Below are 144,179 nucleotides of genomic sequence, written 5' to 3'. Positions count from 1 at the left end.
AATATTATGATGTTGTGTGTTCACTGCCTTTCAATTAAAAGTGCTTTTATTCCCATTTTGACTTTTTTTCTTTGGCCCATGGATCATTTACACGTGTTACATAATTTTCAAACATTTGAGATTTTTCCAGATATCTTTGTTATAGATTTATAATTTAATTCCACTGTAGTCAGGGAATCATCTTAAGAATATTGAGCCTTGTTTTATGGCCTAAAATATGGCCAATCTTAGTAAATGTTCCATTCGCACTAAAACAAAAAAAGAATGTTTTCTGCTGTTATTGGTTAGTGTGTTCTATAAATGTCAATTAGGTGTAGTCGGTTAATACTGTTGTTCAAGTCTTCTATATCCTTACTGACTTTATGTCGACATGATCCATTGGTCAAGGGAAGCATCTAGGTCATTAACTCTGTCCTACAGCATCTAAGAAGCCCAGGAACAAGAAGCAAGAGCCATCAGTGTAGGTCCAGGGGTTCTGTCAGCTACAAAGTATATCTATCTCAATTATGTATATTTAGGAAGAGTAGAAATAGAGTGGGACCAGACCCATTTTACCTTCTGTGAGATGAACTTTGGCCAGGACTCCATTTGTCACTGAGATTCCCTACTCTAACCAGTGAACCACAATGGTCTTTTGGGTCTGCTGGGATCCATGTCAGGTCAGGCACTGTATCCAACAGTCCTTGGTTGAAAAAAAAATCTGACTATGCCTTTTTATCCATTGCACAGTTACCCTGGTAAATGATAGTACATGACTGCCCCTTGGAGAAAGGATTAGGGGGATATTTACCAAATATACTTGATGATCCTTCCTCAAGGGGATCTGGGCCTTCCCTTCCATAATGAGCTTTAGATCTGGAAACTGGATGGGGAACTATGGTTTTTCATTACAAAGATTGATGTCAGCCTTCTCCTTGCCAATTCTCAATTTTCTTTTTTGAGGGGTGAGAGGAGTCAGTTATATAAGTAAAATAACATCCTAATCAGCTTTCCTTCTGTCTTGCCCCTTGGAACATCATGAACTTTACCTTGTTCACAGATTCATGCCTATGTGCCTATTAAGTTAATTATGTCGATTGGGCCTCTGAGAGTTAAGTTCCACAACTTGGCCTTCAAAATTTTGGCATCCCATCATCTACATACATTGATACCACAGAGCCCATAGTCATGACAGCATCTTCCATCATCAGTTCTAGCCTGTACAGGTCAATCAACCATTGCCAAGCTTTTCAAAGTTTCCAGTATATTCTTGACCATTACATTTCTTTTTGTTGTTGTTTGAGACAGGCTCTCACTGTGTCACCCAGGCTAGTGTATGGCATGATCAAGGATCACTGCAGCCTCGACCTCCTGGCTCAAGCATCCTCCCACCTCAGCCTCCCAAAAAGCTAGGACTACAGGCATGCACCACCATGCCCACCTACTATGTGTGTGGGTATATAGACGAGTTCTCACTATGTTGCCCAGGCTGGTCTTGAACTCTTGGGCTCAAGCAATCCTCCCACCTCAGCCTCCCAAAGTGCTGGGATTACAGATGTGATCCACTGCACCTGACTACCATTATATATTTTTTTGCCTTAGTTATGAATATCATCTGGGCCCTCCCAGGGAAAAGTCGGGTGATAGCTTCTCCAGTTTCAAACAACAAATACATCCCTGAGCTTTCTGACTGCATCCTCAATACTGTGTCAGATAACTGCTAGCATGCCTGTCATATCTTCTATATGCCATCCTTGCATTGTGTTAGGAGCAACTCCAAAAATTCTTGCCAGCGAATTAAATCATGCATCATGAGTGAGTGCCCCCATGTCACTCTCTCCTATCAAGCCTTATATTCCACCTCCACCCCACCCCTTGATTCAATATCCTCAAGATCTACTCTTCAGACATGTTTCCTGGGTTCCTCCCAATATATTTTAACCAGAATCTGCAGTTGATTCAGAGTGAAACCTATCCTCCTAGAGGAAGGACTATATTCCCCAACTTAGGGTTTGCTAAGACCTGATCCTAGTTATTACTTTGGTGTCAATGAGAGGTAACAAGGGTGGATCTTGAGGAGGATAAGTGTTACCTTGTGATGCAACTGCCTCAGATAAAGCCTTTACAGAATCTCAAGGTAAGGGCAGGCTATTCTCCACTAGAAAATTGGAGGACACAGCTTGTGCCAGCTCAGAGTTCATGGAAACCTGAGGATTCAAGATTCTCAGCTCACTAACACAAATGTCCCCATCCTGTGATTTAGGGTTCCATTCTTTTTGTGTCAGCACTGACTTGGCTGGGGACTAGCAAGGCTGTGCATTCTGTCTCCTTTGCAGCCTTGCCACCTTTACTATTAGATTTGGGCCTCATTGGCAGCATAATCTGCCCTGCATCTGCAGATGAGTTTCCTGAGAGTGCTATAGAGGGGCTCTGGCTTTCACAGCATTCCTTGAGTTAAATGGCTATCATGAGCCTGTGTCATTTGCTTTTTCAAAGCTCCTAAAGCATTTCACAGTTGCAAGTGAATACTTAATCTTTATAATTTCCACTAGTCCCATTTCATTGTAATGGCACAGCTACTGCATAACCTAGCACTTCCCCTCCCACCTGCACTTCATCCAAATCTACTGAAGTAACTGATCCAGTCACAGGATACTATCCTGAGTCTTTACTGTCAAAAGCCATTCCTGGTACTAACCATCTTAGCCTGAGTTTATCCCTTGCCCAAAAGCAGAGCCTAAGACAAATGTTCTTATACCCGTAAGTGTTGTTATACAAGTAATTTATTTGGGAAGTGATCTGAGGGAACCAGAGGGAGGGATAGAAGAATGGAAAAGGAAAAAAGAGAAAGATAACATAGGAATGTATTATTATTGAGTTGGCCACTGCCATGGGTGACTGGAGCTCAACGTGATAGGATTTTCTGAGGAAGTTTATGAAATGCATTTCAGAACTGTCTTCCCAGCAGAGGGAAGGGAGAGCACTTATCTATCGGCTTCCACCTCCCATTAATCAAGAGTGGCCCCAAAGTCACTAGCTCCCCATCATCTTTGGGCTGCATATGTATGATACAGTGGGGTTCCAGTGGACATCCCAAGCCACAGTGTCAGAAGATCCCTGCAGAAGGAAGCAAGAGAGCCGTGACATGGGCCCAAGACAAGGTGCCATTGAATGGCTTCAGCTATCAGAAGCCTGCTGGAAAGTGTTCCACAGCAGTAATGGAGTAAGAAATGGGGCCAATGGCCGGGCGCGGTGGCTCACGCCTGTAATCCCAGCACTTTGGGAGGCCAAGGAGGGAGGATCACAAGGTCAGGAGATCGAGACCACGGTGAAACCCCGTCTCTACTAAAAATACAAAAAAAAAATTAGCCGGGCGCGGTGGCGGGCGCCTGTGGTCCCAGCTACTCAGGAGGCTGAGGCAGGAGAATGGCGTGAACCCGGGAGGCGGAGCTTGCAGTGAGCTGAGATCGCGCCACTGCACTCCAGCCTGGGCGACAGAGCGAGACTCCGTCTCAAAAAAAAAAAAAAAAAAAAATTATCTGGGAGGGAGAATATGCAAACAATAAGAAAAATAATTAAACTTCGGTACAGTACTTTATTTTCAAAGTACTTTTCTACATATTTCAGGTCCAAAAAACATTATGTAAACAAATTGTTTGGGTACCACCCCCCTCCCTTCTCGGTGCCCTTTCAACAAACCCCACCCTCTCCCCAAAGTCCTCCTCCTGTTCAGAGGCGTTCTTGACAGTCAGATAAATGAATGATCCTGAAATCAGATTCATATTTTAGGAGACTGATCTCAACTTAGTATTTTCTCTCCTATCACACCTGTGGTTTGCTGCTGTCCATTATACCTCTTCCCCCCAACACCCCGCAGATGGGGTCTTACTCTTTCACCAAGGCAGGAGTGCAGTGGCTGGATCTCGACTCACTGCAGACTCTGCCTCCTAGGTTCAAGCAATTCTCCTGCCTCAGCCTCCTGAGAACCTGGGATTACAGGCATGAGCCACCACGCCCAGCTATATATATATATATATACACACACACACATATGTGTATATATGTGTATATAGCTATATATATATACACATATATGTGTGTGTGTGTGTGTGTGTATATATATATATATAGTATTTTTAGTAGAGATGGGGTTTCACCATGTTGGCCAAGCTGGTCTCGATCTCCTGACCTGGTGATTCACCCTCTCGGCCTCCCAAAGTCCTGGGATTACAGGCGTGAGCCACTGCACCTGGCTCCATTCTACCTCTATGAGAGCCTAGTCTTGCTTTTAAGCAGCAACTAAACTAATAAAGAAATATAGAAGAAAACGCCAAGCTCTTCAAGCTTACAGAAAAGTGTCAGGGGAATGTCTGTGTAGGCAAGTACAATTTAAAAATCTAGAGGAAAATAGTTAAAATAGATTTAGCCCAATTATGGACTCTTCCAGGAAGATGCTAGAGCAGTAAACTCTTCTGGCCAAAGAAGTCAACAAAAATATTGAGCGTGACGAATAAGAGTATGGAACAAACTAGAAATATGTTATCCTAACCTTACATAAAACTGACACCTTTGCAAATTAAAATACTGTATATGGTTCTCAGCTCTGCTTTAATAAAAAGGTATAATCAAACTATAACTTCCTCCCAATATGTAGCTAAATTGATCTAGGAAGTAGGGTGGACAGAGGAACGTGTAAACTGCCTAGGCAAGTGTTAGGCATTTTATTTATTCAATCCTCATGAAAGTTTATGAGATAGGAATTGCCAGCATTTTGCTGTGATATATAGGTTAGGAATACTTTCTTCTGCAAATAACAGAATAATTCAACTAACAGTGGCTTAATTAAACATAAATATTATTTTTTATTGCTCTAAAGAAGAGTGGGGGTAGGTAGTTGCTCACATTAGTTTAGAGGATTTTCCTCATGGTTGTAAGAGCTGTTACAGCTCCAGAAATCATATCCAAATTCAAGAAAGGAAAAAGGAGGGCCACCAACATCATTCGTTTCTTTTATGAAAGAGTTTTCCTAGAGGCCTCTCATCAAAAAGATTTTCATTAATATCTCACATGGCCACCCCTTGGTATAAAGAAAACCGGGAAAGCCAATCCAGTACTTAGGTTTCCAGGCTCTATGATGGCAGTTGTCAAGGAGAGGATTAGAAATGTGTGTTGGGGCAGGGCACAGTGGCTCATCCAAGCACTTTGGGAGGCCAAGGCAGGTGGGTCACCTGAGGTCAGGAGCCTGGCCAACATGGTGAAACCCTGTCTCCACTAAAAATACAAAATTAGCCAGGTGTGGTGGCTCGTGCCTGTAATCCCAGCTACTGGGGTGGCTGAGACAGGAGAAATGCTTGAACCCAGGAGGTAGAGGTTACAGTGAACTGAGATGGCACCATTTAACTCCAGCCTGGGTGATAAGAGTGAAATTCTGTCTCAAAAAAAAAAAAGAAAAAGAAAAAAAGAAATGTGTGTTGGGTTAAAAATGTGTTTAGTTCACCACGAAACATAGTTGGTGACAGCTTATCCTTAAGCTGATTAATATCCATGCATACCCTTCTTCCCATGCAGGCATTGTACATTAAAGGCATTCATTAGACCTCTAAGTAAGGCAATCCCAAAATCTCAATCAGCTACTGCACCCAGCTTAAAGTCTAAGTCTCTGCAATCTTCTCTTAGTCAATCTTAATCCTAATCAGACTGATTCTTATTGTCTTAATGGTTTGACAGTTGATAGCTACAAGACAAGAAAGATAATTCTTCAGTGTGTATCTCTAACAGATAACTTGTTTCTGTTTTTCCGTTTTTTGTTTTTGGGGGTTTGTTGTTGTTGTTGTTGTTGTTGTTGCTGCTGCTGTTGTTTTTTTGAGATGGAGTCTCACTCTGTCACCAGGCTGGAGTGCAGTGGCATGATCTCAGCTCACTGCAAACTCGACCTCCCGAGTTCAAGCGATTCTCCTGCCTCAGCCTCCTGAGTAGCTGGGACTACAGGCGTGCACTACCATGCCCAGATAACTTTTGTATTTTTAGTAGAGATGGGGTTTCACCATGTCAGCCAGGACGGTCTCAATCTTTTGACCTCATGATCTGCCCGCTCGGTCTCCAAAAGTGCTGGGATTACAGGCGTGAGCTACCGCGCCCAGCTGATAACTTGTTTTAAAATCCACAATGCCATTATCACACCTAACAAATTAAACAGTAATTCCTTGATATCATCTAATAATACCCAGCCTAGATATCATCTATTAGATGTCATCTAGTTTTATACTAATTAGAATTCAACCAAGGTCTATACTACCTTTAGTTTATATGTGTTTAATATATTATGAGTCTTTTGTAATTTTAGACAGTTCCTTTTCTCCTACCCCAATTTTTTGTGCCATTAATTTGTTGAAGAATTTGGATCACTTTTCCTGTAGAATATCTTTCTGAATTTGGTTGTTTACAAAAAGGCGTCACTTATTAGGTTCTTTATCCCCTGTATTTCCTGTAAATTTGTACATCAGTCTTGAGTCTTGAGTAGGTATTTAGAGTCAGGAGCAGGTCTTTTCAGAAGAGTACTTTACTGATAGTACTATGTCCTGAATTCATAAATTGAAATTTTGTGAACAGCCCAGGTGAAATGAATTGGGGCCGCAAATTCCCATAAGGGCCATGTATTTGTCCGTTTTCATGCTGCTGATAAAGACATACTCAAGACTGAGCAATTTACAAAAGAAAGAGATTTGATTGGACTTACTTACAATTATCCCTTGGTGATAAAAACTTTCAACATATTAGGCACAGAAGGAACATACCTGAACTTAATAAAGACTATTTATGACAAACCCACAGCTAACATCATACTAAATGGGGAAAAGATGACAGACAGCCTTTCATCTAGGAACTGGAATGAGACATGGATGCCCACTTACACGACTCTTATTCAACATAGTGCTGAAAGTCCTAGCCAGAGCAATCAGACAAGAGAAATAAACAAAAGGCCCTCAAATTGGAAATAAAGGAAGTCAAATTGTCCTTCTATGTAAAGGACATGATCTTATATAGAGAAAAACCCAGACGTCATCATAAAAACTGTTACAACTGATAAACAAATTCAGTAAAGTTTCAGTATACAAAATCAACATACAAAAACAAATAAAGTTTCTATACACCAATAATGAAGTAGCTGAAAAAGAAATCAAGAAAGCAATCCCATTTACAATAGCTACCAAAAAAACATGAAATACCTAGTAATAAATTTAATGAAGGAGGAGAAAGAACTCCCCAAGGAAAACTACAAAACACTGACAAAAGACATTGAAGAGAACACAAACAAATGGAAAGACATCCCATGCTAATGGATTAATTAATATTGTTAAAATGACCACACTACCCAAAGCAGTCTATAGAGTCAATGCAATACCTGTCAAAATGCCAATGACATGCTTTATGTAAATGGAAAAACAATCCTAAAATTTATGTGGACCCACAAAAAGCCTGAATAGCCAAAGCAATACTGAATAAAAAGAACAAAGGTGGAAGCATCACACTACCTGACTTCAAAACATACTACAAAGCTATGGTAACCAAAATAGCATGGTATTGGTATAAAAACAGACATAGACCAACAGAAGAGAATAGAGAATCCAGAAACAAACCTACACATTTACAGGAAACTGATTTTTGACAAAGGTGCCAGGAATATACATTGGATAAAGGACAGTCTCTTCAACAAATGATATTGGGAAAATTGTAAAACCATATGCAGAAGAATGAAATTAGACTTCTCTCACCATATACAAAAACTAACTTGTGGATTAAAGACTTAAAAGTAAGACCTGAAATTATGAAACTACTAGAAGAAAACATAGGGAAATGCTTCAGAACATTGATCCAGGCAAAGATTTTATAGCTAAGACTTCAAAAGCACAGGCAACAAAACCATAAATAGACAAATAGGACTAGATTAAACTAAAAAGCTTCTGCACTGCCAAGGAAACAATCAACAAATTGAAGAGACAGCCTGCAGAGAGAAAATATTTGCAAACTATTCATCCAACAAGGGACTAATATCCAGAAAATACAACGAACTCAACCCAACAGTAAAAATCCACATAATCCCATTGAAAAGTGGGCAGGCAAAAGACATGAATAGACATTTCTCAAAAGAAGACATACAAGTGGCCAAGAGGTATATGAAAAAATGTTCAGCATCACTAATCATCAGGGAAATGCAAATTAAAACCATGGCATACCATCTTACCCCTGTTAGACTGGCTATATGTAAAAAGACTAAAAATAACAAATGCTGGCAAGGATGCAGAGAACAAAGGAACTCTTATACACTGTTGGTGGGAATATACATTAGTGTAGTCAGTATGAACAACAGTATGAAGGTTTCTCAAAAAACTAAAAATAGAACTACCATAGGATCCATATATCCCATTACTGGGTATTTATCCAAAGGAAAAGAAATCAGTATATAAAGTGATACTTATACTTGCATGTTTATTGTAGCATTATTCCCAATAGCCAAGATTTGAAATCAACCTAAGTGTTCATCAATAGACAAATGAATAAAGAAAAATATGGTATATGTACACAATATTGTTCAGTTGTAAAAACAGAAAAAATGAAATCCTGTCATTTGCAGCAACATGATGGAACTGTAGGTCATTATTTTATGTAAAATAAGCCAGACACAGAAAGGGAAATATCAAATGTTCTGTCTCATATGTGAAAGCTAAAAACGTTGATCTCATGGAGGTAGAGAGTAGAATGATGGTTACCAGAGGTTGGGAAGAAGAGGGTCGGGAGGAAGAAAAGTTGGTTAAAGGGTACAAAAATATAGTTAGACAGAAGGAGTAAGTTCTAGTGTTTAATAACATGGTAGGGTAACTTTACTTGACAGTAATTTACTGTATATTTTGAAATAGCTGGAAGGGAAGATTTGAAATATTCCCAACACAAAGAAATTAAAAATGTTTGAGTTGATAGATACCCTAAATAACCTTATTTGACCAAAACACCTGTATGTATGCATCAAAATATCACATGTACCTCATAAATAAGTACAATTAGCATGTATCAATAAAAAAAAAAAAATTTTAAGCCAGGCACAGTGGCTCATGCCTGTAATCGCAGCACTTTGGGAAGCCAAAGCAAGAGGATCACTTGAGGCCAGGAGTTCAAGACCAGCCTGGGCAACATTACAACACCCTGCCTCTACAAAAAAAATTTTAAATTAGCCTAGCATGGAGGTACCTGCCTGTAGTCCTAGCTACTCAGGAGGCTGAGGCAGGAGGATCACTTAAGCCCAGGCGCTCTAGGTTGCAGTGAGCTATGGTAGTAGCACCACTTCACTGAAGCTTGGGTGACAGAATAAGACACTGTCTCTAAAATAATAAATAATTAAATAATTTTTTAAAAGATTGGTCACTGAGATGAGTTGTTGCCAGCCCGATCCATATGTCCTCTAATTTCTCTTTTCACCTAGTTACTTCCTTCACTTTTTGCTTTATATATTTTGAAGACTAAACTTGTATTTGGCCAGGCATGGTGTCTCACGCCCATAATCCTGGCACTTTGGGAGGCCGAGGCAGGTAGATCATTCGAAGTCAGGAATTCCAGACCAGCCTGGCCAACATGGCAAAACCCATTCTGTACTAAAAATACAAAAATTAGGCAGACGTGGTGGCAGGTGTCTGTAATCCCAGCTACTCAGGAGGCTGAGGCACGAGAATCGCTTGAACCCAGGAGACAGACATTGCGGTTAGTTGAGATCACATCACTGCACTCTAGCCTGGGGAATAGAATGAGTCTCCATTTCAAAAAATAAATAAATAAGTAAACTTATATTTAAATACAAGCATTCAAAACCTGTATTAGATCGTGTTAAGTTTAGAATTGTTAAAATGCTACATTTTCTTGGTGCATTAAACTGTATATCAACAAGAAGTAAAACTTTCTGGTAACTTTTTTGTGTTTTGGAGTCTATTTTACTTTATATTAATAAAATGACCCCCAACTTTATTTTGATTATGTATCTTTTCCTGTCTCTTCAATGCAAGTAATAGGTAACACACGTTGAAACCTGAGATTTTTTCCAAACATTTTCACTAAAACTATAGCCGTGCTGTTATTACATAGTCTTGGTCCCAAGACAGAGTAGATAATAATTTGACCAATTTTTCCTCTGTTACCACTAGCCTATAAATGTTGTAGATCCTCAAACCCTGTAATTGTAACCCTCTAGTCAGCCAGTTTCATATTTTAGAGTCTCTTACCTTTAGCACTCCACTTATCATACTGAATACTCCATAGTTAGGAATTCATTTTATAAAAATAACAGAAAATTCAACTTAAGTGTCCTAAACAAAATGTAACCAGTTCAGCAGCTGGAAGATGTCATGGCTGACAATTCTGCAGTGTCCTCAGCCTTTCCTTCATTATCACAGAATGGTGGATGCAGCATCAGCCCTCCTCCATTGCAGTCTATTTATCAAACTCTTGTCCTCAACACTCAGCTCAAACTTCCCCTTTTCTGGAAAGAAAATAACTTTCTTTCCCAGCCCTGCAGTATTCGGCCCTTTCAAAACATATTGAAATTGCTAATAGTATAATGTGAAATGTTTTGACTAAGATTCAGATGATTTCAGATTTCTGAATCTTTGGTTATGCAGGCTGTATTCCTGCAACACTCGTCTTTCTGTTCCCTCGTCCACTATGCAGGCTCCTCCTCAACTTTAAAATTCAGTACAAGCGTCCTGTCTTCTGTGAGACCTTCCTTGATTCCCACTTCCCAACAACAGTTTTTTCTCTAAACTCTCTTTTTTAGAACTTGGCACTTTACTTTGTATGACACGTCTCTCCCCTCTAGACAGCAGATAAAAAGTCCTTCGAGATCCCAGAGATAGCCCCAGCAGTTCTTCATGAGAACAAAAGAAGGTAAATTTTTTGTCTATGGCCACAGTAGAAGTCTCAAACTAGTCCATCCATGAGTTATTGGATGCCACTGATCTCTGGCCTTCTGAACCAGCTCCCTGGAACAGGAGGGTCTTTACTAAATAAGAGCACCAGTGTGTCTATAAACTTACCTTCATTCCAGAAGGAACCAAGTAGAAAAACTTCCAGACACTGCTTGACCCAGTGTGAACACATTGCACTATTATTTGGATTATATATTGCCTTCACTTCTTCAAGCATTTATGGCCAGTGTCTTGGAGGACTTAAAGCTAACAAGGTTATTGGTCACATAAACTCTATCCCACTACAGCCTTTTCAACCCAATGTGTTCATGAATCTCTGATGGTTTATGGAAGCATCATCTCCAAGCCAAACCTAGAAAAACATGTTTTTGAGACCCACAAGGTAAAGTTCCTGAGCCACCTCTCCTTAGTAGAGGGTTCCAAAGAACGTAACAACAGTTCTATAGTAGGCCAGGCATGGTGGTTCAGGCCTGTAATCCCAGCACTTTGGAAGGCCAAGGTGGGCAGATTGCTTGAGCCCAGGAGTTCGACACAAACCTGGGCAACATGGCAAAACCTCATCTCTACAAAAAATACAAACATTATCCAGGTGTGGTGGTGTGTGCCTATAGTCCCAGCTACTCAGGAGACTGAAGTGGGCGAATTGCTTGAGCCTGGGAGTTCGAGACTGCAGTGAGCCAAGATGGCACTACTGCACTCCCGCCTGGGTAACAGAACGAGACACTGCCTTAAAAAAAGAAAAGAAAAAAAAAGTTCTAGTTCTATAGTGAAACCTTCCTTCTCTCTAGTCTATCAGGGACATTTAGCAATTCTTAGAGTTCCTTGACTATTACAAAGTCTTTCCACAGCTTAGGAACCCAAGCCACATTCCACCCAAGGGAGTTAGTGGAGTAGAGGATAGTAGTTCTTCAAACAGGTCACCCTGAGTATATTATCAAAAAGATCTTAGCTTAATGTCTAGCACTTCTGGGATTCTTTCCCAATTCTGTCTTCTCCCCACCCTGAACCACTAGCTGTACAGGCTGGGCAGGAAGAAACACAGGAGTAAGATAATGATTCTGGATGAACCTAATGAACCTAATCAATAGTGAATTTGTCTTTATTATGGTGTAGAAATATCTCACTGGCCTTTACTGGAGCTTGGAATAAATATTCTATGCCTATTTCCTCCAAACAACTTTCTGAATCAAAATTTATCTTCTCAGGTATCTTAACATTTAAAAAGTACTGTGCTAGGAAACTGGGGCATCAATAGAAAGGAACAAAGTTTATTCTGAATGAACAAAACAGCTTTCTGTTTAAATACCAGTCTCAAGTAATACTAGTAACTAACACTTATGTAGAGTTTCCTATGTACCAGGCTCTGTTCTCAGAGCTTTATCTATATTGACTCCTTTCATTCTTATAACGGTCCTATAATAAAGTAGATTCTGTTGCTGTTCTCATTTTGTGAATGAAGATACTAAATCATAAAAATGTTAGGTAATTTTTTCAAGGTCACATTCACTGGTAATTAGTGACAGAGCTGAGATTTAAACTCAGGCAGTCTGGCACAGAATCTATTTTCCCAACCTCTGTGCGATTTGGTGTGGAATCTGCCTGACTGAACTGCAAAGTTAAGGCCCAAGCCTAGGACATGAAGTTCTAACTAATATGCTGATCCTAACAAGCCCTGACAACACTTCAGGCCCCCAGTAATAATTCAAGAGGGTGATCCTTCATTGCCCAAAATGTGTGTTACATAATGAATAACTCAAAGACTGATGGAAAAGTTTTCATTAATGCTCAGATCATTTCAGATTTTAGTGCCTTCGCATGTGGTAGCAATAATTTCTGCTCTTTTTCTCCACCTTGCAAACACCTACTTCTGTCAATTTCAGGACAAGCATCTTGTCCTCTGGAAGGTCTTCCCTCATTGCTACCCCTAGAGGCAATCCTTCTGCACTCTCTGTTGTAGCATTTGGCACCTTCCATTAAGTTTGTTCTTGTCTCTTGAGGTGGTGAACTCTTTGCTAGAAAAACTCTTTGAAAAGTCTTTGTCTCCTCATTTGTGTATTTAGAATAATAAAATTACCTCTCCTATGAGAATTGACTGAGAAAATCCCTGCAAAGAACTTACTTGACATTGTTAGCTCTCAGCAAAGGATAGCTACCATAAAAGTATAATTTTTTGTCCTTGGGTAGTTGGCACACTATACATTTAATAAATGTTTTTTAAGTGACTACAAAATTATATATCCAAAAGCCCACTGGAGATAGACTTTAAAAGTATTAGTTAAAAGTCTTTAATGTACTGCTAGCCTTGATTTGTCAATTTCATCTATTTACATTTCATAGTCTGGCCAGGCATAGTGGCTTACACCTGTAATCTCAGTACTTTGGGAGGCCGAGGTGGGAGAATCACTTGGGTCCAGGAGTTTGAGACCAGCCTGGGCGAGCTAGGAAAACCCTGTCTCTACAAAAACCTTAAAAATTAGCTGGGCATGGTGGTACACACCTGTGGTCCCAGCTACTTGGGAGGCTGAAGTGGGAGGATCACTTGAACCCAGGAGGTGGAGGCTGCAATCAGCTGTGTTCATGCCATGGCACTCCAGCCTGGACAACAGAGCAAGACCCTGACTCAAAAATAAATTTCTCAGTCCAAATTGTCATATATCATGTTGGTGTCATTTCATTTTTGGTTACATTTAAAGGGGATGCTGTGCTCAAGACTGAAATTGAAATAGAAAAGCATTAGGTTGGTACAAAACTAATTGCGTTTTTTGCCATAAAAGTAATAAAAAAGCAATTACTTTTGCACCAACCTAATAAATATATTCAGGAGAAGATCCCTTTGCTTTTATTTCATTAAGACATTTAATCATCTTACCTTTTATTTATTTATTTACTTATTTATTTATTTATTTATTTACTTGGAGACAGAGTCTTGCTCTGTTGCCCAGGCTCTAATGCAGTGGTGTAATCTCGGCTCACTGCAACTTCCGTCTCCCGGGTTCAAGCAATTCTCATGCCTCAGCCTCCTGAGTAGCGGGGACTACAGGCATGTGCCACCACGCCCAGCTAATTTTTTGTATTTTAGTAGAGATAAGGTTTCACCATGTTGCCCAGGCTGGTTTTAAACTCTTGAGCTCAGGCAATCCACCCACCTCAGGCTCCCAAAGTGCTGGGATTACAGGTGTGAGCCACCGCACCTGGTCATAGTCATCTTACATTTTAAAAATTAGGACACCGTGGCCGGGCGCGGTGGCTCAAGCCTGTAATCCCAGCACTTTGGGAGGCCGAGACGGGTGGATCACGAGGTCAGGAGATCGAGACCATCCTGGTCTACACGGTAAAACCCCGTCTCTACTAAAAAATACAAAAACCTAGCCGGGCGAGGTGGCGGGCGCCTGTAGTCCCAGCTACTTGGGAGGCTGAGGCAGGAGAATGGCGTAAACCCGGGAGGCGGAGCTTGCAGTGAGCCGAGATCGCGCCACTGCACTCCAGCCTGGGCGACAGAGCGAGACTCCGTCTCAAAAAAAAAAAAAAAAAAAAATTAGGACACCGTTAAAAATAGTCCTCATTTTTCCCTTTTTTGTTCCTTTCCCTGCCTCATCGTTTAAGATTTGAATAAGGAATAATAACTGCTTTCAAAAATTTATTGTATAACCAGATTAAGTTTTGTTAACAATTACCAGCACAGCAAAAATTTCAGTGTATCCCAAAAATTTCTAAGCTCCTTAACATTGTCCAGTTTACTGGATTACTATTAATACAATAAAAAATGCCACAGCAACAAAAGAATTTGAAAAATTCCTTTGAGAAATGGGATTTTACCTATTGGAAAAAAGTCATTTCTGACTCTGTGTATATCTCTTGATCTGTATTTTATTTACTTTCTTGAATTCCTCACCAGTATCTCTAAAACTCTCCATGCTACTAATTACAAATACATATAAACATCGAGTAGTACTAAGTTGTTTTTTTTTTTTTTTTGAGGCGGAGTCTCGCTCTGTCGCCCGGACTGGAGTGCAGTGGCGCAATCTCGGCTCACTGCAAGCTCCGCCTCCCGGGTTCACGCCATTCTCCTGCCTCAGCCTCCCAAGTAGCTGGGACTACAGGCGCCCGCCACCTCGCCCGGCTAGTTTTTTGTATTTTTAGTAGAGACGGGGTTTCACCATGTTAGCCAGGATGGTCTAGATCTCCTGACCTCATGATCCGCCCGTCTCGGCCTCCCAAAGTGCTGGGATTACAGGCTTGAGCCACCGCGCCCGGCCTAAGTTGTTTATTTTACCTTAATTCCTTTGAAAGAAATAGAAGAGCCATTCATTCCATCTTATTGTATAAAGCTTTTTTTCTTTTTTTTTTTTTCTTTTTTGAGACAGGGTCTCGCTGTATCACTTAGGATGGAATGCAGTGGCATAATCGCAGTTCACTGCAGCTTCAACTTCCCAGGCACAGGTGAGTGATCCTCTCAACTCAGTCTCCCAAATAGCTGGTACTACAGGCACGTACTACCACACTCAGCTAAAGTTTTATTTTATTTTTTTGGTAGAGATGGGGTTTCACCATCTTGCCCAGGCTGGTCTCAAACTCCTGGGCTCAAGCGATCCTCAGGCCTCAGCCTCCTAAAGTGCTCAGATTACATACGTGAGCCACCATTTTAAATTTTCTGGTAGCCACATTTAAAAAGCGAAAAGAAGCAAGTGAAATTAATTTTAATAACACATTTTAATTGACCTTATATAACCAAAATATTATCATCTCCACACGTAATCAATATAATAAAATATTAATGAGATCTTTTACTTTTTTCTTTCTTACTAAGTCTTTAAAGTCCAGCATGTATCTTATACTCACAGCACATCTCAATTCAGACTAGCCATGTTTCAAGTACTCAATAGCTACATATGGTAGCCACCATATTTAATTATGCAAGCATAGAAAATTGTAAAGCACTGAAAATTGTAAAGGGAAAATACACAAAAATAAAGAGAACAGCATAATGAACTCAATGTTGCTCTCACCAGATTTCAGTAATTAGCAATACATGGCCAATCTTTTTTTTCTTTTCTTTTCTTTTTTTTTTTGAGACAGAGTCTCACTCTGTCGCCCAGGCTAGAGTGCAGTGGCACAATCTCAGCTCACTGCAACCTCCATCTCTCAGGTTCAAGGGATTCTCCTGCCTCAGCCTCCTGAGTAGCTGAGATTACAGGCACATGCCACCACACCTGGCTATTTTTTGTATTTTTAGTAGAGACAGGGTTTCACCATGTTGGCTAGGCTGATCTCGAACTCGTGATCCCAAGTGATCTGCCTGCCCCTCAGCCCCCCAAAGTGCTAGGATTACAAGTGTGAGCCACTGCACCCGGCCAATACATGGCCAATCTTAATTCACCTGTACCTCCACCCACTCCTCCCAAACCCTGAATATTTTGAAGGAGTTGCATGGATGGAAACCTGAAGACCTATTACAAGGCTATCACAATAATCCAGGCAAACCAGCAGCAACTTAGCCTAGGGCGATGGCAGTGGAGATGGCGAGAAATGGAAGGTTGATCGGATCCTTGCCATATTTCAAAGGTAGAAGCTGACACGATATACTGATGGATATATGGGATGTGAGAGAGAAAATCAGGAATAACTTCAAGGTATTATGCCTGAACAAAATAATGCAGTTGCCCTTTACTAAAACAGGACGCTGCCAAGGGAACAGTTGGGTGGTAATCAAGAGTTCATTTTTGGACATGTTAAATTTAAACTACCTATTAGACACCTGGAGATGATAAATAAAGAGCTGGTTATCTAGATCTGCAATTCAGGAAAGAAGTCCAGGTAGCACACATACGCTGAAAGTCAGAAAGTCAGAAAATCATTGGTATTTAAAACCATGAAACAAAATGAGTTTATTTAGTAGGAGGTGAACGCAAATAGAGTAGAACGGAGGTTTTCGGATACTTCCAAGTTTAGAGCAGGAAAAGGAGGGACCAGGAAGAGAGACTGAGTAGAAGCCTTCAGTAAGATAAAAAAGAAAATGAAACACAAGAAAAAGTAATGCCACAGAAGACAAGCAAAAGAGGTGTTTCAAGGAGGTGTTTCAAGCCTGTCCTCCCAGGAGTTTCAGGTTTAATTCATCATAACTACCTACTCTTGTAACCACCAAAATAAAAAGATAAAAATTAAACCTAGAGGGATAGCAACACTCCCAGGATACCTGGTAGAAAGCAAATGCAAAATGACTATCAGGATACAAACTTCAGCCCAGGTCAGGCAGGATTCCCACTACAAAAGGCACCTTGAACATGAGATCACAATCCAAAATTACAAAGAAGTAAAAAGCAAACTCTCACGAATTAATATCCGTAGTTACAACAAACAGCAGGTTTAAACCATCAAGAACTTTAAACAATGAAACTACCTTTGCAAAAATTACAACAATGAGAAAATTATGACAGTGAAAGAGATCTGATCTATCCAACTCCACCTTGCTTCTAACCTCCTAAATTGCCCTTGTTCATTCTTGGGTGCAGGCCAAGCTAACTTTGGGAGAAATTTAGTTTATATTTTAAATGATAATAGCCCTTCCCAAAAACTAAACTGCCTCTGTAAAACTAACTAAAGGCCAAGAGGTTAGGAAGATGAGAGTGGCCTGAATTCTGCTAAGATGTAAGCATAGTTAAATGATTACCAGCCATTATTCCAGCAGTCGCAAGATGTGCAACTTCCCCAATTCACTATTGTAGAACCTAAGATTGGTTCTGAGACCTTCTGAGATCTCCTTTCAGGCTTTTGCATTTCTGATGACTAGATGGCCCCACCTAGACCCATGACTCTTGTCTCAACTGGTCCTGTGGCCCTCACCCAGAAGCAGACTCAGTACAGGAGGACCATTTTCCACACCCCTATGATTGTATCCCCAACCAATCAGCATCACTCATTCCTTTGATTGCCAAACTATCCTTGGAAAACCCTTGCCTCCAAATTTTCAGGAAAACTGATTTGAGTAATAACTCTGTGTCCTGTGTGATGTGGCTGGCCCTGTGTAAAACTCTTTCTTTATTGCAATATCATGAATTAGTTTTGCCTGTGCAATGGGCAGGAAGAACCCATCAGGCAATTATAATAATAGAATTTTATAGGTAGAGACTATGAAACAGAGAGAGGAATAGCACTGGGTATAAAACAGGAAGTAGGCAATGAAACCATAGATAACAGAAAAACCAAAATGAGGGAGAGAAAACAGTCAAAACCCTGGTCAGGGTGACATGTCTGTCACTCTCCAGGCAACCCCAAATAAGGGATAAAAGGGGGTGGTAATGAGGATGGGGAGGTCCCTGAAATCCCCTCCTTTTCCAGAATAACTAGTGATTATTCCATCGCCTAATTTTTAAAAACCTATAACATTAGAAACCCAAACTCCATTGTGCACAACTCATTCTCACAAGCATGCCCACATTTCTCTCTTAAGTGTGTACTTGTACTTGGCAATAAAAGCTTCTTGCCTGTTGCTTAATTCCAACTGATCCCTGAATTCTTTCTCAAGATAGTGTCAAGAACCTGGAAACTGGCTGGGGCTGGGGTCTCACCAGCTTCTGGAAACCCACCTAAGCCCTCCAACAACAAAGTAAGTACAATGTCAACAAAAATAGTCAAACTCTGTAAAATATTTGAAGAGATTTATTCTGAGCCAAATATGAGTGACCAATCGCCCAAGGCACAGGCCTCAGGAGAGCCTGAGAACATGTGCCCAAGATGGTTGGGGAAGAGCTTGGTTTTATACGTTTTAGAGAGACATGAGACATTAATCAAATACATATAAGATGTACATTGGTTCAGTCTGGAAATGTGGGACAACTGGAAGCAGGGGGCGCTTCGAGGTGATAGGTAGATTCAAAGATTTTCTGATTGGCCATTGGTTGAAAAAGTTATTGTCTAAAGACTTAGGAATATCTGGGTTAAGATAAGGGTATGGAGACCAAGATTTTATCATGCAGGTGAAGCCTCCAGGTAGCAGGCCTCAGAGAGAATAGATTGTAAATGCTTCTTATCAGACTTAATGAGTCTGTTCTATCATTAATTCTAAAAGGGAGAAGAATATAATGAGGCATGTCTGACCACCTGCCTTCCCATCACGGCCCGAAACAGTTTTTCAGGTTAGCTTTGGAATGCCCTTTGTGAGAGGAGAGGTCCTTTCAGGTGGTCATAAGGCTTAGAATTTTATTTTTGGTTTACAACATTTATTATTATTTTTGAAAAAATCCAAAGCATGAGGGGAAAAAAGCACATTTAAAAAAAAAAAACAGGCATATTCAAAAAAAGAACTTCTACTTCCAGCTGTGAGGGAGCAATAGGAACTGGATTTACCCTCTGTGGTAGGCTGAATAATGATCCCCCAAAATATCCAAGCCCAAATCCCTGGAAGCTGTGAATGCTACCTTATATGGCAAAAGAGGCTTTGAAGATTAAACTACCGATCTTGCAATAAGGAGATTATCTAATGGACACTAAATGTAGTCACAAATGTCCTTATAAGAGGGAAGCAGAGAGAGGTTTGACAACAGAAACAGAGGCAATGTGATGACTGAAGCAAGATGCTACACTGCTGGCTTTGGAAATGGGAAAAGGGGCCTAAAGCCAAAGAATGCAAGGAATGAAGCTCTAGAAGCTGAAAAGGCAAGGAAATATTCTCCCCGAGAGCTTCCAGGGAGACTGGAAAAGAGCAGCCAGAGAGATCACAAAACCCAGGAGCATGTGGGTCAGAGAAACCAACGGAAGGAAGTGGTCAGCTGACATGATAATGACTGGCGTGTCTTGTGAACCAGAAACATGGAGGTCTTTAGCCATCTTGGTGAGAGCAGTTCTGTGCAGTATTAGATGAAGATGTCAGACTTCTGTGAACTTGAGTGTGCCTGGAAAATCCTTCTGAGGAAAGCACAAGGACTCCTAGAAGCCTCTGAGGAAGCAGAGATAGCAGGTATAAGGGACTCTGCCAAGGATGTCTATGCATAAGGAAGGAGGGAGATCAGGTGGTTGCCTTGGGGAGATGCTGGTTTAGTGGGGAGTTCCAATGAAGATAACAGCCATGTCACTTGGGCATGGTTAAGGCTGTAGAAAGGCAGCCAGAAGAGTGGAGAGATGACCAAGCAGCTAGTTAGTAGAGGGAGCACCATCCCCTGGAAGAGAGATTGGCTGTGTCCAGAAGAGGGACTCCTCCTTGTGATGAGGTATCTTTTAGTCACCTCAAACCCCAAAGCCCAAGCCTGCTTTTCCTCCAGTCTCCTTACTCCAGCAAGTGGCACTACCATTCCCCCTTTTCCTTTATCCAGGAAGTCATCCTGCTGATTCTGTCTCATTAATGGTCCTCAAATCAATTCATTGCTTTCCACCCTCAATGCCATGATCCACAGTCATTTTTCCCATGTTCTTCAGGAGCAGCTCCTAACTGGCCTCTTTGCCTCTTCTCTTGCTGCCCATCAATATTCCAGAGAGCTGTTTCCAATATGCAAATCGAATCCTGTCACTCCTTGTTTTGAAAACCATTCAACACTTCCAAATCTGTCCACATGGCTAACTAGGCCTTCAGGATCTATGCCACACACCCTCTTCCTGCCCCTTCTTCTCCAGCCTTGCCCTTCACCATTCCCCAGTGCCCCTCACCATTCCCCAGTGCCCCTCACCATTCCCCAGTGCCCCTCACCATTCCCCAGTGCCTCTCACCATTCCCCAGTTCCCCTCACCATTCCCCAGTGCCCCTTACCATTCCCCAGTTCCCCTCACCATTCCCCAGTGCCCCTCACCATTTTCCAGTGCCTCTCACCATTCCTCAGTGCCCAATGCCCTCTCTTCCCTGGACATGCACACATATTGTTATCTTGGATGGCCACCTTTCTGTTCTGCCCAGGCCTTGCCAGTTCTCCTGGATGTCTCTGGCTCAGTCTTCACATTTCACTTAGAACTCAGTTCCTGTAGGAACTCTCCTCTCCCCCGTAACCTAGACCTTCCCCTGTCATATGTGTGTCATATGTCACACACCCAGCTAATTTTTTGTGTTTTTAGTAGAGACGGGATTTCACCGTGTTAGCCAGGATGGTCTCAGTCTCCTGACCTTTTCACCAGGGCTGGAGTCCATAATCATAGCTCACTGCAGCCTCCAACTGCTAGGCTCCAGCAATTCTCCTACCTCAACCTCCTGAGTAGTTGGGACTACAGGCAGGCAGTGTTAGGCCTCAGAGCCCAGGCTAAGCCATCGTATCCCCTGTGACCTGCAGGTTATATGCCAAGATGGCCCGAAGCAAGTGAAGAATCACAAAAGAAGCGAAAATGGCCTGTTCCTGTCTTAACTGATGACATTACCTTGTGAAATTCCTTCTCCTGGCTCATCCTGACTCAAAAGCTCCCCCACTGAGCACCCTGTGACTCCCACCCCTGCCCGACAGAGAACAACCCGCCTTTGACTGTAATTTTCCTTTACCTACCCAAATGTTATAAAATGGCCCCACCCTTATCTCCCTTCGCTGATTATCTTTTCGGACTCAGCCCGCCTGCACTCAGGTGAAATTAACAGCCTTGTTGTTCACACAAAGCCTGTTTGGTGGTCTCTTCACACGGACAAGAGTGAAACGCAGCACTATGCCGGGCTAATTTCTTTGGTTTTGCAGAGTTTGCAGAGACAGGGTCTCACTATGTTGCCCAGACTGGTCTCAAACTTGTGGCCTCAAGCAATCCCCCAACCTTGGGCTTCCAAAGTGCTGAGATTACACGCACGAGCCACCTCACCTGGCCTGATTTCTTTCATCAGTATTTTGTAGTTCCTATAGAGATCTGTATTAGTCTGTTTTCATGCCGCTGATAAAGACATACCCAGATTGGGCAATTTACAAAGAAAGAGGTTTAACTGGACTTCCAGTTCCACGTGGCTGGGGAAGCCTCACAATCATAGCAGAAAGCAAGGAGGAGCAAGTCCCATCTTACAGGGATGGCAGCAGGCAAAGACAGAATGAGGAAGATGCAAAAGCGGAAACCCCTGATCAAACCATCAGATCTTGTGAGACTTAGTCACTACCACGAGAACAGTATGTAAGAAAACACCCCAATGATTCAATTATCTCCCACCAGGTCCATCCCATGGGATTTATGGGAGTACAATTGAAAATGAGATTTGGGTGGAGACACAGAGTCAAACCATATCAAGATCTTTCATCTCTTTCAACAAGAGTAATTAATATGTTAATTCACATAGAAGCTGAAATGGCCTCCAAACATGGCCAACCCTCTTAGATTCAGAAACACAAGGTTTACACTTACAAAAAACATATGGACCCCCTTTCCTCCTGGAAATTTATTACCAGGGTTTGTAGTCTAATAGACTTTACTCCTACAGCTTTAACATCTCATATATATGATAATCAGACCTATGATATAGTATAACTAGTTAAAATATAAATCATATTTCAGAGTACCCACATTCTTTCCATGTGCAGTTGATGGGCCATATTACAAAAACAAAATTTGGAACTCCATTTCTGTTTTAGATTGTACACAGCTTCAAGACGAATGTTATTGTCTACAAAATGTTTAAAATCCTGAAATTATAGAAACATGGCTTTAGTCTCTACCCATTCAAAATAATATGTAATATATGGAAAAAAAGATGTTTTTGTTGAGAAAGAAAGACAAATGAGGCTGTGACCATCTTAGCCCTCACAATCAGACAACATTTAAGTCATATTGTTATTTGGTGCAAAACTGGATTCATAAAAAATTACTCTGAAGACAAAATGACACAGTAATATAGATATTGATAATCAAATACTCCAGTGTTAAAACTCAGTCTTCCTCAGGTTATACTCCCAGCTAACTTACTTTGGGACACGTTCTCGGTCTATACTGAGTCTATGTTCCCAGGCTTAAGTCCTCAAACTTGGCCGATAATAAAAGTAACCATGATTTCTTTAAGTTTTACTGCCTGTTATTTCACCTTTCCGTCGACAAATCATTTTTCTCATGTTCCTCTGTCTTACATCAATTTAATTTGCATACGAGCCAAATAATCTAAAAGGCTAAAAGGAAACAATTTTTCCTCCCCTACAACTATTTCCTCTCGTCCTGCGACTGAAAGTTATTCCACGTCCCGGGCAGAGGGGGCCCCACCAGGCAGCACCACCAGCTCCACAGAGTTGGAGCGATTTCCCCAAGAAGCTCCCCTGCGCCCCTCGTCACCCCCAGAGACCAGCAGAGGAAATGGCATCTATCCCTTGGAAGACACTAGACAGGAGAGAAAAACTGCAAGCCCTTCTGCTCACACAGAGCAGGAAAGGATTTCGGAGGCGGCGAATGGGATGTAGCAGAAACCCGACAGCCGCGGCGGAAGGGACACCTCCCCTCCCCGGCCTAATTCTGAGCCATCTTCACCCGGTTGTCATAGCACTTACAACGGACGCCACTGCGCAGGTCACACCGTGCCGCACCGCCTTCTGAGGGCCGAAGTCCAGAGGGGCTGAGGCGCAAAGGCGGAGACCGACTTCTGAGCGGGCCGCGGTTGGAATTAGATTTCTATTGGGGCGGGGCTCGAGTGAACCACGGCCTAATCCTCATTAGCAGAGAAGGATAATTACTGCAATACTCTGCCCCGCCCTGGCAGCAGCTCCTGAGACTCTGAGTCTGCGGAAGGCCCGCCTCCAGCCTGGGCTCCCGGCACAAGCCACGCCCCTCCCGCCGCGTCCCCCCTTCTCCCGTCGATGGCGTGTGCGTGGGGCTTCGTGGGGGCGGAGCTGCGCGGGGCGGGGTGTCTCGGGCTCGTCCCTGGTGCTCCGGGATCCCGCGCTTCCGAGACTCGCAGTCTCCGCGAGTTGCCTGTTTTTTTCGTGCCGGGACGCGCATGAGGGCCCCGTCCATGGACCGCGCGGCCGTGGCGCGGGTGGGCGCGGTAGCGAGCGCCAGCGTGTGCGCCCTGGTGGCGGGGGTGGTGCTGGCTCAGTACATATTCACCTTGAAGAGGAAGACCGGGCGGAAGACCAAGATCATCGAGATGGTGAGTGTGGAGGCTCGGCGCGCCCAGAGCATGCGAGGGACCGGCTGGATCGTCAGCTGGCCTTGGCCGCTGCTCGGTCGCGACCGGGAGCTGCCGGCGTCGCCTGTCAGGCTGGGTTCTCGCTAGCTCGGGACGAGCAGCTTGGGGGACCCGGCTGCCCCGCGTGCGACCACTCCTCGGGCTTGGTGACCAGGGTTGCGGCTGCGGCCCTCGGCTGCCCGTGGTCTTTGTTAGGTTTCCATTTGAAGGAGCAAGGCAGAAAATAGATGAATTGGACACAGGCTACCTTGTGCTGCAAAACCCGTTTCTCTAGAGATAAGCTGCAGGTCCTGGGCAGGCCGCTCCCTCTCTCCCTGCCTTGCTACCGCCCTCCTCCCGGATCCGCGTCAAACCGTTGCCGCTCATCTAGTTGCAGTTCCCGCAGAGGACTAGTTGTTTTATGTTGGGACTGCCATGAGTTAGATTATGGAAATGTGCAATATCTAAAATTTTACAAGAATGACAATCCAGAAGAAATTGAGTATAGTTTATTTTGTGTTTGAATGTATTCCTTCTTGTCTCAAAACTCCCACGAAATATATTTTTGTTCATCTTAACTCCCAAAGCTCTTGTATAAATTTTCGAATTTAATTTTTTATCGAAGAGGGTGTGTCAGTAATTACATTTGAGATACATTATAAGTAATTCGTTTCAAAAATGAGGATATTTAGTTTCGTTTTGTATTTTAATTAGATCCCACTCAGGAAGACAATTCTTGCACAAACTTGGATTCTTATGTATTTTCTGAAATACATAATCCTGGGTATACGCCTGATCGTGTGCTATACATGTGAACATCTAGGGTCAGATGAACATCTAGGGTCAGATGATAGAGAAAAATTTTAAATCTACTACACTAAATAGTATCATTTTAGGTTGTAATACTTGGAATTTCTCAGCACCTGCAATATGTTCAAACTGATGAAAGATACGATTTGTCCTGTAGGTTGTATTGACCCCAGGTTGAATACAGCCAGATTTGCATAATTAAAAGTAGCCAGTGTCCCAGCTATTTGGGAGGCTGAAAAGAGGATCACTTGAGTCTGGGAGTTCAAGGTTATAATCACACCTGTTAATAGCTGCTGCACTCCAACCTGGGAAACATAGTGAGACTCTCTTAAAAAAAAAAAAAAAAAAAGTTCCCACTTGTCTCATATTACAATAAATATTCCACAATTTTGAATTAATTTATTCTTAAAGGGTCTTATTCTAAAGGCTTATGAAAATTCGTTTCTCCCACCTCTATAGGCCCACAGCAGCAAATGGTTTTATCTCAGAAGTTTCATTTTGCTCTTGTTGCTTTCCTGCTTGGAAAACTTGGCTTGCTTTTGCCCACAACCCAAGGTTAAGAATGCCTATGTAGGGAAAAAACCGAGTTGCCATATCTCCCTGTCTGTGCTTAAACTGTAGATTGGTCTGTTATACCGCTTCTCTAAGCCAAGTAAGGTTAAAAATCAATGTTTTCACAAAATCCTTCAATGATACTGTCATAGGAACAGTTTGCTATCTTTGTGACAAATAATGAAGACCTATCAAGAATACCAACTTATTTGTACTAAAGAAATCAGTCAATATTTACATGTATGCGTAGTGTATCGATTCAGATTGTAATATACGTGTAGCCTACTAGTAGCTTTTCAATGGAAAAAGTGAAAAGAGCTTCATGTTAACTTTTTTAATTTTAATAGTTTGCTTCTCAAGTGGAAGAAGTATTTGACTGGAAGTCAGAAGACCTGGGGTGGAATCCTAGTTCTATCTTTCTGTGATAATGTAGGTCTGCTCTGCCCATCCTCTCCCCTCCCCCTTCAGAAAAATCTCTGCAAACCCATGATGTCCAATAGACATAGCTCATATTGGACACAGCTAGTAGAGTTAACTACCTAACCAATTGGGCCTATCTAACTGGCTAAGAAAATCAATAACTTCTGGGACTTGGCTCAAAATGATGCATTGTCTTTCAGGAGTTTTTAATTGAGAGACATGAGGAAGTTGCTAGTGGGTTGTTTATGCTACAGCTGAAATATCCCATAGGGCAGCAAGATTAATGTACAGAAGAAGCCAGTTATGGCCAGGCATGGTGGCTTACACCTGTAATCCCAACACTTCGGGAGGGTGAGGTGGGAGCACCCTGTCTCAAAAAAAAAGAAAAGAAAGAAAGATAGGGAATGTGGATCAAGAAACCGAATTGTAAAGGAATTTTGTAAAGCCACTATAAAGAGTTTGCTCTTTATTTTGCAACAAAAGATTATCAAAGGTTTCCTTTGGCAGGGTAAGGTGGCTCTCGCCTGCAATCCTAGCACTTTCAGAGGCTGAGGCGGGAGGATCCCTTGAGCCCAGGAGTTTGAGACCGGGCGGCATAGGGAGACCCTTTCTCTACAAATAATAGATATTAGCCAGTGCAGTGGCACACACCTGTAATGTAGTCCCAGCTACTTATGGGCCAGAAGTGGAATCTCTTAAGTCAAGGTGGTTGAGGCTGCAGTGAGTCATCATCACACCACTGCTCTGGAACTTGGGTGACAGAGTCACCCAGAGTCTCTAAGAAACAAAAAACCCAACACTGTGTTTTATGAAGATGAGATAAGGTGGATTGGAAGGGAACATCCTGGAAAGAAAGAAATTTAGGAGGTTCGTAGTGTTTCTTGCGAAAGATGATTAGAGGCCTTAAACTATGCCACTAGCAACAGGTAGGGAAATAAGGGATCAGGAAACAAACATTTCAGAGATAAAATCAACAGGACTTTGTGGCAGCACAGACTGTAGAGTCATACAAACCTAGTTTTGAATCTAGTTTGTCTCATTTATCAAGCCATGTGACCTTGGGCAAATTCCTTAACCTCTGTGAATCTCCCATTTTTCATATATTAATTGGAAGATAATGATAGTACCTACTTCATAGGTTGTGAGGATTAAATGAGATAACACAGGGCCTAGAACATAATTGCTTTCTTTCAGAGCTTATTATTGGTTATCATTAAATAAAGGGATTAATTATAAGAAGAAATAACTTTAAGGTTATCAGGTAACTGCTGATTCTGGATATATTATTAGCCAAGATGAAGAGGAGGAAAAAGGGGCAGGTTTGGAAAGTAGCCAGGAGGTAAGGGAAATGTGGAATAACAAGTTCACTTTAAGTCATATGAAATTTGAGATGATCAAGAAATGACCAAGTAGAAATGTTCATGAAATAGTAAACATATTTAAAGTGCTTAGAAAAGTGCCTGGCCCAAAGTAACCAACATATACGTTACTTATTGTTATTGTTAGCAACAGCAACTAAAAATGGAAGGCTGGTGCTGCTCTAAAGAGAAATTGGGGCTAGAAATAATATTTTCCCAAATGTCTAGCCTCTCAGTGGCAAGTGTGGAGATGGATATTATTTCTCATCCATAGTTTCACAGCAAGAAGAAAACAGAAAACTTGGCAATGCCTGACATTGAAGGAGTGTTCATTAAAGACGCTGAAAGCTGTCAGAGGTGGAATAACAGGAAATGTTTCCAAAAGAAGGGGCAGAATTAGCTGTGTCCGTCTTCTCTAAGGTCAGAAGTTGATGTGACAAGGGCAGAAGTTGGTCTGAAAGGCTATGGTAGCAGGGGGTTGAGCCACCATTGGTAAAACAATGATGTGAAGAAAACTAAAAATGACTCTTGGGCAGAGGAAATAGTTGTGCTGAGGATGGGTATTTTGTTTTGTTTTTCAAACGGTTGGCACATGAGTATGTTGGTGGGCAGAGGAGTAGTGAAAAGCAAATGGTTACAGATAAGCGGAGGAGAAAGAATAATCAGTCTAGCAAAGTTCTAGGGGAGATGTGGACAGATGCCTTTTGAAGCGAATACGGAACATCTCTATCTTTCTGAAGGAGATTACTCTGGGCCAGGCGCATTGGCTCACGCCTGTAATCCCAGCACTTTGGGAGGCCGAGGTGGGTGGATCACCTGAAATCAGGAGTTTGAGACCAGCCTGACCAACGTGGTGAAACCCCATCTCTAATAAAAATTTTTAAAAATTAGGTGTGGTGGCGGGTGCCTGTAATCCCAGCTACTTGGGAGGCTGAGGCAGGAGAATCGTTTGAACCCAAGAGGCAGAGGTTGCAGTGAGTCGAGATCGCACCATTGCACGACAGAGCAGGATGTCATCTCAAGAAAAAAAAAAAAACTACTCATATTGAGTTATAGTTACTTATTCTCCATATTCTTATTATATTACATCTTATTATTTGCAGCCTTAGATTAATTGCCTCCACCTACTTCATTCTTTACTTCTATCCAGTTAATCTGATTTTTTTCCTACTAAATGACGCCTCTTTCAAATGTTACCTACCAACTTCTTTTCTAATTTCTCCTGCAGTACCAGAATGTATTCTATTTTTATCAGCAGATTCTCAGTTTTTCTTTAATAGAAAGCTACCAAAAAGAGGATGAGACTAGAATTCAAAGAAAGAGCCAAAGAAAAAAAAAATGAAATTGCTTAATCTTCTTCAGTTATTCTAATATCCTTTATTAAATTCTGTCAGAGTATTTATCCAGTGAAGTAAAACGCAAATACAACACCAGAACGAATGTGTAGTCTTAAGCTTAGCCCCTAAAGAGCAACAAGGAAGGTAGGAAATCATTTAGACAGCAGGATAGGGGAGATGAAACTGTCACTAGAACTTTCACAATCAGTTAAAAATGGTCATTTCCAATTTAAACATGTCTCAACTATTTACTGCTTTGTTGTTAACGTCAACTGTTACTTCTTAAGTAGCTGATGTGGTTTTTTTTTTTTTTTTGAAACTTTAGTATACTGTGTTTCTTTCTAGGACATAAATTTCTTTTCTTATTTTATTTTATTTTCGAGGCAGGGTCTCACTCTGTCACCCAGGCTGGAGTGCAGTGGTTGAATCTCAGCTCACTGCAACCTCCACCTCCTGGGCTCGAGCCACCCTCCTACCTCGGCCTTCAGAGTAGCCAGGACTAAAGCATGCACCACCACGCCCAACTAATTTTTGTATTTTTTGTAGAGATGGGGGTTTTGCCACATTGCCCAGGCTGGTCTCAAATTCCTAGGCTCAAGAGATCCACCCATCTTGGCCTCCCAAAATGCTGGGATTACAGGTGTGTGCCAACTGTGCCTGGTACTAGTAGATACACTGTTAAGAAAAACTTCTTCCACTTTAAGACAATATAGGCCAACTCTGGGGGTATTGCCTATGAGTTAGCCCTGCTCCTCAAGGAGCAGTTAAAAAAAGAAAAAAGGGCCAGGAGCGGTGGCTCACACCTGTAATCCCAGCACTTTGGGAGGCCAAGGCGGGTGGATCACCCGCGGGCGGGTTGGGAGTTCAAGACCAGCCTGACCAACATGGAGAAAACCCATCTCTACTACAAATACAAAAAATTAGCTGGGCGTGGTGGCACATGCCTGTAATGCCAGCTACTTGGGAGGCTGAGGCAGAAGAATCACTTAATCCCAGGAGGCAGAGGTTGCAGTGTGCCGAGATCACACCATTGCACTCCAGCCTGAGGAACAAGAGCGAAACTTCATCTCAAAAAAAAAAAAAAAAAAAGTCAGATGTTTTCTGGGTATTATACTGAGTTAATGGAAAGCCCACTATTGAGTGTGTATTTTAAAAAGGAAGGGAGAAGCAACCCAAGTTTTAAAAAACTGCTTTAGTGAATCAAATAGACATTTTATTTTATTTATTTTATTGTATTTTATTGTATCTTATTGTATGTTATGTTATGCCATGTTATGTTATGTTATGTTATGTTATGTTATGTTATAGACTAGGTCTCACTCTGCTGCCAGGCTGGAGTGCAATTAAGCGATCATGGCTCACTGCAGCCTCAAACTCCTGGACTCAATCAGTCCTCCCACTTTAGCCTCCCGAGTAGCTGGGACTACAGGCATGTGCTGCCACACCTGGCTAAGCTAAATTAATTAATTAATTATTTATTTATTTATTTATTTATTTATTTTGGAGAGACAGGGTCTCACTATTTGCCCAGGCTGGTCTTAAACTCCTGGGCTCAAGCAATCCTCCTGCCTTGGCTGCCCAAAGTGCTGGGATTACAGGTATGAACCACCATACCTGGACAGACTTTTAAAATATCTCCATATCTCAATTTTTATCTAATTTATATCAGTGCTTAGATTTATGACTTTTTAGGACCTGTTTTGAAATCTTGATTCGTTTTGTAAAACATTTTCTCTGAACTCCTTTGGCATTTCCTGATGATTTCTCATAATTTAGCAATTTATACAGTGTCTTGTATTGTTTATTATTATTTATGTTCCTTGAGGGTCTGGATGGGTGCTTTTCTTTTGGTCTTATTTATTTTTGAGACAAGGTCTCATTCTGTTGCCTGGGCTGGAGTGCAATGGCATGATGATAGCTCACTGTAGCCTCAAACTCCTGAGCTCAAGTATTCCTCCTGCTTGAGCCTCCCAGTTAGCTGGGAATATAGGCATGAGCCATTATGCCTGGCTAATTTTTTATTTTCTGTAGAGACAAGACTTTGCTGTGTTGCCCAGGCTGGTCTCAAAATCCTGGGCTCAAGCAATCTTCCCAACTCAGCCTTCCAAAGCGCTGGGATTGCAGGCATGAGCCACCTGACTAGCTGGTCTCTTAAAATTAGTTGCACTTGACTAAGAAAAAGAGAGACCCCAAAACAGTGGCTTCAATAAACAGTAAATTTTATTTTTCTAATGGAATGAGAATTCCAAAAAACAGGCAGTTGCTTGTGTTAATTAGGGCCATAAGGATATCAAGGCATAGGTCTTTGACATTTCCCTTGTCTTTTCTTCATGGTCATAAGATGGTTGTTGCAGTCACGGCCAATGCGTCCATGTTTCAGGCAGAAGAAAGGCAGAATCAGGGAAGAAAATACCTATTTCAGTCAAGCTGAGTTTTCTGCTTACAGATAATTGGAGAGAACAAGGTTATATGGCCACCCTTATGTAAGTGAAGTTGAAGAATTGTTTTCTGATTGAGCACATTGCCACATTCCAACAAAAATGAGATGTTATTAGTAAGAAGAAAAGGGAGAGAGTCTATTAAATGGGTACTCATAATACAGCAGTAGAGAACAGAAACTCAGAATAGCTTCTATCTTCTTTTTTTTTTTCTTTTCGACACCAAGTCTCGCTCTGTGCTAGAGCGCAGTAGTATGATCTCAGCTCACTGCAACCTCCACCTCCCAGGTTCAAGCAGTTCACATGCCTCAGTCTCCTGATTAGCTGGGACTATAAACATGCACCACCATGCCCAGCTAATTTTTGTATTTTTAGGAGAGACGGAGTTTTACCATGTTTGCCAGGCTGGTCTTGAACTCCTGACCTCAGGTGATCTGCCTGCCTCAGCCCGACAGCTTGTATATTTTGTTTACCCCGAGTAAAGATATATTCATTCACACTTGAAATATCTAGATTTTAAGTAGCCCTCAACACATAGCCACCTCCTTCATATGTCCTAGTGAGATATGGAAGCTAATCTCCCAATTATGTGTCACAACTAGCTTCAAAACTATAGACCTAACAGTACTCCAAAAATGAATGCAGATTGAGCATTCCTAATCTGAAAATCTGAAATCCAAAACGCTTCAAAATCTGAAACTTTTTGAGCACTGACATGATGCCACACAAGTGGCTGAGATATTGACACCTTTGCTTTCTGATGGTTCAGAATACACAAACTTTGTTTTAGTCACAAAATTGTGTAAAATATTTTATAAAATTACTTTTAGGCCTTGTATATAAGGTGGATGTGAAACATAAATGAATTTCATATTTAGACTTGGGCACCATCCCCACGATATAATGTGTGTACAAATATTCCAGAATCCCAAAATACCCGAAATCAGAAACACTTCTGGTCCCAAGCAGTTTGAGTAAAGGATATTCAACCTGTGTAAGGTTGTGAGACATAGCAACAAAAGGCTATGTGATAAAGAAACAGGAGATGACATTGGGTAATGATTCATGGCTGAGGTGATGTTTGAAGGATAAAAATCATGATTGCTCCAGTTTGAAAAACTGGGAAATACATTAAATTCTTTTTTCTTTTTTTTGAGACAGAGTCTCGCTCTGTCACCCAGGCTGGAATGCAGGGGCACCATATGGCTCACTGCAGCCTTGACCTGCTTGGCTCAAGTGGTCTTCCTACTTCACCCTCCCTGGTAGCGGGGACTACAGGCGCATGCCACCATGCCTGTCTTATTTTTGTTATTTTTTTGTAGAGATGGTTTGGCATGTTGCCCAGGCTGGTCTCAAACTCCTGGTCTTTAAGCCATCCCATCTCTACCTCCCAAAGTGCTGGGATTATAGGTATGAGCCACCGTGCCCAGCCCATTAAACTCTTTAACATTATCAAAGGCTATACTCAAGATGATCTTGAATTCCCAAATTTGCAAACATGGAAATGTTTGTGCCAGGCATATATGACTTTGTCCTTTCAAATCGTGTTTGTCACGTTTCCTGTAGATTATCTGCATGCCACAAGTTAACCACATTTTCAACTTTAATGAAAAGTTGTTCTCTTATCTAGTGAGCTACTTTTATGTTAGCTAGAAACAGCTCCTTCCTGAAACAGTTTTAGCTTTACAATTTTTTTTTCTCTTTCCTTTTGTTGTTAATTCATTTACCTAACAGATGGAGTCCCCTTTGAACTGGATACTTACATTTTAAATTTATTCACAAATTTTTTTCTGACTAAAAGCTATTAGTTCTTTTTTCTTTCATTCATTTATTTATCTTAAGAAATGGGATCACGCTCTGTGAGCCAGGCTGGAGTGGAGTGGTGCAGTCATAGCTCACTGCAAGCTCAAACTCCTGGGCTCAAACCATCTTCCCACCTCAGCCTCCCGAGTAGCTGGGAGTACAAACATGTACCACCATGCCTGGCTAATTTTATTTTTAGAGACAGAGTCTTATGACTGGGCACAGTGGCTCACACTTGTAATCCCAGCACTTTGGGAGGCCAAGGTGGGCGGATCTCGAGGTCAGGAGTTCGAGAGCAGCCTGGCCAACATGGTGGAACCCTGTCTCTACTAAAAATACAAAAATTAGCCAGGCGTGGTGGTACATGCCTGTAATCCCAGCTACTCAGGAGGCTGAGGCGGTAGAATGACTTACACCCAGGAGGCAGAGGTTACAGTGAGCCAAGATCATGCCATTGCACTCCAGCTCTGGGCAACAGAGCAAGACTCCATCTCAAAAAAAAAACCAAAACAGAAAGTGTCTAGTTATGTTGCCCAGGCTCATTACATCTTTAGATACTTTTACTTTCTTCACCTCGGTTACCCGTACTAGCCATTGATTGGGGGGCAAGAGGTGGGCATTTTTTCCTACAATATAGCAATTTTTTACAACCTGGCTAAGGTTCATAAGAGCTGGTTATATAAACCATGACAACTAGAGAAGGATGAAACCTTATTTTGAAATACAGGATCCCATATACTAGTGTTTTACACCAGTGGTTCTCAAAGAGTGATCCCAGACCATGGCATCAGCATTGAGCAGGAACTTGTTATATATGCAAGTTGTCTAGCCCTACCCCAGACAAACTATCAGAAACTTGGAGGTTGAGCCCAGCAGTCTGTTTTAACAAGCCCTCCAGGTGATTGTGATATGTGCTAAAGCTTGAGAATCATTTAAGTAAATAATTCAAATTGTTGATCAAATTGTGGTCTTAAGACCACAGCAAAATGCAAATTTTATGTGTAACAAAACTTCCTGGTTACTTGCTCACAAATAATAGTTAGAATTGGGGCTGCCAGACAATTACTGTATAAAGAGAGTGATGAGAATGTAGAAAAATAGGTACTTTACTTTATTAAAGGCAGTATACCATTGGTTAAATGAATAGTGTTGCATTTGTATAATAAAATACTGGGCAGCTGTGAAAAAGAAATCTGTATGAGTTAACTTTTTTTTTGTTTTTTTTGAGACGGAGTCTCTGTCACCCAGGCTGGAGTACAGTGATACGATCTCAGCTCACTGCAACCTCTGTCTCCCAGCTTCAAGTGATATTCATGCCTCAGCCACCCGACTAGTTGGGATTACAGGCACCTGCTACCACTCCCAGCTAATTTTGTATTTTTAGTAGAGACAGGGTTTCACCATGTTGGCCAAGCTGGTCTCAAACTCCTGACCTCAGGTGATCCACCTGCCTCAGCCTCCCAAAGTGCTTGGATTACAGGTGTGAGCCACTGTGCCGGGCTATGTTAACATTTTAAAAAGCTCAAGAAATGGTGACAAGGGGAAAGGCAAGTTGCAGAACAGTTGTGCTCCCAAAAGAAATACACACGTATATCCTTATGTCATTGGAAATTTAAAAAAAATAAAACTTTAGAAGCCGTTTCTAGTTTTACTAATGACTGGACTTGGGAGGATGAGACTGGGAAGGGAGACTTCAACTTTTTCATCCTTTAACTTTTTATATTGTTTGACATATAAGCATGTATTGCTTTTATATATTTTTAAAATTGTTTTTTTAAAAGCAACAAGATTTTTTAAAGTGTGTTGGGACCACATTGTAGAAACTCTCTATTAGTATAAGATATTTGCAGTTTATTTGCTAGAGAGTCTTTGGGTATGGTTTTTAAAATAAGTGATACCATCTGGAATGCGTTTTGATACAATTAAACTGATAACTGAGCACACACTAAATTAATATTATTAGAATCTGGAGGTGGGGAGCAGGACTTAAAATAAGCCTGTATTAAGGATAATGAAGTATTAAACTGTTATAGGAGCCGTAAAAAGAGGAAGACAGAAAAGAGATGGATTGCAGAGGTGAAATCTATAGGACTTTATATTTTTTGCACAGTGTTTTGGATTATCCTTAGTTTTCATAGTACTTTGAATGCTCCCTGTGTATTTTATGTTAAATAGTTTCCATATTTGCCTCTTTTGTTTGCTTTAAAGATAGCTCAGTTGACCTGGCGTGGTGGCTTTATAATCTCAGCACTTTGGGAGGCCGAGGCGGGCGAATCACGAGGTCAGGAGTTCGAGACCACCCTGACTAACATGGCGAAACCCCATCTCTACTAAAAATATAAAAATTAGCTGGGCGTGGTGGCGGATGCCTGTAATCCCAGCTACTCAGGAGGCTGAGGCAGGAGAATCACTTGAACCTGGGAAGCAGAGGTTGCAGTGAGCCAAGATTGCGCCATTGCACTCTAGCCTGCGCGACAGAGCGAGACTCCGTCTCAAAAAAATAAATAAATGAAAAATAAAAATAATAAAAATAAAAATAGTTCAGGCATCACATATTTAGAGTTACTAAAGTAGAGAGAGAGATATAAAGAATCTTGGCCGGGTGCGGTGGCTCAAGCCTGTAATCCCAGCACTTTGAGAGGCCAAGACGGGCGGATCACAAGGTCAGGAGATCGAGACCATCCTGGCTAACACGGTGAAACCCCATCTCTACTAAAAAATACAAAAAACTAGCCGGGCGAGGTGGCGGGCGCCTATAGTCCCAGCTACTCGGGAGGCTGAGGCAAGAGAATGGCGTGAACCCAAAAGGTGGAGCTTGCAGTGAGCTGAGATCCAGCCACTGCACTCCAGTTTGGGCGACAGAGCGAGACTCCATCTCAAAAAAAAAAAAAAAAAAGAATCTTAAGTCTATTTTAGCCTTTATTCTCTTTTAAATTAGAGGTTGCAGTTTATATCTTCAGCCTAACAACTTATTTAACATGTAATGTCATTAAACCATACCTGATAGGTTTTTTTCTCTCCTTAAAAACAGCAGTAGGGAAATCGATACAATTCCGTTTTTCCATCAGCAGGTGGCAGACTTCTCTGGCCATTGTGACACACTGCTATTCTATACCAAATTATCTTTCTTGTGTTACATACTTTTATGTTAACTCTCAGAGTTGCTTAAACCATTAATCTATACAATTTAAACCAAGTATGACAACCTTCTGCCATTATAGACTTAAATGCCATTCTGTCATTTTTTTCATATGTTGTTTATCTTCCTCATTTTCAAGGTGCTGTTTTTACAAAGTAGTTTAGCAGTTCATTAAAGAGTTGCTTCATTTGTTTGCCAAGTTCCTTCTTGTAATTAGGTGGAAGTAGATAGCCAGTGCCTGCAAGATCCTTCCTGTCCCCATTCTGTCTTCTTTACTGCCTTGTCAGAAGGCATAGCCTTCTCCTTTACCTCATCTCCGATATGGTTAGTTACGCAGTCTCCCCAGTGAAAAAGATCAGTTTTTCAGTCCATCTGGATTTCTCTGTCAAATGGTTAGGGTTCTAAGGGAGCAAGTTACTAGATAAAATTTGATGAGACAGGAAAAAGTTGAGAACCCAAGCATTATATACAGCATAGCAAAATGTTGCAAAGTAGAAACTCACTGTAGTTGGCTTAAGAAAAAAGGAGGCTTCGCTGGGACTAGAACTAGAAAGCAGTTAGAAACTGACTCCCATTTGGATTAATTTGGCACCGTGCTATCATTCCGTAACTAGGGAAAAACTAAAATTTAGAGTTGTCTACTATGATCAAGTATACTCTACGCGTTTATTTAATCCTTAAAACAGTCTAGCTGTAGTTACTTTTCTAATTTTCTGTTAACACACTTAGGAACTAGCTAGTTAAGTAGCACAGTCAGCATTCAGTCTGATTTTTGTACTCTGAAGCTTTTGGATAGTTTCCCTGCTTGGGTAATTTAAGCAGGTGTACATTTGTTGCCAATTTTTATTTATTTATTTATTTATTTTTTCTTGAGACTGAGTCTCTCTCTCTTGCCCAGGCTAGAGTGCGGTGGCGCAATCTCGGCTCACTGCAAGCTCCGTCTCCCAGGTTCACGCCATTCTCCTGCCTCAGCCTCCTGAATAGCTGGGACTACAGGTGCCCGCCACCACACCTGGCTAATTTTTTTGTATTTTTAGTAGAGACGGGGTTTCACCATGTTAGCCAGAATGGTCTCGATCTCCTGACCTTGTGATCCACCCACCTTGGCCTCCCAAAGTGCTGGGATTACAGGCGTGAGCCACTGTGCCCAGCCTGTCGCCAATTTTTAAAATTTTAATGTCTTTCCAAGCTAGATAAATAGAATAAAAATTTTATTTTGTGTACAATATATACATAAAAGAGATTTTGTCACATGTTCCTAATTTTGGTAAGATAGGGAACTGTAGTGTTCCATAATTTTTGTTCTGTAATTCTTCGTGTGTGGCTTATTTAGTAATGATATACAGTATCTTTTCCCTTTAACAAGTTATAGAATCTGTGGCTTGAACAGAAGACAATCTTGTAAGGGAATGGGGTGGTCTTTTAAAGTTTAATAGTTGGTGGCCGGGCGCGGTGGCTCAAGCCTGTAATCCAGCACTTTGGGAGGCCGAGACGGGCGGATCACGAGGTCAGGAGATCGAGACCATCCTGGCTAATACGGTGAAACCCCGTCTCTACTAAAAAAATACAAAAAACTAGCGGGCGACGAGGCGGGCGCCTGTAGTCCTAGCTACTCGGGAGGCTGAGACAGGAGAATGGCGTGAACCCGGAGGCGGAGCTTGCAGTGAGCTGAGAGCCGGCCACTGCACTCCAGCCTGGGCGGCAGAGCAAGACTCCTTCTCAAAAAATAAATAAATAAATAAATAAATAAATAATAAAGTTTAATAGTTGGTAAATCCTTGGTTCAAATCTCAGCTCTACCACATTTTAATGGTTTATCCTTGGAAAAGATATTAAACTTTTCTAAGCTTCAATTGTCAGTTATCTAGAATGGGGATGATTCACCTAAATACTCTTATGCCTTGTTTACTTCAGGGTATTATATTAAGAATGTATTTTGTCTTTGTCAGGCAATGTTGCTGTAAGACCTAATGATAATAATTAATAAAGAATATGTTCTTAGTGTTTGTATTTTATTTCACTTGATGTTTTAAAATAATTATATTTTGAAGAATTCTAACAGTATACTATTCTAAGTGCCTTCCTGGGTTAAGATTGAAAAAGAGATGATATACATAAAGTTGTAAATAGTGCTTACCACATAGTAGTTATTCAATAAATATTGTCCTATCTTCTCCCTTCTGTTAATAAAGCTAATTTTGTCCAACTTTTAGACACAATACTCTCTTAAAGTAGGTTTAATTATATAATGCATTAAACATTATCTCTAAATAACATTCCATTTGAGCCCTCAGATTTGGAGATAGTAGAATGTTTAGTTATGTTATACGTCTTTCTTAAAGTTTAAAAAGATGGAATATGGGGAGATATCCAGCATTATGTCAAATTTTGAGCAACAATTTGTAACCTGAGCACTTAGCACTGTAGAAAACAGGGCCTGATCCGTGAATGCCTGCCATAATTGTTGGAGATGATTTAAGTGACCCGGAGGTCTTGGAAGCATTGCATATATAATTATTTAATTTTGAGCTACTGAGATTTAATTTGGCTAAAACTATACAAGAAACATAAGTTATTACAGATAATAAAGCTTTTTTTTTAAAGATAATAATGTTTTACTCACTTTTGAATCCCCTCTAGTACACTTATAGCAAGCATAGATCATGTGATTCACTATAGATTTTATAAAACTAACTTATGAGGTCCACATTCATGGGTTTCTAATCATGTGACCTAACTTTAAATTAATAATTGGACTCATGAGTACCTGAATTATGATCCAGATTTAAACTATTTGCCAGGCTGGGCAAGGTGGCTCATACTTGTAATCCCAGCACTTTGGGAGGTAGAGGCAGGAGGATCACTTGAGCCTAAGAGTTAGAGACCAGTCTGGGCAAAATAAGGGGACCTCATCTCTACTAAAAATCAAATATATCCAAAAAAAAGAAAGAAAACACACACGAAAAAATCAAGTATATCAATACCATAAATGAAGACTCCATTTATGGTATTGTCTTATATCCTATTTTCTTGAACCTGACCTACCTATTGCAACATAAATGTCTTTTCCTCTAAAAGTTTATTTAAATACAGAATTGAATCCTATTTAAGAAAGTAAAAGACACACACACACACACATCAAAGCCAGGTGTGGTGGCACAGGCCTGTAGTTCCAGCTACTCGAGAGGCTGAGGCAGGAGGATCACTTGACCCCAGAAGGTTGAGGCTGGTAAGCTGAGATCATGCCACTGCACTCCAGTCCGGGTGATAGAGTGAGACCCTGTCTCAAATAAATAAATAATCTATCTATTTTATTTTGTATTGATTCTCTTTTTATATCATATACACGTTGATATAAAAGTGAATCTAGATGAGCAAAAGAAATCTATAATTTTCACCACCTTAAAAGACCCCTATTTTAGTAAATGTACTTCCTTTATTTTTCTATGTGTAATTATTAAGTATCATTTTTTTACCCAAATGAAGTCATTCTGTAATGTTTTAAATCAAGATGATTTACTTAATTTGTTTGTAAATTTTTTTTCTTTTTTTTTTTTTAGACGGAGTCTTGCTCTGTCGCCCGGGCTGGAGTGCAGTGGCCGGATCTCAGCTCACTGCAAGCTCCGCCTCCCGGGTTCACACCATTCTCCTGCCTCAGCCTCCTGAGTAGCTGGGACTACAGGCGCCCGCCACCTCGCCCGGCTAATTTTCTTGTATTTTTTAGTAGAGACAGGGTTTCACTGTGTTAGCCAGGATGGTCTCGATCTCCTGACCTCGTGATCTGCCCGTCTCGACCTCCCAAAGTGCAGGGATAACAGGCTTGAGCCACCGCGCCCAGCCTTGTTTATAAATTTATACTTATATTTTCATGACTATATTGTATTTATGCTATTATATCACCTGGGTATCATAACTATTTAAAAATTTCTTTAATTGATGCATAGTTTTCAACTCAAGTTATCACCTGCCAGTCCTTCATATGATTTCAGATAATTTTGCTACTAGCTACTATTAATTCATGAATTTAAATCTCAAAATAGTTTTGCTTATTGTTCTCTTGCCTATTATTTAATGTGTTTATGTGGCACAGTAAGAAGGGAGGGTAGTAAGTTAAATCTTACTTTTTACTCCTCATTTAGATGTAGTCAATATAGTGCACCAGTAATAAAAGCTTAAATTGCATTACCTTTTTGCCATTTTTTTTTTATTATTATACTTTAAGTTCTAGGGTACATGTGCACAACGTGCAGGTTTGTTACATATGTATACATGTGCCATGTTGGTGTGCTGCACCCATTAACTCGTCTTTTACATTAGGTATATCTCCTAATGCTATCCCTTCCCCCCCCACAATAGGACCCGGTGTGTGATGTTCCCCTTCCTGTGTCCAGGTGATCTCATTGTTCAATTCCCACCTATGAGTGAGAACATGTAGTATTTGGTTTTCTGTTCTTGCGATAGTTTGCTGAGAATGATGGTTTCCAGCTGCATCCATGTCCCTACAGAGGACACAAATTCATCCTTTTTTTATAGCTGCATAGTATTCCATGGTGTATATGTGCCACATTTTCTTAATCCAGTCTGTCATTGATGGACATTTGGGTTGATTCCAAGTCTTTGCTATTGTGAATAGTGCCACAATAAACATACGTGTGCATGTGTCTTTATAGCAGCATGACTTATAATCCTTTGGGTATATCCCCAATAATGGGATGGCTGGGTCAAATGGTATTTCTAGTTCTAGATCTTTGAGGATTCGCCACACTGTTTTCCACAATGGTTGAACTAGTTTATAACTTATAACAAAATAGTGATTTTAAACAATATTGTTTGTTTCTTTTTAAGGGCAAGAATACCAATTGTGAGGTGTAGAAGGAGTCCAAAATTAAAACAAAAAGCTTTTCATCTTGTTTCATTTCAATCATAGAGATTCAGCTATAATAAAAAAAAACATTCGGGAGGCTGAGGTGAGAGGATCGCTTGAGCACAGGAGTTCAAGACCAGCCTACTATGCCTCATAGCAAGACCCTGACTCTTAAAAAAACAAAAAAGAAGCCGGGTGTGGCAGGGTGCTCCTGTGGTCCCAGCTACTCCAGAAGCTGAGGCAGGAGAATTGTTTGAACCCAGGAGGCAGAGGTTGCAGTGAGCCAAGATTGCACCACTGCACTCCAGCCTGGGTGACAGAACAAGACTCCATCTCTAAAATAAATTAAAAAAAAAAAAGTCAGTGCTAAGCATCTTGAAATATTCAAACATACGGCATTTGAAAGGAGAGACAGGAAAAACTCCCTTCATTTATGTTATTGTCTTACATCCTATTTTCTTGAACCTGACCTACCTATTGTAACATATATGTCATTTCCACTAAAAGTTTAAAACAAAATTTAATGCTTTTTTTGTTTGTTTGTTTGTTTTTGTTTTTGGTTTGTTTTGTTTTTGAGGCGGAGTCTCACTCTGTCGCCCGGACTGGAGTGCAGTGGCCGGATCTCAGCTCACTGCAAGCTCCGCCTCCCGGGTTTACACCATTCTCCTGCCTCAGCCTCCCGAGTAGCTGGGACTACAGGCGCCCGCCACCTCGCCCGGCAATTTTTTTTTTTTTTTTTTTTTGTATTTTTTAGTAGAGACGGGGTTTCACCGTGTTAGCCAGGATGGTCTCGATCTCCTGACCTTGTGATCCGCCCATCTCGGCCTCCCAAAGTGCTGGGATTACAGGCTTGAGCCACCGCGCCCGGCCAATTTAATGCTTTTTAAGTAAGAAAATAAAAAAGATATAGTTCATGTTCAACAATTTTACTTGAGTTTTTGGAAATTAACTTGATCTGGATTTTTGCAATTTTTTTTTTTAAGACAGCCTCCCCCTGTCACACAGGCTGGAGTGCAGTGGCACGATTGCTTTGCAGCCTCTACCTCCTGGGCTGAAGTGATCCTCCCACCTCAGCCTCCTGAATAGTTGGGGCTACAGGCACATGCCACCACACTTGGCTAATTTTTTAACATTTTTCATGGAGACGGGGTCTCCCTATGTTGCCCAGGGTGGTCTCAAACTTCTGGGCTCAAGCAATCCTCCTGCCTTGACTTCCCAAGGTGCTGGGATTACAGATGTGAGCCACAGCCCACGGCCTAGATTTTTGCAAAGTTTAAGAAATGCATTGAGATGGGAACCATAGGTTCTCCTCAGTTTGCATATACATATGTCTGTAAATTCATAAGGCTGCAATCAGTCTCACTCACAGTCATCTACTAGGATAAGTTTTTGCAATGGTCTTAAATGATAAAAAACATGAGGCTGGGCATACTGGCCTAGCGCCTATAGTCCTTGGGAGGTTGAGGTGGAAGGATCACTTGAGCCCAAGAGTTCCAAGCTTTAGTATGCTGTGCCAATCAAGTGTCTGCACTAAGTTCGGCATCAATATAGGAACCTCCTGGGAGCGAGGGACCACCAGGTTGCCTGAGGAGGGGTGAACTAGCCCTGGTTGGAAATAGAGCAGGTCCAAACTCCTAAGCGGATCAGTAGTGAGGTCACGCCTGTGAATAGCCACTGTACTACAGCATGGGCAACATAATGAGACCCAGTCTCTCTGTTTTTTTTAAAGAAAATAAAAAAAAAAAAAAATGAGGGCCAGGTGCAGTGGCTCACGCCTGTAATCCTAGTACTTTGGGAGGCCAGGGTGGGTGGATCATGAGGTCAGGAGGTTGAGACCAGCCTGGACAACATGGCGAAACCCCATCTCTACTAAAAATACAAAAATTAGCCAGGTGTGGTGGCGCACACCTGTAGTCCTAGCTACTCGGGAGGCTGAGGCAGAAGAATCGCTTGAACTCAGGAGGCAGAGGTTGCAGTGAGCTGAGATCGTGCCACTGCACTCCAGCGTGGATGACAGAGTGAGACTCTGTCTTAAAAAAAAAAGAAACAAAAAAAAAATTTTCATTTGCCATTCATTTTCAAAAAATATAGTAAATGATTGTTTCATCTCTGTTTTCTGCTCCTTATACATTTTAAACCATATTCATGTAAACATTTATAGTACCTTGTTTCAGTTCTATTTTGAACAGTCATCATAGTGAAGTCAGTTCACTGTTGTCTTCAGGGAAGGAGAAGTTCACATACCTAGACTGATGTTTTGCATGTTTGAAAAAATCATCTTTCTATTTACATCATGCAGCAATTAGCAGGAACAAGTTTCGCAAGAGGCAGTATAGAGACTATTGCATCTCATCTTCTAAATTGTCTTCCTTATATGGTGGCTTCATTGTTTTGTTTGGAATAACTTCCTAGGGTGTCATCCGATTTAAGTTTAAAAATACATTCCTTGTTGGAAAGGTAATTGGATTATAGTAGCCCAACTATAAGTTAGTAGGTAAGTCTAGATTGTATTGTTGAGAAATAACAATACTTGCTACAGGTTTTATGCGGGATTATGATGTGATTTCTTTTACATGCAACTTTTAATTAATGCAGTACCTTTATTTACTTCCCTGTCCCAATGTTAAAGATAAATAAGTTATTAAAGCTTAAATTCATATATTTGGTTTTCTGTGGGCTTTTTGTTTTTTCATTATTTGGAATTTCTGAGAAATCTTCTGATGACAAAATATGAAGTGATAATTTTTAGTTTTTCAAGTTGATTGAATAACTGACTATCTAAAAAGCTCTTAACTAGTTACTCAGAAATATCCCTTTTTCTATTGATAAAGACATCCAGTTTCAGTGTTAAAAGAGGAGGGAAAAAAATCTTCCAAAGATGTGAATTCTGTACAAGTGCTGTGCTCTTTGGCATGTGAATTTCAGATCCAGAGTTTGCCACTAGAAGTGATAGGAGTGATTTCTGTTTCTATGTCAATGAGTAAAGAAACTCCAAGGCAACAGGGCCCAGTTATTGTGTACAGAGGTGAAAGTCCACTGTGCAGTTAAAGAACCTGTCTTTACAACTTTGTACTTCCACATCCTTTCTATCCCTTCTCTAAAAAATAAAATAAAATAAAAAAGTTAAGTGCCCTGGAGCTGTTAGAAACAAAATTCAGCATCTTTGATTCAGTGCATTGCTTGTGTCCTTGTTCCTTTCTTGTGGCATATTTTTTAAACATTCTTACTCATCCGTAGACTTCTCAAGCCCTCTCATGTTATGTATTGCCCAGAGACAGCCTGATATAGTTTGGTCCAAAAAGTTTCCCATACAAAATTAGCTGGACATGGTGGCGCATGCCTGTAATCCCAGCTACTGGGGAAGGCTGAGGCATGAGAATCTCTTGAACCCAGGACGGGGAGGTTGCGATGTGCCCAGATCGCGTCATTGTACTCCAGCCTGGGCAACAAGAGTGAAACTCTGTCTCAAAAAAAAAGAAAAACAAAAAAAGTGTCCCAACTCTTGTACATTAAGTCACATAAGTAGTGTCTTAACTTCTCCTGACTTCAGATTCTTTATAAAAAGGGAGAAGTATTGTTTTTCTCTTAAAATTATACCAGTTGAATTACAATATATATAAAGGGCCATCGCATGCTTCTGGGACTTTGACAAAGCAAGAAAGTGCTTGATACATGTTAGTCCCTCTTCCGGGGATACCCCACCAGTCCCACTATCTCACTCCCACCCCACTCCTACCACGTACACACTGGGTGGAATTAAAAAGATGAAGTCTGTTATAGGCAGGAAGCAACATCCATATTCCCCCTCTTCCCTGTACTTAGAATCAGGCTAGCAGGACAGGCACACACACCAGCAGAGCCCAAACCACCTACCCTTAGAGACCAATACTCCTTTTGATAGGATACCAGCCAGCTTTCTTTTCATGCCATGAAGTGTTTTGTTTTGGAGCCCACTAAGCTGGCTGGATTCCTTGCTTCTGTGTCTCCGTTAGAAACATTGTTTCAAACAATCCAACTATATGATGTTGACTGGGTTTTTAGCTTTCTTTTCTGATTATGGACACCATAGGTGCTAGTCCTATGACTTTTTTTTTTTTTTTTTTTTTTTTTTTTTTTGAGACGGAGTCTTGCTCTGTCGCCCGGGCTGGAGTGCAGTGGCCGGTTCTCAGCTCACTGCAAGCTCCGCCTCCCGGGTTTATGCCATTCTCCTGCCTCAGCCTCCGAGTAGCTGGGACTACAGGCCACCTCGCCCGGCTAGTTTTTTGTATTTTTTAGTAGAGACGGGGTTTCACCGTGTTAGCCAGGATGGTCTCGATCTCCTGACCTCGTGATCCACCCGTCTTGGCCTCCCAAAGTGCTGGGATTACAGGCTTGAGCCACCGCGCCCGGCCTCCTATGACCTTTTTTAACACGCTATTTAAATTTCCCAAGAGCACATTTATTTTCTAAAACTCAGGTTGTAAAAATGGCCCCTTAATGTCATTGCAAATACTGTCTTATGTATTCTATTTTAAACTTTCCTATACTTGTATAAAGATTTTTCCTCCTCAAATTGGTCTCTTGCTGTAGATATAACCTTTTTCAATCAATAGTAGACCATATGTCTGTAAATACTCAGCTCATGGAGCAGTACTGTGCAGTGATCTGAAACATGGATTCTGAAGTTAGAACTGAGTTTGAATCCATTTCTGCCACTTGTCAAGTATAAGGCTTAATTTGCTCACCAGTAAATTGAGAATAATACTAGCACATACCTTCTAAGGTTGTTTATAAATGTTGTATGAGACAAGGAATATCAAGTGCTTAGAGACATCTGGCACATTGTAAACACAATACATTTTAACTATTCATAATAATTTTTAAGAGCAGTATAATTTTATATTTTATGTATATATCGCAGTTTATTCACCTCTTCTGTATTAGTAAACATTTAAATAGCCATGTAGATTGTTTCCAGTGTCCCAGAATTATAAAACAAATTTGCAGTATACGTCCTGGCAGCTAAAGTTTTGTGTACCGCCTAATTTCTTTAGGAAAAGTTTCTAGACACAAAATTGGTATGTCAAAGGGAATGTATATGTCTAATGCTTTTAATAGTATTTCTAATTGCACTCCAAAAAGATTGTAGAACTATCATTTCAATATTCTTTTTTTTTTCTTTTTTTTTTTTTTTTTTTGAGTCAGAGTCTTACTGTCACCCAGGCTGGAATGCGGTGGCGGGATCTCGGCTCACTGCAAGCTCCGCCTTTCGGGTTCACACCATTCTCCTGCCTCAGCCTCCCGAGTAGCTGGGACTACAGGTGCCCACCACAACATCCAGCTAATTTTTTAAAATATATTTTTAGTAGAGATGGGGTTTCACCGTGTTAGCCAGGATGGTCTCGATCTCCTGACCTGGTGATCCACTAGCCTTGGCCTCCCGAAGTGCTGGGATTACTGGCATGAGCCACCACGCCTGGCCCATTTCAATATTCTTGGTTGTTGAAAGTGATCTGTGAATCATATTTCAAAGTGATATATTTCAAATTCTTACCATTGTTAACTATAGCAATATTAAAGGACATTTAAGTCATCATTTTTGTATATAATACAGAAATATTTTAGAAATGGAGCCCTTTTGTGGCCCTTGAGTCTTCATTACTGATTAGAAATAATAGGCTGTCCTCTTAGAGGAGTGTTTCATTATGAATTTTATTATTTTATTAAGATAGCAGTGTCAAAGGTTTCACGTTTGTTAGATACAGATTTGGATAGTTTTGTTTTTGGTTTTCGGTTTTGGGGTTTTTGTTTTGTTTTGTTTCATTTGTTTTTTTTGAAATGGAGTTTTGCTCTTGTTGCCTGGGCTGGAGTGCAATGGCACGATCTCAGCTCCCTGCAACCTCTGCCTTCCGGGTTCAAGTGATTCTTCTGCCCCGAGAAGCTGGGATTACAGGCGCCGGCCACCAGGTCTGGCTAATTTTTTGTATTTTTAGCAGAGATGGAGTTTCATCATGTTGGCCAGGTTGGTCTCGAACTCCTGACCTCAGGTGATCCACCCGCCTCGGCCTTCGAAAGTGCAGGGATTACAGGCATGAGCCACTGCACCCAGCCTGGATAGCTTTTTAACACCAATGTTAACAGCAATTTAAATATTTTTCATTTTTTTTTTTTTTGAGGCGAAGTCTCGCTCTGTCGCCCGGACTGGAGTGCAGTGGCCGGATCTCAGCTCACTGCAAGCTCCGCCTCCCGGATTTACGCCATTCTCCTGCCTCAGCCTCCCGAGTAGCTGGGACTACAGGCACCCGCCACCTCGCCCGGCTAGTTTTTTTTTTTTTTGTATTTTTAGTAGAGACGGGGTTTCACCGTGTTAGCCAGGATGGTCTCGATCTCCTGACCTCGTGATCCGCCCGTCTCAGCCTCCCAAAGTGCTGGGACGTGTTGTTTTTAATAGAGAACGATACTTCACAAAATTTGATTACTGAAATACTACCTAGACTACATTTCTCTGAGGGCAGTAGAGAAAAAGCCGATAATAAAAATTTATTTATGTAAGTGTAGTGTAGCCATGTTCCTAATGATAAAGTTTCCCACAGCCCATGGCATAACTTATCTATAAGGTCCTGACACATGGTATTAGCATATTGCCACCCTACTACTCAGGTTAAAAGCAAGACTAGTTCTCTTTAAAAAAATAAAAATAAAAATATTTTCTTCACGACAGTTGGACTGCTCTTATTTCTAACAGGAAGGAACTTTTTCCCAAATTTTTTAAAAATAGAAATTAATTTTTATTTTCAGATTTTGTGGCTGGTCTCATTAAACGTATAGGAAAATATAAAAATTACTTTAAATCCCACTGCCCTTTGCTAAAGACTATTAACAGTCTTTTGACCACATTTGCATATATCTTGTCTTTTTGTTTATGGACTTTAAGTGAGCTAATCTTTTTTTTAATGGTGGTAAAATATATATAATATAAACAGTACCATTTAAACGATTTTTAAGCATTTAATTTGGTGGCATTAAGTACATCTACACTGCTGTGCAACCATAACCACTGTCCACTCCAGAACTCTTTTCATCTGCTAAAACTGAAACTCTATCCTTTGAGCAATAATTCCCCATCCTCCTCCTCCAGCCCTGGCAACAGCAACCTAATCTTTTTAACTTTGTATTAAAATAGAATATACAGAAAAGTTCACATATCAGAAGTACACTGACAAACCACTGACAAACAAGTGTAGAGGTTCCTCTTTTCTTTCCAGAGCCAGTTACCAGTTCTAATAGTAGAGATTTACCTTCTCTTTAATCATCACATAACTTCAATTGATAATGTTATGTAGATTGACTGGTGACGAGCTCAGAGCTAGCGAGGCTGTAACCAAGAGCATATATAAAGTACTGTGCAGCAGTGCGTCACAAGGTTTTTGCATAGGGCTTAGTCAAGGCTTTTGGAACCGCCCTCATTTGCACCTTGTGCTATATTAGTACTTCTCAGACAGGAAGAATTTTCTTTTGCTGGTGTGCCTCGTCCGGTTACCTTCAGGGTAAGTGTGTACGGTTCATGTAAATGAGTTTCTCTTGTCTAACTTTATGTGATTCTTATTTGATTCTGTATCTTACTGAAATTTTGGGCATTTTAAAATACAAACCTAGGAAATAAAAGAGTGATCCAGTATAATGCAAAACTTCTTTATAATTTGTGAAGAAGTGAATGTGCAAAACTTTGAAGAGTCTTAGGTCTCAGAAATTACATTTTATATGTTCTAATTTTAAGAGCTTCTTGTTTTACATGTAGATGTTAAGAAAAAACAAAGTACCTTCAGAAGTCTCTTTCCAGGTTGAGGGGAAACACTCTAAGATTCAGTTGTGGTGTTCATTCAGTCGCTATGTGACTCAGTTTTACTGACAGCCACAAGCTTTGTGTTACTAGGATTAGGAAACGTTTATTATGAGTAGTAATAAAGATTATCGATTTTTATTTTGTGCATGTGAGCTTTACCCAGGATTTTATAGAATGGGATTATCACTGGTATGTTTTATGAATTGATAAAAGTTAGATTACAGATTTATAACAAATTATATATTGAAAATTAAGATTCAAAAATTTATATTATAGTAAAAGCCTAGAATATTATGGCTAAGTTATATTTAAATAATTTAATTCTCTACATTTTATAGTTTTTTTTTTTTTTCCTTAAGTCAGAGAAGTTAGATCATGCTGCAGATCGTTTCTTAAAGCAGTTTGCTTAGTTTTTATTGGCAGCCTGCATCCAAGCCCGGCATCTCTGGGTATTGCTTGTCACCTATGCTGTTGTTCTAGGACAAATTCAAGGACAGAAGAACTCAGTGCCTTAAGGGTTGTCAGTATAAATTACTTAGTTTCCATGTGCTGTGTGTGTGGTTTACTTATCTTGAAAAGATACTATTAGATATTAGAGGCAGTGAGCGTGGGAAGGATAGAGGAATAAATTATAAACACTGAAATTATTTATTTGCATAAATGTCTACAGAATTCTGACTCCGTAGCTGCTTTACCATTTAGGAAAATTGGTTTAAATTGCCCATTTTTAAATAACTAGCTTTTGAAATCTGTTTTTTCCTCTTTCCTCCTATATCCTCTTCTACCCCTCCCACTCTTTGCTATTTAGTTTCGTTTTTGTTTTATGCTTGTATCGAGAAAGTTTCACTTTGCAGCTTGTGTGTTTCTTTTTCCCCAGCGCTGAGTTGAAAATCTAATTAGGGAAAATTATTTAAATGCCCCCCAATATTATTACAACCATACAGAAAGGATGAACTTACAGTTTGATTTTGCATGTGCTAATCACCCTAAGAAACTTAAAGAAAAAAAAAACCCAAGCTTAAGAAAGTCAAATAGTACAGGTTACTGAAAAAGTATAGGAAAAATGGATTCACCATGGATGTTTGGTACTGTTGCTGATACTGTGTCCATATTATAGTAATATATGCCTCTTCTTATGTAAGTAATATACAGTTTAGCATTCACAATATTCTTTCCTTATCAATGTAGTTTACATGTTTCTGCGAGTATCACAATTAAAGCAGTCACAATTTTTAAAGCTATATTCATGAATTTAATCATTTTCACTTTCCTGTAAGACAGAGTCAAGTAGACCTTTAAAAGTAATCAGTTTGCATTCAGATACTTTAAGACTTGCTTTAAATCAGGTAATTTTTTTCATGTAGACATACCAGTCAATTTTCATTAATTGACTTGTAAACTATCGTCAGAATGAAATACCATGATAAAGTTTTCAGTTGTCAAGTTTGTGTTAAGTGAAGTTCTTACCTCTTGCTTCAGTCTTTAGCCTTGTCCTACATATTCCTTGTAAAGAACTCTGCTATAGTAGAGACCTTAATCTCATACAAAAAGCACACAAAGTAATTACTTTCCAGTTTCCACATTTTCCAGTTCACACTTAAAGACTCTGAAGACTTAAAATGTTAAAACTTCCTTTGAAGAGAGTTCATAGTTCAAGGGCAGTATTTTCTATTTTTGAACACGTCTTCTACACTTGATGTGTTTTTTCCAGCAACTCTTCTCTTGAAGCATCTGCAGCAGATGACCATTGGCAAAGTAAGCCTGAACTTTATATACCAGGTATAGGTTTACAAGCCTATTGGTTTAAAAATACTCTGCCCTAATTTTCCGTGTCTTCCTTAGAATAGTGCCAGAATGCTGACATTTTACACCTGAGTCTTTATACTTTTTAAATGATATAGACCTTAGAGCAATTTTTGTATAAGGACTGCAGTATCACTTTATGTGCGATTATCTTTGAACAAAGATAAATTCTGATCAGATTGCTAGCGAGGACTGGGAAGAATGAAAGCTCTTCAGTTGAAATTTGCATAGTATTCATGAATTACTGGTATACTTACCAAAAAAAAAAAAAGGTCCTAAAGTTGGCCATCAAATTTCTTATCACACTTTGTTTTTATTTGATGAGATGATGAGAAAGATGATCATTCTTTTACCAACTTATACTGACTTTTTTCCCCTGTAAACTCAAAATGTATGTTCCAAAAAGAGCCATACTTCAGAGATAGAGACTAGAAAGGGCTTATACTACCTGAATGTGTAACAAAAAGATCTTAGATTCCTAGATATTAAAATGTGTTTAATTCTTCACTGCGTGAATTGTTTGCCCTTGAGTTTTTCAAATGTTTCACAGATTATGCGGTATTTTTATAAACTCTACAGTACTTTTCCACAGTCTCCACACTCTTCCTTTTTTTCAAGCTAATGAGATGGTTTTATTTAAATAGTGCTCTTTGAAAAATCTAAACCACTTTTCACATATTAAACATCAAAGAAAAGCTGTAAGCATTTAATAATTAGGCTTTGATTGCTATGAATGAAGAAATAGCCTTGCATACAGCTTCTGTAATACCTTGTTTGTTAGAAATCTGGATGACTATGAAAGAAAAAAGTTAGACCAAGGAAAGTCTACTTAAACTTGACTACAATCATCTAAGCTAAAGACTACTAATCCCCAAACTACCATTATATTTTGAGTGTGGTGATCAAATGTTTTCTGAGTTATATACTGTATGTGTGTATGTATATATATGTGTGTGTATATATATATCTGTGTATATATGTATAAAGATATATACATCTTTATATCGATATATATACACACACTCATATGCAGAGACATTCTTTTTCAGATGTGAAAAATTGCAAGTTATCTTACTATTTGGAAATCATGTTTACTTAATTCTAAGATGCCATCAATTATGAGACTATCAGCTTACTAGCAGGCTTTCTGAGAGAGGAAGAAAAAGACATTTTGTAATTTCATGGACTTAAAATGGAAGGGGGTAGGGACCAAATTTTAGAATTTGAGAAAATTTGATGTATCTGCTATAACACCTTTTAATTATAAGAACACAGATCTAATGTCCAATTTACATTACTAGAGTTTAAGAAAAAGTCAGATATTTTCTCCCCTTCAACTAAGTGCCATTTTTAAATAGCGCTTTAATTATAAAAATTTACTTATCTGAAATAAAGTAAAAGTAAAGTCATTATGGAACAAAAATAGATTAGTAATTTTCCCTAAGTTTTATACTACCAACACAGCAACAACAAAAAACCTTAGAATAATGATGAGAGATGTTTTAAAAACTGGTTCCTTTTGTTTGATGAACAGATATATTTAAACTTCACCCAGAACCTAAAAGGTTCATTCAGTTAATAAACACTGTCACATACCTATTTTGTGCTAGACACAATGCTCAATTCAAATGCAGCTCATATCTTAGTCATATCATATTTAAAAATTAAAGATTTAGGCCAGGCGCAGTGGCTCACACCTGTAATCCCAGCAGTTTGGGAGGCCAAGGCAGGCGGATCATGAGGTCAGGAGATCGAGGCCATCCTGGCCAACATGGTAAAACCCCATCTCTACTAAAAATGCAAAAATTAGCCGGACATGGCAGCATGCACCTGTAGTTCCACCTACTTGGGAGGCTGAGGCAGCAGAATCATTTGAACCTGGGAGTCGGAGGTTGCAGTGAGCCGAGATCATGCCACTGCACTCCAGCTTGACAACAGAGCAAGACTCCATCTCAAAAAAAAAAAAAAAATTAAAGATTTTAATATAAGAAAATTGAAGGAAAAATTGGACTTTTGTGTTATGTTTTCCCTTACTTTGTTCTGTCTGTATATTCCTATATTGATTCAGTAGTAGCAATGCATAATTTTCCCACAAACTTCATCCTTACATGTAGAGAAAGTGTTGATAAAATATTCTTGCAATAAAGTGCTCTTTGCAAATATGTACTTCATTTTCACTGTTTATTCAGTTTTCTTAATACCATATAAGTTCTTGTAGGAGAGCTTCAGATTCTCCATACAAAATGTTTAATCCAAAACTATGCTGGATAGAGTAAAACCCTTGCTGAGCTTCTTAGAAAAAAAAAGATGCTTTATATGTCAAATATAGGCTATGTTAAATCATAACAAAGCCTTTTGCCTCATTGCACTCCCGAAAGCAAGATGGGTCACCAGCAGCCTTACTGGAGCCACCCACAGAAGTTGGGCCAGGGTTCTCGCTCTTGTCACATCTGCCCAAACCAGCATAGTCTGATCCGGAAACACAGCCTTTATATGTGCTGTCAGTGTTTCCATCAGTACGCAAAGGACATAGGTTTCATTGAGTTGGACTAAGTGATCTTCCTTGAATGGATTATCCAGGGCATCCACCCAATGAAAGAAACCATGTTACTTCTTTGTACATAAAATAAACATTTTTAAAAAACAAAATAAGTCATACCAAAAATACCACCTTAGTATATTATTAGCATAACAGGAAGAACCTGAAATTTATGTATGTCACGTGTACTGTTTTTTTTCTCTTTTGCTGTGACATCACCTGGGAAAATCCAGAAGATTGGATAACCAAGAAATGACTAATCAAGAGTCTGCTGTACATGTGAAAATGGTGGGTATTTGCCTATTTCCAGTTCCATTTATTAATGGTAAATCTTCACCACTTTTACCTCTGTCTCTAACATAATTATGGGACTGAAATTTTATACAACTCTTTCTTCGCAGTGCATCACAAAATAAACCTCAAATACTTATTGAATTGAATTTCAAATTATCTTTAAAATGTTTTTGCTTGAAATCTAATGCACATTATTGTGCTTCTCAGAATATGTTTCCCCATTCCTTTTTATGCTAAATTTTCTTTGCTCAGCAATAACACACTTAAATCATACAATGTGAAATACATTATTGTAGGCTTCCTGATTTAAATGACAAGCATTCAGAAATTTTTTAAATACTTCTTGCGTGACAATACAGTTGCATTATATATATTAGGATGAGATAGGAAATATTCAGGCTTTGGAGTCAGAACTGGCTTCATATCTTAACTCATTCTGGCTAGGCGCCTGTAATCCCAGCACTTTGGGAGGCCGAGGTGGGCAGATCACGAGGTCGGGAGATCAAGACTGTCCTGGCTAATACGGTGAAACCCCGTCTCTACTAAAAATACAAAAAATTAGCCGGGCATGGTAACACGCTCCTGTAGTCGCAGCTACTAGGGAGGCTGAGGCAGGCGAATGGCTTGAACCTGGGAGGCGGAGGCTGCAGTGAGCCAAGATTGTGCCACTGCACTCCAGCCTGGGCAACAGAGCGAGATTCCGTCTCAAAAAAAAAAATCTTACTCCTTATTAGTTTCTGTAGGCCTGAATGAGAGCAGTAAGCTTACCTTTAAGAAATGGGTGTGAAACCACCAACTGTGCGTTATTATTCATACTTAATGAAAACGTATATAAAGTTTCTAATAACCACAGATTAAGCATTCATTAAATATTAATCTATTATGTTAGTGAGTGTTTTAACTGTGTAACTGGCATATTTATTCGCATATGTGAAAAGAAATTACATCTGTTCTCCATATTCAAAGTGATAAAATCTTAAAAACAACAATTTTTAAAAATCCTTTCTTTTGAAGGGAACAACTGCCCTGTGATCTCTTGTTTTCTCTTTGTGTTCTTTTTATTGTTGTGCCTTCTCTTCTGTTCCATTTATTTTTTCAGCTTTCTCTTTCTGTCTAGCTTTTTTCTGGCCTATAAACTAGAGCATGACACAGCAAGCAAGCAGCACTTGGTCACACTTAATAAATCTCTTGGTCATCTTTCCCTCAACCAGTGTAGGATCAAAGGTGAAAGTTGACTCAAAATGGTGATTAAGTCATCGTCAGTTTAGTTATTGCTCTTAGATTGAAGCGCATGCAATTGTTGTTTTTATACGTCAAATATAGTCCAATATTGCCAGTTTTATGTGGTTCAACCTAATAGCAGCTCTTTGCATCCATTGAATGATTGGCACTTGATTCATTGGAATTGAGCATATCTCTTTGATACATAGAATTAAACCAGTCTAAAACTTATTTTCTTGTTTGGGTTGACTTTTTTTAAACTTATATGAACACAAGCAGTATAGGAATTCCCTGACATATAAACAATGTTAATCCTCTTTGTATAATGTTGTTATTTGGGTCCTAGAGCCCTCTAGAAGGTGTCTGTAGAGGCAAGTAGCAGTGTATTCACCCCACAGTTGTTCAGACTGTTGAAGGAAAATAGGGCAAAAGATTTTTTTTTAACTATTAGTGCATTAATTTACACAGTTTTTACCTTGAGTTTGCTTTCCTAAAAATATTCATATGTCTTTTATATTGACAACTTTATACCATGTTATTCTTCACTTCTCATGAACAGGATTCAGATCTCTCTGTCCAGACTTTTTACACGCACACTTCTCTGTGTACACTTAAGTTCTAGACAAACAGCTATTTCTCTTTTTCCCACATTAGACCCTGCACTTTGATTCCTCCCTAATCTCAGCATATCTAAGTCCTGTTTCCCTTCCAGAGCCTACCTCTGTTGGCTCTTACTCCTTTGACCCCAGAAGAAGAAATCTCTGTCTCTTCTATTCCTCTTACATTTTATCTGGACATTTTGGCAATGTATTAATTATTTGGGTTTCTATTTTATAATCCACATTAGAGAATATGCACCTTGAGTGTAAGATTTATATTTTATGTTTCTCTTACAGAGCGGCTTCACACACTGTTGTATACTTAATATGTGGTGAAGGAATGAAAGAATTTGGCCTACACTATCTTTTTTTTGTTGTTTTTTTTTATACTTTAAGTTCTAGGGTACATGTGCACAACGTGCAAGTTTGTTACATATGTATGCATGTGCCATGTTGGTGTGCTGCGCCCATCAACTCATCAGCACCCATCAATTCATCATTTACATCAGGTATAACTCCCAATGCCATCCCTCCCCCCTGCCTACACTATCTTAATGTGGAAACAGACTGAATATATAATAGGCAAGGGAAATCACCATTACTAAAATTTAGTAGTGCATGATCTTCCAAACAAATCAGAGTATCATCTGTGTATATGGGCAAATGTACCAGTTTGAATAGGTGGCTTTAAATCTATACTTTCTGTGTAGTTGGATAAAAACTGTAGTGCCTACTTCTTTGTACCACTGCAGTAATGAAGTCTTTTGTTGCTACCAAATATAAACAGTGGAAAACCAAGAAAGACTATTTCTCTGAAAACATCTGACTGGAATTTCTTAAGTGATTCAAACTAATTTTTATGTGGGCTATTTCCAGAAAAATGTAGGATAATACTAAGGTAATTTAAAATTCACTGAGGCTGGGTGCTATGGCTCATGCCTGTAATCCCCGCACTTTGGGAGGCCAAGGCGAGAGGATCACTTGAGCTCAGGAGTTTGAGACGAGCCTGGGCAACATAGTGAGACCTGTCTCTACAAAAATTAAAAAATTAGCTGGGCATAGTGGCAGATGACTGTAGTCCCAGCTACTCTGGAGGCTAAGGTGGGAGGATCTGTTGAGCCCAGGATGTCAAGGCTGCAGTGAGCTGTGATCACGCCACTGCACTCCAGCCTGTTTGACAGAGTGAGACCTTGTCTCAAAAAAAAATTTTAAATAAGTCAGGTGCAGTGGCTGATGCCTGTAATCCCAACACTTTGGGATGCTGAGGCAGGCAGATTGCTTGAGCCCAGGAGTTCAAGACCAGCCTGGGCAACACTTCAAAACCCTGTTTCTACAAAAAAATGCAAAAATTAGCCAAGAGTAGTGGTGAGCCCCTATAGTCCCAGTTACTTGAGAGGCTGAGGTGGGGGTATCGCCTGAGCCCAGGAATTGAAAGTTGCGGTGAGCCAAGATCACGCCACTGCACTCCAGCCTGGGTGACAGAGCGAGACCCTGCCTCAAAAAATAAAAATAAAAAAAAAAAACAAATTTTTTTTTTTTGGAGACCGAGTCTCACTCTGTCACCCAGGCTTGGAGTGCAGTGGCAAAATCCTGGCTCACTGCAACCTCCACCTCCCAGGTTCAAGCAGTTCTCCTGCCTCAGCCTCCCAAGTAATAGGGATTACAGGTATGTGGCACCATGCCCAGCTAATTTTGTATATTTAGTAGAGACAGGGTTCAACCCTGTTACCCAGGCTGATCTCGAACTCCTGACCTCTGGCGATACGCCTGCCTTGGCCCCCCGAAGTGCTGGTATTACAGGCATGAGTCACCGTGCCCGGCCTTTTTTTGTTTGTTTGTTTTTGAGACAGAGTCTCGCTCTGTCACCCGGGCTAGAGTGCAGTGGTGACATCTCGACTTACTGCAACCTCCACCTCCCGGGTTCAAGCAGTTCTCCTGTCTCAGCCTCCAAAGTAGCTGGGATTACAGGCATGTGCTACCATGCCCGGCTAATTTTTGTATTTTTAATAGAGAGAGGGTTTCACTATGTTGGCCAGGCTGGTCTCAAACTCCTGACCTTAGGTAATCTGCTGGCCTTGGCCTCCCAAAGTGTTGGGATTCCAGGCATCAGCCACCATGCCCGGCCAAACAAATTTTAAAAATAATAAATAAATGAAACTCATATAGATGAACATATATATTTATAAATTAAAAGTACAAGTAATTTTTTTAGTGTTGGTTAAAATATGAATTGTTTTCTCACTTATTTATTTATTTATATTTTGAGACAGGGTCTCACTGTGTCACCCAGGCTGGAGTCCAGTGGCATGATGTCGGCTCACTGCAACCTCTGCCTCCCAGGCTCAGGCAATCCTCCCACCTTAGCCTCCGAGTATCTGAGACTACAGATGTGCACCACCATGCCTGGCTAATTTTTGTATTGTTTGTAGAGATGGGGTTTCGCCATGTTGTCCAGTCTGGTCTCAAACTGCTGAGCTCAAGTGGTCCTCCTCGGCCTCCTGAAGTGCTGGGATTACAGGCATGAGCCACCATGCCTGGCCATGTTTTCTTTTTTAATCAAAATTTAATATAATTTGAAATCTAGTTCAAACAGAATTAAACTTTGAAGTTGTCATAATCTCATCCTGGAAATTAGGATTATCCCTAGTCTGGAACATTATAATTGGATTGATGATACCAAGCCACACCCAAAATTTGGCAGCTGTACCTTGGAGCTTCTCATTTTTATCTTGTCCCAGTGTATCTACAAGATCATATCAAATAATCTAATACTGCAATTGAGTTGTGGATAAAAATGGCATAACTTTGAAATCCATTTCATCTTTATATTGGTCAAAATAAATATGTTTTAGGTCTTTCTTAATCATTTTTGGTGTTGATTCAGATTTGGCATCAATCAACCAACATACCCTGATTCTTTGCAGAAAGGCATTTCTCCCTCCCTAACATTTTACACTGTGGCTTTACTATAAAATGAATTTGTTCTCTTTTTATCACAAATGATGGAAATTGTTAGCTTCTTATTTGTTTTTCATAAAATTATGTCATAATCACATTGAAAATTTTTCAGACAATTCAAAATAACTTGCCCTTCAAATTTGAAGTATCATTATTTATGTGCCACCAAACCATGTCTGTGTTTTTCTAAGAGGGATATAGACAGAAGGACTTTGTGGAGGTAACAAAAGTATGTGGTCTCATGCAACAGTTGGGGCATGTTCAACAAAAACAACAACAAAAAGTACGTGATGTATTTCATCATACTTCTACAGTGTGCTTATATTATGATACTCTTTGACATATTCCATACAGGAGTCTTGGATTCTCTTTCTTTGGCTATATTATAAAGTATTTGAGTAAAATACCCAATATCTCAAGTTCTTGTGAAGTATTTCTCATACAGATCAATGACATTGATTGTGTATTGCAGGAGAGGAGTATAGTATACTACATAACCCAAGACAGATAGAATGGTCATTTTTATATTTCTTATACCTATTTCATCATTATTTTACTCCCGTGCCATTTGTGTTTTCACTACTTCTTTATCTGAAAATTAATGGTTGTATGTTGTACAGGAGCCAGCCACCAGTGCCTTTAGCTGCCAGTTCTCTTTCGTCCATTGTGATTTATAGTAAACCAGCATTAGCCAGGCGGGGTGGCTCACACCTGTAATCCTAGCATTTTGGGAGGCTGAAGCGGGGAGATTGCTTGAGCCCAGGAGTTTGAGACCAGCCTGGGCAACATAGCAAGACCTTATCCCTATAAAAATAAAATAAACCAATCTTACATTTGTCAGTGTAGCAGAAACCAGCCTTCTTCGAAATGGTGTTGGTGTGATTCTCCTATCCGTTATCAAAAACTTGAAGCTGTCATTTGTCTGAGGCAAGATATCTTAGTATGGGTACACTGAAATCGAATATTTAATTTTTTTGGTGAAAAAATAGTCTATGATATATATCCTGTGTTGCTTTCACCATAATGGATTGGTTATTGAATCAAACATATGCTGATTTCTGTACATCTGCCAGTTAAGGCTGAGGTAAGAACAGAAATTAGTTGTCAAGAGATAAACTTATTAGCTGAGGTATTTTAAAGGAGTTACAGAAGTGATATTCCAAAACAGCCGTTGTCCCTAAAACTCAGCAGAAAAGCAGAGTAAATACTACTCATCATCATATCCCTAGCATCTAGCAAGAGTGTGTGGCACAAAGTAGACACATGGTAAATATTAGTTAGGCGAATGAATGGGTTAATGTATGAAAAAAAAGAATGTAGGAACCAGTGCCTATCTGCCTTTCCATCTATTGAAAAATCACTGTAAAATACATAACCTTTAATCCATTGAAACTCATTCAGTTGAGTTAAAAGGATTACTACATCAAGTTTACTTGCATTGCAGGTCATCCTACTTAAATATGGCTTTTTAAAATTAAGTGTATTGTAGGTGGTAGATCTTTCATCCATGGAGAAAATTTTAATGTTAGCACTTCTCTTTCCTCCACACTTTCTTTATTTTTTTCAAGCTCCACCTCCCTGGTTTACACCATTCTCCTGCCGCAGCCTCCCAAGTAGCTGGGACTACAGGCACCCGCCACCACGCTCAGCTAATTTTTTGTATTTTTAGTAGAGACAGGGTTTCACCATGTTAGCCAGGATGGTCTTGATCTCCTGACCTCGTGATCCGCCCGCCCCAACCTCCCAAAGTGCTGGGATTACAGGCATGAGCCACCGTGCCCGGCCTCTTTCCTCTACACTTTCATTATCATCTTCCAGTCTTTGGGAGACAGGCTAGCCTTTTTCTGATTTTTCTGCTCTTGCGCATTATGTAGGAACAACACAGCATCTGATAGATTTACCTGGTCAGATTCTCTCGTAGCAAAGATAGAAGGTCCAGGGAATTTTTATAACCGTGTCCATGACACACATGAACCATGTTAATATTACCAATAACATGCCCAGAATAAAAATATATAAATAAAGATTATCCAATACAAACCAGTATAGAGCCTGAATTTGAGGTACTATTACTGCCTATACTGTATAACTGACTATAAAATGAGGCATAATTTTCTCCTCCTTGTTGTGTTGTACATGTGCTGTAAGAGCTTGTACTGATTTTTCCTCTAATCAGTTTCATTCTATTTGTGATAAAGTAGCTAGTAACAAGAAATAATACTTAAGATTAAGTTGTTGAGCAACCCTAAAGTCTTCATAACTCTGTAGTAGCAGCCTACATCCATTGTTTTAGATGGATCTTGCTATGTTGCCCAGGCTGGTCTCAAACTCCTGGGCTCCGGTGATCCTACCTCATCTTCCAAGTAGCTGGGATTACAGGCATGTGCCACTGTGCCTGGCACAATACTTTTTGGCAGTTATCTCAATTTGAAATAAATCTATTGTAAAATATATACCAAGAACAGTATGTTATTTGGGAAATAGTACAAGAAAAAGAGCAAAGATCTTGAAGCAGCTTTTCAATTTTTAAATATTTTAAATATATTTTAATTATACAAAGACAAACTTTTGGGGGAATAATCATGATATTTGCTTCCTTTCTGCTCAGGAACATTTTAAAATATAAATATGTAGGCAAGCTAAATGTATGTATTAATTTGTAAAAGCCAGATGCAAAAGTATATAATGAGGATGAGCTAAAACTATGTACATCTATATGCATGTTTCAGAGGGATATTCTCAAGGTATTATATTAGTATTAGGGTGGAAGTTTAGTTATTGTATTATATAAAATGGAGGCTTAATGGGGGGTCATCTTAAGATTTTTAGAAAAATTACATCAATTGAGGGGTAGCTGTTGGGGTATTCATGGTTAAAATATGATTTTTGGGCTCTTGACTGGATTGCATCACAACCCAGAAATGAAACTAATAGAAAATCACAGAAATGAAACTAATAGAAAATAAATTTAAATGTTACTTGTTTATCTTCAAGTAGTTGAACTCCAGGCAGTTTTTATTGTCTTTTTTATATTTTTACTGTTATTTCTGTGGTAAGTATGCATAGCTTTTATAATTAGAAAAAGATATACTCTCTGATAATGTAATTGAATCACAAATGTAGTTTTGTCTTACTCTGTAGCTAGAAAATACTGATAGGTTTTAAGTATTTTTGTGTGTATAAATGGTATAGCGGGAGCTGGGCTTGGTGTCCCACACTTTTAATCCCAGGACTTTGGAAGGCCAACATGGGAGGATTGCTTGAGGCCAGGAGTTCAAGATCAGCCTGAGCAACATAGCAAGACCTCACTCACCTCTACAGAAAATTTTAAAAATTAGCTGGGTATGATGGCGCATGCCTTCTACCTACTCAGGAGGCTGAGATGGGAGGAGCATTTGAGCCCAGGAGTTTGAGGCTATGGTGAGCTAGGATTGTGCCACTGCACTCCAGCCTGGGTGACAAAACAAGACAGCATGTCTAAAAAAGGAGTAATAAGATAAATAAATGATCATTTGATGTGGTGGCTTGCTTTTTAAAAATAATGCCTTAACATTTTTATGTCTTTAAATAAGACAAGCTTCTGGTTGGTATCAAAGGAATCTGAGGAAAGAAGAATGAAAACTAATTAATTTTCTTTTACTCTTTAGATGCCAGAATTCCAGAAAAGTTCAGTTCGAATCAAGAACCCTACAAGAGTAGAAGAAATTATCTGTGGTCTTATCAAAGGAGGAGCTGCTAAACTTCAGGTGAATAATCATCAAGAAGCCTTGGCTGTGTGTGGTGGCTCATGCCCGTAATCCCAGCACTTTGGGAAACTGAAGCAGGAGGATCATTTGAGCCCAGGAGTTTGAGACCAGCCTGGGCAACATAGTGAGACCCCATCTCTATTTAAAAAAAAAAAAAAAATGACCAGGCACAGTGGCTCACACCTGTAATCCCAGCACTTTGGGAGGCCGAGGCGGGTGGACAAGGCTGAGGTCTGGAGTTCAAGACCAGCCCGGCCAACATGGTGAAACTCTGTCTCTACTAAAAGTACAAAAATTAGCCAAGCCTGGTGGCACATGCCTGTAATCCCAGCCACTTGGGAGACTGAGGCAGGTGAATCACTTAACCCCAGGAGGCGGAGGTTGCGGTGAGCTGAGATCATGCCACTGCACTCCAAAAATAAAATAAAAGCTTAATAATAAAGGCTTCTTTTTCTTCTTCTTCTTCTTTTGAGATGGAGTCTCACTCTGTTGCCCAGGCTGGAGTGCAGTGGCGCGATCCTGGCTCACTGCTCCTCCCGGGTTCAAGCAATTCTCATACCTCAGCCTCCCGAGCAGCTGGGATTATAGCTGCCAGCTACCACACTCAGCTAATTTTTTTTTGGTTTTTGAGACTGAGTATTGCTCTGTTGCTCAGGCTGGAGTGCAGTGGCACAATCTCAGCTCACTGCAACCTCTGCCTCCCGGTTCAAGTAATTTTCCTGCCTCAACCTCCAAAGCAGCTGGGATTATAGGTGCCTGCCACCGCGCCCAGCTAATTTTTACATTTTTAGTAGAGACAGGGTTTCACCACGTTGGCCAGACTGGTCTCAAACTCCTGGCCTCAAGAGATCCATCTGCCTCAGCCTCCCAAAGTGCTGGGATTACAGGCGTGAGCCATCATGACCCAGCCTTATTTTATTTTTGATGTTAAAGCAGACTCATTCATCTCCTGTTTGACAAAATCTGAGTACAACATGTTTAGGTAGACAGTTTTTGCCTATCCTTTAGGAATATAAAATCCAGAAAATATATATCTTGAGTTTTTCTAAAATAGACAGAATACCCTATTGGAAAAACAAAAATTAATAACCCTGAAATACTCTTAAGTTTTTATTAGTCTTAAGTACTAAGCTAACTCATGCTGTGTATAAGCATTAAACCATTTTAAGGATAATATTTAAAAGGGTATAGTTTTAAGTTGCTCTTTCATGTTTTAATCGTGGTAGTTCAAATTAAGATGTAACTTTATTAAGGGGATAGTTGAGTTTTTAAAAAGTTGTCTCTATTTTAAAGGAATGTGTTACATGTAAATTGACAATCTGGATATTCTGTAAAAAAAATACTCTTTTTTTACAACATTTCTGAAAAATAATATTTAACACAGTCTCCTAAGTTTCAAGAGCTGGCCAGCTATTTCAATATGCATTCATTCATTGGTATAGTTTACCTTAAATAAGCAAGTTAAATCCAGCATGTAACAGTATCAGTAACTGAGAGCTTCATATAGTTGAATTGCTTCCACTGCATATTTGTGCATTGACCAAGTTTGTTGAAAATCTCTAGTGAGAAGAGTAACCATATCACCTGCAATTGCAAATTCCCATACCAATTAATCAGATGTTTTCAAATTTTTATTTTTATTTATTTATTTTATTTTATTTTTTCGAGACAGAGTCTTAACTCTGTCACCCAGGTTGGAGTAGAGTGGCATGATCTTAGCTCACTGCAACCTGTGCCTCCCAGCTTCAAGCGATTCTCCTGCCTCAGCTTCCTCAGTAGCTGGGATTACAGGCACCTGCCACCACACCTGGCTATTTTTGTATTTTTAGTAGAGACAGGGTTTTACCATGTTGGCCAGGCTGGTCTCGAACTCCTGACCTCAAGTGATCTCCCCACCTCGGCCTCCCAAAGTGCTGGGATTACAGGCATGAGCCACCACACCCGGCTGGATTTTTTCAGTTTTTAAAGTTGATACATAATAACTGTATATATATATATATGGGGTACATGTGATATTTTCAAATATATATAAAATGTGTATCAGGTAATTAGGATATCTGCCATTTCTAATATTTATTCTTTTGGGGGGAACATTCTAAACCTTTTCTTCTAGCTATTTTGAAATATACAACAAAATACTGTTTACTATAGTCATTCTACTGTATAAACACTAGAACTTATTCCTTCTAACAGTATTTTCATAACCATTCATCAACTGTTCTTTATTTCCCCATCCCTCCCACCTTTCCCAGCCTCTGGTAACCATCTTTCTACTCTCTGCTTCCATGAGATCAAGTTTTTTAGTTTTCATATGTGAATAAGAACACGTAGTATTTGTCTTTCTGTGCCTGGCTTATTTCACGTAAGATAATGACCTCCAGGCTCGCCCATGTTGCTGCAAATGACAGCATCTCTTTGTTTTTTATAGCTACATTACTACTCAGATTTATTTGGCGACAGTGCTAGGGCACTCAAGGTAGCACCTTGTAGTTAAGATTATCCCCAGGACTTTATAAATGAACCGCATGAGAAGATTCAAATAACTTAACAGTGTGGACCAGAGACTGAGCACAGTCCTATGCATCTAGGAAAGCATGAAGTATGTGTTTGGGTAGCACAGAGAAATTCTGGCCATGTGGGCTGTGTTTACAATAATGCCTTTCACTCTTTTCTTACAGATAATAACAGACTTTGATATGACACTCAGTAGATTTTCATACAAAGGGAAAAGATGCCCAACATGTCATAGTAAGTGTGGTATTTATAAACAAATTCACAAAAGCATGTCATCATTATTTTAAGATCCTCTTTATCTATATTACCTGTGAGATAACTGGGTTTTTAAAATTCTTTTTGGACATTGACAGTGAGGAGACCTGCTTTTTCTTACCATATTTTTGAGGTATTTTTTTCCTATATTATATAAATGGCTATTTTCATGTATGGTTTTGGTAGCAAAGGGAATCGGAGACTCCTGAAATATTTCTTGCCAAATACAGTCTATTCATTATTCAAGAAATATTTAAATAGGTTGTAAACTTTGGGTTAACCTGAAGAAGCGGCATTTATCAAATACTCTGTTTTCTAGGAATTTTACCAAATTTTAATGTCTTTTTTGTTTTCCAACTTGGCTGTGAGTTTTTAAAATAACACTCTTCAACCTGACAGGAAAACGGTGAAATGAACTCTCTCATTTGTTTTTAGTACATACGTAAATTGAAAAATTATTCTGGGGCCGGGTACAGTGGCTCATGGCTGTAATCTCAACATTTTGGGAGGCTGAGGTGGGCAGATCATTTGCAGTCAGGAGTTCGAGACCAGCGTGGCCAAAATGATGAATCCCTGTCTCTACTAAAAATACAAAAATTAGCTGGGCTTGGTGGCGGGCACCTGTAATCCCAGCTACTCAAGAGGCTGAGGCAAGAGAATCTCTTGAACCCGGGAGGTGGAGGTTGCAGTGAGCCAAGATTACACCACTGCACTCCAGCCTGTGCAACAGAGTGAAACTTCATCTTGGGGGAAAAAAAAAAAGAAAAAAATTATTTTGATAATTTGTATTTTAAAAAACGCTAAAAATCGCCAGGCACAGTGGCTCACGCCTGTAATCCCAGCACTTTAGGAGGTGGAGGTGGGATAATCACTTGAGCCCAGGAGTTTGAGACCAGCCTGAGCAACGTAATGATAAGACCTTTTCTTACAAAAAAATAAAAAATCAGCTGGGCATTGTGGTGTGCCTGTGGTCCCAGATACTCACTTGGGAGGCTGAGAGGATCCTTGAGCCTGGGAGGGCGAGTCTGTAGTGAGCCGTAATCACACCACTGCATTCCCGCCTGGATGACAAAACAAGACCCTGTCTCGAAAAAAAAAAAAAGAAAAAAATTATTTTGATAATTTGTATTTTAAAAAACGCTAAAAATCGCCAGGCACAGTGGCTCACGCCTGTAATCCCAGCACTTTAGGAGGTGGAGGTGGGATAATCACTTGAGCCCAGGAGTTTGAGACCAGCCTGAGCAACGTAATGATAAGACCTTTTCTTACAAAAAAATAAAAAATCAGCTGGGCATTGTGGTGTGCCTGTGGTCCCAGATACTCACTTGGGAGGCTGAGAGGATCCTTGAGCCTGGGAGGGCGAGTCTGTAGTGAGCCGTAATCACACCACTGCATTCCCGCCTGGATGACAAAACAAGACCCTGTCTCGAAAAAAAAAAAAAGACACTAAAAATATTTATATCCTTTGCCCTATTAAGTCCTCTTTAGAGAATTTGTAAGTAATCCCAAATGCAGTTTTTAAAAAAGCTTTATTCACAAAAATAATGGTGACTAAGCTCAACATAAAATTACTACTAATAGCAGATGCTTGGAAGCAACCTAAAAAGTTTAATGCTGCAGAAATGATATAAATTATTTTCTGCTCACATACCAGAAATTTTAATTACATGGAAAAATGCAGACTACAATGTGAAATGAAAAAGAAAATTCATAATTACAGATTTGGTATCATCTCTTATCTAATTGATATACATGAAATCTTAAGACTGAAAGGAAATATACTAAAATATTGTTCGCTACTTACTATTGAATGGTAAAACTTTTTACCATTCAGTTTTTGTTTTCTGCTTTACAGTGGTCTGGATTTTCCAGGTGTTTACATTAAGCATTTATTATCTTTTTATTTAGAAAAAAATGTATTTCCCATATGTGTTTCTTCTATTTAACTACAAAGAAGAAAATGGAAGTGATCAATACACAGTTCATAGTGTTTGAAGATACTGAATTGTCTATCTCAGTGGTGTAAGCAAGCAGTCACTAAATCTCAGATTTTAAACCATTAGCTTCCCTAACAGTGTCATGTGAATTATACCACTGAGACCAAAAGTTACAATAACCATGCTAGTTGATTGGCATTACTTAAAAGTATTGGGTTGGTGCAAAAGTAATTGAGTTTTTTGCCATTACTTTATAGCAAATTATTCATAGTAGTGGTAGCATCAATCAGAGTATTTCTTTTAATGCTTATTTTGCTTTCTATCTTTAGATATCATTGACAACTGTAAGCTGGTTACAGATGAATGTAGAAAAAAGGTAAACACTAACAATAATCCATAGTCACTCGAAGACTTCATTACCCTTTTTGCCTGAGAATTTCTTCAGGTGCATTCACACAAGTAAGAATGGACGTAAAGTGCTTACAGCCATACCTGGCACATAGTAAGCACGCAGTAAATAGTAGATTTGCTGTATGAATTACACATTCAAAACATATTTTAGAGATAAAAATTCATTTAAAACTCTTAAATGATCACCAAAGTATTCTGGTGTTGCAACGTTAACTGGAGATTTAAAACAAAAGCACTTTGGTTTTCTGTAGGTTTTGCTCCTTTAAGTTAATGAGGAAGTTGCTTCAGTACTTTGCTTGAGTATGTATCTGTGTATATCTTAACAAAATGCAATTTGAAATGTGAATCAAATTGAATACCTTTATATGAAACTGAAGTGTTTTTTGTACTGATAATTTTACTGTTGGTTTTTACTCGCCTAAAAGTACTTTACAAAAGAAAGGTAGCTTTTCGCAGGTATATATGATTACATGTCAACTAAGATCAACAAATATTTTTTCAATTGATACATTAGCTAAACTTATAAAGCAGTTTATTGAAAATACTTGTTTACATTGTTTTGCTTTCTATACAACCAAGCAGATATATCTTCATGTAATCTTCATGATTAATTTATTCATATCTTCCTAGTTATTGCAACTAAAGGAAAAATATTACGCTATTGAAGTTGATCCTGTTCTTACTGTAGAAGAGAAGTACCCTTATATGGTGGAATGGTAAGTGTATATTAGGCAGTAGGAGGATTTAAAAAAATAATAAAACAACAGTGCAGTTACAACGGATGGCTTATTTTTTTACCTGTAGTGCAAACAAACAGATTAATAAATTATGCAAGTTAGAACATTGAATAACAAAATGAGCTCTAATTATCTAATCTCTCTAACAGTTTAGGATTTCTTTTGTTTTGTTTAGTTAAGGTGAAGTCCAGTAGGAATAAATTAAAAGTCCTGCATTTAAGTCTCAAATTAAAAACAAGAATTTTTTTTTAAGTATATGGACAAGATGTGGCTTAATGTGTAAAGAAAAGGTTTAAAGATTTAAACTGACTCTGAACTCAATTAGAGCCAGCTGGTGATATGGTTACCAAAAAATCAACCTTTGGTTGCATTAATCAAAATGCAGTGTTCCAAGCGGATCACACTGAAAGCATTGTGTTGGGTTCTGGAAGAATGCTATTAAGAAAAACCATGACAATAGTGACCAAGAAAAAAAAAAAAAATAGATCATAAATTTAAAGGAGTCAGAGTAGTCCACCAGAATAATCAGAGGAATTTGGGCCTTCCCACTTGAGGAACATTTCAAGGAATAGAAAATACTTTGATTTGAGAAGCAACAACTTGTTTTAAAATCTTAGGAGACCAGGAATAATTTGTCTTTATTGTCCCATTACCTAACAGTTGCACACTTCATCTATATTTATGGTATTAAATGTTGAAAAGATATTAGACTTAAGTCTACAAACTGGTAGCAGCAGAACTGGAACAAGACTTGGAAGATATAAGATTGATTTCAGCATGAGAAAAGAAAAGCCCGTCTAGCAATTAGAGTTTTCTGGCAATGGAATAAGCTTCCCTGGGAGAATGAGTTTACTGACATGATAGAAGCTGACCCAGGCAGGGAGGAGGGTGACTTAGGAATATTATAGGGGTATTTTTAGGTATCAGATGAAGAGTTAGGCTTTTTTTTTTTTCTTTCTTTCTGTTTTTAGTGACTCCTTACATGATCGTAATAGGTTAGAGAGTCTAAGGGCCCTTTATACTGAAATGCTATGATTATAGGTGTTTTTTACATAAAGCAGGATAATCTATACATAACAGATTTTCTCTCTTGCTCACTAAATAGCATCTTCAGTATGTAAAAAATTCAAACTACAAACAAATTTAAAAAGTGCATTTGCTGTAATTCATTTTACTGTAATCAGAGAAAGGATGATGCACCCATAGGTTGGATCGAGTTTTTATCTGTAGAATTAGGAAAGGTTTATAGCTAGTTTCCTTTCATTACCTTACTAACATATTTAAGCTAAGTCTGGGTTTGGGAGGACTGGGAAACTCAGTAAGAACATGCCTATCACATTTTGAGACATGAGGTCTACATTCATTAGTGATGAATTTCAGTCTCTAAAATTTAAATCCAAATATGAGGAACAGATTTTCTCACATGGAAGAATGCTTTGTAATAAAGATAATAATTTTAGTTTGTCTTAATTGATACTCTTTTCTCCTTTGGTCGTAAACTCCAGGTATACTAAATCACATGGTTTGCTTGTTGAACAAGCTTTACCAAAAGCTAAACTTAAAGAAATTGTGGCAGAATCTGACGTTATGCTCAAGTAAGTTTCTTGGGTGGTTTTTGCTGCTATTCACAGACTTGAATTATTGCTATATATGTAGTCAGTTGTACTTTTAAAAAATAAGATATTGAATATTACATATGTAAATATATCCAAAATATGCCACCTATCACAGAATACATAGTGGTAAGATAAGGTATTTAGAAGTACATATGAGATCTTGGTGTAGGTAATAAGAGCCTTATGAGATTTAAATTCTAATTTGTATTTTGTTTCTCCAGATTAAAAATGTCAAGACTTACAAATTTTTGAACCAAGGCCATTTAAAAATTTTTTAGCAAAGTACTTAGGAAAGACATATAATATGAAAGGAATGTATAAATCAAGTTGAAAGGGATTTAAGTATACTTGTTTTTTTTTTTTTTTTTTGAGACAGGGTCTCTCTCTGTTTCCCAGGTTAGAGTGTAGTGATATAATCTCTTCCTCACTCCAACCTCTGCCTCCTGGGCTCAAGCGATCCCCTTGCCTCAGCCTCTCAAGTAGCTGGGACGACAGGCATGTACCACCATGCCTGGCTACTTTTTGTATTTTTTTGTAAAGATGGGATTTCACCATGTTGCTCGGGCTGGTCTTGAACTCTTGGGGTCAAGCGATCCCAAAGTGCTGGGATTACATGTGTGAGCCACCATGCCTGGCAGTATACTATGTCTAAATTTTCATGAGCCTACTTTTTAAATTCTCAAACTTCTTTGAAAACTATTCCTAGGAAAGATTAGTATGTTTTAGTACATAATTATATATGTATGCATGAGTTATAAGATACAACAGGCTTTTTAATAGTGTTTATTACCTCCTAAAATTTTCAACTCATTAGGCAAACATGATGATGTTACTTTTTTTATGATGATGTTATCTTTTAAGGTGATTACTTCTAAAAAGGAAAGCAATAAATTGTCAGAAAAAGTGTGAGGACAGCTAGTAAGTGTTTCATTCCTTAGTAGGCAGCAACAGCATTATTTAACCTATACCCAGGAAGGGTAAAAAAGGGAAGGGGGCTGGCTAGGTGCAGTGGCTCACGCCTGTAATCCCAGCACTTTGGGAGGCCGAGGCGGGCGGATCACAAGGTCAGGAGATTGAGACCATCCTGGCTAACACGATGAAACCCCATCTCTACTAAAAAATACAAAAAATTAGCCGGGCGTGGTGGCGGGCGCCTATAGTCCCAGCTACTGGGAGGCTGAGGCTGGAGAATGGCACGAACCCGGGAGGCAGAGCTTGCAGTGAGCTGAGATCATTCCACTGCACTCCAGCCTGGGAGACAGCGAGACTCCATCTCAAAAAATAAAAACAAAAAATAAAGGGAAGAGGGCTTAAGAACTTAGTAAAGAGACACGCCAGATTTCGAGAATACAGCTAAGTTCCTGCCACTCTGCTTTTCAATTTTATGGATTTTGATGAAACTGTAAGAATATCAAGTCATTCTTCATAATTTTAAAATCTGAAAATATTTTAATCATGTAAATGTATTTTTTGTTAGTTAATATATATCCATTAAGTTAGGCCAAGTTGATAGGCCCACTGTGGGACTCCATCCTTCTCAGTGTCCATATTTTAACCCCTAAGTGGGATTTTCAGGGTGTGGCTTAACTATTGTTTTCTCTTTTTAAATTTAATTTTAGAGACAGGGTCTCGCTATGTTGCCCAGACTGGACTAGAACTCCTGGGCTCAAGCAATCCTCAAGCCTCAACCTCCCAAGTAGCTGGGACTATAAGCATGCACTGCTATGCCTGCCTGTTTCTTTTTAAATGGTATAAATTGTGAACTGTAGGTTTATATTCATATTCAGTGAAAGCTTAAGGACATCTAGTTTGTAGTATTAGGATTGATTAAAGGGAAGATAAAGAGTTAACCATTGTTTGAAAAACTTAACAGTATTATAGATATAAATAACAGCCCTCTTGGGCAGTATTTTGAAATGGGAATATGAGTGAGCCATAGAATTACTAGGAATATTTCACTTTTTTAGCTTCTAAGTGAAAAGGAACTATATCTTGCTCTTTAACAATCAGTTTGTTATCTCCATCTTGCAGGGAAGGATATGAGAATTTCTTTGATAAGCTCCAACAACATAGTATACCCGTGTTCATATTTTCGGCTGGAATCGGCGATGTACTAGAGGAGGTTATTCGTCAAGCTGGTGTTTATCATCCAAATGTCAAAGTTGTGTCCAATTTTATGGATTTCGATGAAACTGTAAGAATATGAAATTATTCTTCATAATTTTAAAATCTGAAAATATTTTAATCATGTAAATGTATGTGTTGTTACTTAATATATATCCAGTAAGTTAGGCCAAGTTGATAGGCCCACTGTGGGACTCCATCCTTCTCAGTGTTAATATATCCATATTTTAAAAACAATGTGCCTTTCTTAAACTTTCATTCCCCAAGCTATAGACTAATAATAAAAATAGTAAAACTTCTTCTTCTTCTTCTTTTTTTTTGTTTGAGATGGAGTGTCACTCTGTTGCCCAGGCTGGAGTGCAATAGTATGATCTCAGCCAATTGCAACCTCTGCCTCCTGGGTTCAAGCAATTCTTCTGCCTCAACCTCTCGAGTAGCTGGGATTACAAGCATGTGCCACCACACCTGGCTACTTTTTGTATTTTTGGTAGAGATAGGGTTTCACCATGTTGGCCAGGTTGGTCTCAAATTCCTGACCACAAGTGATCCACCCCCCTTGGCCTCCCAAAGTGCTGGGATTACAGGCATGAGCCACCACACATAGCCTAAAACTTCCTTTAAATTGTTTTAATGCAGCAACTTTGAAGCCTTAACATTCATAGTTGGAAAAAAAGAAGTTAGAACTGAAATTATTTGAATAGGGTTTTCTAATCAAGACAGTATATTATGAAATACATAAAATAACATAAAATAGGATCTTTTGGTTAGAAACAAAATAAAAACTGAAAATTGAATTTTGAACTCATTTTGTTTTACCTTTTTTTTTTTTTTGAGATGGAGTCTTACTCTGTAGCCCAGGCTAGAGTGCAGTGGCGTGATCTCAGCTCACTGCAACCTCCACCTCCGGGGTTCAAGCAGTTCTCCCTACCTGAGTCTCCCAAGTAGCTGGGATTACAGGTGTGTGCCACCACACTGAGCTAATTTTTGTTTTCTTAATAGAGATGGGGTTTCACCATGTTGGTCAGGATGGTCTCGATCTCTTGACTTCATGATCTGCCCACCTCGGTCTCCCGAAGTGCTGGAATTACAGGCGTGAGCCACTGTGCCCAGCCTTCTTTTTTTTTTTTTTTTCCAGACAGAGTCTCACTCTGTCACCCAGGCTGGAGTGCAGTGGTGCCATCTTGGCTCACTGCAACCTCTGCCTCCCAGGTTCAGGCAATTCTCCTTCCTCAGCCTCCCGAGTATCTGGGACTACAGGTGTGTGCCACCACACCTGGCTAATTTTTATATTTTAGTGAGGCGGGGTTTCACCGTATTGGCAAGTCTGGTCTCGAACTCCTGACCTCAAGTGATCTGACCTCCTTGGCCTCCCAAAGTGCTGGGATCACAGGCATGAGCCACTGCGCCCAGTCTTTGTTTTACCATTTAAAATAGTCTCTAAAAAACCATTTACTTCTCCAAGCCCTTCTTAGCTATGGTGAATGTGATGGACTTAAGTGCTTTGAGATCTTTATCAAAGATGCATTTACAAATATGATGAAATAATAGTGACATCAATTAAGAGCTCCAAAATATGAAAATCCAACAAATAGAATTTTTAAAGCCTGTTATTTCAAAAGATTTATATTTTTCATAGGGGGTGCTCAAAGGATTTAAAGGAGAACTAATTCATGTATTTAACAAACATGATGGTGCCTTGAGGAATACAGAATATTTCAATCAACTCAAAGACAATAGTAACATAATTCTTCTGGGAGATTCCCAAGGAGACTTAAGAATGGCAGATGGAGTAGCCAATGTTGAGCACATTCTGAAAATTGGATATCTAAATGATAGAGTAAGTATACAAATCTGTAATTTAATTTTCTTCCAAGAAAAAATTAGGATGAAACTTGGTAGGCAATTGTTGCCATAGTCACCTGAGAAAGTAGTTATTTTAGAGCCTTTTTTTTTATTTTTGAGACAAGCCTCTGTTACCGAGGCTAGAGTGTAGTGATGCAATCACATCTCACTATAGCCTCAACCTTCCCGGCTCAAGCATTCCTCCCACCTCAGCCCCTCAAGTAGCTGGAACTACAGGCACACACCACTACACCTGGCTGATGTTTTAATTTTTTTGTAGAGATGAGGTCTCCCTGTGTTGCCCAAGCTGGTCTCAAACTCCTGGGCTCAAGTGATCCACCAGGCCTCTCAAAGTGTTGGAATAACAGGCGTGAGCCACTATGCCCAGCCAAAACATAGTTTTGATCATTCATTTTGATTGTTCTTTATACTGGTGATGTTTAAAGGAGTTGAGATGCATGCTATAGGTACTGAGAAAAGGGAGGATGTATATTCTGTAGGAGGCCTCTCTGTCTTCTACCCACTAGATGCTGGATAGCAGTCCCCTGCCATGAGACTCAAAAATGTCCCTAGACATTATTAAATGTTCCCTGGACAAAATCACCCCATTTGAAAACCACTGGACTGGAGAGAGAGCATTCTGGGGAGAAAAGCTACCATGTGGAAACATGTCTGTCAGTGGGTCTTAAGAGTTTGAAATATTTTTTCATTTCAAAGATGTTTTGAAAGTGAATTTAATTTTTTGCATTTTGCCCAAGAGGTCTAACAATGAGATTCTTACTGAAATTACTTGCTTCTTCGCCCTGCATGTTAATTTTCTTTTGTTCTTCTCTTGATTAGGTGGATGAGCTTTTAGAAAAGTACATGAACTCTTATGATATTGTTTTAGTACAAGATGAATCATTAGAAGTAGCCAACTCTATTTTACAGAAGATTCTATAAACAAGCATTCTCCAAGAAGACCTCTCTCCTGTGGGTGCAGTTGAACTGTTCATCTGTTCATCTTGCTGAGAGACTTATTTATAATATATCTTTACTCTTGAAGTGTTCCCTTTGTATAACTGAAGTATTTTCAGACATGGTGAATGCATCAACTGGAAGCTCCTTTTTCTCCACCTCTCTCAACACACTCCTCACCTTATCTTTTAACACATTTAAAAAGAAAAATCTTAAAGCCAAAATTAGAAAAGTAACTCCCTCCTCTTCCAAAGTGAATTTTGTAGTTTAATGTTATCATGCAGTTTTTGAGGAGTCTTTTACACTGGGAAAGTTTGTAGAAATTTTAAAATAAGTTTTATGAAATGGTGAAATAATATGCATGATTTTAAGTATTGCCATTTTTGTAATTTGGGTTATTATGCTGATGGTATCACCATCTCTTGAAATTGTGTTAGGTTTGGTTATTTTGGGGAAAAAATATCTACCGAAAAAGAGTAGCACTTACTGTTGGAAAAAACTGGTGGTGTTTACAACGTTGCTAATCATTACAAAACATTCTGTATTGAAGCACTGATAATAAATATGAAATGAAAAGCCTTTTTAATTCTATAGTCAAAACTATCTTTATTGAGTCATCAGATACTTATTGAGCACCTACCATGGTGTCTTGTTTTTTTGTTTCTTTCTGTCTGCCTATCTTTTGAGATATATGAATTCTAAAATCCTTGTCATAGTGGCTATTTAGATTGAATTATTTTCAAAAATTATTAAGTCTAAAGATATTTGCAGGGAAAATTTTATCTGCCCTTCAGAAAATACTGAGACCTCTGAAAATTATTTTCTCCCATTGAAAACATCAGTAAAAGGTACAAGTCTGCAAGTTTCAGAAAGAACCCGAGGCAGGAAGCAGTGGACCTGGGTCTCATGGTGACTGAATCTGAGCAGCACTGCAACATTAGGAACCAGCATCTCTCTGTACAGTCCAGCTACCCACTCCACATCTCTGGCTCTGCCTCATCATTCATCTTCAGGATTTAGACCTGCCATTGTGATAAATTTGACTGTGACTCTTACCCTTAATTCTAGATCCTATGGACACCTAATTGGTTTGCTTATAGCACCTAAGGTATGATACACACAAAGCATGATCTGATTCGTTCTGGCCATTCAGTGTGAGCGGCATTCTCTAGTTCAGTCAGGTGTGGCTGGAAGACAAGGTCACATGTTAGAAAACCTTTTTGTCCTCAGAATGGCCATCCTTATCCTCCACCACCACTCCTCCTTTTCATCATCATAAACAATGAAGCAGGCCAGGAGCAGAAGCTCACACCTGTAATCCCAGCACTTTGGGATGCCAAGGCAAGTGGATCGCTTGAGCCTAGGAGTTTGAGACCAGCCTGGGTAACGTAGGGAGACCCCCGTCTCTGCAAAAAATTAGCCAGGCATGGTGGTGCGCCTGTAGTCCCAGCTACTCAGGAGGCTGAGGCGGGATGATCACCTGAGCCTGGGGAGGTTGAGGCTGCAGTGAGCTGTGATCGTGCCACTGCACTCCAGGCTGGTGAACAGAGCAAGAACCTCAAAGCAGCATAAAAATAATGAGGCCAGGTGCAGTGGCTCACATCTGTAATCCCAGCATTTTGGGAGGCCGAGGCGGGCAGATGACTTGAGCTTAGGAGTTCAAGACCAGCCTAGGCAACATGGCAGGACTCAGTCTCTACTAAAAATACAAAAAACTAGCCAGGCATAGTGGTGCGCACCTGTGGTTCCAGCGACTCAGGAGGCTAAGGTAGGAGGATTGCTGGAGCCCGGGGGGCCAATGCTTGCAGTGAGCTGAGATCATGCCCCTGTACTCCAGCCTGGGCAACAGAGCAAGACCTGGTCTTAATAAATAAGTAAACAAGGAAACAAAAATGCAATGGCAACAGGCAGACTAGACCCTGCCTAAGTATTTCTGAAAGCAAACTGAAAAATAACTTCCTGCATTAAAGCAGATAGCATGGCACGGGAGGATCAGAATTACCTGCAGGACTTTTGCACATAGGAAAAACAGTTGGGAATCTGATTCAACAATAACTCTTTACCCCTGTATTGCAATCAGAGCTTATATTGGCTATTTCCAAAAGGTGTTTATAATATGCTTCCATGAATAAGGCTATTGCATGCTGTAAATCTAAAGAACACTGAAGTCATGACCTACATTCTGGTCATGGCTCAGCCCCTTACTAAGACTCCAGGTTCGGTCACTTCCCTATATAATGAATGCCATAAGAACATGCACTCTCTAAGGCCCCTTCTAGCCAATTCCATAAATTGAGTCTCGTGCTTCTCCCATTATGTTTATTAACCTATCACATCTCACTGCCACCTGATGCTACTGAAATTTAAAATATTTGTATTTGAGTTCAGTTTTCAGACCAGTTTAGCCATTAGGAGTGTGACCAGGACAGATTATTGAGCCTGTGTCCCAGTTTGCTCATCTGTTAAGTGAAGATGGTGATATAGCTTCTAGATTCATAAGGAGTAGATATGCTCATCTTTTATGTATACGTTTGAAATTTATGTATGCATTTAAAACAGCACAGGTATTCAATATTGTTAGGTAGAATCCGTCCACAAATGTATAAGCTGTTGTATCCCTCAGTACAGTGTTTGGCTGAATCAATGAAATGGAATAATCTTTTGCAGCCCTGGCAAATATTGGTAGTGTATGGTGACTACCACATTCTCTAACGAGCCTAGCATCAGCCAATGGTTTCATTCAACTTTAAATTTTACTTTATGAGATAAAGCCATTTTGAGGGCTAGAGCTAACAATTTTGACAAAACTGGAAAAAATGAAAACAACCATCAGTCATACTAGCTCGTTCCGGAGTGATTTCACAAGAAATCTACCTTCCATGGTCTATTTAGTAGTCACCCAAATTTTGGTAGATGACCGAAAGTCTGTTTAACTGGCCTTCAGGTTCAGTTTTCTCTTTAATATACCCTAGGGAAAATCAGCAAGGAAAAGATCAATGTAATCTTGAATGACTAATCCTGAAACTTCTCCAGAGTTACCCAGAGAGTCAACAGTCATGCTGCTCTTTGTACTTAGTCTGGTGTTTCAGTACCAGTTTGACAGATAAAAAGTGATCAAGGTGCAAGGGACACAGCTTTGAAGTAGTCAGACCTGGATCTGAATCTGTGATTCTGTCATCTGGAATAAGTTTCTAACTTCTCCAAGCCTTAGTTTTTTCATCTGTAAAGGGGAGTATTAACTAGAGATGAGGATTAAATGAAAAGTCACTTACTCAAGTCTCTTTGTTGTGCTGAGTTCTAGGGAAACAATAGTTAACAAATCAGGACTGGCGGTGGCTCATGCCTGTAAAATCCCAGCACTTTGGGAGGCTGAGGCAGACGGATCACCTGAGGTTGGGAGTTCGAGACCAGCCTGACCAACATGGAGAAACCTCATCTCTACTAAAAATACTAAAATTAGCTGGGCATGGTGGTGCACACCTGTAATCCCAGCTACTCGGGAGGCTGAGGCAGGATAATCACTTGCACCTGGGAGGTGGAGGTTGCAGTGAGCTGAGATTGTGCCTTTGCACTCCAGCCTGGGCAACAAGAGCTGCCTCCATCCCCTCTGCCCCCCCAAAAAACAATCAGACATGCTTCCTGCTCTCATGTAGCTTCCATTCCTAGTAGATCAAACAGGAGGAAAGAGTGGCAATTATGAATATGGTAAATAGCCATGAAGAAAACACAAATGACAGACCTATTTTATTTATTATTATTATTATATATATTTTTTGAGATGGAGTCTCACTCTGTCACCCAGGCTGGAGTGCAGTGGCGTGGATCTCAGCTCACTGCAAGCTTCATGCCATTCTCCTGCCTCAGCCTCCCGAGTAGCTGGGACTACAGGTGCCCGTCACCACACCAAAAAAAAATACAAAATTTTTTGTATTTTTAGTAGAGACGGGATTTCACCATGTTAGCCAGGATGGTCTCGATCTCCTGACCTCATGATCTGCCCACCTCAGCCTCCCAAAGTGCTGGGATTACAGGCGTGAGCCATCACGCCCAGCCAACAGAGACCTATCTTAGATATAGTGGTCAGAGGAAGCTCTTCTCAGGTGATACTTAGGCCAAAATCTGAAGGATAAGGAGCTAGTCATGTGAGGAGTTGAGGGAGAAGCATTCCCAGGAGAGGGAACAGGGTGTGTGAAGGTCCTAAGTGAGAAAGTTTTAGGGCATTTGAAGAACTGAGAGCTGGTTTAACAGTATTATGAACAAAGGGAAGAATGGCATCAGGTGTTGAACGGGAAGTAGGTGGGTGCCAGATCATGGAGGGTTTTATAAATCATAAGAACTCTGGTTTTTCTCTCCTTGCAAAGAAGAGGCAGGATCACTGATGCCATGTGGGGAAGGGACTAGTGAGGGCAGATAAACCCAAGCACACCAGTTGGGGGGCTATTACAGCTGTTCCAGTTAGAAATAATGGTCGGTTTGGGGGGCTGGGGCTGTGGAACTGGAGAGAAGTGGGTCATTTCCAGAAGTAGCTTAGAGACAGAATTGACAAAACTTGCTATTGGCTTAAACACATAAAATGAGAGAGCAGGGGGTCGCTGATGTCTGCTTTGGACACATAGGCGCCAGGGAAGATGGAGAGGAATAGGCTTGGTAGTGTTGGGAAGGGAGTGGGAACAGACATGCTATTTTGGACATATAAAATTTGACATGTGAGACATACAAGAGAAGATACCAAATAGACAGACTAGAGCTCAAAGGAGAAATCTGAGCAGGAACTATAAATGTGGGTGTTGTCTGCATTTAAATGAGATTTAAAAATGGCCAGTGTCAGCTGGAAGAAATTGCCTGACCAATCAAAATTCCAACATTAAGCGTGGAAACCACACACAAACTATTAATAAGCAGAAATGTTTTATATCTGCATCTAGCAACAAATAATCGGAAACAATATTATTTTGTTTTTTGAGACGCAGGGTCTCCCTCTGCCCAGACTGGAGTGCAGTGGCACTATCAGGGCTTACTGCAGCCTTGAGCTCCCAGCCTCAAGTGATCCACCTCAGCCTCCCGAGTAGACTGCAGGTGTGCACCACCACGACTGGCTACTTTTTGAAATTTCTGTTAGAGATAAGCTCTCTCTGTGCTGCCCAGGATTGTCTCAAACTCCTGGGCTCGAGCGATCCTCCCACCTTGGCCTCCCAAAGTGGTGGGATGACAGGTGTGAGTCACTGCACCCGGCCCAGTATTCTTATTAAGTAAAAACTCCAGATCCCTGAGAGAGTGAAGGGGAAAAGGCTTCAAAAAGAGCAACTTTGTCCCTGGAAACCTGAGATAGTAAAGTAACAGATGGGGACAGGGACCAGTGTTTATGTATAGTCTTGCAGTTAAACCTATTTCCCTGCCAAAATGAATTTTTTTCCTATCTTTTAAGTATTTCCTATCTTTTAAGTATTTTCCTATCTATTATTTGGAAAGTCATAAATAATCAGAGATCAAAACTCACTGGTTTTAACAAAATGGTGCCTACTGCTTATATTTGCAGGCGGCCTAGTTGTGTCAAACATATTCAGATGTCATGTTCATATTCTAGACTCTCATCCCACAGTAGGTATCAATGACCCAGTTCAAATCTGTGTAGATCCTGAGTTAGGTGGTCACAATATAGTACCTATCAATAAATGCTCCTGTCAGAAGGTCCAGAGGCTGGCCAGGCGCAGTGACTCACCTGTAATCCCAACACTTTGGGAGACAGAGGTGGGAGGATCACTTGAGGCCAAGAGTTCAAGAGACCACCCTGGGCAACATAATGAGATCCCATCTCGGCAAAAAAATGTAAAATAGCTAGGCGTGGTGGCACCTGTCCGTGGTCCCAGCTACTCAGGAGGCTGAGATGGGAGGATTGCTTGAGTCCAGGAGGTCAAGGCTGCAGTGAACTGTGACTGCACAATTGTACTCCAGCCTGGGTGACAAACCTTGTCTCAAAAAAAGAAAAAAAAAAAGTGCTGTATCAGGTGAGAAGTGATTTAGAAAACAAAAACAAAAATTGCTGTGTGGCATCTCTACCCTGTACTTGGCCCCTTATTTAGTATTTACAGCCTTGTTGGCAGAACTATAGCCCATAACCATAATGTAAATAGAAGCAAGTGTTGCAGCCATAGCACAGAGTGGGGCCAGCTAAGCAGCTTCCCCTTGCAGACAGATGAACGCGCCTCATCACTGAATGCCCTCCTCGGCAACAGGAAGAATGGAAGTGCCTAGGCAGAACTCAACAGGCCAAAGCTGCTCTCTTATTCCTGAAGTTCTAAGGTCCATGTTCTTTTTTCTTTAGAGTCTGGGTTTCGCTCTGTTACACAGACTGGAGGGCAGCAGTACAATCACAATTCACTGCAGCCTTACTTTCCCGGGCTCAAGCAATCCTCCCTCCTCGGCCTCCCAAGTAGCTGGGACCACAGGCATGTGCCACCTTGCGCAGCTAATTTTTAAAATTTTTTTAGAGATGGGGTCTTGCTATATTACCCAGGCTGGTCTCGAATTCCTGGCCTCCCAAAATACTGGGATTACAGGCATGAACCACTGCCCCTGGCCAAGAAACTTATTTCTGATTCAGCCCATCTGTCTCCACCACCACAGAAAACAGCCAGTGAAGAAATTCAAGCAGGTAAATAAAAATCTGGGGTAGAGAATAAGCACAAGGTTTTTCTCTTCATAAGGCAGGTAAGGCTAATGAGGTCAAATGCATTCCAAAGCCCAGTTCAAGTTAGCAAGAAGCAAAAAAAAATTTTTTTTTTCTTTTTTTTTGAGATATAGTCTTGCTCTGTTGCCCAGGCTGCAGTGCAATGGCCCCATATCGGCTTACTGCAGCCTCCGCCTCCCGGGTTCAAGCAATTTTCCTGCCTCAGCCTCCTGAGCAGCTGTGATTACAGGCGCCCACCACCACGCCTGGCTAATTTTTTTTTTTTTTTTGGTTATTTTTAGTACAGACGAGTTTTCACCATGTTGGCCAGGCTAGTCTTGAACTCCTGAACCTCAAATGATCCACCGACTTCAACCTCTCAAAGTGCTAGGATTACAGGCATGAGCCACTGCACATGGCCAACATTTGCTTTTTAACAGCAATTGTATGTCTATATAATACATATATTTTATGTATATTAAATACTTGCTTTTAAATATATGATTGCACTACACACACACAGAGTTTCTCACATACCAGTTATTCTCCATTTGCTCCCACCCACCCCATCCCTACCTCAGATTCATTCTCCACCTTTCTCTGCACCCAAGAGGCTGACGTCTGAGAACTCGTCTCTGAGCTCCTCTTACCCTCTGGCTTCCAACATGGTTCCACTAATGGGAGCCAGTGGCAGGCATCAGAGAATGGGGGCACAGAAGGGATGGGGCATTTGTCCCTCGCTCTGCTCCAGTGTCAGCTGCACTGCTAGTGGTGGCTGCATCCCTCTGTGACGCCTCTAGGCAGCCCTTCCTGTGCTGCTCCCACTGCCTCCTCTTGAGCCCTCAGGCCCTGGGTAGTAGCAGCCTCCTGCGGTGGCCAACACTGCTGTCACCCGCACTCAACATCCTCAGTTTCTCCAGCCCCGCCCACACTCTAAACAGTCCTTTCCTTAGCTTCTCTTCAGGAGTCCCGGAGGAGGGCCAGGACCCTGACTGACACTCCCTAGAAGTAGAATGTGCTCCCTCAGTAATTGCAGCGAAGTCCTGCTGTTTTCATCAAGGGGATTCTGACTGCATGGGGCATTCCCGCAGGTCTTCAGCCTTCCAATAAAACATCAGAAAAGCAGGTAATATAATTCAACATTTGAGATCAGAAAAGATCAGCTTTCCAACATTTATTCCATTGAATGAGTGCACAGCATTTTCATGAACTACCTCAGGGCTACATCAGTACAAAATAGTTTAAATTAGTAAAATAAAGTAGTTTCAAAGGGAAATCACGACTTCAGGATAAGTGCCACCACCATTTGGGAACAGAGGATAGAAAGTAGCCATGTGGTTATTCCATGTTTCAGGAATCAGGCCGGCAGGTGGACCGTCATTGCTGTCTTACAGCAGCTGGCCTCTGCCTTCAGGGTACCACCCTCTCCAGGACACAAATGGGCAGCAGAAAAATGTCACCTTGTTGATGCTCAGCAGCTCATCTATTGGGACGAAACTTCCATCTCGGCCAAGGGAAATACTCTGTTGAGTGACCAGCGGGGCCCCGCCCCCAGCCCTATTTATCTTATCAATATGGTTCAGGGAGGATAAAAAAGAGTGTTTTATGAGATAGAAAGGTGGGAATAAGAAAAAGCTAAGTGGCTGGGCGCGGTGGTTCACACCTGTAATCCCAACACTTTGAGAGGCCAAGGTGGGTGGATCACGAGGTCAAGAGATCGAGACCATCCTGGCCAAATGGTGAAACTCCATCTCTACTAAAAATACAAAAATTAGCCGGGTGTGGTGGTGCACACCTGTAGTCCCAGCTACTCAGGAGGTTGAGACAGGAGAATCACTTGAATATGGGAGGCAGAGGCTGCAGTGAGCCAAGATGGTTCTGCAGTGAGCCGAGACGGCGCCACTGCACTCCAGCCTGGCAAAAAAGCGAGACTCTGTCTCCAAAAAAAAGAAAGAAAGAAAGAAAAAGCTAAGCAGATGACCTTATGTGGCAAACGCGGAATCAAATTCTCTATTTGTGGTCCGAGATGCCTTTTCCTGGCCCAGTTTTCTGTCCAAAAGGCTCTCTTAACCTCCAAGTTATACACTATTAACGGGAGGCCCACAGTGGGGTGGGGTGTGATGAGCTGGAAAAGCATGATGTGCGTGTGCGTGTGCCAGGGTGGGCCATGATCAGAGTTTGCACAGGCTGCTGGGAAGAGCCATGGCTGTCTGCTGGGAACCCTGCTGGGGCAAGCAAGCCCTTTGACTCTCCTGCCCATCTCAAGAATATTTCTAAAATGTCTTAACCAGCAATTTAAAAAAAATTTAACCCTCTTTATATAGATACCCTGGACACCTTTTCTTATGGTTCCTCCAAGATGATAACTTCCATCTGACACTATATTCCTTTAATAACAAAATTTCCCAGAAGGCTCACAAATCATGGTTGGCAGTGCAGCCTTTTCAATACTGGACACATCCCGTGCCAAGGCCCTCTGCACAGATTTTGTTTACTATCACTGGCGATCAGCCTAAACTTCTTACCCCATATATCAACCCACCCCGATGTGTACACCAGGTACGATGTGACCCACCTACCACTGGCTAATGATGCACCTTCTGAAAGACCCTTGCACCCTCACTGCACGCTCTGCCATGACAGGTGGCTGCTGTCACGTACTCCCTGGCACCATCTGGTTCGTGCCAGGTTTAGAGTTCATCGTGCTTGGCTTCCTGGTCTTTGAGTTTAAATTCCTCGGCCGTGACCTTCCCATCTCCATTCCGGTCCTGGTTGGTGAACATATTCTTCACAACCAGCTCAGCATCAAAGCCAGGAGCAAGTTTCCCTTTGCCAGATGCCACCTGGGCGTGAATGTACTCTGAGAACTGGAAAAGAAGGGGACAGGAAAGACTGTGAGTTCAGCCACCGTGAACGCCAGGTCTGGGGCCAGAAACAGAGCAGTCTGGGGGTGACAGGGCTGGAACTTGAGTCTGAGCTACCAACACAGACAAGATCTTTTTGGCAGCTACATGACCTATGACCTGTGTTTCATTTTGTTTTTTTCTCTAAATGCAGGTGAAAAACCCTTGTACTAAATAACTCCAAGAGCCCATATTATTCAGGCAGCCAATACCCAGCAGCCATCAGACCTATCCCTTCTCCCCACTTAGTTCCCTACCAAAGGCTGACCCCCACAACCACCCAACACTGTAAGAACATTCTTGGATGCATGCATTCATTATGATCAAAACATATGGTCTCCTATGTGCTAAGCACTGTTCTAGATCTTGAAATATATCAATGTACAAACAAACACCCTGTGCCTGTAATGCTTGCATTCTAGTGGAAAGACAGACAATTAGACATGAACATAAAAACAGGTAAATTACATATTAAGTTACAAAGTGCACTTTGGGAGGCCGAGACGGGCGGATCACGAGGTCAGGAGATCGAGACCATCCTGGCGAACACTGTGAAACCCCGTCTCTACTAAAAAAAAAAAAAAATACAAAAAACTAGCCGGGCGAGGTGGCGGGCGTCTGTAGTCCCAGCCACTCAGGAGGCTGAGGCAGGAGAATGGCGTGAACCCGGGAGGCGGAGCTTGCAGTGAGCTGAGATCCGGCCACTGCACTCCAGCCCCGGCGACAGAGCAAGACTCCGTCTCAAAAAAAAAAAAAAAAAAAAAAAAAATTACAAAGTGAAATGCTCCAGAAAAAAATCAAAAAGCGGAGCTCAGTAAGGATGAGAGAAAGGGATGAAATGTTGAATTCAGTGGTCAGGATAAAACTTTAAGGAGAAGGGAAGATTTGTGCAAAGGCTTGAAAGATGAGAAGGAAAGGACCGAACAAGTTATCTGGGGCAGATGTCTCCTGAGCAGAGAGGGCAGCTGGTGCCAGGGCTCAAGGTGGACGCATGCCTGGCTGGTCACCGACAGCAACGGGGGCGGGTGTGGCCAGGTGAAGTGGGCAGAGGGAGACAGCCAGCGAGGAGGTTACAGCGAGCCAAAAGTGTGGGGTCTTCACAGGCCACTGTGAGGCCCTGGAGACAGGGGCCTCGGCAGGTCTGACCCAGCTTCTGTGTGAGAACGGCCACTGTGAATGCAGGAAGAGCTTCATGAACACCACTGCTGTGATGTGACCCGGGAAAGAGATGACAGACCCCCAGCTAAGATGCTACAGGATGGAGGTGGTGAGAAGTGTCAGGTTCTGCATGTGCTCTCAAGGTAGAGCTGGAATGATTTCCTGAGGATTATTATGGCCTACGAGAGAAAGAGAGGAGTCAGAGATTACCAAGTGCTCTCGCCTGAGCCACTGGAGGCCAGTGATGCCACTGACTGCGATGGGAAAGGCTTTGGGTAAAGCAGGCTCCAGGGGCAGGGTGTGCGGGTGGATAGCAGGGGTTCCGTAAATGAGGACATCAAGCAGGCAGCTGAACACATGAGCGTGAAGTGCAGAGAGAAGCCTGGACTGGAGCTACAAATCCAGACACCATCAGGATATGGACCCGATAAGACCACCGAGCGAGTGACTTAAAGACGGAGAAAAGAACAAACTTAGGCCGGGGTACTCCAACATGAAGAGATCGGGGACAAGAGGCCTCAGAGGGACGTACCAGGGAGGTAGAAGGAACACCATGAAGTGTGGTGTCCTGGAAGCCAGAGAAAGACGCATCCTGTAGCTGTGTTGAAGTAAGAGGAGCGTGAGAGCTGACCACTGGATTGTGCAATACGGAAGACACTGGCCACCCTGGCAAAGTCGGGCTCAGAGGCGTGCAGGGACAAATGTCAGAAAGGAGTGGGTTTAAGACAGAATAGGAGGCAAGGAATTAGAGGCAAGAAGGACACACAATTCTTTTGAAGTTTTTGCTGTAAAGGAAGGAAAGTAATGAGAGAAATAGAAAGACACATCCAGGGAAGGGAACATAACAGCACATTTGTATGCAAATGACAATGATCCAGAAGTGCTGAAGATGTGGAGAGAGAGAGGAAAAGGCTGGAGGACATGCTTCAATAGCAGATGTGGAAGAGGCAGGGAGCTGGAATTCCCCAGGGGTGGAACAGAACAGACGGTTCTATTGCCCAGCTTCTCAAAGAGGTGTGTGGTCCTGGCTCAAACCACTGAGTAGCTGTGTGACCTTGGACAAGTCATTTACCTTCTCTGTGCACAGTTTCTTCTAAAAAACAGCTGTTTTGAGGGCCGAACCAGAGAATACACTGAAGACACTCAGCACACACAGGCAGGCAGTGAGCACCCAGTAACAAGAACTAAATACAGACTGTGTGCCCTGGAATCAAGCCCTGCACCTCTCAGGGACTTGGTTTCTTCAGAGAGGAATGGTGAGTTTCCATAGAGAGGGCGTGTGTAAAAGTGCTTGGCACATGAGTGTGCTGGCCATCTCACAAGCCCTCCAGCCCACTGGCCTCACCCTGAGAAGGCCTCACCTTCAGGACCAGCCCCATGGCCTCACCAGGCTCCCTGAGCTCTTTGGTCTCACCTACCTACAAAGGCCAGTTAGTTACCTCTTCCAGGAGGACTTCTCCATTACCATCCTTGTCAATTTCTTCAAAGAGGTTGGGTGACACCTCACCATTCCATATGAACATGTACCCCTCGGGTAGGCCGGCCACCAGCTCCAGCAGCTCAATGTCAAACACCAATACGGCACTGCCGGGCACTTCTCCATCTGTCCAGGTGAGAGGAGCGGGAGGCAGTGTCAGCCGGCAGGCAGCAGTCAAGCCCATCAACCAGCACCCACCCGACCTCCAGCAGCCTCACTCAGGGTGGGACCTCTGACCAAAGCAAGAAAGCAGAGCAGAGGCTAGTCACTTTCTCACTGTAGGCAGCGGCCAGTTAATGAGTCATGAAATCAGTTTAAAGGGTGGTGACCAGCGTTTTGTTATTTTTTAAATTAAGGAATAGAGTAGAGGCCAGGCATGATGGCTCATGCCTGTAATTCCAGCACTCTGAGAGGCCAACTCGGGCAGATCACTTGAGATTAGGAGTTCAAGACCAGCCTGGCCAACATGGTGAAAACCCATCTCTACTAAAAATACAAAAATTAGCTGGGTGTGGTGGTGGGCACCTGTAGTCTCAGCTACTCGGGAAGCTGAGGCACGAGAATTGCTTGAACCAGGGAGGCAAACATTGCAGTGAGCTGAGATCGTGCCATTGCACTTCAGCCTGGGCGACCGAGTGAGACTCCAACTCAAAAAAAAAAAAGGAACAGAATACTTTTTACCTGTAGAAAAGATAGGTATAGTGTCATGAAACTTGAGTTTCAATTTTATATATAAAACTAAAAGTAATGCTTACTTCAGCAACACATACTAAAATTGGAACCATACAGGGAAGAATAGCATGACCCCCGTGCAAACAGGACATGCAAATTTGTGATGTGTTGATTAAAAAGAAATAAATAAATGTGTATATGTGTAAATTATATGTTATATAGAATACAGATTGGGAAATAAGATGTATTTCTTACTGCGTGTCTTATTGAAAAAAGTTTGAAAGCTGCTTGTAGAGACTACAATACAATGGTAAAACTTTCAAGTAAATCTAACAGCAGAACTTTTAGAATCGGAACAATATGCCTGAAGATGATGATCCAAGATTTGACTGTAAGCACAAATTCAAGAACAGTGTATACAGTATAGGCCCAAAGAAGTTATGTAAGTATGGAATATATAAAGGTAATGTGTATTATTCCAAATTACTATATCTTGAGTATATGTTATATATAATAAGTTACATATTATAATTATTAATAATATATCACAGAAAAAGTCTTAAAGTATATACAAAATTTTTTTTTTTTTTCCTGAGATGGAGTCTTGCTCTGTTGCCCAGGATGGAGTACAGTGGTGCGATCTCTGCTCAGTACAAGCTCCACCTCCCGAGTTCACACCATTCTCCTGCCTCAGCCTCCCGAGTGGCTGGGATTATAGGTGCCCGTCACCATGCCTGACTAATATTTTGCACTTTTAGGAGAGACGGGGTTTCACCGTGTCAGAATGGTCTCGATCTCCTGCCCTCGTGATCCGCCCACCTTGGCCTCCCAAAGTGCTGGGATTACAGGCATGAGCCACCACACCCGGCCAGAATATACAACAATTTTTAAAGGGTTTCTTCTGGGATTGGTAGGAAGAACAAATGTACTTTACAATTCTTTTACAGGAAAAAAATAACAATCCACAGTGACTATAATTGTTACCAGTTAGCTCTTCCTATCTCCTCCATGTCCGAATATCAGCAGTGTGAAAACACTGAAAACAAGGGGTTCCTGGGGCCAGGCATGGTGGCTCACACCAGTAATCCCAGTGCTTTGGGAGGCCCAAGCAGGAGAATTGCTTGAACCCAGGAGTTAAGACCAGCATGGGAAAGATAGCGAGACTCTGCCTCTAAAAAATAAAAAATTAGCCAGGCGAGGTGGTGCATGCCTGTAGTCCCAGCTACTCGGGAGACTGAGGTGGGAAGATTGCTTGAGCCCAGGAGTTCAAGGCTGCAGTTAGCCGTGATGGTGCCACTGCACTCCAGCCTGGGTGATAGAGAGAGACCCTGTCTCTGAAACAAACAAACAAACAAAAGTTATTGAATCCCCATGTGGAGGACACATTGTGGCTGAAATGATGGAGTAAAACATAACCACCGTGAGGATGAGGGAAAGCCAGTATTTCCAGAACTTGCAACTAATCTCTCCCAGAAGAAACTGTCTTGGACAGCCTATAGGCTCAGAAGTAAAAAGCAACGGCCTACAGCATTCCACCTGTCCCAGGAAACAGTTCCAGAAGGACGTGCTCAGTCTGACCCCAGAGAAACCTCCCAGGCAGCTCCCCCCGGGGACACCTCCCACACATGGGTCTGAAGATCCAAGATTTATTTCACGCAAACTAGTTCTTTCTCAAGAAGGTAATGGAGCATTGACATGGCTCACTGAATTCACAGGGGTCTCTAAACAAAAATGCTAAACCATTTTTTAAAAATAGAAACCACACACTCTTTGGGTATTACATGTAAGAAGCATGCTGTGATTCTAACTATGGCACCCCAAACGCACAAAATTCCGATAGTAAGCAGGCCCCAAACACCCTTGAATAGTTGCTCACTCACCCACGCCAGCTTCTCCATAGCCCAGGTGGGGCGGAATGATCACGGTCCGTTTCTCGCCAACGCACATCTCTCTGAGACCCATGTCCATTCCCAGCACAACTTGCCCAGATCCCAGAACGATATTGTAAGTTTTGCCTAAATTCCACCTAAAATGAAACAGAAGAGCCTCATGTTAGGTCACCAACCCGTTGGCACTGAGAGTGTTCCCATGAGAAGAACACATCACTCCCAGGATATTTCTACCAAAGATATAAAAATCCCTATCTAATCACGAGGAAACATCAGACAAACACAAATCGGGGTACATGCTGAAAAATGTCTGGCTGTCATCTTCAAAACTGTCAAGGCCATGAAAATCCAGGCAAGATTGTGGAAGTTCCAGAGTGGAGAAGCATAGTGGAATGAGGTCCTTTTTTCTTGAGCCCAGGAGGTGGAGGCTGCAGTTAGCCAAGATCACACCCCTGCACTCCAGCCTAGGTGACAGAGTGAGACTGTCTCAGAAACAAAAACAAAACAAAAAAACCTTGAGTTTTGGATTTAGCAAGACCTGAGCTGGATTCCTGGTTCTGTCACTTAATTTGACCCTGAGAAATGTAATCTCTCAGTTATTTTATCTATGAAACGGAGACAACAAATATAGCTACCTCACAGGGATGTTTTAAATCGCAAATAACATGTTATGCTTGGCACAGTGGAGAGGAAGTACAAAGGGCTCAATAAATGTTTGGCCTTGAAGCGTAAAGTCTTATGTCTGTAACAGTCCGAGACTGGAAAAAAAAAAAAGACCACCAAGAGTTTAATTATCCTTGACGGCCATGGACCTCGGGAAGCCAGTTAAAAAAAGTTTGCTCTATCACTTCAGTCACTACTAAAAATATATCTACTCCAAAATCTATGCCATTCCTATCACTTCCTAAAGGCAAACAGCGTGTATGTTCTTTACTCCAAGGAGAAAAGATCCCTGACCCCCCTTGATGCCTATGAGCAGCTGGTGACAACATGGACGGGTGCCCCTTTGGGTCACATCCTCTTCTCAGGCTTCCTGGCCTCCCCTGGGCCCAAGGCAGCTGCTTCTTTCCCTTCTCCAGCTGATTACCAGCAAACCGAGACAGGGTTTGTGTTTTCCCACCTGGGAGGAACCCGAAACAAAGCCAACTCTGGTGAGGGATGCCTTGGGGGAGGGAGCCAACTCCCACTGCCTGCCTTTCTCTGGGGCTACTCCAGTTGCAAAGTCTTATGACAGAATATTCCAGAACTCACTTAGTCATCCAGGAATGCATGTTTCTTCTTCCTCCTTGAGGCCAGTTTAAACACGCACACGTAAGAAAATCCTCCAAGCAAACAATTTGTTGTCGTGTGTCATCTCTGAACACACCACTCATTCTTTTTCCTCGGGTCCTGTGATTTTCTTTTTTTCTCTTTTGGGCAGTTTTCTCTCAAGCACCGTCCTCACTCCCACTGCGTGCTTCCTGGCCCCACCCACCGCAGGCCTGCAGCTTCCTGCCTGCTTCACCCTCCCCGGCTCACTCCCACTCCCCTCCTCCCCTCTAGGCAGCAGCTGCTGCCTTAGTCCTGATGAATGGGACCCAGCCCACACAGGGCTCCAGCTGGGATCAGATAGGCAGGTGCCGGCCAAGCTTTCCATTAGCCCACTATTTGAAGCTCACACCAGGAAGACACCAGCAGGGACGCCAGCCGCTACTCTTCCGCTGCAGATTTACATGTAATACAGAGGCTCTCAGAGTACAAAATGCACTTCCCGATAAGGAGCCCTGGCTCATGTGACTCCCGAGTGCTCTGCCAGGATATTATGAGTCCTCCAAACACAAGCAGGAGGCAGGGAGACTGACTCTCCCCGTCCCGCACGAGAAGCAGATCCTGGACCCTCCTGAGAAGGAATTCCTTTGTTCACTCCCCACGCCCACTTCCCCTTTCCTCAGCCTCAGGATCAGAGGACAGAAATATGAACATCAGCAGGAGCAGTGACAGCAGCCACGGACCTTACAGACCCTTCTAACCTCATGGACCATTTTCACTCTTAGGAGCTCACTTGATTTAAAAGCACTGCAAGCCATGCCCCTTGCCTGCTGCCCTGCCTCCCGCTAGCTTCCAATAACCAGTGGTTGGGATTTCTTTGCAAGGTCTGTTGTAAGCCAGGTCCCTGTAAATCTGGGCCCTGGAAGCTATGCACAAATTTCACTGATTCTAAAATGCGTATTTTTTCACAGTTTAACCTCTCTATAATTAGGATACATTTTATGACTGACAGTATGTCATCTGTCAGCGTTTTTACTTGGTCAGAGATACATGAAATGTTTCCATCACACTCTTTCGAGTTGATGAAATACATTAAATGCATTCGCATACAGGATCCCGTAGTCCCAGAGGGAGAACTCGCAGTATATCCATAGGGTCTTTTCTTTTTCTTTCCTTTTGGAGACAGAATCTCACTCTGTCGCTCAGGCTGGAGTGCAGCGGCGCAATCTCGGCTCACTACAACCTCTGCCTCCCAGATTCAAGCGATTCTCCTGCCGCCTCTTGAGTAGCTGGGATTACAGGTACGTGCCACCATGCCCAGCTAATTTTTGTATTTTTAATACAGGGTTTCACCATGTTGGCCAGCCTGGTCAAACTCCACAGCCACAGAGTCGCCCAAAGCTAGAAGGCAGAGTGGAAGGAAGAGAGGACCCCGCACATCCAGAATCAATGCAGTAGTACGTACCTGCTTATGCAAAGCTTTTTTCTCCCAAAGACCAAACTTAGGAAACTAAGTCAGGCTCAGTACAAAAATGGATCTATAAAAACTGCTGAAATTAGTCGGGCTTGGTGGCTCACACCTGTAATCCCAAATCTTTGGACAGCTGAGGCGAGAGGATCTCTTGAGTCCAGGAGCTTAAGGTTAAAGTAAGCCCTGATTTCGCCACTGCTCACAGAGCCCTGTCTCTAAAAAAAATTTTTTTAATGCTGAAAATGTTTCTTTCCCAAAGAAGAGAATATAATATTAACTTACAGATACATCTGAAGATTCAGGTTCACAAGACGCAAAGCTCCTTCTACACGCCTGACATTAGTTTATGCTGTTGGTTCCTATTTAACATATTCTCAGATTTATCTCAATCAATGAACATTTATACAATGCTGCTTTGGTTCTATGCTCTGGCCAAGGTGTAGGGCATAAAAATGTAAATAAATACACTGGGTGTCCCTAAGGTATTTACAGCAACAGAGGTAGAAACAAAACTAAAAGACAGGTAATGCATGAAGTGTTACGAGACTACAGAAGTAGAAGCAGTTGATTCTTCTAGGAATGAAGGAAAGATTTTGAGAAAAAAATGTAACATTTAAGCCAGGGCAGAAGTTGGCCAGAAAAAGGAAGAACAGTAACAACCTGCACTACTGCACATGGCAGCCCTGGAAGGTGGAAGATGGGCCCTAGCGGAAGAGACTGGTGAGGCAGAACAGAGCCGACAGAGAGCCTTATGTGCCAGACTCCGGAGTCCAGCCTTTATCTGTGCATCAATTTCTTTTTCTTTTTTTCTTTTTTTTTTTTTTTGAGATGGAGTCTTGCTCTGTCGCCAGGCTGGAGTGCAGTGACACGATCTCGGCTCACTGCAACCTCCGCCTCCCGAGGTTCAAGCAATTCTCCTGCCTCAGCCTCCTGAGTAGCTGGAATTACAGGTGCCCGCCACCATGCCCAGCTAATTTTTATGTATTTAGTAGAGACGAGATTTCACTAAGTTGGCCAGGATGGTCTTGATCTCTTGACCTCATGATCCGCCCACCTCGGCCTGCCAAAATGCTAGGATTACAGGCATGAGCCACCGCGCCCAGCCTCTGTGAGTCAATTTTTAAAGAAAGCAGTTCAGCTGGGCATGATAGCTCAAACCTGTAACTCCAGCACTTTGGGAGGCCAAGACGGGAGGATCATTTGAGGTCAGGAGTTCGAGACCAGCCTCGGAAACATAGTGAGACGCCCCCCCCATCTCTAAAAAAAACTTTAAAAATTAACCTGGGCCAGGTGCAGTGACTCACACCTGTAATCCTACCACTTTGGGAGACTGAGGCAGGAGGATCACCTGAACCCAGGAGTTTGAGACCAGCCAGGGCAACATGGTAAAACCTCCTCTCTGCTAAAAATTAAACAAAATTAGCCAAGTATAGCGGTGCGTGCCTGTAATCCCAGCTACTTGGAAGGCTGAAGCATGAAGATCGCTTGACCCCAGGAGATAGACGTTGCAATGAGCTATGATCATGCCACTGCACTCCAGCCTGGGCAACAGAGCAAGACCCTGTCTCAAAAAATAAAAATTAGCCAGGTGTGGTGGCACATGCTTGTGGTCTCATCTACTTGGGAGGCTGAAGTGAGAGGACTGCTTGAGTCCAGGAGGTCGAGGCTGCAGTGAGCTATGGTCACTTCCCTCATTCCACCCTGGGTGACAGAGACCCTGCAAGAAAGAAAAGAAAGAGAAAAGAGAAGAGAAGAAAAGAGGAGAGGAGAGGAGAGAGGAGGCTGGGCACAGTGGCTCACACCTGTAATCCCAGCAATTTGGGAGGCCGAGGTGGGCGGATCACCTGAGGTCAGGAGTTCGAGACCAGCCTGGCCAACATGGTAAAACCCCACCTCTACTAAAAATATAAAAAATTAGCTGGGTGTGGTGGTGCGCACCTGTAGTCCCAGCTACTCGGCAGGCTGAGGCATGAGAATTGTTTGAACCCAGGAGGCGGAGGTTGCAGTGAGTCGAGATCACGCCACTGTATTCTAGCTTGGGTGACAGAGTGGGACACCATCCCCCCACCCAAAAAAAAAAAGAAAAGGAGAGAGAGAAAGAGAGAAAGAAAGAGAGAAAGAGAGAAAGGGAGGGAGGGAGGGAGGAAGGGAGGGAGGGAGGGAGGGAGGGAGGAAGGGAGGGAGGGAGGGAGGAAGGAAGGAAGGAAGGAAAGAAAGGAAGGAAGGAAGGAAAGAAAGGAAGGAAGGACAGAAGGAAGGAAGGAAGGGAAGGAGACGGGAAGAAAGAAAAGAAAGGAAGAAAGAAAGCGAGGGAAAGAAAAGGAAGGAAGGGAGGGAGGGAGGCAGGGAGGAAGAAAGGGAGGGAGGGAGGGAGTTAGGCGTGGTGGCTCATGCCTGTAATCCTAGCACTTTGGGAGGCTGGGGAGGGTGGATCACTTGAGGCCAGGAGTTCAAGACCAGCTTAGCCAACACAGTGAAACCCCATCTCTACTAAAAATACAAAAATTAGGCAGGTATGGTGGTGCATGTCTGTAATCCCAGCCACTTGGGAGGGTGAGGTGGGAGGATCACTTGAACCTGGAAGGCAGAGGATGCAGTGAGCTGAGATAGTGCCACTGCACTCCAGCCTGGGTGAGAGAGTGAGACTCTGTCTCAAAAAGAAAAAAGAAAAGAGGAGAGAAGAAAAAAGAAAAAAAAGAAAGAGAGAGAGAAAGAGAAAGAAAGGAAGGAAGGAAGGAAGGGAGGGAGGAAGGAAGGAAGGAAGGGAGGAAGAGAAAGAAAGAGAAAAGACAAGAAAGAAAGAAAAGACAAGAAAGAAAAGACAGGAGGGAGGGAGGGAGGGAGGAAGGAAGGAAGGAAGGAAGGAAGGACGGACAGACAGCAGTTATATGATCGGATCTGCTTGTCAGAAAGACAATTTCATGGGGTGAAAAATGACCTGGAGCAAGGCAAGACCATGAATCGGAAACTTCACATAATGCACCCGAGCAGTGATGCAGGCGCGAGCTATGCCGTGGGGCGGCATGGAGATAAAAGCTCTCAACCAGCATCTACCCAAGAGAGGAGGATGGTGGGAGTATGCGACTGTCACCCTCCAGGCTCACTCCCACGCCATTCTGGTTGCCCTTACGTGGAGTCCAGCAGGGTCCCATCCAGAAGCGAGGCATTGTAGTGATATTTGAGGTAATCTCCCTTCTTACTCAGCACTGAGCAGTCGGGGGGTTTGTAGTGGGAGGTGATGCTGATGGAGTCCGAAGGGTTGTGGAAATCGATCACATGGATGTCAAACACCAGCACAGCCGAGCCGGGGATATTCCCTAAAAGACAGACATGGGGAATTAATGAATGACCCCTGTAGGCTGCAGCACACGGGCCTCCCCAGTATCACCAGGTATGTCCTCAAGGCCCTCCAAGTGAAGAAAACGGGCACCCAGATACAAAATCCTAGGAGGACTCCAAGACTGATGCTGAAAGGGCCATTAGATGTAACCTCATCCTCATTTTACAGGTCAATAAATGGAGGCACAGATTTGCCCTGGGTCCCACAGCCCATAATCAGCACAGTTTGGACTAAAATTCAAGACTATGGACTACTGCCCCATGGCATCGTTCAGCCTGAAAGACAAGTGGCTAAGTTGATCACAAATGAGGAAACTCAATCCCAGCCAAATTAACACTTGCCCCTTGCCCACCGGAAGTAAGAAGTGGGGGGAGGAAATCAGCCGCAGAGTGAAATCACTCCAATGTCCGACCACTGCTCAAGAAAAGCGTTAACGGCTGGGCGCGGTGGCTCAAGCCTGTAATCCCAGCACTTTGGGAGGCCGAGACGGGCGGATCACAAGGTCAGGAGATCGAGACCATCCTGGCTAACACGGTGAAACCCCATCTCTACTAAAAATACAAAAAACTAGCCGGGCGAGGTGGTGGGCGCCTGTAGTCCCAGCTACTCAGAAGGCTGAGGCAGGAGAATGGCATGAACCCGGGAGGCGGAGCTTGCAGTGAGCTGAGATCGGGCCACTGCACTCCAGCCTGGGCGACAGAGTGAGACTCCGTCTCAAAAAAAAAAAAAAAAAAAGAAAGAAAAGCATAACATAAACTTCGTAAAGAAAAAGACACCTCTCCCTCATGATCGTACACCTAACAGTCACAGGTGCTTTTAGAATACATCCTATTTGTTCTATACTAAATTATTAATTAACTTTTCCATAATTTCCACTTTTGAAGACAGTAGCTCACATCTGAATAATGTTTTACAGTTTGCCAAAGTATTTTTCACCTACATTTTCCCTTTAAGTCCCTGCCGCAAACTTACGGGGTAGGCATGGCCATAACACCAGGAATGTAACGACAGCTTTCCAGGAGCATGGGGGACACTTAAACATATGCATCAGTTGTAATACGCCCCCCAGCCCAAATCATTTCAGAGAAGTTTAAATGTAAAATATTTTTAAATCATGTTACCTAGAGTGAAGGACATATTTTATTATCATCAGCATTTTACATATAAGAAAACCAACTCAGGTTAGGTATGGTGGTGGCTCATGCCTGTAATCTCAACTCTGGGAGGCCGAGGTGGGAGGCTCACTTGAGGCCAGCGGTTCGAGACCAGCCTGGGCAACACAGCCAAATGTCTCTACAAAAAAATTAGCTGGGCGTGGTGGTGAGCACTTGTAGTCCAAGATACTCGGGAGACTGAGGCAGGAGAATTGCTTGAGGCCAGGAGGTCAAGGCTACAGTGAGCTAGGATTGCACCACTGTACTCTAGCCTAGGCAACAGAGTGAGACTGTGTCCTCAAAAAAGAAAGAAAGAAAGGAAAGAAAAACGCAGACATGATATTACTTATTCAAGAGAATAACACAGCTAATGACAAAATTCAGATAGAGATATACAAACACCAACAGCCCCTCCTCACCTCCCATCCCCACACGTACTTTTCTGTGTTTCTTGATTGGTCTCTCTCCTATCTCTCTCTCTAACAGAAACACACTCACGCTCATATTTAATAGGCGTTTATTGAGTACCAGGCACTCTTCTAAATTAAACATGTATTGTTTAATTCTCATTAAAATCCTGAGAAAACTGAGGTACAAATTTTGGGGCTGGCCAAAGGTAAAGGTAATAATTTGAGAAGCGTGTGCTTTATAGCAGAACACAGGTGCCTGCTACTCACTCATAACAGGGGCTGCTGGTATGGGTGGAGTGGGGTGCAGGCTCCTTCCCACAGGAACCAGGAAATACAGACTGCCATTGGCCAGAAGGCTGCTCAGAGCCAGGGCCACGGACGGCTGTGTGGGAAGCTAACACACGTGGACAGGGTGGGTGTCTGCAGAGGCAGATCTATGGTTTCTCAACCTTGGAAACCCATTAAAATCACCTGGGAATGAACCCAAAAACATTATGCTAAGTGAAAGAAGCCAGATACAAAAAAGGCTGGCTTCTTTGCCAGCACTGGGGGAGGGGGTGGATGGGAAGAGGGTATGGAGAGTGACCGCTAATGGTGATGGGTTAGTTTTTGGAGTGATGAAAATGTGCTGGAATTAGGTAGAGGTAATAGTTGTTACCTGGTTAATATACTAAAAACAACTAAATTGTAAACTTTAACATGATTACTTTTATAGTATGTGAATTATATTTCAATAAAACATCAAATAAAAACATCTCTCTTGGGTATATACACAAAGGAATTGAAACTAGAGATGCAAACAGATATTTGTACACTCATATTCACAGAAGCATTAAGCATTATTCACAATAGACAAAAAGTAGAAACAGCCCAAGTGTTCACCACCAGAGGAACTGATCAACAAAATGTAGCATATACATCCAATGGAATATTCATTCAGCAATAAAAAGGAATGAAATTTATTAGCCAGAAAACAGGAATTAATTTTTTTTTTTTTTTTTTTGAGATGGAGTCTTGCTCTGTCATCCAGGCTGGAGAGCAGTGGTGTGATCTCAGCTCACTGCAACCTCTGTCCCCCGGGTTCAAGCAATTCCCCTGCCTCAGCTGATATTACAGACGTACCACCACACCTGGCTAATTTTTGTGTTTTTAGTAGAGACAGGGTTTGACCATGTTGGCTAGGCTGATCTTGAACTCCTGACCTCAGGTGATCCACCTGCTTCAGACTCCCAAAGTGCTGGGATTACAGGCATGAGCCACTGCGCCCAGCTTGAAATTTTGATAAATGCTAAAATATAAATAGACCTTGAAAACAGTATGCTAAGTAAAATAAGACAGACACAGAAAGAGAAATATTATATGATTCCACTTAAATGAGGCACTTAGAATAGGCAAATTGGTAGAGACAGAAAGAAAGGTGGTTGTCAGAGGTTGGGGGGAGGGAGGAATCGGGAGTTATTGTGTAATGGGTTTATGTTGGGAATGATAAAAGAGTTTTGAGTGTAGATGGTAGTGATGGTTATACAACATTGTGAATATATTTGAGGCCACTAAACTGTACACTTAAAATGGTAAAGATGTTAAGTATATTTTACCACAGATTTTAAAAAATTCTAACACTGAGCTAAGCAGTCACCAAATTTTGTCAATTCAAATATAATCTCCCCTCCAACATTCATTCAGGTGCAGGGCCTTCTCCTTTTGCAGGGCAAAAAGGAATGCATCTGGAACCACCCACATCCCTGGGATCTGATGTCAGCAGTCAAATGAACTCAGTCTCTCAGGCCTCGAGGATTCCAGGCACAAGAATTCCAACCAGTGTAGAGGTCGATACACACCCAATCAAGGAGCCATGTTGCTTCAGGTGGGTATGTCAGCTGCTAGGAAGTGAACGTGAGTCAGTCTACCAGGTGCCTGATAACCTCTGAGGCACACACATTACTGAGGGTGTCAACAAGGAAACACTCTCTGTGTGCGTAGGAAGTTTTGTTTGTGTTTCTCTCTGCAGAATCCCTAACACCGTGAGCAGGGCCTGGTCATGAAGAAACTCAATAAATCTTTGATGGATGGATAGATGGAGTTTCTTGGCCTGCAAAAACGAAGATCAGAACTTTGAACCATAGACCCCACCTACCCCAGGCAGCACCAAGGCCTCGAACCTCTATCCCTCTATCTTGGTCTGACTTCCACAAAGCTATTTGTAGATTAAGTATAGAAATGAGCGCTGACCAGCAAAAAGGCAGTAATAGTCCAACGTGGCCCCAACACCAGCCTCCTCTCTGTATAAACCCTTAACCAGTGCAGAAGTCATCATTCTGTTCTCACCATGAGGATGCCTCCCTCAGAAGAGACACAGATGACAAAAACTTAAAGCAGCCAACAGCCCACCCAAGAAACTCTGTAGCTCCCTCTGAGGGGGGTGGGTTTCCTCTGTGGGGGGTGGGTTTCCTCTGCAGGGGGTGGGTTTCCTCTGCGGGGGGTGGGTTTCCTCTGCGGAGTCAGTTTCCTCTGAGGGGGGTGGGTTTCTGTGGGGGGGGTGGGTTTCCTTTGAGGGGGTGGGTTTCCTCTGCGGGGGGTGGGTTTCTTCTGAGGCAAGTGGGTTTCCTCTGAGGAAGGTGGGTTTCCTCTGAGCGGGTGTGTTTCCTCTGAGAGCTCTGGGACTTCTGGTTTGAGGTCTCGGTTCTCCACATGTAGGTATCAACAAGTCACTACCTAATGGGGACGCATTCTTTCTGTCTGTCTAGGACACACACGGGTCAGACAGCCCTGGGTCCAATTCCAGCTCCATCATGGATTAGCTATTGTGGCCTTGGACACATGGGTAGAACTCTCTGGGCCCCATTATCTTTCTAAACAATGAGGGTAACGATGCCTCAGCAGACTGTTTCCAGGTTTGAATGAGTTCATGTGCAAGAAGTCCCAGACACACTGTGGGTAAAAATGTCATTTATTAACTTTCCTCTCTTTCCTAAAAGGGTGTTCCAAAGGTAATCTGGAAGTTGAGTAACAGCAAGCTATCGATGAAGTGAAGCTTACACAACCTCACAGTCAGAATCCATTCCCCACTTTGAGGCTGCAAACCCATCCAAATGCCCTAATTTCAGGGCTGACCCAGGGAACAAAGCAGATGGCAGAAAGATCCAGAACCTCTCCCAGGAGGCCTACCCTTTCTCCTCCACCAATCTTGCAGGAGAAAATGGCTGTGACAGAATGAAATGCTGATAGAGGCTGAAAGCACAGGGACAGCCCACAATTCATTCCTTCCACAAATATTTGCCAAACATTCACAACGTGCCTGGCCCCGTAGTATGCAGTGAAGAAGTCATCCTGACCCTTCTCGGCTCAGCCCCTCAGGGATCAGCATGGGCTCCTATGTAACCCCCACAAAGAGGCCAAGGGTGCTGATCAAGAGAGGACAGAGGCAGACTCCACTCAAGAGCACTTGGGGTTTATACCTCAGGGTCACTCAGGGTGCCTCCTCCCACAGCAATGTGATTCAGGATGAAGCAGTCTCATTGCGCAGAAAATTTATGAGCCTTCGGCTGCTTCCCAGAGGCTTATATAATTCTTTGCAGAGCTCTGTCTCATACTTGATAGAAAGCCAAGAGGAAAAAAAGTAATTTAAGCAAATGTTTTCCATCAATGCGTTCTTTTTAAAGAAAGGAAAGATTAGCCCTCAGGCCATAATGAAACAAGAACACTCAGAAAGTATTTATCTGTTTCTGTTTATATTTGACTAGCAGTAGAAATCTACACAGTAAAAAGCAATAGAGCATCAAGACACTAGACAAGCCGGACGTGTGAAGAAAGGCCTGTCGAATGGATCTTAAGCTGTGATCTGCTGTGATTTAATCAATCAGAAATTTAAGTCAGGGAGAAAAAAATATTTCTCCATGGTACAACCTACTTTCCAACCAACTTGACATTTCTTGGATCCTCTGGGATGAACACTATGGGGAAAACTCTCAAGATCCATATGATGTATCAACAAAAAACAGAACAGAACTAACAAAATAAATGTACAGCCAACAAGGCCAGCCTCCATCAGCAAAAGAATACGAAAACAAAATAAATACTCCATCAACTATTCCTAAGCGAAGGAGCAGCCATTAAAATATATAGCATAGAAAGTTGTTCACAAGACTATCTGTTGTTCACCACAAATTGGGTGAAGAGAGAAATCACAAAGTAATACACATAGACAATCCCATGTTTGTCCGTATTGATTAGTGTAGGTGGGCATTTTTTTTAAAAATCTATACATACACTCAAAGGTATAGAAGGATGTTCACTTCATGGCTGCATTTGTATCCTATTGTGGCTGCAGCAAATTACCACAAACTTGTTGGCTTAAAACAACACAAATGGATTCCCTTAATTCTGGAAGGCAGAAGCATAAATTCAAGGTATTGTTAGGGATTTGTTCCTTTTGGAGGCTGCTGGGGAGAATGTATTTCCTACCTTTTCCAGCCTCTCAGGGCCACCTTCATTCCCTGACATGGTCCTCCTTCTGTATCTTCTAAGTCAGCAGTTTAGCACTTTTTCCCTGGTCTGACCGCCTGCCTCCCTTTTACAAGGACTGTTGCAAGTATTGTGAGGCCACCTGGATAATCCAGGATACTAGTCCCATCTCAAGATCCTTAATCAAATCTGTAAAGTCCCTTTTAATATGGTAACAGGAGGCTAGGCATGGTGGCTCACACCTGTCATCCCACACTTTGGAACGCCAAGGTGGGAGGATTGCTTGAGCTCAGGAGTTCCAGACAAGCTTGGGAAACATAGTGAGACCATGTCTGTCTTTACAAAAAAAAAAATTGTTTTTGAATTAGCTGTGCATGGTAGCACACACAGGTAGTCCTAGCTACTCAGAAGGCTGATGCAGAAGGATCACTTTAACACAGAAGCTGAAGGCTGCAGTGAGTTAGGATCTTACCTTACCACTGCACTCCAGCCTGGGCAACAGAACAAGACTTTGTCTCAAAACAAAATAAATAAAGTAAGGTAACATACTCACAGGTTCTGGGGATTAGAACATAGACACTTTGAGGGGCTGAATATTCTGCCTACCAGATTAAGATTAACAATATTTATTTCTGGCAGGGCATGACGCTCATATCTATAATCCCAGCACTTTGGGAAGCCAAGGTGGGCAGATCACTTGAGGCCAGGAGTTCGAGACTAGCCTGGCGAACATAGTGAAACACCATCTCTACTGAAAATTTTTTTAAAAATTAGCCAGGTGTGGTGGCACATGCCTGTAGTCCCAGCTACTTGGGAGGCTAAGTCACGAGACTCACCTGAACCCAGGAAGCAGAGGTTGCAATGAGCCGAGATCGTGCCATTGTACTCCAGCCTGGGTGACAGAATGAGACTCTATCTCAAAAAAAAAAAAAAAAAACAGTAAAAAAGAAAAACAAGGGAAAAAAATATTTATTTCTGGGTGGCAGGATTTCTTTGCTTATCTGTATTTTCTTTTTCTAAAGTCAACATATATGATTTGTGTAACTTTTAAAAAGAAGTGAGGTATGAGGGTGACAAAAATGTTCTAAAACAGGATTATAATGATAGTTGCATAACCCACTAAATTTTCTAAAAGTCATTAAATTGTATACTTAAATGGGTGAATTTTATAACATATAAAAGAAAAACCAAAGAGGGGCTTTTGCACTTACTTTCAAATGGTTCAGCCCAAAATAAATAAATAAATATAAAAAAATCAAATACAGCAAAATGTTAACAACTGGCAAAACAAAGTGGAATTCACTATAAAGTGCTTTCAACTTTGGTGTAGGATTTAACATTTTCAAAAGGTAAAGGAAAACGGGCAGAGAAACAAGGAGAAAGAACAGGACAACTCTAGAAACTAAATCTATTTGGGCATTCCAGTCTTGGGCTGGACTTTAGCTTCAATATTTTGGCTCTCAAGAAGCTGTGTACAGGGTGTGGTGGTGCATGCCTGTAGTGCCAGCTACTCCGAAGGCTGAGGCAAGAGGATCACTTGAGGCCAAGAGTTCCAGGCCATAGTATGCAATGATCACACACTACACTTTCCAGTCTGGGCGACAGAGGGAGACCCCATCTCAAAAAAAAAAAAAAGAAGAAAAAGAAAAAGAAGCCCTGTTCCAAGCAATGTGGAAGCAGCCACAGCTAGTGAGGAAGGCAGGTGATGCTAATGCTCACCTCTTCCTTCCTCTCCATACCCCAGGTGAGGAGGGACCACAATCCTTCGCTTCTCTCCAATGCAAACACCAAGTAGACCTTCATCCATCCCAGGAATCACGTAGCCCTGCCCAATGTACGTGTCAAACGTGCGGTTCCGAGAGTAGCTAGAAAAGAAGAAAGGAAAGAAAGAGGTCATTCATAAGGGCCTCCACAGCAGCTGTGCAAATTAGTTGGGACAGAGATGCAAAAGCACACAGAGGCCTCCAGACTCCAGAACAGCGTAAACCATAGCATCTGAGGACACAGCCAAGAAACATGCTCCCCTGGAAGGGTAAATAGGAACCCCACACAGCATGTGAACAGCCACCTGCAGAGACATGCTGTGTGGCCCTCTGGTTTAGTCAGGTTATGAATGCAGTGTGGGTTGAGAAGCACCACACAGAAATGGAGCTAATGTAAATTGAACAGTATGCTTTCTTTTTCTGAGTCAAGGTCTCACTCTGTCACCCAGACTGGTGTGCAGTGTGGCACCATCACAGACAGCTCACTGCAGCCTCAATCTCCCAGGCTCAAGCAATCCTCCCACCTCAGCCTCCCAAGTAGCTGGGACCAGAAGCACGTGCTACTATGCCTAGCTAATAAAATATATATATATATATATATTTTTTTTTTTTTTTTTGTAGAGACAGAGTCCCACTATGTCGCTCAGGCTTGTCCTGAGCTCCTGGATCAAGTGATCCTCCTGCCTCGGCCTCCCAAAGTGCTGGGTTGACAGGCATAAGCCACCATGCCCAGCCTGTATACTTGATAACCATGTCAAGTTAATGAAAACAATCAAGCTCTCAACCAGCCTGGGCAACACGGCAAAACTCTGTTACTACAAAATTACAAAAATTAGCTGGGTGTGGTGGCACACACCAATAGTCCCAGCTACTCAGGAGGCTGAAGTCAGAGGACTGCCTGAGCCGGAGAGGTTGAGGTTGCAGTGAGCCAAGATCACAACACTGCACTCCAGCCTGGGTGACAGAGTGGGACCCTGTCTTGAAAACAAAAAACAAAACAGAAAACAGAATCGAACGGAGCCCTTATCAGAAACTACAAATGTGTCATAAGGACAATGTCTCCAATATCTAAAGAGAAGATATCTGCACATGTGGGATGTGAATATTCTGTTTTTATTTTTTAATTACTTTTTTTTTTTTTTGAGACAGGATCTTGCTCTGTCTCCCAGGCTGGAGTGAAGTGGTCTGGTCTCAGCTCACTGCAGCCTCAACCTCCTGGACTCAACTGATCCTCCCACCTCAGCCCCTCAAGTGGCTGGGGCTATAGCGTGCAATACCGTGCCTGGCTCATTTTTGTATTTTTAGTAGAGACAGGGTTTCACCACATTGCCCAGGTTGGTCTCGAACTCCTGGGCTCCAGCGATCTGCCTGCCCTAGCCTCCCAAAGTGCTGAGCCACAGCACCCAGCCTGACATGAAGATTCTGATCGCCAGGAAAGCAGCATACACACTGAGAGCAATGAATTCCGCAGTCTCTACCACAGCCCAACAAAAGGCCCCCAGTATCACCTCTGCTCACCACGCCACCCTGGTGAATACCTGGGTTTCCCAAGTGCTCCTGGCAGGAGCCCCAAGTCCACTCAGGGAGAGATCCAGCCTGTGTGTAAACTGCCAACTGAGTCTATTACCATGAGTTTGGTAAAAAGAGGAATCAATTCCTCACAGCATAATTATTCCAGAATAAAATAATAAAACTTCATATGCCAAGTCCACTATCAAACTGGACCACGTGACCTGCACCCCTTCCCTACACCACCTGGTGCCGATGAGGCAGAAAGCCCGTCCTGAAAGAGCCAGTCGGTCCTGTCATTCCCTCACCCCACAGCCAGCGCATGACGTCCTGGAGAAGAGAGACCAGACCGCTGAGTGGGGCCGGGTCAATACACAGGCAGAGCTGTGTGGAGGTTTTCCCTTCTCAATACCCCTCAGAGACCACAAAGTCATGGGGCATGAAGAAAGAACCACAACAGATGTCCCTCCTCACCCAGGAAGCAGGAGATTGTCCACATCAATTCCCAGAGGAGGCTGTGAGTCCCTCTTCCCACCCACTAAGGACAGCACCTCACGCTGAGCAGCTCCAAGCCTCCTCCTGGTGCACTGGCCAGGAAGGCCTAGAGGGGAACACAGCAGGGAAGAGGAGGACCGTGCTGGCTCCCAGCATCCTTCAGCCAGAGCAGGGCTCACCCTCCCCAGGTTCCCACCTGCAGGACCCTGGGGATCACCAGCAACGTGCAGTCACTGCCAGGCATTCAGGCAAGAGGAGGATACCTATGTGGTGGGCTCCCGATGAAGGGACACCAAGTGGTGAGAGAGACGGCAGGTACCCACAGCGGGGACTGCTGCCCTGCCCACTGGAATAGTCACAAATATTCCATGGTAGAGGGGAGACAGCAGACACCAAAGGCTGTGGGATCTGCCTAAGGGACAAGCACTGGGCTGGCATTAAGGGCCAAGCCGAGAGGCAGGAAAGAGCCTCCGAAGGAGAGATGGAGTGGCCGAGTGGGCTTGATTGTAGTGAATGCTGAATAACTTTAAAAGTTAAAGACAAGTAAATGGAAAACCATCCTGTTCCCCAGTGGAAAAGCAAAGTCATCAGTCCTCCCCTAAACTAACTTATAAGTTCTTTTTCCTTTTCTTTTTTTGAGACACGGTCTCACTCTGTCACTGAGGCTGGAATGCAATGGCGAGATCTCAGCTCACTGCAACCTTCATCTCCCGAGTTCAAGTGATTCTCCTGCCTCAGCCTCCCAAGTAGTTGGGATTACAGGCATGCAGCACCACACTCAGCTAATTTTTGTATTTTCAGTAGAGATGGGGTTTCACCATGTTGGCGAGACTTGTCTTGAACTCCTGTCCACAAGTGATCCACCTGCCTCGGCCTCCCAAAGTGCTAGGATTACAGGTGTGAGCCATCGTGCCTGGCCTGAGCCACCATGGCTGGCCCAAAGTAACTTACAAATTTTAAAGCAATTCCAATCAAAAATCCCAGGGGTGTGTATCTGGTGGTGGTGGGAAGCTCAGTAAAGTAATGCTAAAATTCATCTGAAAAAAGAAATAATTAAGAATGCTGTTTTTAAGGTGCAGTATATAGCAAGCTATCATTTTTATAAAAAATTAAAAAAGGGAAATATATACATATATATACTTCATTATATATGTATGCAAGACCTATGAAATTAAAAAAACTGGGCCGGGGACAGTGGGTCACACCTGTAATCCCAGCACTTTGGGAGGCTGAGGCAGGTGGATCACTTGAGGTCAGGAGTTCATGACCAGCCTGGCCCAACATGGTGGAACCCCACCTCTACTAAAAATACTAAAAAATTGGCCAGGCCTGGTGGCATGTGCCTGAAAAAGAAATTAATAACACTGGTTCCCTATGAAGAGGGAAGGTTGGACAAGGATAGTAGGGAAATTTGTCACTGTATACCTTTCTGTACTTCCAAGATTTTAAGTCACTTCAATGTATCGCTTAGTAGAAAAAAAAGTTATTTTTTAAAAAAGAAAAAGAATGCCCTCTACTCTACAAATTAAAAAGCTAACAGTAGTTAATCACAGCTAAAGGTGTGATGCTGGCCTAGGAATAGACAGAAGGTAAAGGCTAAAAATTCTACACAAAGACTCAGAAGTACATATAAGAATTTAGTTCATGGCCGGGCGCGGTGGCTCAAGCCTGTAATCCCAGCACTTTGGGAGGCCGAGACGGGCGGATCACGAGGTCAGGAGATCGAGACCATCCTGGCTAACACGGTGAAACCCCGTCTCTACTAAAAAAAAAAACCTAGCCGGGCGAGGTGGCGGGCGCCTGTAGTCCCAGCTACTCGGGAGGCTGAGGCAGGAGAATGGCGTAAACCGGGAGGCGGAGCTTGCAGTGAGCTGAGATCGGCCACTGCACTCCAGCCTGGGTGACAGAGCGAGACTCCGTCTCAAAAAAAAAAAAAAAAAAAAAAAAAAAGAATTTAGTTCATAACAAAAATCACATTTTAGAGCAGTAAGGAAATGATAGAGTCATGCATGAAGGATGTTGGAAAAACTAGCTAACCACCTGGAAAAAAATAAAGAAATCCTTCCTGTCACAGTGATACCACAATAAATTCCAGATGGATTAAAGACTTAAATATGAAAGCATTTATGAGCATAGAGAGGAACTGCGGAACGTTGTTAACAGTGGTTATCTCATGCTAGTGAGAATGGAATAGGCTGATAAGAAATTTACATTTTTTGCTATACATTTTTGCATTGTTTCCATTATGCAATTAGGACACATTACCTCTGCCCCGTGCGGTGGCTCATGCCTGTAATCCCAGCACTTTGAGTGGCCCAGGCGAGTGGATCACTTGAGGCCAGGAGTTTGATACCAGTCAGGCCAACATGGTGAAACCTCATCTCTACTAAAAATAAAAAAAAATTAGCCAGGCATCGTGGTGCACACCTGTAGTCCCAGCTACTCAGGAGGCTGAGGCAGAAGAGAATTGCTTGAACCCAGGAGGTGGAGGTTGCAGTGGGCTGCAATCACATCACTGCGCTCCAGCCTGGGCAACAGAGCGAGACTCTGTCTCAAAAAAAAAAGAATATATTACCTTTGAAAATAAAAATTCTAATAAAGAGTATCTTAAAGAATAAAAAAAAAAAAAGCAACCAATAAAAGGCTTGAGGAAAATATAGGCAAACATTTATATACTCTAGGAAGAGGACAGACTTTGTAACAAGTCACCAAAGACAGGAACCATAATGAGGAAGTCTAATGTATTTAACAACATAAAAGGTTTACAGTTAAATGGGTCAAAAATCAAAACAACCAAAATTAACATGCAAATAAATTGAGGAAAATGTTTTTAATAATATGCAACCATAAAATAATTAATATTTTTAACATGTAGAGCTCTTCAAATCAACAAGAAATAGACAAACGCCAATGCCCCATATAGAAAAATAGGCAAAGGACCTGAACAGATAGTTCAAAAGAAGGTACTCAAACAAACATCCAAAGGAATTTCAAACCCAATAGCAATTGAAAATTCAGATTAAAACCATAGGTACCATTTTTTTCTCCCATAAATTAGCCAACTTTTTTTTGTTTTTGTTTTGTTTTGTTTTGTTTTTTGGTTTTTTTTGAGATGAAGTCTCCCCAGGCTGGATTGCAGTGGTATGATCTCGGTTCACTGCAACCTCCACCTCCTGGGTTCAAGCTATTCTCCTGCCTCAGCCTCCCGAGGAGCTGGTATTACAGGCACCTGCCATCACACCCAGCTAATTTTTGTATTTTTAGTAGAGACGAGGTTTCACCATGTTGGCCAGGTTGGTCTCGAACTCCTGACCTCAGGTGATCCACCCACCTCAGCCTCCCAAAGTGCTGAGATTACAGGTGTGAGCCACCACGCCCAGCCTAGCCAAGATTATTTTTAAACGATACCTAGTGTTACTAAGTTTGCAGGGAATGGGATACTCTTAAACTGTGATGCTGAGTAAAACCTTACTTGAGGGCAACTTGGTAGTATGTATCAAAAGGTGTAAAAATACACATAACTGCTGGGCGCAGTGGCTCATGCCTGTAATCCCAGCACTTTGGGAGGTGAGGCAGGCGGGTCACTTGAGGTCAGGAGTTTAAGACCAGTCTGGCCAACATGGCAAAACCCTGTCTCTATCAAAAATGCATAAATTAGCCTGGTGTGGTGGCAGGCGCCTGTAATCCTCGCTACTTGGGAGGCTGAGGCAGGAGAATCACTTGAACCCAGCAGGTGGAGGTTGCAGCGAGCTGAAGTTGCACCACTGCACTCCAGCCTGGGCAACAGAGCAAGATTCTGTCTCAAAAAAAAAAAAAAAAAGCAGGGCACGGTGGCTAATGCCTGTAATCCCAACACTTTGGGAGGCCAAGGCGGGCAGATCACCTGAAGTCAGGAGTTCAAGACCAGCCTGGCCAATATGATGAAACCCCCATCTTTACTAAAAATACAAAATTAGCTGGGAGTGGTGGCTCATGCCTGTAATCCCAGCTAAGGAGGCTGAGACACGAGAATTGCTTGAATCCAGGAGGCAGAGGTTGCAGTGTGCCGAGATCACACCATTACGCTCCAACCTGGGCAAGAAGAGCGAAACTCCATCTCAAAAAAAAAAAAATACACATAACCTTTGACCCAGAGATTCTTCTAGAGATGTATCCCAGGGAAACAATCATATATTTTAAGATTTTCCTACAAAAATAATTACTGCAGCCTTAATTAAATGTCAAAATACAGGAAACATAAAGAATAAACAACAAGGATTGATTACCTAAATGTAGGCAAGTCTATACAATGAAATATATGCAGCTATTAGAATGGATTAGATCCCACTGTACTAAAACAGAAAGCTCTTTGAAACCTAAGAAAACTGTGGTTCCATTATGTGAACAGAAATCTGGTATACACAGAAAAATGGTCTTTCAATTGGAAATATAATTCCAGGGAATAAAGAATAGAACCACACTGGAATGCAACAAAGAATAATATACAGCCGGGCGCGGTGGCTCAAGCCTGTAATCCCAGCACTTTGGGAGGCCGAAACGGGTGGATCACGAGGTCAGGAGTTCGAGACCATCCTGGCTAACACAGTGAAACCCCGTCTCTACTAAAAAATACAAAAAGAGGGCCGGGCGCGGTGGCTCCAGCCTGTAATCCCAGCACTTTGGGAGGCCGAGACGGGCGGATCACGAGGTCAGGAGATCGAGACCATCCTGGCTAACACGGTGAAACCCCGTCTCTACTAAAAATACAAAAACTAGCTGGGCGAAGTGGCGGGCGCCTGTAGTCCCAGCTACTCGGGAGGCTGAGGCAGGAGAATGGCGTAAACCCAGGAGGCGGAGCTTGCAGTGAGCTGAGATCCGGCCACTGCACTCCAGTCCGGGCGACAGAGCGAGACTCCGCCTCAAAAAAAAAAAAAAAAAAAAAAAAAAAATACAAAAAGCTAGCCGGGCGAGGTGGCGGGCGCCTGTAGTCCCAGCTACTCGGGAGGCTGAGGCAGGAGAATGGCGTAAACCGGGAGGCGGAGCTTGCAGTGAGCTGAGATCCGGCCACTGCACTCCAGCCCGGGCAACAGAGCGAGACTCCGTCTCAAAAAAAAAAAAAAAAAAAAAAAAAAAAAAAGAATAATACACATATGCACTAAATGATTTTTTTTTTTGTAACAGAAGAAGACAAAAACAACTCAAATGTTCATCAATAGGAGAATGGTTATCTAAATACAAGATACCCAATGGGACACCATGTAGACGTAAAAAATAGAGGATTTTTCTCTATGTATTAGCATGGAAAAATCCCAGAGTAACAAAAATCAAGGAGAACACCACTTTGTTCCCTAGCAATACTATATTCTGAAAGCCATATACTTTAGAGGGGAGAATATAACATTTGTGTTTGCTTATATTTGCATTTTTAAAAATCCACCCATTAGGCTGGGTGCAGTGGCTCACGACTGTAATCCCAGCACTTTGGGAGGCCACAAGTTCGAGACCAGCCTGGCCAATATGGTGAAACTCCGTCTCTACTAAAAATACAAAAATTAGCCAGGCGTGGTGGTGTGTGCCTGTAACCCCAGCTACTTGGAAGGCTGAGGCAGGAGAATCGCTTGAACCTGGGTGGCGGAGGTTGCAGTGAGCAAAGATTGCGCCACTGCACTGCAACCTGGGTGACAGAGTGAGACTGTCACACACACAAAAAAAAAAAATCCAGACATTGGGAAAATTAAAAATAGAAGCCAATAAAAATGGTTAACTGGGGAGAGAGGGAGGTTAGGCAGACAGGAACAGGTATACAACATATCTTTTCTTTTTTTTTTTTTTTTTTGAGACAGAGTCTCGCTCTGTTGCCCAGGCTGGAGAGCAGCGGCGTGATCTCAGCTCACTGCAACCTCGGACTCCTGGGTTCAAGTCATTCTCCTGACTCAGCGTCCTGAGTAGCTGGGAATGCAGGCACCCGCCACCACGCCTGGCTAATTTACAACATATAATGCATACTTTGTTTTGGTTTTGAGCTATGTAACTATTACTCTTTTCCAAAAAATTTAAATGACAAATTTAAAAGAGATCCTAGGAACAAGAATGAATTATTCAAATGAAATAATGCCATATACAAATTCTTCTGTAATGGTTTTGGATGACTCCATCAACTAGAAGTCTATCACCTCAGAGAGACAGGGAGGTTGCTGTCGCTACTTGTTTGCTCTACTGGGAGCTAAAGGAGTAGTTTCAAACAACACATGCCACTGGAACGAGCAAGACAGGCCAAACGCAAGCCATCTCTACAACTGCAGGCCATGCCTGATAAACAAAACAAAACTTTGAACAACAAAAGAGGCCAGTAATTAGCCTCTATGGCACCCAGCATCCAGAAGGGAGCTGAATGCATCCAACCAGTGCCGTCCAGCTGATCAGCCACTGAAATTTGTAAAGGACTGTGACACATACCTTATCTCTTTAATCTAACCATCTACTTGACAAAGGTGCTGGAATAGGGAAAAATGAAGTCCAAGGCAGTCAAACGCTATCCAAAGTCATACAGCTAGTGCACCACAGGGGCTAGAGCCCAGCTCTCTTGGCATCAAGCACATTCTCTGCCCACTGTACCTCCTTGACATCACTTCTGGCCACTCCGCATCTTGGGTCCTATAATGAGGTTTATACCTGGATAGCTAAGCACAGTATAGGGGGATGGTGGGAGTCGAGGGTCTCTCCTGTCTTCCTGCAGAACCATCTAAAACAGCCCCCAAGAAAGAGATGGTTACAAGAGCCTATGAATAAACTTAAGCCCATCTCTACAAAAAAATAAAACATTAGCCAAGCATGATGGTACACGCCTACAGTCCTAGCTACTAAGGAGGCTGAGATGAGAGAATTGCTTGAGTCCAGGAGTTCAAGGTTGCAGAAAGCCACAATCATGCAGCTACACCGCACTCCAGACTGGATAATAGAATGAGACTCTGTCTCAAAAGAAAAAAAAAAAAAGAAGGGACAGAAAGGAAGGAAGGGAAGGAGGGAGGGAAGAACTAAGTATCAGAAAACAGAAACCTATATTAGAGATGAAAATGCCAACTATGAATCAGCACTGACAGAGTATTTAAATCATGGTCCAGCCAATGGCAGACTTTAATACAATGTTCTGGTAATTGAAGACTTTAATCATTTCCTTACCTGGAATCAAAGAGGGTGCCATCCAGAAGCGTGCCATTGTAATGATACCTGAGAAAGTCCCCGCTTTGACTTATCCGCTCACAGTTTTCAGGTACTACCTTGTTCTCAATGGAAATGCTGTCCTTGGGGTTATGGAGGTCCAATAATGCAACATCAAACACCAGAGATGCCTGACCCGGAATGTCTTTCCCTAGAATGGAATGGGAGAAGATGACTAAACGGGACCTAGGATTTAGGAAGTACTTTACAACTCAACAGCCTCGGGGTTGGTGTTATTCACTTCTTGAAGTTTTGAAGCCAAAGAAACAAATGTTCTTCCAGGTCTTGAATGGGCCCCCATGGTGTCCAACCACGGACTGATGGTATAATCTAAACTCTGACTCAGCAAAATGAGAAAATTGATATTAATGACATAAGCAACTACCATGACCCTATTTTCTGGGCTCATGCTGAAAAATCAAGGCTCTATGTAGGTGGGCATGCACCCACAAGCAAACCCAAATACATACCTCTGTGGGTTTCTGTTTGTGAATAAATGCAAACCACAGACATCTAAAGGAGAGAATTCCAAATCTCTGGTCTGGTTCTGGAGAACTGTACACAGACTTGTTCTTTGGAACGAACAGTCAGTTTTTTAGAGGCAAAAAGTAAAACTCAACGCCTTAAGTGTATCCAAAGCAAGATATAAATAACATGAAAGTTAGCAGAGATAACAGAGAAAAAATGGCACCCACAATCCAAAATATAAATAAATAGTCCTCAAATCACTTCTAACTTCTGGGTAGTAGTGCTTCTCTTGGATGTTCCTGACAGTGGGAATATTTTGAATATCTGCAAAATGAAATCCACATGAAGAGATTACAGGACACTAGTTCTTCCTGCAAAGATCAACATCAACCAATAAATAACTCAAAATCCAGTAATTTGGGATAGTAGAAAGTTAACCAACAAACCAATCCCTCACTTTTACTTGCCATTTGTTATACCATGCAAAGGAGTATGCCCGGACAAGCAAACTAGATGCCACCAAGCCCGAGCTCCTTCCACGGCCTTTGGCAAAGCCCACCCTGCATCTCCTTCCCCTCCAAGGAATGATGAAATCTGCTGAAAGCCGGCTGCTGAGTCAGGCCCTGGAATGCAAGGTGTGGTCAATCCCCAAATCACACTCGTGGGAGATAGAATATTAATCTGTGTGTGCTTTACTGTATCTTTTCATTTAAGAGAAAAATGAAAGCCTTTAAAGTAACCGTGAGGTTTAAATTTTTCTTTTCTTTTTTTTTTTTCCTTTTTGAAATGGAGTCTCGCTGTGTTATCCAGGCTGGAGTGTAACGGCACGATCTTGGCTCACTGCAACCTTCGCCTCCCAGGTTCAAGTGATTCTCCTGCCTCAGCTTCATGAGTAGCTGGGATTACAGGCATCTGCCATCATGTCCGGCTAATTTTTGTATTTTTAATAGAGACGGGGTTTCACCATGCTGGCCAGGCTGCTCTCGAACTCCCAACCTCAGGCGATCCACCCAACTCAGCCTCCCAAAGTGCTGAGATTACAGGCACAAGCCACCGCGCCCGGCCTGGGGTTTCAATTTTTCTAGCATTAATGTACACTAAATGAATAATGTTTTCTATAGCAACTTTGCAGAGATATAATTCACATACCATACAGTTCAACCATTTAAAGTTACACTTGGATAGCCGAGCACAGTATTCAAGTATAAAGCAATCAAAAATAACTACTCTAAATAAACTATTATTTGTTTAAAGTAAATAAATAATATTTCTCATATTAGGCTCACATCTGGTTTTGTTATGTGGCTGATGACAGAAGGATCCAGGAGCCAATGTGAATGAACTTCTTGGGGCCAAGGACAAGACCATTTGAACATCAGTAAGAAAACAGTAACTGCCAGGCACAGTGGCTCCCACCCATAATCCCAGCACTTTGGGAGGCTGAGGTGGGAGGAACGCTTGAGTCCAGGATTTCAAGGTAATCCTTGGTAACGTACCGAGACACCGTCTCTAAAAAATTTTTTTAACTAGCCAAGCATGGTGGCACACACCTGTAGTCCTAACTATTCGGGAGGCTGAGGCAGGAAGATCACCCAGGAGTTTGAGGTTACAGTGAGCTATGATGGCGTCACTCCAGTCTGGGTGACAGAGTGAGACCCTGTCTCTAGAAATAATAATAACAATATCTTACATCTTGGTTGGGGGGAGAATTAAGACATGTTTATGGCACTGTTTTAAACTTTATTTTTCTTTTAGTAGGGAATTCCACCCCTAATACTCTTTTTAAGAAACCATCTGCAGATCCCCAGCATGTAAAATATATAAAAGTGGGCCAGGCACAGTGGTTCACACCTGTAATCCCAGCATTTTGGGAGGCCGAGGTAGGTGGATGGCTTGACCTCAGCAGTTCAAGACCAGTCTGGCCAACATGGCGAAATGCTGTCTCTACTAAAAATAGAAAAATTTGCCAGGCATGGTGGCATACGCCTGTAGTCCAAGCTACCCAGGAGGCTGAGGCAGGAGAATCTCCTGAATCCAGGAGTTAGAGGTTGCAGTGAGCCGAAATTGTACCACTGCACTCCAGCCTGGGCAACAGAGTGAGACTCTGTCTGAAAAAAAAAAAAAAAAGTATATATATAAAAAAGTATACATATACGAGTATATGAGTATATATATATATGAATGTGTATGTATGTGTGTGTGTGTGTATATATATATATATGGAGGTAGAGACGAGAGAAGGCTGAGCCCCACCACCTCAGGCTCCCTTTTCCTGCTCTGCTCCACGGAGCCAGAAAACAACATCGAAAACATATTGGCTATTGTAAGTTGGGTATCACTATCAGTAAATTTCTTAAGAAGCATCATTGGCCGGGCGCGGTGGCTCAAGCCTGTAATCCCAGCACTTTGGGAGGCCGAGACGGGCGGATCACGAGGTCAGGAGATCGAGACCATCCTGGCTAACCCAGTGAAACCCTGTCTCTACTAAAAAAAATACAAAAAACTAGCCGGGCGAGGTGGTGGGCGCCTGTAGTCCCAGCTACTCGGGAGGCTGAGGCAGGAGAATGGCATAAACCCGGGAGGCGGAGCTTGCAGTGAGCTGAGATCCGGCCACTGCACTCCAGCCTGGGCGACAGAGTGAGACTCCGTCTCAAAAAAAAAGAAGCATCATGTTCTCATTTATATAGACACAACAATAGACCACATACATGAGAGTGGTCCCATGAGATTATCATATCATGTCTTTACTGTACCTTTTCTATGTTTAGATACACAAATTCTTGTCATTGTGTTACAGTAGCTCACCTGTGAGTGAGTACACATGAGTACACAGTACACATGCTGTGCAGGTTTGCAGGCTAGAAGAACAGGTTACACCATACAGCCTAAGTGTGCAGTGGGCTGTAGCACCTAGGATTGTGTAAGTGCACTCTATGGCATTTGCACAACAATGCAATTGCCTAATGATGCCTTTCTCAGAACATATCCCCATTATTAATCAACACATCACTGTATCCATCTGCTGTGTAAATGCCTACAGGTCTCTATGTCGTGTCAGCATGTCAATACGATTAAACACACCGGAAATTCAAACATGAGTACCTGAGAAACTCTATTTATCAGTCAATATTATGTGTTTTCCTTCACAGGAAAACTACAAACAGGACACTGCTTCTAATTAATGTGTTTTCTAACATTACACTTTGCTTTTGTCCATGTGGAGTTAATGTCATAGGTAAAACCCATTGTAGAGGTGCAAATGGGGAAATTTGGCAATTCTGATATTATATGGCTAAATTTCTACCTTGATATCTGCAACTTTTATAGTGTCTAGTTCAAGTCTCATTTCACAAATGTTAAAGCCAGAGAGGCTGGTGACCAAGGCCATAGCAGGTACAGCAGGAGCAGAGGTTACTTATGAATGCCAATGACCATAAGTAAGTGGAAATTTCTGCAACTCAATCATCAGACAGCAGACAATCCAGACTAGCACTGTCGAATAGAACTTTCTGAGGGATGGAAATGATCTGGGTCTGTATTTGTACTGTCCAGTATGGTGGCCCTCAGCAACGTGAGGCTATTAGGTACCTAAAATGTAGCAGTGCGACTAAGGAACTGAATTTTAAATTTTAGCTAATTTTAACTTGTTTCCATTTCAATATAAATAGCCACATGTAGCTAGTGATTACCATATTGGACAGTGTAGGTCTAGACCGAAAGGTGTAGTGGGTTTCATGTGGTGATAATTGAATTAACCACTGCAATAAAAATAAGGATAGGAGAGAGTGGCTCCAAGAAGGAGAAGGACTTACCATCTCCATCCTCTCCATAGGCCAGAAAAGGAGGAATGGTGATGATGCGCTTCTCACCCACACACATCCCCAGCAGCCCTTTATCCATTCCAGGAATCAGCCAGCCAATCCCCACATATGTGTCATATGTTTTCATGCGATTGTGACTGAAAGCCAATGAGAAAGGGAAAAAGTTCCACACCATGAGAATGTTTCCAACTCATCTCTCAGTACAGTTTTTGTTACCCAAATATCAGCTGAACAATGATCCCATACCCATCCCTAGAGATAGGCGCTTATGGATCTTTGCCCCCAAACTCAGGGCAAATGTCCTCAAGTTTAGAAAGAAATAAAAAGCAAGCATTTATACAAGTGATAGACAAAAACAGGCCAGCTATTCCACTAATCAAACACGCTCTAATGAGAAGACATTGCAAAGCGTTCCCAGATCTCTGGCGTGGCCCCATGCCACTCCATAGCTTCATACACGTTCATCTTTCCCCTCCTGCTTCCATGGGAAAACTATAAAAATGAACCAAAACATGCATAAGCCTCCTGAGAAATAGAGGCTTTCACGGCTGGGCACGGTGGCTCACGCCTGTAATCCCAGCACTTTGGGAGGCCAAGGCAAGCAGATCATGAGGTCAGGAGATCGAGACCATCCTGGCTAATATGGTGAAACCCTGTCTCTACTAAAAATACAAAAAATTAGCTTGACGTAGTGGTGCGCACCTGTTGCCCCAGCTACTTGGGAGGCTGAGGCAGGAGAATCGCTTGAACCCAGGAGGTAGAGGTTGCAGTGAGCCAAGATTGTGCCACTGCATGCCAGACTGGGTGACAGGATGAGACTCCATCTCAAAAAAAAAAAACCAAATAGAGCCTTCCACTTAATGATGAGATCTCAAAATACTGTTAAGTTAGATAAACATTGCTCTTCAATGTTTCTAAGATGTGTTAAAATTTTGACTCTGGCACCAGAGAAGATACAACACTGACCAAAAGTCTTAAGTAGATGAGTTCGGTACTGGTTACAGTTGAGAAGAGTCCCCATCGGCATAAAAAGCAAGACAGAAGGAAGCAACTATGCGTGGGACATTTCACTGATACTTCCATGAACGACAGGACTTACCTCGAATCAAATAGAGTTCCGTCCAGGAACGTCCCGTTGTAGTGGTACCTCACAAAATCAGACACCTGGATGGTCCGAGGGCAACTTGGGGGCTTGAAATAGGTGTGAATCTGAACCTGGTCTTCAGAATTCCAAATATCCATCAGAAGTACATCAAAATGAAGCACTGAATTGGGGGGGATCACACCAGCTAGAAATTAAAGATTTCACACTGAGTTCACAGTTGCTGCCTTTCAGGCCAGATAAATAAACACCTAGGATGCTGCCAAGGTGAATGTGGGCCAAAAGGGTTCAAGCAGTCACTGCTCTACAATCCCAAAATGACCCGTTCTTCCTCCCTCTTTCCTCCACATGAAATTGAAAGAAGAGAAAAAACAGTTTTCTTCTCATTGAGGGTATCATTCAATACATCTGTGTTAATGACACTTTCTTTTTTTTTTTTTTTTTTTTTGAGGCAGAGTCTCGCTCTGTCGCCCAGACTGGAGTGCAGTGGCGCAATCTCGGCTCACTGCAAGCTCCGCCTCCCGGGTTCACGCCATTCTCCTGCCTCAGCCTCCCGAGTAGCTGGGACTACAGGCGCCCGCCACCTCGCCCGGCTAGTTTTTTTTTTGTATTTTTAGTAGAGACGGGGTTTCACCATGTTAGCCAGGATGGTCTCGATCTCCTGACCTCGTGATCCGCCCGTCTCGGCCTCCCAAAGTGCTGGGATTACAGGCTTGAGCCACCGCGCCCGGCCTAATGACACTTTCTTTCGCATCTAGAAGAAACAAATCTAAGATGGAAATTTTAGCTGTGTATGAGTTCACTGCTTTTCATTTCCCCCCAATCTAAAAAGCTTCCAAGATTCTCTAGTCTGTTTGGCTTCACATCCTAAAAGTGCTCTCATTGTTTCTGCAGATGTGTTTATAAACGAGGAAGAAAAGCTTACAAACTCCTTCACTTCCGTAGGCAAGCTTCGGGGGGATCTTCACAAAACGTCTCTCGTTTACGCACATCCCAACAAGAGCCTGGTCCATCCCTGTGATCAGCTGCCCTTTCCCCACAAACACGTTGAAAGTGGAGTCTCTGTCATAGCTGAAGACCCGAAGGGTAGGGAAAGAGAGAGAAAAGTATAAATAGTCCCTTCCTCAGTAAAAACCAACATGTCAAAATGCGCCCACAGATGTAATGTGGCCACAGCAAAGCAAAAAGCCTGCCAAGGAGTTACTGATACAGGAACATCTCCACTGGACAGTACTTGTGGGGTTGGAAATTTTAGACTATCTTGAATATTGCCAGCAATCAGCATAACTCTCTCTAGAAAAAAAAAATGTGTGAAGCTGATTTTGCAAAATAATTACCTATTCTTTCACACACACAAAAAAAGAAAGAGTTGGCTGTGGTCATGCCAGGGCTTTGGAAGGCCAAGGCAAGAGGAGTTAAGTTGAAGTTAGCCGGGGCAACAAAGTAAGGCCCACTCTCTACTAAACAAATAAATACATATAATTAGCCAGGTGTGGTGGTGCATGCCTATAGTCCCAGCTACTTTGGAAGCTGAGGCAGGAGGATCGCTTGAGCCCAAGAGTTTGAGGCTGCAGTAAGCTATGATTGTACCACTGCACTGTAGCCTGAGTGACAGAGTCTCAAAAAATAACATAAAATAAAATAAAATACTTTACAGCCGGGTACAGCGGCTCACGCCTATAATCCCAGCACTTTGGGAGGCCGAGGAGGGTGGATCACCTGAGGTCAGCAGTTTGAAATAAGCCTGGCCAACACGGTGAAACCCCATCTCTACTAAAAATACAAAAAAATTAGCCAGGCGTGGTGGCACACGCTTGTAGCCCCAGCAACGCAGGAGGCTGAGGCAGGAGAATTGCTTGAACACAGAAGGCAGGGAGGTTGCAGTGAGCCGAGATTGTGCTACTGCACTCCAGCCTAGGCGACAGAGCGAGACTCTGTCTAAAAAAAATAAAAAATAAAAAATAAACTTTACTTCATTTTCTATGTCATTGGTACCCAAAAGCAACATCATAGATACTAATGGCCTAAGTTCACACACACACACACACACACACACACACACACACTCTTGATTTTTTTGTTGTTGTTATTTAGTTTTTATTTCATAATCATAAACTTAACTCTGCAATCCAGCTAGGCATGGGAGAGAACAAGGAAAACATGGAACCCTTGAACTGCAGCGGGAGCACAAAGATTCTAGGATACTGCGAGCAAATGGGGTGGAGGGGTGCTCTCCTGAGCTACAGAAGGAACGGTCTGGTGGTTAAGATAAAACACAAGTCAAACTTATTCGAGTTATCCACAGTCAGCAGTGGTGATCTTCTTGCTGGTCTTGCCATACCTGGACCCAAAGCGCTCCATGGCCTCCACAATATTCATGCCTTCTTTCACTTTGCCAAAGACCACATGCTTGCCATCCAACCACTCAGTCTTGGCAGTGCAGATGAAAAACTGGGAACCATTTGTGTTGGGTCCAGCATTTGCCATGGACAAGATGCCAGGGCCTGTATGCTTTAGGATGAAGTTCTCATCTTCAAATTTCTCCCCATAGATTGACTTGCCACCAGTGCCATTATGGCGTGTGAAGTCACCACCCTGACACATAAACCCTGGAATAATTCTGTGAAAGCAGGAACCCTTATAACCAAATCCTTTCTCTCCAGTGCTCAGAGCACGAAAATTTTCTGCTGTCTTTGGAACCTTGTCTGCAAACAGCTCGAAGGAGACGTGGCCCAAGGGCTCGCCATCGACGGCAATGTTGACGAACACGGTAGGGTTGACCATGGCTAGTAGTACAGGACTTTCCTCGGCGGCAGCGTCTGCAAAGCCCACACTTGATATTTTTTAAAGTCATCCAGCTAAGTCAAACACAGAGGCAGCATGGTAAGAGCATAAAACATACTTAAACTCTCTTAACCTCAGTTTCCTCCACTGCAAAATGCAAGAAATAGTAACAGCCTTCCCAGTATCTGTATAATAACGTGAAAAATGCTCTGAAAACCTAAGTGCTATGCCAATATTGCTATAATTATCACAGGTAATAGAAAGTATGATGTAGTCTTACGATCATTAATATACATGTTTTAAAGGCTGACAGGCAATGGCCTTAGATCAAAAGATAAATAAGGAAATCATGGCTGTGACTCACACCTTTATCTTCTTCAATGTCAAATCTAGCAATCAACAGGGGTTTGCCTATTAGGGGACTGTGCCAGGTGCTTTGGGGGATATAAAGTACAAGGCACGGACTTTGCCTATAAGTAAGTACCTTATAAACTGATAGAGACCCACAGAGTTTCAGAAGACATGAAATACAATGCTCTATGGCATTTTAAAACAACAGATTTTTACTCACTGACATGGAGGGATATATACAATATGAGTAAAGGGCAAGTTACAATGCCAGGTGTGGTGGCTCATGCCTATAATCCCAGCACTTTGGGAGGCCAAGGAGGGTGGTTCACTTGAGGTCAGGAGTTTGAGAGCAGCCTGGCCAACATGGTGAAACGCCATCTCTACTAAAAACACAAAATTAGCAGGACGTGGTGGTGTGCACCTGTAGTCCCAGCTACTTGAGAGCCTGAGGCACAAATATTGCTTGAACCTGGGAGGTGAAGGTTGCAGTGAGCTGAGACGGTGCCAGTGCACTGACATCCAGCCTGGGTGACAGAGTGAAACTCTGTTTCAAAAAGGGTGGGGGGTGGGAAAGGAAACAGAAAGGAAACAGGTTAACGCAGTCTAAAATCACCCCATTTTCAACTTACATATATAGATGCATTTGAAAAAATCCACAAGGCAATACATGAAATCTTATCTATTATCTACAGGTAGAGGACTTTAGGTGACTGAATTTGTTTTCTCTTTAATTATCCTACTTTTCAAAATGATCATGTAATTACTTATGTAATAAAATGTTAAGAGTTGCTGGGATTTATTTCATGAGAATGTGTCACCCTTTATTTTGCAAAATACTTTCACTTTTTCCTCTCTTTCCCTAATGAACAGTTTGGGCTAGCAACAGAGTCCACCTCACCACTCCCCTCAGGGCAGCTTCCTGAGACCTGGCCCTCTTCTCTTTCTCCTCCTAGTTTTACAGCCTATTTTAATAGGTTTCCTTTCTTCAAGGTCAGTGAACAGAAAGCAAGATTTCAAGTACAGGCCAACAAGCCAGAGGACAAAAGCACATGGCCAGTTTTGTGCCCAAGTCAGCTTTACACCTCCACCCTCTACCTCCGGGGCCCCAATCCCCACCCCCTGGAATGCCCGCTCTTGAATTACACTTGGCTGGGGACTCACCCTGCCACTAAGCCATCATCAAACTGGCAGATTTATTATAATAATGGGCCAGAAAGCAAGACTTCAAAGATTCCCAAGCACAGAACACACAGAAACAGCAACAATGCACCGGCATACTTTAAAAATATTTTTTTCATTCACAGAACCTGAATATAGGCCGGGCGCGGTGGCTCAAGCCTGTAATCCCAGCACTTTGGGAGGCCGAGACGGGCGGATCACGAGGTCAGGAGATCGAGACCATCCTGGTTAACACGGTGAAACCCCGTCTCTACTAAAAAAAAAATACAAAAAACTAGCCGGGCGAGGTGGCGGGCGCCTGTAGTCCCAGCTACTCCGGAGGCTGAGGCAGGAGAATGGCTTGAACCCGGAAGGCGGAGCTTGCAGTGAGCTGAGATCCGGCCACTGCACTCCAGCCCGGGCGACAGGACGAGACTCCGTCTCAAAAAAAAAAAAAAAAAAAAAGAACCTGAATTTTACAGAGTATTTATTATTGTTGGGCACAGTAGCAGACTAAGCTCTTCAATATATACTACACCATTTAATCCTCATACAATACTTTAAGGTGGGTGCTATGATACTCAGACTCTTTGCAGGTTACAAAATTTCCCAAGCTCATGAAATTAAACATGAGGAGGGAAAAAAGTGAGAATCTAGGACCATCTGACTCTCACACTCCAGGGTCAGGGCCTCCCTAGAGGTGTATAGAAATAGTTGTTGCCCAGCTTGGGCAACATTGTGAAATCCTATCTCTACTAAAAATACAAAAAATTAGCTGAGCATGGTGGTATGCGCATGTGGTCCCAGCTACTCGGGAGGCTGAGTTGGGAGGATCACTTGAACCTGGGAGGCGGAGGCTGCAATGAGCCAAGATCATACCCTGGCACTCCATCCTGGGTGATAGAGTGAGATCCTGGAAAGAAAGAAAGGAAACAAAGGAAAGAAAGAAAGGAAGAAAGAAACAGGTGTCGCCTCACGGTATTAACTTCTTCATTTGATGTTGCCTAACCACTGTGAACAATTAAGCACCAAAGTGCTAAAAACCAAAAAACCTTTCTGAAAGAAAATGTATGCATTTATACATTAAAAAGGTATACATTTATACAAGAGGCTAACAATGCAAGACCAGTCTTATCTATTGCTTAAAATTCTGACCATCTGCAAAAATAAAGTTGTTCTGAACAAATTTATTCTGATCAGCACAACTGGCACAAACTCATGGGCAGCATCAAGCCCAGAACTGGTCATGAAAATTATTTCTGCACACTCTGGAATAAGCATTTATACAACCTGTCTTGGGATCTGGCTTATTTACACCTTTTACAGGCATCTCATCCAGGGGCCCGCAGGAAACAGATGACACACCCAAACGAAGTTGTTCCAGGAAAGTTTAATAATGGGGTTATGCACAGCTGAGATCATAATCAATGGTGAAAAACTGAAAGGTTTTTCCTTGTGATTGGGGACAAGGAAAAGATGCTTGCTTTCAACACTTTTGTTCAGCATGGTCCTAGAACTCCTAGCTAGAGCAATTAAGCAAGACAAAGAACTACATGGCACAGAAATTGGAAAGGAAGAAGTAAAAATACCTCTTTTAACAAACGAAATAACTTTATATATAGAAAATCCTGTAAGAGTCCATAGAAAAAGCTGTTAAAACTAATAAACATTGGACTTCATGGTTCTGTGGGGGAAAAAAAAAATTAATAAACAAATTTGGCAAAGTTGCAGGATACAAAATCAACACCTCAAAATCAGCTGCATTTCTATACACTAATAATGAACAATCTTAAAAAAGGAAATGAACAAAACAATCCTATTTACAATAGCATCAAGAAGAATGAAATACTTAGGATTAAACCTAACCAAGGAGGCAAAAGGAGGAAACTACAAAAACATTGCTGAAAGAAATTAAAGAGGGCCAGGCGCAGTGGCTCATGCATGTAATCCCAGCAATTTGGGAGGCCAAGGCAGGCGGATCATCTGTGGTCAGGAGTTTGAGATCAGCCTGGACAACATGGTGAAACCTGTCTCTACTAAAAATACAAAAATTAGCCAGGCATGGTGGCATATGCCTGTAATCCCAGCTACTCGGGAGGCTGAGACAGGAGAATCGCTTGAACCTTGGAGGTGGAGATTGCGGTGAGTTGAGATTGCACCACTTCACTCCATCCTGGGCGACAGAGCGAGATGAAAGGAAGGGAAGGAAGGGAAGGAAGGGAAGGAAGGAAGGAAGGAAGGAAGGAAGGAAGGAAGGAGAAAAAAAAGAAATAAATTAAAGAGGACACAAATAAATGGAAAGACATTTCTTGTTCATGGATTGGAAGACGAGACGGGTGGATCACGAGGTCAGGAGATCGAGACCATCCTGGCTAATACGGTGAAACCCCGTCTCTACTAAAAAAATACAAAAAAGTAGCCGGGCGCGGTGGCGGGCGCCTGTAGTACCAGCTACTCCAGAGGCTGAGGCAGGAGAATGGCGGGAACCCGGGAGGCGGAGCTTGCAGTGAGCTGAGATCCGGCCACTGCACTCCAGCCTGGGCGACAGAGCGAGACTCCGTCTCAAAAATATATATATATATATGGCTAAGATGTCCACACTAACCAAAGCAATCTATTGATTCAATGCAATTCCTACCAAAATCCCAGTGGCATTTTTTGCAGAAATAGAAAAAAAAAAAAAAAAAAAAAACTAAACTAAAATTCATATGGAATTTTTTTTTTTTTTTTTTTTTTTTTGAGATAGAGTCTCACTCTGTCACCCAGGCTAGAGTTCGGTGGTGCCATCTCGATTCACTGCAACTTCCGCCTCCCAGGTTCAAGCAATTCTGCCTCAGCCTCCCGAGTAGCTGGGATTACAGGCATCTGCCACCATGCCTGGCTAATTTTTGTATTTTTAGTAGAGACAGGGTTTCACCATGTTGGCCAGGCTGGTCTGGAACTCCTGACCTCAGGATCAGACCGCCTCAGCCTCCCAAAGTGCTGGGGTTACAGATGTGAGCCACAGTGCCTAGCCTTAGAATCTTGAAGGACTCTAAATAGCCAAAACAATCCTGAGAAAGAAGAACAAAGCTGGAGGCCTCACACTTCCTGATTTTGAAACCTATTATGAAGCTATTGTAATCAAGGCAGCATGGTACTGGCCCAAATACAGACATATAGACCAACAGATCAAAGTAGCCCAGAAATAAACTTTTGCCTATATGGTCAAATGATCTTTGACAAGGGCTAAGGCTACACAGTGGGTAAAGGACGGTCTCTTCAATAAATGATGCTGGGAAAATTGGATCTCCACATGCAAAAGAATAAAGTTGGATTCTTACTTTATACCACAGGAAACAATCAATTCAAAATGGATTAAATACATAAATATAAGATCCAAAACTATAACACTAGGAAAAAACACAATGGAAAAGTATCATAACATTGTATTGGATATGACACCAAAAGCACAGGTAACAAAAACAAAAACAGACAAAGGGGACTTCGTCAAACTTTAAAACTCTGAGCAGCAAAGAAAACAATCAACAGAGTAAAAAAGCAACCTAAAAAATGGGAGAAAATGTTTGCAAACCTCATATATGATAAGGGATTAATATCTAGAATATACAAAGAACTCCCAAAACTCAACAAAATAACCCAATTTTAAAACAAGCAAAGGGATTGAATGAATATTTCTCCAAAGAAGATATACACATGGCCTACAAGCATATGAAAAGATGCTCCACATCACTAAACAGCAGAGAAATGCAAATCAAAAACCACAATGCAGGCCAGGCATGGTGGCTCGTGCCTGTAATCCCAGCACTTTGGGAGACTGAGGTGGGTGGATCACCTGAGGTCAGGAGTTCAAGACCAGCCTGGCCAACATGGGAAAACCCCATCTCTACTAAAAGTACAAAAATTAGCTAGGCATGGTGTCATATGCCTGTAGTCCCAGCTACTCGGGGGGGCTGAGGAAGGAGAATCACTTGAACCTGGGAGGCAGAGGTTGCAGCGGGCTGAGATCACGCCATTGCACTCCAGCCTGGGTGACAAAAGTGAAACTCTGTCTCAAAAAAAAAAAAAGAAAGAAAGAAAAAGAAAACCACAATGCAATATAACCTCACACACACTTGTTAGGATGGCCACTATCAAAAAATTGGAAAATAAAAAGTGATGGAGAGGATATGGGAGAAATCGGAATCTTTGTGCACTTTGATGGGAATACAAAATGTTGTACTTGCTCTAGAAAATGGCCTGTAGGCTCTTCAAAAAATCAAAAATAGAAGTACTGTGTGATCTAGCACTCCTATCTCTTGGTATATACCCAAAAGAACTGAAAACAGAATCAGGCCGGATGCAGTGGCTCATGCCTGTAATCCAAGGTTGAAGCTTGAGCCTAAGAGTTCAAGAACAGCCTAAGCAACCTGGCGAAACTCCATCTCTACAAAAACACAAACATTAGCCATGTGTGGTGGTGCACAGGTACTGCAGTCCCAGGTACTTGGGAGGTTGAAGTGAGAGGATCGCTTAAGCCCAGGAGATCAAGGCTGCAGTAAGCTGTGATCACGCCACTGCACTCAACCCTGGACAATAGAACAAAAGACTCTATCTGAGCCGGGCGCAGTGGCTCATGCCTATAATCCCAACACTTTGGGAGGCCGAGGTGGGTGGATCACCTGAGGTCGGGAGTTAGAAACCAGCCTGACCAACATGGAGAAACCCTGTCTCTACTAAAAATATAAAAATCAGCCAGGCGTAGGGATGGGTGCCTGTAATCCCAGCTACTTAGGAGGCTGAGGCAGGAGAATCACTTGAACCTGAGAGGCGGAGGTTGCGATGAGCTGAGATCTCACTATTACACTCCAGTCCAGGCAATAAGAGTGAAACTCTGTCTCAAAAAACAAAACAAACAAACAAACAAAAAAAAACCACTCTGTCTAAACTAAAATAAAAACAAAACAACTCAGATATTTGCACACACATGTTCACCTCAGCACAATTTACAATAGCCAAAAGCTAGAAGTAACCTAAATGTCCATAAACAAATAAATGGATTTTAAAAATGTGGCATATACACACAATGAAATATTATTCAGCCTTAAAAAGGAAGGAAATCCTATCCCATGCTACAATATGGATGAACCTTGAGGACATTACATAAAGTGAAACAAGCCAGTCAGAGAAAAACAAATACTGCTTGATTCCACAAATTATATGAGGTATCTAAAGTAGTCAAACTCATAGAAACAGAAAGTGGAATGTTGTTATCAGGGGACAATGAAGAGGGAAAAATGCAGAGAAGTTGTTCAATGGGCATAAAGTTTCAATTTTGCAAGACGGAAAAATTCTAGAGATATATTGTACAACAGTGTGCATATAGCTAACACTATTATACAGTTCAAAATTATTAAAATGGCAAATTTTATGGTTTTTTTTAAGTAATAACAAAGTGGCTATGTGCAAAGGTGTGTACAGAACACAGCAAAACACAAGGGAGAGTGCCTCTGTGGCTCGGTAGGGAATGCTGCTATCACACCCGAGCTTGAATGACAGAGACAGAGAGGGCAGCTAGGGGCTATCTGACAGGAAGTGGGCCCTTTAGTTTAGGGCCACAATCCATGGTGACCCTACAGACAGGAAGCCAGAGGAATAAATACCTTCACCTCACTCTCTTCCCTCCCATACCTGATAGGGTTTGGATCTGTGTCCATGCCAAATCTCATGTTGAAATGTAATCCCCAGTGTTGGAGGTGGGGCCTGGTGGGAGGGCTTAGCGCCATCCCCTTGGTGATGAATGGGTTCATAGACCTGCTTGTTTAAAAGTGTGTGGCACCTCCCACTCTCTCTCTCTTGCTCCCGCTCTTGCCGTGTGAGATGTCTGCTCCCGTTTTCCCTTCTGCCATGACTGTAAATCTCCTGAGGTCCTCACTCAAAGCTGATGCCAGCATGCCATGCTTCCTGTACAGCCTGCAGAACTGCGAGCCAATTAAACCTCTTTTCCTACAAATTACCCAGCCTCGGGTATTTCTTTCCAGGGACACAAGAATGGTCTATTACAATGTCCCATTGGCTGAACCCAACCAAAGCCAGAAGACAAAGGGTCATTAATGCACTCCATACTATGCACATGTAGTCCATACAGGTCAGTCTCCCAGAGCAGAAAGCAAAGGGAACAGGTGGAGGGTGGACCTAGAAAGGCAAAGGGAAACCACCTAGCACATCCAACAACCTCCTTTACTCTCCATCAGCTTATTTTTGTCCCCTTCCATCACTGCCCCAGGGGGGTGATGGGAAAGGTGTCTGTAGCACCCTCTGATGATGCTCTTTAAAATTATTAACCCAAGGACCACTAAGACAAGAGACATCAGAGTCAATTCACTAAACTGTCTACATAGAAGCTCACGTTTTATTGGTGACACATTACTTGAGATAAATAACTATCCTCATGGCTATATTCTTCCTTTTTTTTTTTTTTTTTTGTCACCCAGGCTGGAATGCAGTGGCATGATCTTGGCTCTGCAACCTCTGCCTCTCATGTTCAAGCAATTGAACCTCCCTGCCTCAACCTCCCTAGAAGCTGGGATTACAGGCACAAGCTACCACGCCCAGTTAATTTTTGTATTTTTAGTAAAGATGTGGTTTCACCATGTTGGCCAGGCTGGTCTTGAACTCCTGACCTCAGATGATCCACCTGCCTTGGCCTCCCAAAGTGCTGGGATTACAAGCATGAGCCACCGCAACCATCCCCCCATGGCTATATATATATATATCATTTTTTTTTTTTTTTTTTTTTTTGAGATGGAGTCTCGCTCAATCTCGGTTCACTGCAACCTCCACCTCCTGGGTTCAAGCAATTCTCCTATCTCAGCCTCCTGAGTAGCTGGGATTACAGGTGCACGCCACCACGCCCAGCTAATTTTTGTATTTTTAGTAGAGATGGGGTTTCACCATGTTGGTCAGGCTGGTCTTGAACTTCTGACCTGGTGATCCACCCGCCTCGGCTTCCCAAAGTGCTGGGATTATAGGCGTGAGCCAACGTGCCCTGCCCCCATGGCTATATTCTTAAGGCATAATGGGGCTTCTAAATGTAGGTTTAAATCTGCAATAAGAACAAACTTTTAAAAGGACAAATGGCAGGCTGGGCACGGTGGCTCAAGTGGTAATCCCAGCACTTTGGGAGGCCGAGGCGGGTGGATCACTTGAGCTCAGGAGTTCGAGACCAGCCCGGGCAACATGGCAAAACCTTCTCTCTACCAAAAATACAAAAATTAGCCAGGTGTGGTGGCACATGCCTGTGATCCTAGCTACTCGGGTGGCTGAGGCATGAGAATTGCTTGAACTCAGGAGGCAGAGGTTGCAGTGAGCACCACTGCACTCCAGCCTGGGAAACAGTGAGACCCTGTCTCAAAAAGAAAGAAAAAAAGATTGCCATATTTTGAGAACCTGTAACAGAGGGGAGGCAAAGTAAGGAAGAACAAGTCCACTGGGCATGGGAACTACCTTCTGGGGGCCTCAAAGTTGGTCCTGTCTCACTTGGGCCAACTCAGATGGCTGACTCACAGGGGACCTGCTTCACATTTGGACTGTGGTCCTGCCACCACCCTTCACGAATGGGACTGAAACTCACCTCCTCACTGGCCGCCTAGCTCCCAACTGGGACTCATCCCCTCTGCTGGCTGAGTTTCACCACTGAGACTGGATCTTACTGCAGACTTGAAAGCAGGGAAGCAGAGTCTGGCTTTTCTGCCTCCCACCTCCCTCTCCACACATTCACTCCCAAAGGGGACTCTGGGCTTTCTAGACCCTTTGCCCAAGACTATTTCCCTCAAACAACCATCTCTACCAGTAGCTAATGAGACATGCCAGGGAGAAAAGAAAAGCAGTTAATGAACCAGCAAACTATCCAGACGGGAAAGTGTGAGAACACTGCAGAGGAAGAAGGGAGAGGAGGTGAGGGAGGAGAGAGGGAGCATGTGGAGCAGAGAAGAAATGAGAGAGAACGCCTCCATTTATAGCTCCTCGGAAAATCGAAACATGAGCTGTTGGCTTGGATGGGCTTTGGCCCATTAAAACATCATTAAATGAAAAACTTCGCAAAGCAGAGCAAAATCCATTGCTGTTGTGGATTTTTGTTTTTAAGCAACTGCACAAATTAAAATGTCAAATCCCTATAGATGATTCCCATTTTTCACAGGGCTTAGCCCAATAAAATACCATACAGCCAAATTAAATTGTTCATATAAATGTGTAATTGCTTGCAATGACCCACAAATGAACATTCAAAGCCCTGATAATAAGTCTTCACCAGGGGTGCTTGGCCAGCTGCCAATGGCCTCAGGAGACCGCAGCGAGAAGTGGCTAGGATCTTCTCCTAGTTAGCAGAAACGCACAGGGCTAACGCACAGTAGCAGCCTCCCTTTCAGCACTCCCCTTCTCCATAGAAAGAGCTGCGATGCAGAGTCACACTCTAAACAACTCCAAAGTTAGCATGTCCTGACCTGGCCAGTTGCTCTGACACCACTGTTCCCATCAGGCCCCCCTGACTCCATCCTGGCTGCTGCCCAGCCCACTGCCTCTTCCCTGAGGACCAGTCCTGCTGAAAGGGTGAGCCTGGGCCCCCACTTAGGCCGATGTGATTTAACACCCAATAGGGTGGACACCTGCCCCAAGCAGGAGCCATCAGATTATTTCCTGGAAACCTGTGAGACAGTCCAGCTTGTCGGCATTGGTGGTGGATCCCAGAGGTCACGTGTGCAGCATGGGAAGCTTGCTGGAACACTCTTTTTCTCGTGGGAGAGAATGAAGCCCCGTTTGCAACCCCTTGGGAAGAGGCAAAAAGTCACCTCAGTCCATGATTCCAGACCCTCACAAGTAATTGGCGATCCTTCCAGTAAATTCCCACTCATTTCTGCTTAAGTCTGCAGGAACGGGCTTCTGTTTGCCCCAACCCTGACTTGAGGGCAGGGATTTTTGTCAGCTTTATCCTCTGCTGTATCCCAGCACCTGGAATGTTAGAAGCTGGATGAATCCCTGTGTAAAACGAAGCCCCAATGAGGCTGATCTCTAGAACTTCTACTTACACTATCAGTCCATCCACTGAGCACCTCAGTCCCCTTATTCCTCTGAACAAAAACCTTCCCTTCACAAGATTCTGAACAGAAGCATATATTCAGGGCAACTTGAATCTATGGGATGAAAAAAAAAAAAATACCAAAGTCCACAACACCCAGCCCAGCCACTCGGGCCTCCAATGGACTGGTTCTCCCATACCATTCCAGTGCTGGGTCCCCCACCTCCTGACCCAAATATTGGGGCCTCTCACTGTTCCTTGAGTATGCACTGCTCAGACCCAGACCCTGGTCCACCCTATCCACTCTCTTAAACACACTCCCCGCTTCAAGGAATGAAATCCCACCCACGCTCAAGGCCCAACTCAAGCATCAGCTCCTCCTCAAAGCCTTTCCTATGGCTTCAGCAAGAAATCCTTCCCTCCCTGGAATGGGTAGAGGTATCTATGCATACTACTCACAAGGCACTCACTGCACGCTGGCTGCTTTGTGTGAGGCATGAGAGCACTCAGTCCAGAATCTGGAGGTCAGTTATATTAGCTGGGTGGCCACTGTCCTCTCACCTTTCTGGACCTGTCGCCCCTCCTCCCACCCCTCATTCCCACGGCTTTTTCTCCATAGCCCTCACCAACTTCTAGTTTACCATATAACTTAAGAGCATGCCTGTGCTCTCACTAGTATGTAAGCTCCAGGAGGGCAGAGATTTCTGTTTTATTCACTGTTACATCTGCAGCCTCTGCAAGAGTTGACACTCAGTAAACATTTGTTGGATGAATAAATGAATTCCAGCCTGGCCAAGCTGGCGAAACCCTGTCTCTACTAAACATACAAAAACTAGCCAGGTGTGGTGGTGCACGCCTGTAATCCCAGCTACTCAGGAGGCTGAGGCACAAGAATTGCTTGAACCCAGGAAGCAGAGGCTGCAGTCATGTGACACTGCATCACTGCACTCCAGCCTGGGTAACAGAGCGAGATGCTGCCTCAAAAAAAAAAAAAAAAAAGAATGAATAAATGAATGAATATGTAAAATGAAGTTAACCCCTGTTAATGAGTTCATGATTCTTTCATTTCTTTAGTTAGTTTTTGAGACGGAGTTTAGGTCTTGTTGTCCAGGCTGTAGTGCAATGGCGCAATCTCGGCTCACCGTAACCTCCACCTCCCAGGTTCAAGCAATTCTCCTGCCTCAGCCTCCCAAGTAGCTGGGATTAGAGGCATGCACCACCACACCTGGCTAATTTTTTGTCTTTATGGTAGGGACAGGGTTTCTCCATGTTGGTCAGGCTGGTCTCAAACTCCTGACCTCGGGTGATCTGCCCACCTCGGCCTCCCAAAGTGGTGGGATTACAGGCGTGAGCCACCGTGCCCGGCTGAGTCTGTGATTCTTTTAGAGCAGTGGTCTCCAACCTTTTTGGCCCCAAGGACCAGTTTCATGAAAGGAATTCAATTTTTCCATGACCGGGGTAGGGGGATGGTTTTGGGATTATTCAGATACATTACATTTATTGTGCACTTTATTTTCATTATTATTACCCCATAATATATAATGAAATAATTATACAACTCACCATAATGTAGAATCAGTGAGAGCCCTGAGCTTGTTTTCCTGCAACTGGATGGTCCCATCTGGGGGTGATGGGAGACAGCAACAGATCATCAGGCATTAGAGTCTCATAAGGAGCTCACAACCTAGATCCCTCACATGTGCAGTTCACAATAGAGTTCATGTTGTTATGAGAATCTAATGCCCCTGCTGATCTGACAGGAGGCTGAGCTCAGGCCTTGATTTGAGCAATGGAGAGAGACTGTAAATACAGATGAAGCTTTGCTCGCTAACCTGCTGTTCACCTCTGCCTATGAAGCCCAGTTCCTAACAGGCCACAGACCACAACAGGTCCATGGCCCAGGGGTTAGGGACCCGTGTTTTATTTATTTATTTATTTTTGTAAATTGATGTCCCATTTCAGCACCCCTGTTTTAGAGCAATGGTTCTCAAGGTGTGGTCCTCAGACCAGTAGCATCAGCTGGGAACTTGTCAGAAAAGCAAATTCTTGGGCCCTATCTCAGAGTTACTGAATCGGAAACCGTATAACAAGCTCTCAACGTGATTCGGAAGTATATGCAGTTTAAACACTACTGTGCTAGAGCATCTACAACTCTGTATACCCAAAAAGGTATGTGGTAGGCACATAATAATATTCATCAAAAGACAAGCCTGGACCTGAAGGTCTGCAGACACACCCCTGAGCTCCTCCCTGCTGAATTTTAGTCATCCTTGGGTCTTATCCCTGCCATCCCAGTTTTCCATCCTAACCTATCCTCCGACACAGACACACAAACACATGGTTTAAGCCTTCTCTGTGCTTTCAAAGCTACTTACCTTTCTTCTACCACATATGCGGGTGGACTACAGACCATAGATTATGGCCATGAACTACCCGGGTTCAAATCTCCGCTCGACCACTTAGTAGTTAGGTTCCTTGGGCAAATCATTTGAACTTTCTGAGCCTCGGTTTCTTTATTCGTAATGAGGTACCTACCTCACTGTCTTGTGAAGTTAAATGAATTCTTCTAAGATTAAATGAGTTAACATATGTGAAGGCACATGGTAAGAACTATGTGTGAACTTTATAAGAGACAGAGTGTGCGCTACTATCTTACTGTACTTATCACACTAGGCTGTAATAGCCTAGGCTGTAAGTGGTAGGGATGGGGAAGAGACATACTAGACTAGGACTAGTCTCTGTCTTGAGGGATAGACACTGCAAAATGTTTGATGAATAGATGGTAGCTCCTCCATGCTCTTTAAACTGCCCTACACTGCCTCACAGTGGCTGCCAACCGTAGAGATGTTCTAGATAGTAGGACAACTTGTTCTACTGAAATTAATTACTATCAACTCAAGCAACAAATTCCTCCCTATGAAAGAAGCACATGAAAGAAGATACGCAAATGGTCTATAAGCACATGATGCTCAATATCGTTAGCCATTAGGGAAATGCAGATCAAAACCACAATGAGATATCATTTCTTTTGTTTTTTTTTGTTTTTTTTTTTTTGTTGAGACAGAGTCTCACTCTGTTACCCAGGCTGGAGTGCAGTGGCCAGATCTCAGCTCACTGCAAGCTCCACCTCCCGGTTTACGCCATTCTCCTGCCTCAGCCTCCCAAGTAGCTGGAACTACAGGCGCCCGCCACCTCGCCCGGCTAGTTTTTTGTATTTTTTTAGTAGAGACGGGGTTTCACTGTTTTAGCCAGGGTGGTCTCGATCTCCTGACCTCGTGATCCGCCCGTCTCAGCCTCCCAAAGTGCTGGGATTACAGGCTTGAGCCACCGCGCCCGGCCGAGATATCATTTCACACCCACTAAATGGTTATAATCAAAGACAGACAGGCCGGGCACGGTGGCTCACGCCTGTAATCCCAGCACTTTGGGAGACCAAGGTGGGCAGATCACCTGAGGTCAGGAGTTCGAGACCAGCCTGGCCAACATGGCGAAACCCCGTCTCTACTAAAAATACAAAAATTAGCTGGGCATGGTGGCAGGCACCTGCAATCCCAGCTACTCAGGAGGCTGAGGCAGGAGAATTGCTTGAACCCGGAAGGCAGGGAGGTTGCAGTGAGCTGTGATCGCACCATTGCACTCTAGCCTGGGTGACAAGAGCGAAATTCTGTCTCAAAAAAAAAAAGACAAGTATAAGTGTTGATGAGACGGTGGAGAACTATGAACCTTCGTACACTGCTGGTGGGAATGTAAAATGGTGCAGCCATTGTGGGGAAACAGGTTAGCTATTCTTCAAAACGTTTGTAACATAGTTGCCATAGGACGCAGCAATTCCAGCTCCTAAGTGTATATCCAAAAAAAGGAAAAGGTACATCCACACAAAACCTTGCATATGAATGTTCATAACATCATCATTCATGATAGCCAAAAAGTGTAAACAATCCAAATGTCCATCAACTGATAAATGGACACAATGGAATATTACACATACGGCCACAAAAGGGAATGAAGTACTGATATACCTTACAACATAGATGAACCATGAGAGAAGCTGGATTATACAAAGCACCTCAAATTATGATTCCATTTATACGAAATGTCCAGAAAAGGCAAATCCATAGAGACATAAAGTGGATTTGTGGTTGAAAGGGACTGGAGGGCAGTCTAACTGGGGTTGGGGAGTGACTGCATTTCTTTTCGGGGGATGATGAAAATGTTCTGGAATTGGCTAGTTGTGATGTTTGCACAACTCTGTGAATATACTGAAAAACACTGAATTGTACACACCAAAAGGGCAAATTGTCTGGCATTATATCTCAATAAAGCTGTTTTTTTTTTTTAAAGCAACTAAAACAGTAATAAGAATGATCATTTCTAAGCACTTGCTAGTGCCACATACTATGCTGAAAAGCTTTTGTATATTCATTGTCTGGAACTTCAAAAAAGTCAAGAGTCTACAAAATATTCATAATGACCCTAGGCCTTGGGGCACATAGCAGGGGCTCAACAAATAGCTCTCTCTGCCTGATCTAGTGATTCACGAAGGCAAGTGCTGGCACAGACCAGCGTTTGTAATAAAAGCCTTGGGGAGGAGTAGCCTGGTGCTGGAGGAAGAGAGGCCTGTTAAACCCGAAACTAAACTGGAGGGAAACTGGAGAGCGGTGCTGTGATCCTGAGGCAGAGCTGAGAGAAGGAGTTCTGGGCCTGGTGTAGGGCCTGGTGCAACGCGGAGTGACGGTCCTGGACCACCTCCCGCCCAGAAGAGGTGTTGTGTTGTGTTTTGTTTTGCGATGGAATCTCTCTATGTCTCCCAGGCTAGAATGAAGTGGCACGATCATAGCTCACTGCAGCCCCAAACTCCTGGGCTCAGGCGATCCTCCCGCCTCGGCCTCCCAAAGTGCTGGGACTACAGGCGTGAGTCACCACGCCCAGCCCCAAGAGAGGTTTTTTGTATGGCCGGAAAGGGAAGGGCAGTGGTAGCTGCGCGCACAGACTTCTGGAGTTGGATTAAACAATCTGACTCCATTGTTTCAATACGCTTCGTAGCCTCAGTTGCTTGTTACCTTACTGATAAAATGAGGGTAGTGATAGTACCTACCTCACAAGACTGCTGTACAATTAAATGAGTTCACTACAATATGGAAAGTACTTACAATTACATCTACACATTGTTAACAGCTCATTATTTGTTTGCGCCTGCTAGCCTCTTCATCATCATCGTTTTGTGTGAGAAGCACCATCTGACTACATTTCCAAGGGAGCGGAGGGAAGGAACAGGAAAGGGAGAAGAGAGGCAGGCACGAACATCCACTCTTAGGGTTCCAGTTGTGCAACGCGGCCCCCACTCACACTGATTATTTTACACTGATTTTGCGTGTGTCCATGCGCTGGAGGAAAGGGAGGGCGTGGTCTACCCCAACCCCGCTGCTCATGGTCTTCCAAGGGTCCAGTCCAGGCGGGCGGCCTACGGCACGTGAGGGCCGGAAGGCTCACCCGCGGCGGAGGGTCTGGGGTCCGGGAGGATTTGGGCAGCGGAAGAAGGGAGGAGCGCGGATGCACGGGGCGGAGCTAGGGGAGGTCCGGCAGGAGGGAAAGGCCTGTCGGGAGAGAGGGACGCGCATCCGCGGAGGCCGCGCCGGGCGCCAAGGGCGCGGTACCTGGAGTCGAACTTCTGGCCGTCGGGGAAGGTCCCCACGTAGTGGTAGCGCACAAAGTCGCCGGTGCGCACGGTGCGCGGGCACTCGTCGGGCACGAAGCGCCGCTCGATCTGCAGCTCCGCGTCGGATCCCAGGCCCGCCACGGGCGCTGCCTGCCCGGTCACCCAGAGCAGCAGCAGGAGCAGCGGTGGCAGCGGGGGCCTCCAGCCCTGGAACGCCATCGGGGCGGCGAGGAGAGTGGCGCGGACGCAGTGCGGAGCTCGAGCTGCACGGGTCGGCCTGGGCGTGCGGCTGCGTTTGTAAACGTGGAACGGTCTCCCGGCCCTCCCCGGGCTGCAACCACCACCCCCTCTCCCCTGCCGCCCGCCCCCCGGCCACAGCTCGAGGGGAGGAGCCCAGCCTGGCCGCGCGCCGAAGGCGGGCCTGCTGCCCTGCCCCGCCCGGCCTTGGGAATGTGCGCGCCGCGGCGGGGAGTGGGGCTGGGAACTCCAAATGGGGACCCAGTTTGGGCCTAGGGAGGGCGTATCCCCGAGCGAGACACTGTGATCTCCAGACAAGGCTTTGGCCCAAAGTCGGAAGAGAAAAGCGCGCACTACCCAAGCCCTCCCGCTGGTCTCCGCCCATCCCTGGAGACACCGGGTTTGGTGCCATGAGGCGCTCCTAAGAGGCGGTGGATCCAATTTCCCCTTGCTGCTTTGGGGGGGGGGGGATTAGATTTTATTTTTTTTAACTTAGTTACAAAGGTATGGTCTACCTTGAAAGAGACTGAAACCATCCTTCGGGATTTTTTTTTTTCTTCCTACTTAAAGGAAACGGGAGGCCGGGCGCGGTGGCTCACGCCTGTAATCCCAACGCTTTGGGAGGCCGAGGCAGGCGGATCACGAGGTCAGGAGATCGAGACCATCCTGGCCAACACAATGAAACCCTGTCTCTACGAAAAATACAAAAAAATTAGCCGGGCATGGTGGCGCGCGCCTGTAGTCCCAGCTACTCGGGAGGCTGAGGCAGAAGAATCCCTTGAACCCGGGAGGCAGAGGTTGCAGCGAGCCGAGCTTGCGCCACTGCACACCAGCCCTGGCGACAGTGCGAGTCTCCGTCTCAAAAAAAAAGAAAAAAGAAAAGGGAGGCATGTAGTGTGAGAGGTTCCCGTGACAGTTGTCTAGGCAAGAGTTTTAAGGCACCGTGAGGGTCCCCCAAGCCATCAGTGGCCGCAGTGTGAGCTGATACTTGCAGATGTCCCCCAAGCTCCCATATAGGAGCCTGTGCCAGGGAGGACTTCATCATAGAGACCCAGATGCCACAGGAATCCATCAGAGTAGTCAGATGCACTTGGAATTGGAATTGGCTGTTATAATTTATTAAAATTTTGGAATAATGAAAGCAAATCAACGCTTTTTCAACTCGTTGTGGAAGCAAACACAATTCTGATACCAAAACCTGGCAAAGAGAGCAACAAAAAGGAAAAATAAAACTGAAAAAAACAGGGCACGATCTAATTTATAAATATAAATGCAAAAATACTGAATAAAACGTGGTAAAATCGGATTCAACAGTGTATTAGGTCAGGCGCAGTGGCTCACACATGTAACCCCAGCACTTTGGGAGGCCGAGGTGGTTGGATCACCTGAGGTCAGGAGTTCAAGACCAGCCTGACCAACATGGTGAAACCCTCTCTCTACTAAAAATACAAAAATTAGCAGGGTGTGGTAGCGCGGCCTGTAGTCTCAGCTACTTGGGAGACTGAGGCAGAAAAATCGCTGGAACCTAGGAGTTGAAGGTTACAGTGAGCCAAGATGGAACCACTAAATCGTGCCATTGCACTCCAGACAGAGTGAGACTCCGCCTCAAAAAAAAGAGTAAAAAATAAAAAAACAGTATGTTAAAGGAAAAATATACCATTACATGGACTACCCAGGTGAGCTTCTGCAAATAAACAAAGTGTCAGTATTCTCTGTGACATGAAGATAAAACAATAATTATAAGATTATTATAATCAATTAGGTTTCAGGGATCGAGTGAGAAACTACACGAACAACAAGAAAAATGTTCATTGTTCATCTTAGAGCTTATTCTAGAAATAGAACACCTATTAATAAAACTATAGGACAGAAGAAGGGGGAAAAAAGCTCTAAGATCATGTGGCCATAGACTCAAAACGGCATGAGATAAAATTCAACATCTACCTCTGATTTTAAAAACAGAGGGCCTGGTGGCTCACTCCTATAATCCTAGCACTTTAGAAGGCTGAGGCAGGAGGACTGCTTGAGCCCAGGAGTTTGAGACCAGCCTGGGCAACATGGCAAAACCCCACCTCTATAAAAAAATACAAAAATTACTCACCCCTGTAATCCCAGCACTTTGGGAGGCCAAGGGGGGCAGATTGCTTTATCTCAGGAGTTTGAGACCAGCCTGGACAACCTGGCGAAACCCTGTCTCTACTAAAAGTACAAAAATTAGCCGGGTGTGGTGGTGCATGCCTATAATCCCAGCTACTCCAGTGGCTGAGGCAGGAGAATTCCTTGAACCCCAGAGGCAGAGGTTGCACTGAACCAAGATTGCACAATTGTACTGCAGCATGGACGACAGAGCAAAACTCTTATCTCAAAAAAAAAAAAAAAGACAAAACAAAAACTTTCTGATTGTAGTCTATTAATGGCATTGATCACCAAAAAGTACTTTTGCATGTCATCTTTGTATTGTCAAACAACATCTTGATTTTGAAGGATATAATCATTGATAATAAAAATTGTTATACATTTTATTGGCATGAATTCAGACATTCAGTTCATTCACTATACATGTACTTTGGTCCAGTCTTTGCTTCACTTATGTCTCTGTGGCTTCAGGCAAGTCAGGTAACTTCTTACTTCCACCCTTGACCATAAAACAGATTATACTTATCTTGCCTACTGACCTCTTATGGCAATTTGGGGAAATATCTTAGTCCTGAATTAGTTTCTAGGCTCAGATGCTAAACATACAATACATATTAATTGTAAAGACTTGGGATTTGAAACTTGATCACTTAAACTAGATGCCAAGAAGTCCAATCTTCATGACAACTCTGTATAAGGCCATAATCACTACTTTACAGGAAAAAAAAAAACTGCACTCCAGCCTGGGCAACAGAGTGACACCCTGTCTCAAAAAGAAAAACAAAAACCAAACAAAAATTAACCAGATGTGGTGGTGTGTGCCTGTAGTCGCAGCTATTTGGAAGCTGATGTTGGAGGATCGCTTGAGCCCTGGATGTTGAGGCTGCAGTGAGCCATGATTGCACCACTGCATAATCGGCCTGGGTGACGGAGAGAGACCTTGTCTCAAAAAAAAAAATAAAAAAGGCGGAGCAGGGTGGCCTGCACCTGTCGTCCCCATTCAGCTACTTCGGAGGCTGAGGTGGGACGATCACCTTCAACCTAGAAGATAGAGGCTGCAATGAATTGTGATCACACCACTGCACTCCAGCCTAGGTGACAGAGTGAGAATCTGTTTAAAAATATATGTAAAATAAATTAAAAACGAACATCTACTCATGGTGGCAGGAGCCAGGAGCCTGTAGTCCTAATTACTTGAGAGCCTGAGATGGAGGATCTCTTGAGCCCGAAGTTCAAGTCCAGCCTGGGCAACATACCAAGACTCTGTCTCAAAAAAGAAAAAAAAAAAAATATTGTTATTAAAAAACGTCAGAAATTTTTAAAGAGAAATGATAATTTGAAAAAATACTTGGCCAGGCGCAGTGGCTCACGCCTGTAATCCCAGCACTTTGGGAGGCTGAGGCGGGTGGATCACGAGGTCAAGAGATCGAGACCATCCTAGCTAACACAGTGAAACCCCGTCTCTACTAAAAATACAAAAATTAGATGGGCGTGGTAGCGGGCGCCTGTAGTCCCAGCTACTCGGGAGGCTGAGGCAGAAGAATGGCGTGAACCTGGGAGGTGGAGCTTACAGTGAACTGAGATCGTGTCACTGCACTCCAGCCTGGCGACAGAGCAAGACTCCATCTCAAAAAAAAAAAAAAAAAAAACTTACAGCCGGGCATGGTGGCTCATGCCTGTAATCCCAGAATTTTGGGAGGCCGAGGTGGGTGGATCACAAGGTCAGGAGTTCATGACTGGCCTGGCCAAGATGGTGAAACCCCATCTCTACTAAAAATACAAAAATTAGCTGGGTGTGGTGGCAGGCGCCTGTAGTCCCAGTTACTCGGGAGGCTGAGGCAGGAGAATGACGTGAACCTGGGAAGTGGAGCTTGAAGTGAGCCGAGATCGTGCCACTGCACTCCAGCCTGGGCAACAGAACCAGACTCCGTCTCAAAAAAAAAAAAAAAAAAAAATTTATTTAGGCTAGCTGCTCTCAGGCCTGAGTGAAGCTTATCTAACACATATTTTTTCTTATCATCAGAGTTCGCTTGTACTTAAGAACACAAGACAGCCCTTCAGCGCTATGCTTAGGGCCACTTAGAAGAGCAAAATCACCAATAAAAAGCAAAAAAATGCAAAAGCATGGCACTAAATATACTGCAAAAAGCACACTTGTTTACAGTATGAGAGCTGAAACAAAGGCAGATCTTTCTTGACCTTGGCTGAAAATATGGACCATTTTTTTTCTTTTACTCTTTAAAAAAATTGGGGTATAATTTTAAAGTGAAATGCATAGATCTTAACTGTATATTTTGATGAGTTTTTTTCCCTTTTTTTTTTTTTAGAGACAGGGTCTCACTGTATCACCCAGGCTGGTCTTGAACTGCTAGGCTCAAACAATCCTCCTGCCTCAGCCTCTTGAATAGCTGGGACTACAGGCATAAGACACTATCTCTGGCTCCACAAATTTTCCTACTCAATTTTTTTTTTTACACAAATGTCCACAAAATGTAAAAACACCAGATGTGGCCGGGCACAGTGGCTCACTCCTGTAATCCCAACACTTTGGGAGGCCAAGGCTGGCAGATCACCTGAGATCAGGAGTTTGAGACCGGCCTGGCCAACATAGTGAAACCCCATCTCTACTAAAAATACAAAAATTAGACAGCTGTGGTGGCACACACCTGCAGTCTCAGCTACTTCGGATGCTGAGGCAGGAGAATTGCTAGAATATGAGACGTGAGGTTACAGTGAGCCAAGATCCCGCGACTGCGCTCCAGCCTGAGCAACAGAGCTAGACTCCAACTCAAAAAAAAAAGCACTGACACTATCTAGGAATGGAATTTCTGGATCATATGAAACTCTACTGGTAACTTTCTGAGGAACTGCCAAAACTTCACTTTACAGTTTTGTAGGTTGCAAAAAAATAATCTGGTGTCCAAGATCACCAGAGGAACACCACCTGTTTCTCCCTCCTATCCAACGGTCTCTCTCTTGAGTGCAGTGACTTACTTGCGGAGAGGAATAAACACAAAAGAAGAAGTAAAAAGCAAGTCAAAGGACATAAATATGGGTGGGTAGATGTGGCTCCCTGTGACTTCTCTAATGGAGGTGTGCCCTAATTCATAGTCTTTTCTACACAGACAGAGGATAGGCACCATTTTGGACTTCCTCTTTGTTCTGCTTTTTGTGGTTTTGATTTTTACTTTTTCTTACTTTCTTACTTCTTTGTACTGACTCATATTTCTCCACATTACAAATGTAATAAATTAATTAGATGCAACAAGAAACAGACTTAAACAAGGCTGAAAAACAAATTAATGGCATGGAAGAAAGTATGATCTGAAGCCAGGTGTGGTGGCTCAGGCCGGTAATTTCAGCACTATGGGAGGCCAAGGCGGGTGGATCCCTTGAGGTCAGGAGTTCGAGACCAGCCTGGGCAACATGGTGAAACCTGTCTCTATTAAAAATACATGGCCGGGCACGGTGGCTCAAGCCTGTAATCCCAGCACTTTGGGAGGCCGAGACGGGCGGATCACGAGGTCAGGAGATCGAGACCATCCTGGCTAACATGGTGAAACCCTGTCTCTACTTAAAAAATACAAAAAACTAGCCGGGCGACGAGGCGGGCGCCTGTAGTCCCAACTACTGGGGAGGCTGAGGCAGGAGAATGGCATAAACCCGGGAGGCGGAGCTTGCAGTGAGCTGAGATCCGGCCACTGCACTCCAGCCTGGGTGGCAGAGCAAGACTCCGTCTCAAAAAAAAAAAAAAAAAAAAAAAAATTAGCCAGGCATGGTGACATGCACCTGTAATCCCAGCCACTTGGGAGGCTGAGTTAGGAAAATCACTTGAATTCAGGAGGCCAAGTTTGCAGTAAGCATAGATCATGCCACGGCACCCCAGCCTGGGCGACAGAGTGAGACTCTGTCTCAAAAAAAAAAGAAAAAAGAAAAAAATAGTTTGCGATCTGAGAGACCAAAATAGACACCGCTTTATCAACTAAGTTGCACTCAAAGCTTCAGAAAATGAAGTTACCTACGGGCAGAGTAGGTTCAGGGCCTGACTGGCATGGCAAATGTCTAAATTCCTTTGGCTAAACTCCCTAACAATAGGAGCTATCAATTCCGATTTACAACCCAGACCACTACAACTCTGATTGGACAGAGGACGGGCCTCACAAACATTCTTTTCTGATAAGCTACTGCAGGCCTTTGGCCAGTTTCAGCAGCTTACAGAGAATTTGCACAAACTGACTCTATATCCTGTAGTTCACTTTTTGTTGTAAAGAGCCAAATTCCATCTCTTTTTAATGCAAAAACTTGGTCTCAAAGTAAATGTGGGATGTATGTGACATATGTATTTACCCAATCCCCTTATAAATATGTATAGCTTTTCCCTCAAACCTGCTAAATATGATATGGTTTGGTGATACACTTTGGCTGTGTCCCCACCCAAATCTCATCTTGAATTGTAATTCCCACAATCCCCACGTGTGGTGGGAGGGACCCGGTGGGAGGTAATTGAATCATGAGAGTTGTTACCTCCATGCTGTTCTCATGATAGTGAGTGAATTCTCACCAGATCTGACGGTTTTATAAGGGGCTTTCCCCCCATTGCTCAGCACTTCTCCTTGCTGCTGCCATATGAAGAAGGACGTGTTTGCTTCCCCTTCTCCCATGACTGTAAGTTTCCTGAGGCCTCCCTGGCCCTGTGGAACTGTGAGTCAATTAAACTTCTTTCCTTTATAAATTGCCCAGTCTCAGGTATTTCTTCATAGCAGCATGAGAACGGAGTAATACAATATGTATGATACTGGCCTTATGAGGCTTAAATCCCAAGCTATCCTTTTCCTCTTCTAAGACAGTGCACCTTCCAGCCACATCAGAGCCATAAGCCAAAAAAGAAGAAGAATTCTAAGCAATAATAATAAAGAGGTCAGCAAAAGGGAGCAGTGGGAGAGAGTGTAACAGTGATGAAGTCCTCACAGACATTCTTGGAATTCGATTTCTGCAGCAGTCTACCAAAGAGGAAGTTTTACTGTGTACCAGGATGTCAATGGATGCTTTAAAAGTGGAAATATGTGGTTAAAACGGAAAGAAACCAAAATATTCCTCCGTAATATACTAGGGATTGTAGAGCTGAAGATTAAAGGGCAGGGGACACTCTACCCTTCCCCCTGCTTGCCTGATGGCAGGACGGCAATTTACAAAGATAAAAGGTCTTCCTGCCTCCTCTCTGCCTTTCCTGCCTAAAGATAGGCTTTTGCAGGATTTGCTTATAAGCTCATAGACAAAAGCGCCAGAGACTTTTCTCTTCCCATAGATTTACCTTCTGACATTTTCCTACCTTTTGGAAACCTGAAGATGCTCTCTTGTCACTATAGGATTTATGAGTCTTTGTTAAAATACTATTTAAGCAAGGCCCCTAAGCCACTGCCTTGAGAAAGAAATCCATTTGAACTGAGAATCCTTTCCTGTGTGATGGGTACAGCAATGACTTAATAAACTTTTTTTTTTGAGATGGAGTCTTGCTCTGTTGCCCAGTC

General features: G+C 42.5%; 4 protein-coding genes and 1 non-coding gene across 12 annotated transcripts; 3 read left to right on the top strand and 2 right to left on the bottom strand.

Moving 5' to 3' along the window:
- The first annotated feature begins 23,404 nt into the window (after window positions 1–23,404).
- Window positions 23,405–74,655, top strand: NT5C3A (5'-nucleotidase, cytosolic IIIA). 8 transcript variants are annotated; one of them, XM_033194162.1, is made up of 10 exons: window positions 23,728–23,955; window positions 53,092–53,146; window positions 61,578–61,676; window positions 64,355–64,424; window positions 66,712–66,758; window positions 67,424–67,509; window positions 69,036–69,125; window positions 71,178–71,340; window positions 72,907–73,107; window positions 73,953–74,655. In XM_033194162.1, the coding sequence occupies exons 2-10, from the start codon at window positions 53,111–53,113 to the stop codon at window positions 74,052–74,054; spliced, it is 894 nt and encodes a 297-aa protein (XP_033050053.1). In that variant the 5' UTR covers window positions 23,728–23,955; window positions 53,092–53,110; the 3' UTR covers window positions 74,055–74,655. The 8 variants fall into 8 exon arrangements, with proteins under 8 accessions (XP_033050051.1, XP_033050050.1, XP_033050053.1 ...); XM_033194161.1 differs by lacking the exon at window positions 23,728–23,955 and adding an exon at window positions 47,913–48,220; XM_033194159.1 differs by lacking the exon at window positions 53,092–53,146 and having other exon boundaries at window positions 23,416–23,955.
- Window positions 48,231–53,058, top strand: LOC117073368 (40S ribosomal protein S29-like). The gene has a single exon (XM_033194167.1). It carries the CDS (start codon window positions 52,702–52,704, stop codon window positions 52,870–52,872), a length of 171 nt encoding a protein of 56 aa, XP_033050058.1. The 5' UTR covers window positions 48,231–52,701; the 3' UTR covers window positions 52,873–53,058.
- A 7,211-nt stretch (window positions 74,656–81,866) lies between the features above and the next one.
- FKBP9 (FKBP prolyl isomerase 9) lies at window positions 81,867–136,696 on the bottom strand. Its single transcript, XM_033194157.1, has 10 exons — window positions 136,277–136,696; window positions 118,200–118,345; window positions 117,272–117,461; window positions 116,164–116,309; window positions 111,845–112,034; window positions 102,639–102,784; window positions 94,685–94,871; window positions 88,827–88,972; window positions 86,237–86,400; window positions 81,867–83,603 (listed from the first exon to the last, which is right to left on the bottom strand). Exons 1-10 carry the CDS (start codon window positions 136,495–136,497, stop codon window positions 83,427–83,429), a joined length of 1,713 nt encoding a protein of 570 aa, XP_033050048.1. The 5' UTR covers window positions 136,498–136,696; the 3' UTR covers window positions 81,867–83,426.
- On the top strand, window positions 87,024–87,126 carry LOC117073834. The gene has a single exon (XR_004433394.1). It is a non-coding gene; the product is annotated as a U6 spliceosomal RNA (small nuclear RNA).
- Window positions 119,358–120,076, bottom strand: LOC117073366 (peptidyl-prolyl cis-trans isomerase A-like). The gene has a single exon (XM_033194158.1). The coding sequence runs from the start codon at window positions 120,056–120,058 to the stop codon at window positions 119,570–119,572; it is 489 nt and encodes a 162-aa protein (XP_033050049.1). The 5' UTR covers window positions 120,059–120,076; the 3' UTR covers window positions 119,358–119,569.
- Window positions 136,697–144,179: the final 7,483 nt, after the last annotated feature.

This window comes from Trachypithecus francoisi, unplaced genomic scaffold, assembly GCF_009764315.1.
Source record: "Trachypithecus francoisi isolate TF-2019V2 unplaced genomic scaffold, Tfra_2.0 Lachesis_group4, whole genome shotgun sequence".
Lineage (NCBI taxonomy): Eukaryota > Metazoa > Chordata > Mammalia > Primates > Cercopithecidae > Trachypithecus > Trachypithecus francoisi.
This window is presented reverse-complemented; position numbering and strand designations above follow the sequence as displayed.

Coding starts and splice junctions, on each gene's coding strand:
- LOC117073366 (XM_033194158.1), bottom strand. CDS start 120,058: ATGGTCAACCCTACCGTGTTCGTCAACATTGCCGTCGATGGCGAGCCC.
- LOC117073368 (XM_033194167.1), top strand. CDS start 52,702: ATGGGTCACCAGCAGCCTTACTGGAGCCACCCACAGAAGTTGGGCCAG.
- FKBP9 (XM_033194157.1), bottom strand. CDS start 136,497: ATGGCGTTCCAGGGCTGGAGGCCCCCGCTGCCACCGCTGCTCCTGCTG. Junction 102,785..111,844: donor GGCACCCTCTTTGATTCCAG/GTAAGGAAATGA, acceptor CTTCTTTTCTAG/CTACTCTCGGAACCGCACGT. Junction 83,604..86,236: donor GAGAAGTCCTCCTGGAAGAG/GTAACTAACTGG, acceptor CTTCTTTTCCAG/TTCTCAGAGTACATTCACGC.
- NT5C3A (XM_033194159.1), top strand. CDS start 23,803: ATGAGGGCCCCGTCCATGGACCGCGCGGCCGTGGCGCGGGTGGGCGCG. Junction 69,126..71,177: donor GAATCTGACGTTATGCTCAA/GTAAGTTTCTTG, acceptor TCCATCTTGCAG/GGAAGGATATGAGAATTTCT. Junction 73,108..73,952: donor TTGGATATCTAAATGATAGA/GTAAGTATACAA, acceptor TCTCTTGATTAG/GTGGATGAGCTTTTAGAAAA.